Source organism: Diabrotica virgifera, chromosome 7 (genome assembly GCF_917563875.1).
Source record: "Diabrotica virgifera virgifera chromosome 7, PGI_DIABVI_V3a".
In the NCBI taxonomy this organism is placed as follows: Eukaryota; Metazoa; Arthropoda; class Insecta; order Coleoptera; family Chrysomelidae; genus Diabrotica; species Diabrotica virgifera.
Window position 1 is genome coordinate 39,547,626 of NC_065449.1, and position 144,179 is coordinate 39,691,804.

The 144,179-nt window shown below is 32.8% G+C and overlaps 5 protein-coding genes and 2 non-coding genes across 7 annotated transcripts in view; 2 read left to right on the plus strand and 5 right to left on the minus strand.

Annotated features, from left to right (window-relative positions):
* Nucleotides 1-3,338: 3,338 nt before the first annotated feature.
* LOC114329308 (DNA replication factor Cdt1) lies at nucleotides 3,339-27,933 on the minus strand. Its single transcript, XM_028278352.2, has 4 exons — nucleotides 27,144-27,933; nucleotides 9,795-10,173; nucleotides 6,395-6,839; nucleotides 3,339-3,827 (listed from the first exon to the last, which is right to left on the minus strand). Exons 1-4 carry the CDS (start codon nucleotides 27,812-27,814, stop codon nucleotides 3,436-3,438), a joined length of 1,887 nt encoding a protein of 628 aa, XP_028134153.2. The 5' UTR covers nucleotides 27,815-27,933; the 3' UTR covers nucleotides 3,339-3,435.
* A 4,520-nt stretch (nucleotides 27,934-32,453) lies between these two features.
* On the plus strand, nucleotides 32,454-68,790 carry LOC114329310 (transmembrane protein 170A). Its single transcript, XM_028278354.2, has 3 exons — nucleotides 32,454-32,596; nucleotides 53,147-53,365; nucleotides 58,657-68,790. Exons 2-3 carry the CDS (start codon nucleotides 53,231-53,233, stop codon nucleotides 58,900-58,902), a joined length of 381 nt encoding a protein of 126 aa, XP_028134155.1. The 5' UTR covers nucleotides 32,454-32,596; nucleotides 53,147-53,230; the 3' UTR covers nucleotides 58,903-68,790.
* Nucleotides 68,791-89,349: 20,559 nt separating this feature from the next.
* Nucleotides 89,350-89,421, minus strand: Trnae-uuc (transfer RNA glutamic acid (anticodon UUC)). The gene has a single exon. It is a non-coding gene; the product is annotated as a tRNA-Glu (tRNA).
* Nucleotides 89,422-89,694: 273 nt separating this feature from the next.
* On the minus strand, nucleotides 89,695-89,768 carry Trnai-aau (transfer RNA isoleucine (anticodon AAU)). The gene has a single exon. It is a non-coding gene; the product is annotated as a tRNA-Ile (tRNA).
* Nucleotides 89,769-99,454: 9,686 nt separating this feature from the next.
* On the minus strand, nucleotides 99,455-99,770 carry LOC126888098 (60S ribosomal protein L5-like). The gene has a single exon (XM_050656120.1). The coding sequence runs from the start codon at nucleotides 99,662-99,664 to the stop codon at nucleotides 99,470-99,472; it is 195 nt and encodes a 64-aa protein (XP_050512077.1). The 5' UTR covers nucleotides 99,665-99,770; the 3' UTR covers nucleotides 99,455-99,469.
* A 20,848-nt stretch (nucleotides 99,771-120,618) lies between these two features.
* Nucleotides 120,619-133,671, minus strand: LOC114329306 (SRSF protein kinase 1). The gene is made up of 3 exons (XM_028278349.2): nucleotides 132,489-133,671; nucleotides 125,464-125,753; nucleotides 120,619-121,238 (listed from the first exon to the last, which is right to left on the minus strand). The coding sequence occupies exons 1-3, from the start codon at nucleotides 133,475-133,477 to the stop codon at nucleotides 120,847-120,849; spliced, it is 1,671 nt and encodes a 556-aa protein (XP_028134150.1). The 5' UTR covers nucleotides 133,478-133,671; the 3' UTR covers nucleotides 120,619-120,846.
* A 594-nt stretch (nucleotides 133,672-134,265) lies between these two features.
* Nucleotides 134,266-144,179, plus strand: part of LOC114329307 (craniofacial development protein 1) — a 22,530-nt gene continuing 12,616 nt past the window's right edge. Inside the window, exon 1 of the mRNA XM_028278351.2 lies at nucleotides 134,266-134,704. Coding sequence (XP_028134152.1) covers nucleotides 134,518-134,704 — 187 coding nt within the window. The 5' untranslated portion in view covers nucleotides 134,266-134,517. The remainder of the gene's footprint in view (nucleotides 134,705-144,179) is intronic.

Genomic DNA, 144,179 nt, shown 5'->3' on the forward strand with positions numbered 1-144,179 from the left:
CCCTGTCGTTCTTTTCCAGCAATCCTTCTTAAGATCTTCATTTCGTTGGTCTCCAGATGTCTTCGTGTTTTGCTTGTATCTGGTCTTGTTTCGGCCGTGTAAGACATAACTGGCCTAATAACTAACTTATATATTCGGGCCTTTGTTTCCAATCTTAGGTGTTTGTTTTTCCAAATTGTGCCGTTTAGGCATCCGGCCGTTCTACTGGCTTTAATTATTTGGTCTTTTACCTCTTCTTCGATATTGTTGTCGCTATTCCAATTTGTTCCCGCTATTATTTTTATGTTATCTACCCATCTCATCAGTGGTCTTCCTCTTGGTCGTCTACATTCGTAAGGTCTCCAGAAAAATCAGAATAGGGCCTTGCAATCTTAGAAATCTGAGAGGTATGAGTATGGTGTTCATAGATGCGCTTAAAAGAGGGAGAGTATGTTTGAGTCAAGAGACGAGGAAAAAGGATAAAGGGCGAAAGAACTAGAAGAAGGATACAAGTTGTGATATGTAGGATTATATGTAACACTAGGGAGTTGGTATAATTGCCGATAGAGAAATGAATGAAATCAGAATAAAGTTGTAAGAACGAGTAATAGAATAATGTCAGTGAAATTTGTACTTAACAAAGAACTATTGAATGTGGTGTATGTGTATGCTACTCAAATCGGTCTGGGTAAGAATGAAAGAAAAGCTTTCTATTATCAACAGTAGGAGATATACATAGAGATATTCCATTGGAGGAGTCCTAATAGGAAGTGATTTTAATACACGTATGGGTCAATCCAATAGGAAGAAATAAAAAGAGGACAAGCATTTGGAACTAGAAAGAATGCTAATATCCTGGTATTTGATATAAAATACCTCTTGGTCGTCATCAAATAAAGTCTACCTTAAGGAACCAAATTCACACAATAATGATATGTACGGTACATTTTGTATTAAAGATCTCAAACTCTTTTATTTTCAAAACTGATGTGTAAATTAACATGGTGTTAAAGTTTTTTCTTCTTTAGGTGCTGTGTCCGCGTTCAGACGTTGGCTGTCATATGTTTATAATTTCCTGAAACAATTCTTCTACTGTAGAACCACACCATTGTCTAACATTATGCAGTCAAGAAAGTTTCCTTCCACCAATCCATCTCTTTCCCTTCACTTTTCCTTGTATTATAAGGCGAAGTAGATGGTATTTGGGTCCTCTAATTATATGGCCGATGTATTCTGTTTTTCTCCTTTTTGATGTTTATGAGCTACCTTCAGAATTCATCATTTTCAGGATCTGTCGATAGTACCACATTTCGAATGCTTCTAATTTGTTAAGAATTGTGGTTTTATTGTCCATGTCTCACAACCATCTAACAGGAAAGACCACACATAACAGATCAGGACTTTCTTGTGAATATGCATTCACAGGTTTCTGTTACATAAAACTAATTTGCAGGTCATAAAAGCCTTATGTGATGTTTCCATCGTGGTTCCCTAACAACACAAAACATTCCAGGAATGTACTATCAAAGTTCTATTAATGTTTGAATGTCCTGGACATTCAAGGAACATTCGGTGAACATCTGAATAAATTATTGGTGGAATGTTACCACAAGACATTCTATGAACATACTACCAATGTCCTATATTTTAAGAGAGGCCATTTACTATTCAATTTGCGTTCATTTTTAAATTTGCCGCGCGTGTATCTATGTATTAGGCAATCCAAACCACGTGACTTCTGGTTGGCATTGGCATACAAAAAGTTACAGAGGTTATGTTTGTAAATTTGTAATATCTATTTTTCATTGTTTATCGTCGTATTTTGGATTCATTTGGATTTCGTTTGCTGTATTTTGTGAACTTTATAAACTTTACCACAATGCAAAGTGATTATTTAAGGAAATTATTATTGGAAGCTCCAGATGTTGGAGAAAGGTAGGGGAAACAATTTTTATTTACTGTTCATTTTTCCCTGATATTTATCAATATTGATAAATTTTGCAAGCAATAACATTATTTCTTTTATTGTTTTAGATACTTATTGAAGCTGAAAATAATTGGGGATTTAGATCCCTATATAATTCAGTCAGAATTGGATTTTACAGTAAAGTACATTCCACAAATTACTATATATACTGCTATTATAGATATTTATACATATCTAGTGGAGTCTCACAGTTACTACTCTAAGCAGCAGATGAAAGCATACAAAAGCCTTCAGGCACATAAATATTTTACAGCTGGATTTGTTTTTAAAGTTGGAGTAAATTTGGAAGTCACGAGCAACAACTTCATAAGTACCTACAAGAATATTGAGGAAATCCAGCTCCTCGATACTACTGGGCAAACTAGAAGATTGAAGAGGACAAAGCCTTTTGAACTAGTTTGAGTGATAGGTGATAGTGAAAAGCAGAGCATAGCGCTTGTGTGCCTGTGTAGGTTAGAATAGTGCACGATCTTGTTAGATTAGATAAGAGACGCTATGGGGTAAGCTCTTCATTTTAAGGAACAGTAGTAATTTAGGTTAAATTAAAATTGCTCATTGGTCAGTTATGACCAGATTGTAATTGTAATGTACAATTCAATACAATGAATCATCATCGTAGTGATGATTATGGAAAAAAATATATGACAAGATTTTGTGTAATAAAAATGTTTATATTTATCAAAGATGTATTATTTGGTATGGCCACATATACTTCTGGTATATCGTTAGTGATGTGACAATACCTCCTATCTGCTTTTCATGAATTTTGTAGGAGACGAAAAACCATTTTTAGGGTCATCTCCTATTTTCACAACATGTCAAAAAATATCATATGAAAATAGGAGGTGACTGTAAAAAAAGTTTTTAGTCTCTCTTACAAAACTCATCAAAAAACAAATCGGAGGTATTGTCACATCAGTGACTATATCCTGGGAATGTATAAAAAATATACTGTGAATGACCAAAGAACATTAGTAGACATTCATGGAATGTTCCAACAAGACATTCAAGGAATGTTTAAAATGCGGACAGAGGTCTTTCCTGGGACATTTAGGGGACATTCTTGTGCTTTTGAGGACATTCCAGGAATGTTTTCAATGTCCTGTGTGTACATTCTAGGAACATACATGGAATGTTTGGTGTTATTAGGGTTACTATCTCATCATCAGAGTCACAATTTACATTCGACTAGCTGCCAAGGTGTTTAAAATTGTTTACACTTAAGAGAAAGCAGACCTTGATCTATATTAATCTTTCCAACTGCCATCCACTTTGTCTTTAAAATGTTAATTTTAAGGACAAGCTTGTAAGTATCAATAAATAGGAAGTGTGCCAAAATACATATACTTTAAATTAAAAATGCAATTCAATATAATTTGTACGGTTTTACTTAATCCTAATGTATAGATAGTTAAATAATAAACTAAAGTATCAGTCAAAACTGCAAAGAAATATTGTAATATAAAATGTTAAAGTTCACTTTTTTGTTTAACTAAACCCTCCAGCTTATGAATTATCAAACTTAAATCATCACTTTTGGCTATCTTCACATACACGCAATTCCTTACAACATGGAAGACCAACCACGTGGGAAATTCTTTTGAAAGAATCCTTAAGTGTTCTTCCATTTCTAGTTTGGTTAAATGTGATCTGTAACAATTTCCTAACTTATCGATGAGGATGTCTAGTTGTAGTACGTTCTTCTTTTCAGATACAAATACATTTCTTGTTAAACGTGCCAGTTCGGGGAGTCTCGAGTAAACCTTAAGTTCTTTTTCTTTATCTTCTGATCGCGTCATTGACAGTAAGGCTTTGGCAGCTTGCTTTTGCCTTACTTTTTCCAGCAGGGCTTTTGGTATTCCTAAAAATTCAAATATTATCATTAAATATTAGTCATACAGTCAATATAGATAGGATAGAACTCTGCCACGAGTGTGTACTGTCTCTTTTTTAAAGAAATTAGACGCAATTCAGTAATAGAACAGCATCCATGCAATTGGGACCGTTATAGGCATTGGTTTCTTTAGTGTATAATATCTGTCGCAGGCTCAGACACCATTTAAAAGAAAATGGGATAGTTCTAATAAAACTTCCACAGAAAATATAACAAACACTTCACAATGTGTGATCTACACCGACTACCTGAAGAAGGGCAAAATGATCATAAGAATATAAGGATCTATGCCGAATTGCAGAAAACACGGTTCCATTTGACGGAGAAAAAGTACTCTTCCTCCATGACAATGAACTGACTCACACTACTGCTGTGTGTTTGATTGAATTGTGCTACGAACGAACCATCCACTTATTTTCCAGATTTGGCTCCGGGTAACTTATTTTTGTTTCCAAACTTAAAAAGTCAATCTGGCTAGTGTTGCCAGGTCGTTTTTAATCAGTACATAAGCAAAAACAAATCGGGATTTAGGGTTGTAGATCGAGACAAATAAACAACAATAGCTCAGTAAATGACCGTTTTGAAGTGTAATTTTCAGAGTTAACTCCTAATTGCATGAAAATCTGGTTTTAGGTTCTACTTACTGTCTACTTCAAAGTTGAACTTGCTTTTACTTGGGGGGTGACAGTTACAGTTACCCCTTCTCGGGGGTAAAAAACGCGTTTAAAGTAACTCCCAAAATGGATCAACTGACTAACTCTAAAAAACTTTTGTTCTATATAATTTTTAAATCAAGTCAATACTGTTTGAGTAATTTTACCGAAAAAAATATTCTTAGCAAAAATGTCCCTTTTAAAAAAGCAAAAAAAATGTATGTTCAGAAAGTCTATAAAACCAGTAAAAGCAAAGTTGTAGCTCATCAAAAATACGTTCTTATTCGCCAAATTCCAAATCGAATTTTTTAACTTGAAACAACCAAAAAATTAAGCAATATTCGAGCAAAACCTATTAAAATTTTTTAAAGTGTTTAAAAAAATCATTAATTTTGTTTTATATAAAAGTCTCTAGCATTAAAACTAAGCGAGTTACGCTCAAAATAAAGTTGGCCCATTTTTTTGGTAAAAAAAAATCGTGAAAATCCCCCCCTATTTAGCACTGTAAATAAAATTAATCGATGCCGCTTTACCATTTACTTTATATGTGTATCGTTTATACGACCTGTAAGGTTTACCGGTAGGGAGTGCTTAGTTTTGAAAAAAATTCATTTTATAGTAAAAAAAATTCCTAAAATATTGGAAAATGCCCTTTTTTCAAAATAACTTAAAAAGTATTAGGGATACTAAAAATCTCAAGGAGTAAAAAGTAGGTAGGTTTTGCTTTTATAAATATGATAGATTCATTTTGTTTTTCTGTAAGACAAAAATTGGTTAAAATATGGTTGTTCATATTTTGCACATACTCGTGATTAGTGACTGGTTCAGGCCCTTTCAATCATGTAAAAAATACATAAGTAAAGTAAATTGTTTGTAAAGCGGTAACAATTAATTTCATTTGGGCTTCTAAGTGGGGGGAGATTTTCACGATTTTTTTACCAAAAAAAAAGGAGTCAACTTGATTTTGAGCATAACTCGCTTAGTTTTGATGCTAGAATCTTTTTTAGAATATAAAAATAAAGCTTTATTAGTTCTAAAAAAGTTTTAATTGGTTTTTCCCGAAAAGTGCTTAATTCCTTGGTTATTTCACGTTGAAATATTTGATTTGGAATTTGACGAATAAGAACCTATTTTTCATGAGCTACAACTTTGCTTTTGCTGGGTCTATAGACTTTACGAGCTCACAATTTTTTTCATTTTTTTATATTATGCTACATTTTTGCTAAGAATATTTTTTTTGATCAAATTCTTACTTTTTGAGTTATTTGTGAAAATCGCCAGAAAACGTGATTTTTTTGTCGAAAAATAAACATTTTCAATCGTAAATAACTCGAAAAGTATTAACTAAGTTAAAATTCTATACTTAGAACTAAAATTGCTTAGAATTAGTAAATTTATCCATCTCCGGACTTATTTTAAACGCGCGGTTTTTCACCCCCAACTATGGGTGACTGTCACCCCACGAGTAAAAGCAACCAACGGCACAAGCCGTCCAAATTTTCATGCAATTCGGAGTTGATCCTGAAAATTACACGGTATCGCCGTATTTCCTGTTCATTTACTGGACTACAAGTGTTTCTATAATCCTACATAATAATAATAATAATCAGATGGAATTACAAAAAAGAAATTATTAATGACAAATGAAATTAATAATGAAATTATTTTTCAGATAGGTTAAAAAGGTTAGAGCACCGCTCCAAATAAATGGCTACTTTCTGATCCAGGTGAAGATTGAACATGGGAACACTTACAAGAATTGAAACTGATACATAATAATGAAAGCTGACAAGGTCGAGATCTCCACAGTGGCATATAGTGTTAAGTACCACTATCACAATTATCAATGAAATCAACCTTTTAAATTTTAACTGATATTACCTTTTAAAACTGATGAAGGTGGGCCTTCTTCTTTTTGTGGTACATTAGTACTTGTTTCTGCATCTTTCATTTCCTTTAAACGTTGAAGAGCTTGATCCATTCTCGAATTGCAGTTTAACATCTGTCTGGCCTTTTCCAGAACATCTTTTGCTGTCGTAAATGCTTCCTCCATGGGTGGTTTTGGTATCTCGCTACACTCTATATCAGGTACTCTTTCGATATCAAATTCGGGATGCCATCTGGTGATTCTGTCTTTGTTTATAGACATAGGAGGTATTAATGACTGTAAGAATTCTTGATGATAGTGTTTAACTTTGGTGAGAAGGATATTGAACAACTTGCGTCTTCTTTCTAAAAGGATTTCAGACGTCATGTGGTCATGGTCTCCAATATTTGGTGTTACCACGAATTCCCACTGTTCAGTTTTCATTCCGGTACCAAATAGCTAAAAAAAAATACGAAAATCTTGAATATTACTGCCAAACCTCATATTCTTTCTAATGAAACATATTAAACACTAAATTTTACTGTCCTTTTCGTCACTTTGTGCTTTAGATGAAGAAATTTCAGCAAAATAAAAATTTTTACTAAACTTACGTGCATTGAAATCCGCCCACTTAAAAATTTGGTCATTTTTGACGTCTCGTATTTCCTAAAGCTGTTGGCCGATTTAAGTGATCTTTTTAATATGTTATAGCCTGATTCTTTAACAATACCGCTGTAATAATATTGTTGCTAAACAGGTACATTTTCATTGTATACCGGGTGTACAAATCAAACTGTTTTTTTCTCAAAGTTCGCATCACCCTGTGGAATATTCCAGCATTTATAAAATACTGAAATTAAAACCCAACTATAGCCTCAGGTTTTCTTAACATTCTGTTTGTTGATTCATTCGTTTATGTTGGATAATAAAAAAGTTAGATACTTTAACAACTAGACATGTTCTTCATCAATACACAGTGTTTCTAAATAAGTGCGACAAACTTTAAGGGGTAATTCTGGATGAAAAAATAATGGCAGTTTGCTTGATAAACGTATGTTTGCAAATGTTTCGTTTCCGAGATGCGGGATGTTGCATTTTTTCTTGCCAACTGACGATTTATTTATTGTTTTAAAACCGGTTGAGATATGCAAATGAAATTTGGTGGGTTTGGTAAGAATTTTATATTCACCATTGGCGTGCATACGGGTCATATTACCCGATCATATTACCCGTATGCACGCTAATGGTGAATATAAAATTCTTAATTTTATGTAAATAATCCGCAATAACTATCTGTTAAAACCTACCAAATTTCATTTGCATATCTCAACTGGTTTTAGAGCAATAAACAAATTGTCAGTTTGTAAGAAAAAATTAAACATCCCTTATCTCGGAAACGAAACATTTGCGGACATACGTTTATAAAGCAAACTATCATTATTTTTCCATGCAGAATTACCCCTTAATGTTTGTCGCACTTGTGTACTTTGTAACTAGTTGTTAAAGTACCTAACTTTTTTATTATCCAACATAAACGAATGAATCAAAAAACAGAATGTTAAGAAAACCTGAGGCTATAGTTGGGTTTTAATTTCAGTATTTTATAAATGCTAGAATATTCCACAGAGTGATGCGAACTTTGAGAAAAAAAACACAGTTTGATTGGTACACCCGGTATACAATGAAAATTTACCTGTTTAGCAACAATATTATACAGCGGTATTGTTAAATAATCAGGCTCTAACATATTAAAAAAATCACTTAAATCGGCCAACAGGTTTAGGAAATACGAGACATCAAAAATGACCAAATTTGTAAGTGGGCGGATTTCTATGCACGTAAGTTTATTTTCAGAATGGCAGTTGAAAGGCAAATATATTGTTCTTTATAAACAGACAGTTAAAGAGCAAAACGTAAACTCGTGCATTATAATCCAAGAAAAAACTTTCTTTAATATCAATAACTGTCTAAGACAGGGAGTCGCGCTAGTGTGCCTTCTCTTTAATATTGTCAGGCATATAAATATTAGCCATATATGTGAGTCACATGATGCCTTCACCAATATGCGGACGGCGTGCATGTAAGTATGCCATTGATTATACACATTTTTAATGTTCTTTTATCTGTTCAGAGTATAAGTCTTATCAGACATCCGCATGCAATGTGTATAGATATACTAGTTCTTGTATTTGGTGAAGACATGGATATAGTAAGCAGAAATATGAGGCATAGTGAAGTGTTTTAAAAACTTAACGAACGCGGTAATTGGACTAGGACTTGAAAAACAAAGAAAAAAGCATGTTGGCTGCTAAAAACCCTCAAAACCGAGAGTCCAAATTAATAACCATACCTTTGAGCAAGTCAAGCAATTCATATATCTTGGATCACTAATAAATACAACACACACGGAAAGCAACAAAGTAAAAAGATGAATAGCAATAGCAAACATAATTATCTATTGTATAGAAAAACATCTGACAAATAAAAACATAAACAGTGAAGTAAAGCTTAACATGTAGCAATCTCTGTGGCTGCTCTCACCAAAAGCAACCAGCGACTGCAACTTAACCGCAACACGACTCGACGCTAATGTTTAAATACATGTGTTTCAGCTAATAGAAGGCAACGCAACTGCAACTCAATCAGTTGCTCATAGGTTGCTGGAAGTGCTGCTTGCAACCATTGGCACATTGCAGTCACCAGTTGCCCTCTAGAGTTGCCAAGAATAGCTTAATCATCGCGGACGAGACAGCAAGAACTTTGAATTTTGTGGTTCTCATTGAGCACAAGAGACTTCAAAAGAGTTGATTTCAGTAACTACACAACAGCAACTCAAGTTGCGGTCTCATTGTAATTGCGTTGTGGTCACTCGTTGCTTTTGGTGAGGACACAGCCCTACAAGACTTTAATAAGACCAGTTTTGATATATGGGTTGACTTTAAATGGACTTTATCCCAAAATGACACTAGGCTTCTTGGTACCTTTGAGAGAAAAATACTTTGAAAGCTTTTTGGAGCCTTCAATGAAAATGTATGGTGTCAAATATATATCTTTGAATTATACCAGTGATACATAGATCCAAATATTGTGAAATTTATTAAGGTACAGACTAAAATGGGCTGGATATATTGCTAGGATGCCATATAATGAGTACACGAAGATACCAAGATGACGGAAGTAGAGGACAGCCATGTAGAAGATGAAGACAAATTAATGAGGTGGAAGAAGACCTTCAGATTCTAAGGATCAGAAGATGGAGGGAAGTTGCTAGGCATGACGATACAGTTAGAGTATTTGTTAGTTTGAAGAGTATTAGTTAAAGACTATGTATTGAAAACATATTGTTTTCATAACAATTTATATTTGTTGTTAGTAAAACTTTATAATAATTGATTATAGTAAAGCATAGGTTACCTTTAACTTTTCCTGGGTAAATCGAAAAGCGTCAGGATAGATCTGTTTAATTTGAGCTAAATGCTTCTCCAATAAATTCCTCTTCAACATTTCTTCAACTGCAGGTTTCAATTTTCTAAAAGTAATAGTCTCTTTTCTATTAAACATAATCTGACAGACAACATCTACAGACCGGAACATCTCAGCTAAATATCTGTATTTGTAAGGCAATTTAAGTGCTGGTTTAGATGTATCTTCTAAGACCTGCCTGGCGGCGCTATCCACTGCTATAGGTACAGCATTCTTTGTAGGACTCAGAAGATTGAATAAGTTACGACGGGCACCCAAATCTTTTTTAGGGCTTAAGTATTGTTTTTCTGGAGAAAATACCTTCTGTGGACTGAAAAGTAATAACAAATTTATTAAATTAAAAAAAAACATGGTATATCCAAGCAATAAGATGCTGAAAGTTGTTTTTTGAATGAATAAAAAGTTCTTTGGGTTTGTTAGTTTCTAAATTAAAATACATACACAACTGACTGAGATTAATGAAAAAACCCTTATATGTATACAGTGCGTCCATAAAGTAACGCATAAATTCATTATTCCGTAAACCGGCGATATTAAGAAAAAATCCCGAAACCGGTCGATTTTTATTTTTAAATTCCGATTTTTTGGCATATATATCAGACTAGTGACGTCATCCATCTGGGCATGTTGACGTAATCGATGATTTTTTTAAATGAGAATAGGGGTCATGTGATAGCTCATTTGAAAGGGTATTCAATTCTCTATTCACTAATTTAAACATTAACATCTTTATTTATACAAGGTGCTCAAAAAAACATTTTTTTCATTAAAATAATTGAGACAAAAAGAAGAATGTATGTAATTTATTTCATTCAAAATACGTTTTACTGTTGTCAGAAAACAGGAAAAAAATGTTTATTTGACAAATAAATATTGTTTTTCGCTTAAATTTAGAAAACAACTAAAGAATTTTCTCATGGGCCAGGCATTTTACAGCAGTAATGAATTTTTAAATTTTAACTTTAATGTTTGGAACTGGGTTGTGAATTGTTGAATTGTACTTTGTTTATTCTTAGGAACCCAGAAAGTGTCTGTCTTAATTGATGTGTGTATTATTTCATATTATGCCTTGTGTTTTTATACTTGTATTTTTTATCTTGTGTTTTTATATTTGTATTTTATATCTGTGAACCAAAGTTGTATACTATTTTTCGACGTATGTAAGTACTTTTGTATATTGACATGAATAAATGACTTGACTTGACTTGACTTGAAATTCAATGTTAAAGCTGCCACCCACCTGTCTCTTGGCAGTTTGAACATTTCGTTTAAACGAAAATCAATGTTTATTTGTCAAATAAAAATTTTTTCTTTTTACTGACAGTAGTAAAATGCATTTTGATTTAAAATAAATTACATATATTCTTCTTTTTGTCTCACTTATTTTAATTAAAAAAATGTTTTTTGAACACCCTGTATAAATAATTATGTTAATGTTTATATTATTGGATAGAGAATTAAATACCCTTTCAAATGAGCTATTAGGTTTGTTCGTAGTACGATCCAATCGATCAGCAACCGTTGCCAACCATCAGACGCATGCGCAGTGAACAGTTAGCGTTGCGCAGTTAACAGTTAGCGTTCGTAGACTACGAACGCGCATGCGTCTGATGGTTGGCAACGGTTGCTGATCGTTCTACGAACACACCTATTACATGACCCCTGTTTCTATTTAAAAAAAATCATCGATTACGTCATCACGCCCAGATGGATGACGTCACGAGGATGACATATATGCCAAAAAATCGTAATTTAAAAATAAAAATCGACCTGTTTCGGGATTTTTCCTTAAAGTCGCCGGTTTACGAAATAACGAATTTATGCGTTACTTTATGGACGCACTGTATAGTTAAAAAGGAAACAGGTAACTAAATCAATTTGGGTATATTGAAAAAATGTAATAACTTCTAGCGAAGATAACATAAACCAAGAAAATAAGCAAGCTTGGTTGAAAGAAATAAACATTTTAGGCAAGGAAAGAAAATAATTCATAATAAATCTTTTTGAGCTTAAAATAAATGTGTATCTACTTCTTGCGTGTAAATTATTATTCTTAGCAGTCATAATTGGTAGCCTTTAGGTATTTGTCTAATGGGTGATTCCATTTCAAATCACTCAATTTTGAATCAAAAAAACTTTTGGATCTCTTATTTGTCTGAAAATTGGTATATAGCATCTGCGGGATGTAGAAATAAAACATTTAAGGTCGAATTGTCTTTTTCTTCTTCTTCTTCTCTTTTTTCTCAAAATGTTATTTTAAGCGATTTTACAGTGATTTGGTATTTATTTAAATCAATTTACATTTTCTACCGTAAAGTACCAATGGAAAACATAATATTCTAGCAGAAGGGACTCAAAAATGTCATTATATGGCATTATAACAAGTTATTTTGATTCAAAACAAGTTTTTGATCAAATTTTATAGTGTAGAAAACGTTAAAATACCGTTTTTTACATTTTCCTCCATTCCCAAAATACAACATAATCGATTTGGCTGAAAATTTGCCCACTGATATCCAAAACATAGGACTTTAAGTGGATAGAAGGATTTGAATTATATAACAATACTAAAAAAATCCACAAGGAAAGAAAAGTTTTCCTGTAGTTGGCTGTATACCATCAATCACAAAAATTGGAATAAATCCTTTGTAAAAGGTATAAAATTTATTAAAATCCCTAAAGGGCTACATCAGAACAAAACGTTTTCGATTTTATTACAAAATCATCATCAGTGTAAGACAGTCTGGATGCTAGCTGAGCCACCAAAGAAATATAGGGGTAATAACCCTTCAAATATAAAGTATGCTTTACAGATGCATATTTACTTAAAATGCCTTGTGATGGGCAAAGGCAACAGGAATAATGCCCTAAGGTAAGGTATTTAAATTCCCAACATGTGGGATGCAAAAAAATTGAGTTTACATTTCGATGACTTTATGGCAACTGAAGGGTTGCAACATATGAATGTTTATATTTGAAGGGTTATTACCCCTATATTTCTTTGGTGGCTCAGCTAGCATCCAGACTGTCTTACACTGATGATGATTTTGTAATAAAATCGAAAACGTTTTGTTCTGATGTAGCCCTTTAGGGATTTTAATAAATTTTATACCTTTTACAAAGGATTTATTCCAATTTTTTAATACTAAAAAAGTTTATGCAATATCATAGTCAAAAATATAGGTGTCTACTGCATGTACAATTAACTCAGAAAATATCGACCTCACAACAAAAATTGTTAAAAAGAAATTGTAATAATTGTAAAAACGATTCATTTGGAACAATTTCAGTTCCTACTATTTTTGTCGAAAAGTTAAAAATGGCGGAGATATTGAGCAAAAACGGTTCTCCTTTAAAATCAAGATGGCGGCTAACGTAACGGAGGAATTCATTCGTGATTTTAAATTTAGGCTACTATTGACCCCCTAAAGATGAGAAAATTAAAATTTTGGGCAGCTCGGCATGCAAGGTCAAATGCTATCCCGACTGGACTAATATACTTTTTGAGTCTGATATTATTGCATGTAACTTTTTTTGTATTGTAATATAATTCAAATCCTTCTAACCACTTAAAGTCCTATGTTTTGGCTATCTGTGGGCAAATTTTCAGCCAAATCGATTATGATGTATTTTGGGAATGGAGGAAAATGTAATAACGTAAAATGTATTTTAACGTTTTCTACACTATAAAATTTGATCAAAAACTTGTTTTGAATCAAAATAACTTGTTATAATGCCATATAATGACATTTTTGAGTCCCTTCTATTAAAATATTATGTTTTCCATTGATACTTTACGATAGAAAATGCAAATTTATTTAAATAAACATCAAATCACTGTAAAATCGCATAAAATAACATTTTGAGAAAAAAATAATAAGACTTTTTGACCTTAAATATCTTATTTTCAACTCCCGCAGAAGCTATACACCAAGTTTCAGAAAAATCGGAGATCCAAAAGTTTTTGCCTCAGTGATTTGACATGGAATGTACCCTATATCTTAGGAAATGTACAATACCAACATATCAACAATAACAAGTTTTGTTTCTATAATATTTATTTATGCAGGTGACTAATATAAGTTGGATATTATTACATTTACAAAAGAAAATAGTTTAGTTGATTCAGCAATATATTAACATAAGTAGAGCAAGGTCATTATGTAGGTAAATAGTAGTTTCAAAGTATTTGTTATGAAAACAGACACAAACAATATTCTCACTGTGTATAAAGATCAAATTATTGGGATTTTATAAGAGTACTCTAAGGATTTTGGAAATTTATAATAGCAGAATGGAATGTCTAGAAAGCAGTTGATCATTATGAATTACTTGAATTTGAAACTCTAAAAACAAGCTGAATTTTGCTGAAAATGTAAATTTCGAGACTCCAAAAAAATGCAAAATGTTTGCCACTCCCACTCCCAGAATTCTCATTAAAACCCCTCTTAGGGGGAACATTGAATAACCAGAAATCTATATGCTGTAGAAAAAATGTTTCAAACAAGAAATGTAGCTGAGATAATTTAGAACAAAAATGTTGATTAGAGCACTTTTTGGGTAGAACTAACAGTTATCTCAGAAATAACATTTGAAGCAAAGCAGTGATTTTGAATGTAAGTTACAAGTATGAAATCAATTTTAATAAAATTTGTATCAACAAAAATATCTTTTGGTACAGATATCAGAGTGTCCTATCAGCAAAAACCAAAATGAATTTTTGGATGAAAAAATGAATAAAAAATGTGAAAAAGTTGAATTATGCAGGTCTGTCTGTTTCAGGGACGTTGTAAATACAACTCCTCTGTCATTATACCAGATAGAGGATACAAAGGATGGTATTGAAGGTAAGAAATTTGTCCTCAGACTTCCAGTTTTAGAGTTGCAGCCGGAAGTTCTGTTTTAAAGTAACTGAAATAATACAAGCGATACATTATTCGGAGCGCCTTAGCAAGACGAGAACAAATATACTTCCAGTTTCATGTCTCTCCATCCCTCCGTTCATCCACGAATATAACTCCTCCACCATTAGCCCAGATAAAATGACAAATGAGGTGGAGAATGGAATCTTATAACCCAAGTATGGCATTAAAGGTGAGACATTTGACCTCAGACTGCTGTTTTAGAGTTGCAATTGGAAGTACTCTTTTAAAGATGCTGAAATAATTCAAGCAATATATTACTTGACACGCCTTAGCAGGAGAAGAATAAATATATACTTCCAGTTTTTATATCAATTTAGGTTAAAATGTGTAATCAGAAGTGTCACATCATACAGTCCCAGAAACAGTATATGGGATACATCAATCATCGTGTATTGAAAAGTTGAGCTCAAATATTAGTTCTAATTTTGATATCATTTCTGGTTAAAAAGATGACTAGAAGTTTGGCAAAAGGACTGAAAATTAGTGAAATTGTATATCAATTGACGCAAAGTTCACCAAGAGTTCAAATATCAAAGTTAGTAAATAAAATTTACATGTGATTGGTGCTTACGTATGTTAAATAAACATAAGCGTGTTAAATTCAATGCAAAAGCAGATGTAGCATTGATGTCAGAAACAAAAAATTTCAGATCAAGACTTATCAATGACAATAACAATAAACACAATGACAATGTACCTACTTTTACATCTACACTGCCCTACTAACTACTAAGTGAAAATGGGGTATCTACGACACTTTTTTCGAAAAATGAGATACACCTGAGATATACATATTATAATTAAATACACCTTATACACGCCCTACAACTCGTCGGCTTAGGGACACAAAATTGTATCTCAGAAATGACTACTTTTCAGCAGAGCTTATTTAAGGTTTTTAAAAAAGTGATTTGCATTTTGTAATGATCTGTAGTTTATTCTCAAATTTTTTGTTCTGAATTATTAATCTTAGAAATGTTTACTTTAAGGTAATACAATCATACCCAACAATGGATAAATTGTGTTCTCAAAATAACAACATTTAGATAAAAAGTGGTGGAGATACATTTTTGTGTCCCTAAATGAAATGTCTATTATTATAGAGACTTACTGTTGGGATCAGTAATTTATTTGTAATTCTTTTTTGCTATAGTATAATAATCTAATTTTACAACTGAGGGTGACCCAATTTTCTAATAATAATAAAAGTAATAATCATAATTAAGACCATGCAGAAAGCTGTACTACTCGCAACGGCCAGATGTGTACGAAAATTTTTGGGAGATACACCTGCACACCAAGTCACCTAGGGCTCGATAACACGGAAAGAGTCCCACCAAAGCTCAATCCTTTTGATACCGTAGGTATCTGGGATGAGTCAATTTTCCCCTTAGAGCAGGGGTGGGCAAATACTTTTAAGCGCGGGCCAAAATGAAATTTTCAAAATGTCTCCCGGGCCGGAGACCTATACCATACCCAGTATGTACGCTGCGCACACGCTAATGTTTTTGGTGGATGTTTTTCTCTGCCCAAGAAATTTTTTGACAACAATACTCTAAGTATCATTTTAAAGAATTTGGACAAAGACATTTGACTGTTAATAATAGATATTACTAATAATAAATTATCATAGTTGGGTTTGGGTGTACATGCGAACCATTTGTTCCCAATAAAATTACGAATGTTTTAATGTGGTCCATTGTATTAAGCCATAACAAGGATCCAGATAAAAAATGAAATTCAGAAATTCAAGAGCAGCCTTTATGAAGATAAGAAAATTTCTGAGTAACCAAAGATTCAATCTGCAAATCTGATATCGCATAGTAAAACGTTATGTCAAGTCAACCATCATCGACGAAATTCAAAGGAGACAACTGATCTGGTATGGTCATGTAGAAAGAATGGACGACGACAGGCTACCAAAACAAATTTTAAAATTTACGCCAAGGGAAAGAAGAGAGGAGGGCCGAAACAATCCTAGCTCTGTGGAATTCAGAAGGTAATGTCAAAAAGGAACCTTCACCTTGGCGAACGTAATGACGGACGAAAGAAGCTGGAAACTGGGAACCGGAATATCGGAAGGCAGAGAACCCTATAAAAAACCGGGATAATAATAAAAATGGTATATCCACTCTATTCTCGTCTATTGGATTGTTAATGATGATTTAATGAGAAAGCTGGAAGCTTTTGAGATGTGACTTTTTGAAGAATTTTGAAAATACCATGGACCGATCATAATATGAACGAAATGGTGAGAAATCATTAAAAGGAGAAAGACAGCAAGGAGAAAGGGCACACACTTAGAAATGATAAGTACGTTGTTGTAAGTTGTTGCAGCAGCTGATTATGAAGGGTAAAATCGAAGGAAAAGGGTCCTGGTAGACGACAAATACCCTAGCCGAAAAATATTCGCGCCTGGACCGGGTTAAACACAGATGCTTTTGAAAAGCAGAAGATAGAGATTCATTTCATTGAACACTACGAACACTAATACTATTGATTTCAACAAAATCGCATAAAAAAGATGAAGAACGTAGGCGCAAAAATTCGGACCAATGCTTTTTAAATGCACTCCTTTTTTTCGAGTCCTGAGAAAACTAAGAAATATTTTTGAAAAATTTAAACGCAGAATGAAAGATTACATTATTACCGAAGGCCAAAAATCCCTTAGAATAAACAGTTTCTTTTAAATGAGATATTTGAGATTAAAAGAACACATTAAATTAAAGAAAGAACACTAAAGAAAGAACATTAAAGAACACATAAAGAACACAGCAAATGTTAAAGGAAAAAATAAAAGCTCATAAAATTTATAAAACCTTAAAGACTCCTGAAAGCTATGCTGATTTTTGTCATCTGAGAACAAATTGTAAAAATCTATCTAAATGCTGTTATGACAATTACATACGTTTCACCGAATTTTCTATACAAAATAACGCAAGGCATTTTTGGAAATTTGTAGGTAGCAAGCGTGAAAACAATTGTATACCTGACTCAATGACCCTGAATGACTCTGTAGCTTCATGTGGCAATGATATTGCCAACTTATTTGCAGATCACTTTTCATCAGTTTATAGTGATATTACTTTAAATTGCAATGTTGACCATATTCAGTCTCAACTCAATATCTCATCATATCGTATCCAGATTTCCAAAATTTACGAAAAGCTTTCATCATTAAGTGTCAACAAGGGTCCTGGGCCTGATGGTATACCACCTAATTTTCTTAAGGAATTCAGTTTTGTACTATCGCGACCTTTGTTTCATATATTTAATAAATCTTTGGATGTAGGTCAGTTTCCAGACTTTTGGAAACTTTCTTATGTCACACCAATATATAAATCTGGTAATAAATCTAATATTAGTAATTACCGCCCTATATCTATTCTTAGTGTTATACCAAAGGTGTTTGAGAGTATTATAACTGATTTCCTCACCTTCGATAGCTCCGGGATCCTAAACTCTCAGCAATTTGGTTTTACTACAGGTAAGTCTGCTGAACTGAGTTTGTTGACCTATGTTGATTTTCTGTCTGAAGCCTTGGAGGAGGGACTTCAAGTTGATTCAATTTATACTGACTTTTCCAAGGCCTTTGACAGAGTAAATCATGAACTCCTGATTCAAAAGCTTAGCTCCTATGGCATAAGTGGCCCTTTGTTGCAGTGGTTACAGAGTTATTTAACCGAAAGATTTCAACAAGTTCGAGTAAACCACTTTTACTCACAAACCTTTCCAGTTAAGTCAGGTGTACCACAGGGGTCCCATTTGGGTCCATTACTCTTTAATATATTTATTAATGATATTACCAACTGTTTTCACGATTGTAACGCCTTGCTATTTGCTGATGACTTGAAGTGCTTTAAAGTTATAAAAAATCATTATGATGCTGCCATATTGCAATCAGAACTGAATAACCTCTCTGCATGGTGTTCACTTAACGGTATGAACCTTAATTCAATCAAATGTCATGTAATTAACTTTAACCGTACTCACCACCCAATATTATCAAACTATTACATTGATGGCCAATTGCTCAACACTGTTAATAGAATCAAGGACTTGGGGATTACACTGGAAAACTCTCTTTGTTTCAATACTCACATCATCAATGTCATTCAAACATCTATGAAAATGCTGGGTTTTGTAAAAAGAACAACTCGTGATTTTACAAACATATCCAGTATTAGAGTTCTTTACTTCTCTTTGGTCAGGTCTCACCTTGAGTATTGTTCTTCAGTGTGGTCCCCACACTACTTGGTCTACATTAGGAAACTTGAACAAGTCCAAAATAGTTTCTTCCGTTACATTGCTTTTAAGCTTCATACCTATCAAGATTACGCTGTATGGCAGCATCAACTGCAGGTCCCTTCTCTTGCAAGCAGGAGAAAACAAAGGGACCTTTTGCTATTATTCAAGATCTTAAATGGTATATGCAGTTGTTCTCAACTACTTAATAAGATCGCACTGTTTGTACCACCTCGCACCACTAGACAAGTGCGAACATTTTATGTACCATTCCACAGGTTTAATTATTCACTTTTTTCATTCGTACCCAGAGTCTTGAATTTAGCAAACTCCCTTTGCAATTTACAACTGTTCGACAACTCCATCAGTCGTTTTAAAAGAAATTTAGATGGGATCAATATTTGAGTGAAGCGTCTGTAATTTGTTAACTTGGTTTTGTAATTTGTTAACTTGGTTTTATGATATTATTTCATAGTACATATTTACTTCTAATATTATATTTATATTTCTGTATGTCTGTTTTTTATATTATATTATGTTATTGTTTTTTTTCTGTACACTATGTATTTTTGTAGAATTGGGCTTGCCCGTAAAATAAAATAAATAGAAATAGATTAAATTTTCTCTTTTTTTTTCACTCCTGTGACTTATTAAAATATAGAAGTTTTCAGGGACTTTCGGCCCTCGACAATAATGTAATATTTCATTCAGGCAGCGTTTTCTCAGGATTCGAAAAAAATGAATGCATATAAAAAGCATTGCGCCAATGCTCTTAAAAAAATTGCTTGCGGGATTTCCCAACGGGCCAGATAAAGCAAGCAAAAGGGCCGGATCCGGCCCGCGGGCCGACTTTTGCCCACCCCTGCCTTAGAGGGAGTGTGAGCCGTATGGCTAAATCTGGATCATAATTAATTTTATATAACTTTATTCAAAATCACAAAATAAAAGTAATCGACTTTAGATATTGATAGAACCGATAAACAGTTTTTTATTTATTTTTTTAAATAAACATCAACTTTGAAAACATTTTCAAACATTAATTTTAATTGTGTCAATCACTTTGCACACCTGATTGATTGTGATACGCTCTGCTGAAGAGTAGTCATTTCTGAGATACAATTTTGTGTCCCTAAGCTGATGAAATTATTAACTTATTCACTTTTTTACGCCTTCACAGTTGTAACAGAGCTGGAAATGCAACAGACCATGCTGCCAAATATACGAAATAAATTATTAAATCCATTGTTGCTACCTGCAACCACCATTCAGTGCAATAAAATTTATGCCACAAAAATGTAACTCAATATCATCTGTCAAAACATAGTATCACAGAAATGTAAGACCACTTACATTTCTGTGACACTCAAAGATTGCTAAGAAATGTAGTTACGAAAACTCCTTACTGGGGTTTAAGGTGTTCGGAGAAATACAATTTTGTGTCACTCAAAAGAACTCAATAAGGTAAGTTCAATGATGTAGATATCTCAAAATGAAAAAAAATGTAGTTACTATTTGTGTCCCTAAGCCGACGAACTACAACCACGTAGAAACTGTGGAGCTGCATAGGCGTAACCAGAGGGTGGTTTTGGGGGTTATAACCCCCCTTTTGGATGTACTTTGAGCTCTATACGCTTAACAATGATATTATTCCATACCCCACAGACATAGGCGCCCATACACACGGGCAGGGGGGGGGGCCGTGGCCCCCCCTAGCTTTTCGGGAAAGAACAAAAATTAAATTTATATTACATAAACGTATTTTTGTCAAAAAATTATTGGATAATTTTGAGAGATAAATTGGAAACAACATATTTATTAATAAAAAAATTCACATATTGGGTAATTAATAGTTTAACAGAAAATATGTGTGTCTGTGACAGCGGTCTAATATGGCATGTGCATAATACACATTTCGCACAGTCACATTATGCTATTAACGAAAACATTGAAAGAAAGTAGAAACATGGGAACAGAATAGAATAGAATAGAATACTTTATTGGTATAGCTTTACAGCTGCCATCATAAAGATGGATATACACGTCAGATATACAACACAATATAGTCACAGACACATAATCAAATACCTATACATACACTTAAATTTTAGATTTAACATAATGTACATTGATAAATATGAAAATTATTAATATTAGACAGAACTCATAACAGCAATCTAGTTGCTAAGTATTCTTCTACACTGTAGAATGCATGTTTACATAGTATACTTTTCACAACTCTTTTGAATTTCACCGGATGCAAAGATCTAACTTCATTTGGAAGATGATTATATAGCCTGACCCCCACATAATCTGTGGACTTCTCAAATTTGGATAGTTTGTGACCAACAGTAACAAACTGATTGGCATTCCTAGTTGAGTATGCATGTAAATCAGAATTTCTCTTGAATGAATGTAAATTATGCTTAATATACAATATGGATTTCAAGACATATATGGAAGGCAACGGTAAGATATTGTTATTAATGAAAACTTGCTTACAAGTATGCCCAAAAGGAATATTGAAGATAAGTCTAATAATTCTCTTCTGTTTAATAAACACTGTGTCTGATTTTGTGGAATTACCCCATAACGTAACATTATAAGTAAGGTGACAATAAACCAAAGAATAATATACATTAATGAGAGTTTTAATACTGAGTGTTCTCTTCAACTGTACTAAAGCATAGAATGAACAATTTAGTTTCTTATTAACATATTCAACGTGAACATCCCAACTCATAAACTGGTCCAAGAATACACCTAAAAATTTTATGTTTGGAATATTTACAATTTCAGGAATAGACACAACTGGCATATTTCGTTTGCATCTAAAATGTATATACGATGTTTTATCAATATTCAGTTGTAGCAAGTTTTGTGTACACCATGTTTGGAATAATCTGATAACCCTTGACACTCTATTTTGAAGCTCTACGTATGTATGTGCTGATACAATCACAGATGAGTCATCTGCGTACATTACAATGTGGTCATGAGTAATATGATCGGGTAGGTCATTGACAAAAATAAGAAATAGCAGTGGTCCCAACACAGATCCCTGCGGCACTCCTACATCTACACTGAAGATGTCTGACCTTTCCTTGTTTAATTCAACATAGAATTTCCTCTCCAGAAGATATGAGTTCAATAAATTTAACATGTTACCTCTTATTCCGTGGACATACAATTTGTTAAGGACAAATTCAAATTTAAGACTGTCGAATGCTCTGGAAAGATCAAAGAAGATACCCACTACAAGAAGACCATCATCAAGATGCCTATAGACAGATTCCATAAATACTTCAGTAGCCCCCTCTGTTGATCTTCCGGATCGAAAGCCATGCTGTTCTGAACACAGTGCATTATTTTTGTCCAAAAACTGTATGATCCTAGTGTAGTAAGCTCGTTCAAAAATTTTTGAAATTACATTTAACAAAGAAATAGGTCTATAATTATCAATACAAGTGTGATCGGATTTTTTATATACTGGAACAATTTTACTTAATTTTAGGTTTTCAGGAAATTCACCTGTGTTGTATACTAGGTTAATTAAATATGCCAGCGGTTCTGATATAACATCCTTGATGTGTTTGATCATTCTTGTGTTTAATTCATCATTTCCAAAAGAATGTTTATTTTTAAGACCACAAATAATATCAAGAACTTCATCAGATGTTACTGGAAAATAAACAAAACTGTCTATAGTCCACCTATGTGATAAAGTACAGTTTTGAGGGTTATTGTCAAGCCTATTTTTTAGTGCATTATTTCTGTCATTGAAATGGCATGCAAAATATTGAGCTAAATTTTTATCATCTGATATTAGTTTGTCTTCAATTTTGAGTTTAATTTTATTAGTACTTTGCTTTCTCCCTATAGTTTTATTTACTATACTCCACATAGTTTTTTGTTTATTATTACTACTTACAATTTGAAGATAATTGAATTCCCTTTTCTTTTCAGCAATAAGATTATTGTATTCCTTCTTGGTAGCTTTATACTCATTCCAGATGTTACTATTATTAGAGTTTTTAGCTTCATTAAATAGGTTTTTTAATTGTTTACTCCTAGCATATATGTCATGATCAACCCAACCTTTACTTTTATGCACGTCCTTACCTATTTTACTTTTAAGGGGACAGTTTGAAGTAATAGCAAAGTTTAAAGTATCCATAAATTCGATAAAAGCGTTATTAATATTACTTTCATTGTATACCTCGCAAAAACCAATCCTCATTAAGTCTTGTTTTAGGATGTCTAAATTATTATCATTTAAACACCTAAAACACTGCTGTTTTATATTAGATTCCATCCTATCCTGATTACGACCTACAACAATGTCAAAAATAATGGCAAGATGGTCACCCATATTGGGTTGATTGACTTGACAAGTATGATTCATAGTGATATTATTAGTAGCAATGTAGTCAATTTTTGTTTTTGTTACTTTATTGTTATTCATGAAAATACGTGTTGGTATATTTGGGATATTAAGAGACAAACCAAACGATTGAAAAAGATCATCTAATCGAAGTTTTTCATTGCTCTGAATTAAGTAGTTGATATTAAAGTCTCCACAGAGATAAATTTTATCAACACGGTTGTGAAAATGACCTAAAATATTAAAACAATTATTTATAAAAGAATCTAGATTGCTGTTAGGCGTTCTGTACACATTAATGACTAGAAATTTACAGTTACTGATTAAAATAGTCACAGCACAACATTCAAAGCTTTCTTCCTCAGAGAATTTACGGCAATCAACGACTGAGACTGCATACTTGTCTGTCCCAGATTTAGATAAAATAAGAGTTCCACCATGTATTTTATTTTTTCTAGTAAAATGGGTTACTAAAGTGTACCCTGGGATATAAATAAGATTAATATTATCCTCATTACACCAGTGCTCCTGAATACATAGAATGTCAGGTTTTTCAGCATTAGAAAAAAGCTCAAGATTTAAAAGTTTGTTTGTTAAACATTGTACATTAACCGAGATTAACTTCAATTTAAAGTCATTTACTATACGTGAAATAGTTGTATTGCTTGAGGACCCACCTAATGCGACAGCGTCCTCCTCATCTTGAAAAACGAGACTAATGCTCCGCTGGGCCAGATTTCTCGCTTCCATGCATTCTTAATTAAGTCTCGTCTAATGGTCACTTTCATGGATGCATATATGTCAGGTTTTTTGGACTGATGGATTTCGCATTTTACGCCATCTAAATGATTTTCCAGGAACTTTTCTAATTGCTCCGGTTTTGTGTCAGGCTTATAACATAATATATACTGTAATCGACACCCGAAATTACATATTAAATGAATCATTTTATAATACTGCAAAGAAAATCATATCAGCAAGAAATCCGATCTCTGACCGATAATCACTAATGAGCCATTTGTCTTTGAGAACTGGCACTATAAAGATAAAGTGTAAAATCTGTGAAGTGATTATATTTGTTTTCTATATTAAGTTTTGTGTACACCGAATAGAACCATCGCCATAAGCAGAAATAAATTCATATTGAAAAATAATTTTTAAAATTTGGACGGCGTTATGCATAACTCGACCAAGCGCCATTTCTTTAATATGGAGATAACAGCGGATTCTGGTGACACATAGCTAAAACTATCTTGGAAAAAATCCCTGTTATTGTCACGTTAACGGTTACTAAGAAAAACAAAATTAAACCAAGCGACATTAATCAACTTACCATTAAGCGGCCATTAAGCAACCAAGAAACGAAAAACTTTGAAGCCGTTTATCTCAAAACTATGTTTTGGCGCTTGGTCGAGTTATGCATAACGCCGTCCATTTATTGAACATACAGTAGAACGTCAATAATCCGGATTAGTTGGGACCGGACCCCATCCGGATTATCAAATTATCCGGAATATCGAAATTACCTAAAAAAAGCCAGTATACACATTAAAGTACAACAAACGTTTTAAAATTGTATGTTTTCTCTTGTACAGTAAAGTGTCTAAAAATAGAGGTGAAATTAATCAAAACATTTTTTTTATGTTTAAACACTGTATTGTAATTAATTTATAATAGCAGCATGTGTACAGTAAAAAACATCAGACATTATTTGGGCTTTTAAAAAATGTGTAAAATATTTTTGAACTGCGGTAGAGGTTCGTTTTTCGCACCTAAGTTCTTAATTTATTTTAAAGGAATCAGATATTTTTGCTAGATACAAATCCGGATTATTGACGGTCCGGATTTTTGACGTCCGGATTATCGACATTCTACTGTAGTCAAATTTTAGTTTGCAAAAGTATTTTTTTAGTAAGTAGATTATTTTTAAAGTGTACATTATGATGAATAGAACAATTTTATTTAACTGAAAAACAGGTGATCTTTCATGACGAATGAGTGTTATATACAGGGTGTCCCAAAAGTAGCGTAACAGTCGAATAATTCGTGAAATGAACATCGGATCAAAAAACTAAAAAATATGTGTTAAATATTTCTCAAAAATCTATGCGATGACACTAAACAAGTCCACCACTTCAACCCCTGCGTGTGGAGCGGTTGGTAACTTTAAAATCTTAAATGGAACCCCTAATTTTTGTTGCAGATTTGGATTTTTCTTGTAAAAATAAGCAAATTTTATTTGAGTCATTTTGCGAATTGTGGATACATTGCGCTATAATCGGAAAAAAAAACGATATATCGTGATACCATAGCAAAATTATAGAAACGGTCCGATATCTCGAGAAATATACTTCCAAATGAAAAACTAAAAAACATGTGTTTAATATTTTTCAAAAATCTATAGAATGACACCGAACAGGATTTTTCATTCCACACTCTGGAGGTGAGGTGAGAGTTAACTTTAAAATCTTAAATAGGAACCTCGTTTTTCATTGCAGATTGAGTTTCCTCCTAAAAAAATAAGTAACATTTATTCGAAACTATTTTTAGAATTTTTGACGGATGACGCTATAATAAGAAAATGCGATTTATTTGCGCCATCTATCAACGATTCTAAAAATGTTTGGAATATATGTGACTTATTTTTCATAAGGATTCTAAATCTGCAAAAATAAAGGGGCTCCTTTTTAAGACTTTAAAGTAAAAACTTGGTTCGACACATACTCATGGTTAGTCTACTCGCCAACATTGAAGGCAGGGCTTTGCAAGCATTGTATTCTTTTCAAACGGGTTTTAAAGAGAGGCGCAACTTTTGTGGTACCCATGATATTTCCATTTAAAAACTTGGTCTAGTATTTAAATGTATGAATAATTTCTCATAACAGGGTTCAAACTAGGTTTTTTAGGTGGTTTAAACTACAGTAAACTCCCTCTATAACGAGAACTGAAATGGTGGACAAATTATCTCGTTATAAGCGGATCTCGTTATATCAAACAACAATAATATTGAAATGTTTTGATGCCTCTTACGTAGTTTATTAGGTATCGATTGTCAATCTGAACAGTGAACAATGAGACTTCGCAGTCATAAATTGTAAATTTCCTATAATATTCAATATAGGTCGATAAACAGGCAGAAGTTTATTACAGGTGGCCCGAGTTTATTACAGCACTGGCCTCGATAATAAGACAGATGTTGGGCATTTCTATGTACAGGCAGTTGGGGCATTTATTTATTTATGACCATTACAACGCTAAAAACAGGTAAAGACACGTATTCTTCGATTTCAATTTTCCTCGTAACCAAATATGCCTCGTTATAGAGCGTTATAGTTTAATATGAATTTTATGGGACAACTAATGTACCTCGTTATAAGCGAAACCTCGTTATAGAGAGAGTCTACTGTATAATATATTGTCATCCAAAATATACAAAATATAATGTCCAACATCTTCACGTTTGGCCCCCCTAAAAATTTTTATATGGGCGCCCTTGCCCACAGAGACCTTCAAGTAGATGTAACCCCCCCTTAGGATCATCCTGGTTACACCTCTGTGGAGCTGTACCTATGAAATAGATAGAATCTTTCAACCCATTGATATCTCATTATCGTATAAATGAATAAAAATTAAATAGCTTCGTAACTCAAAACAATATAAATTACAGGTACCCCCTCTTCGCTTAGGAGGCAGTACAGAACTGCTATAATAAATTATATGTAAACTTACCTAGTGTGAATCTCTAGCTCAATTGTCTTAAAGCTTTTCAATTTAGGTGACTCTGGAATAGAATCAGTCTTCTTCTCGATTTCTTTTAACTTAGCTGCATTATCCTGGAATCTGCTTATAGATGCTTTTAAATCTGCTAAGCGAGCGCTCCGTGTCATTTTTCGTTTAATTTCCTTGAGGGATGGCCCCTCGGGTTTCTCCTTAACTTTATCCAGGGCATTTGTAGTTTTTGTAGGAGTGGATGGGGGTGTTCTATGTACAACATCTTGTTGGATGTGAAGCTCTGTTAATTTAATTTCAGTTTTTTTAATCGACTCAGTTTTCATACTATTTATTAAAGTCTGTATATCCTGACTATTAGATTTGGTTTTTATAGTTTTATTTCTTGTAGCAAAAAGTTTTTTATGTGGCCTTGGTTGAACAATTCCATTGCTGGCAATTTTGTTTAATATCAAACCTTTTTCTTTTTCTTGAAGTTCCACTGATTTTGTACTTTTTGAGACATCTTTTACATCACAATCTGCACTAATTTTATCCTCAGAATAAGATACAACGTCACACCCAGACTCATTCTCCAACACCAACACTTTTTTTGTACGATTTATCTTGATATCTTCCACTGCTGTTCGCTTTCTTGCGTTAAAGAAACATGCAATTGAAGGCTGAGCCATGTTATTATAACAAACGTGTTTAAAATATTAAATATAAATAATATACAATAAATTCAATAAATTTAAAGGTCCAGGACAAACATAAACAACCTTACAAAATGACGGTTGAAGATTCGATTTCCCTCCAGATTTTACTTCTTGAAATCCACGGAAGGTAGCGCAACGTGTCATAATAGAGGTCAGCAATACTAATGACGTATAACGATACTTTAGAATCTGTGATTTTGTAACGAATCTTATTTATTTATAACGGTTCATTGTAATCAATTCCCAATTCCAAAAATAGGTAAAAAATATAATTAATTCATCCTCATAAAAATTGAAATGTTACAAAAGTTACAAAAAAAGGACTGATAGGGTTAACATATGTAGAATTCTCTTAAATTGTGTGCAAAATGTTCTGTGGTAAAACAAACAAGACTTTTACTTGTGGCGGATCTAGAGAGGGGCGATGGGGGCGATCCCGCCCTCTCAAACCAAGTGATTTAATTTTTTTTAAATTATATATAAAGATTATAAAAATAATCATTTATTTTAATAGAAATTTGACCAATCGGCCACCCCCCTAAAAAATGCTGGATAGGCCACTGAATTAGTTAAAAGCAATTATTAAACTCTCCTTCTTCCTCTGCTTTTCCGTTTCAGGATTTTTTGTGTGAGAGTGGGAATCTTCTAAAGACCGTACCAGGTGAATCGTACCTGGGCGTGTGCTGGATTCAAAGTAAACAGAGAATGGAGTACATACATCCGAACGCAGTTCCCCCTCCGGGGTCTTGCCACCGGATGCATCCGTGTTACACAACTAAAACTAAAACCACTCTCGGCTTATATGCGCGTGGGACGTCTTTCCAGACCGTTCTCTCTCGCGCGCGTCCCTTTCTCTACTCTTTTCTTTTTCTATCTGTTTCTTATGTTTACCCTCGTTATCTCACTATTTGTATAATCTCTTTTCTTATGATTTTTGTCACAGCCTCTAGCACTTCTTTAAACTCCCTTTCCCTCCTTATGTCACTATGGTCGCAATAAAATTGTGTGCTCCTAAGATGCCTACTTTTGCATACTTTTGATGCCTAAGATGCCTACTTTTGCTCCGCTCTTTCGTCATTAAACTTTCTGCATTCGAGCACCCATGTTCTGCTGTGTCGCTTACTCCAAAATCCACACAACCACCAACTACCATCTATTGCATTGCTTATATCCGCTCAAGGTATGCTCTAATCTAAATGATCCGTGTCCCGTAAGGAATTATGTGAAGAGTTTATACTTTTTTTTTGCACTTCACCCACTCCTCCGCACGACAGGGATCAGAGTCAGAGTCCTTGTCCATGCAGCCCTCTGCTCGCTTTCCCACTCTTCCTGGCAATTTGTGCTGGTTTCTCTTCTTTCTCCTTTTACCTTTTCAGGGGTTGCTGTTCTGTCCCCTGCCACACAGTCTTTCTATATTCTCCTCAGCTTTCCCTACCTCTCCTTTCATTAACTTCTAACAGCTCTAACCTTCGACTCACATATAGTTTTCATTCCTTACATTCTCTGTCAGTACATCCATCATCATCATCATTCTCTTTGCCTTATCCCTATGCGGGGTCGGCTTCCCTAATTGCATTTCTCCATACAATTCTATCTTGGGTCATATCAATATTAATCCCCTTTACCAACATGTCCTACCTAATCGTCTCCCCCCACGTCTTCTTTGGTCTTCCTCTCCTACTCCTTCCAGGAATCTGCACTTCAGCAATTTTTCGTATTGGGTGATTAGCGTCTCGACGTTGAACATGACCAAACCATCTCAACCTATGCTCTCTCATTTTGGCATCAATTGGTGCCACATCTATAGACTTCCCCTAATATACTCATTTTTAATTTTATCCTTTTTTGTCACTCAACATACATTCGCTATTCCTCTTTCTTTTTCACTGCCCAACATTCAGTTCCGTACATCATAGCCGGTCTTATGGCTGTTTTATAGAATTTTCCCTTCAACTTCATTGGAATTTTCCTGTCACACAGCCCTAATTCTACTGCAAGCATCTCCATCTATTTCTCCATTACTCTGTAATACCGATCCCAGGTACTTAAAACTATTGCTTTTTACAATCAGTTCACCATCCAAAGATACCATTTTATTTGTAGTAACTCCATCTTTAAATGAGCATTGCAAATACTCTGTCTTTGTCCTATTAACGCCCGGTTTCATAATCAGTTAAAGTGGACTTTAAGTTTTAAGTTGGTACCCTTGTCAATGCAATTCATATGGGTAAATGTCAACGTTAAAGTGAACTTTAGTTAATGTTCACTTTAAGTTGATTATGAAACCGGGCGTTAGTTTTAAACCTTTTTCCTCCAGGGCTTGTCTCCACTGTTCCAGTTTTTGTTCTAAGTCTCTTTCACTATTTCCTACCAACACGACATCATCAGCATACATTATAAGCACCATGGAATGTTACCCTGTAGTTTCGCTGTTATCTGATCCAAAACTATAATGAGAATAAATACGGACTAAGCACCGAGCCTTGGTGCAATCCTACTTTCACATGAAATTTGTCGGTCTCTCCCACACCTGTTCTAACACTAGTCGTTACTCCCTCATACATATCCCTCACAATCTTTACATATTCACCAGGGACTCCTTTCTTATTGAGTGCCCACCACAGAATCTCTCGAGGAAATCTATCATATGCTTTCTCAAGATCAATGAATACCATATGAGCGTTTGTTTCTTTACTCCTGTATTTTTCCATCAACTGCCTTATAATGAAAATTGCATCTGTTGTTGATCTGCCCTGCATAAAGCCAAATTGATTCTCAGATATTTCGGTCTCTTCACGTATCCGTCTATCAATTACTCTTTCCCATATTTTCATGGTGTGGCTAAGCAGTTTTATAGCCCTGTAGTTTGTACATTGTTGTATATCTCCCTCGTTTTTGTAGACAGGTACTAGTATACTGCTTCTCCATTCGTCTGGCATTTGTCCAACTACCATAATTCTATTAAATAAACCTGCTAGCCACCTTCTTCCTGTCTCTCCCAATGCTCTCCATACTTCCCCAGGAATATCATCTCGTCCTACCGCTTTTCTTTTCTTTATTTTTTGAAGCGCTTGAGCCTTGAGCTACTTTCTCGTTTGTTATTTTGGTGACCATTGCTGCTACTGTCTCCGTTGACTCTATAGGCTGTCTGTCAAATTCTTCATTTAATAAGCTGTCAAAGTACTTTCTCCATCTCTTTTTGACATCCTTTTCGTGAACTAGTATTTTATTATTTTCATCTCGGATACATCTAATCTGATTAAAATCTTTTGCTTTCTTTGCTCTCTCTTTGGCTATTTTATATATCTTCGTTTCGCCTTCCCTGGTATCAAGTTGATCGTATAGGTTTGAATACGCTTCTGCTTTGGCTTTTGCTACTGCTACTTTCGCTTCCTTTTTCGTCACCATATAGTTTTGAAGATCTGTGTCGAATCTGGTTACTTGCCACTTTTTATATAATTTTAAAAAAAAGTACATCCAGTACAGTCAATACATCCATAACAAGATTAAATAGGTAGGGACTCATTGAAGAGCCTTTATGCAAATCAACCGCCACTGGAAAACTTTCGGTCAATCCGACACAATAAGTTCTTCCTTTGGTGCACGCTCCCTCATAAATATCCTTCACGAGCCTTAGGTACTTCTAAGAAACCCATTTCTCTCTCATACATAGCTCTTATCTAGGAACTGTGTCGTACGCCTTATAAAGATCTATAAATACCCAATGTAGTGCTCTTTCCTGACATAAACCCAAACTGTTCTTCTCCTCTCGATGTCACTCTCCTTAACCTTCGCCAAATTTTCATTGTGTGGGACATTAACTTTATCCCTCTATAGTTCTCGCTGTCCTGAATACCCCCTTTATCTTATATAATGATACTATCACACACTCTCTCTCTCTCTCTCTCTCTCTCTCTCTCTCTCCATGCATTGGACATCCTTTCTTCCTCATAATTATATCCTATATCATTTGCCACAAAATGTTAACTCCTTCCTCTCCTAGAACTTTCCAAATCTCCACAGAAATATTCCATCAGGTGCTACTACCTTACCATTCTTCATCCTATTTAACGCCTCGTTAACCTCGCTTTCGCTTATTTCATTCTCATTTGGGATCCCGCATGCTCTGTCTCTTCTCTGGTTTTCTTCGTTCTAAAAAGCAATTATTAAAGTACAGTCGTCATCAAAATATTTCAGCAAACCTTAATCTTAAGCTTATTACAAAGTCATTTGTGTTTGAATGGTGCGGTTAAGTTTCCGGTACAGGTAGGAAGTAATCTCTTCTTAATCTATTGTACTTTTATTTATTATACCTGTTATTCAGTCCGTTTACCTCTCGAAATTTAACGAGACTACTCAAATACAAATGACTTTGTAATAGGATTAGATATTGTTGGTTTTCTCAAATATTTTTTGGAAAGTACTCTTACATCATTCCAAAATAGATAGAATACCGAATTGTTGCTTTTTTATTCCAGATTTTTTGAAATTGAAAGTGTGTACCATATCTTTTATAAATGCCTAAAAGATAAAATTCCAAGAAGCATGAAATTTGACAATTAAAAATCGATGTTTAGTTGGCATTCTTGACTCCCAGCTGTCAATTATTTGTCGTGTTCGTAAATGTCAGTGAAAAATTTTGATGGAGTGTGTTTATTTTTATTTTGAATAATTAGAATATATTTTTTAAATAAAAATGTTTAATTAAGAAAAGCCAACATGTAATGAATATTTATGACGTAACATTTTGAACGGGTATGTATTGCTATATAATTATAATACTTTTTTATACAAATAAGTGATCTTTAATCCCTGAGATAATTTCTGGATTTTAAACGTTTTATAAAGATCGATTGTTATTTATGCACATTTTGAAATTATATTCGATAATTGAAATGTGTTTACAAATGAAACTTCCGGAAATTTGGTCATTATAAAATAATATCCCAATTTAATAAGTCTTTAAAATGTATTTACTTTTTCCAAACTAGTACAGAGAATAATGAAATGTTTAATTGCTTATTGTTTTGATTTATTTATCCTGTGTAAATACAAGGATCATAAACTTCAGGTAATGGTCTGTGGTAATTAGGTCCTAACGTTGTTTTTATTACTTTTTTTACTTAGTCCTAAGCCTTTCTACCTTTAGGTGTAAGGCTGGTGGAGTTGAGTTTGGCATTGTAGTCTCCATGCTTTCCGATCTTGCGCTAGGTTTCTTGCACTTTCCAATGTCAATCCCTTCTTCTCGACTTCTTTCCTGATTTCATCTACCCACATAACTCTTGGTCTCCCTCTTTTGTTTTTCCCCTGCACTCTCGTTTCGAACACTCGTTTTGTTAGCCTCTCGTTCGACATTCTACACACGTGCCCGAACCATCTAAGTTGTCCTTCTACTATTTTTTCATTGATTGGTTCTAGTTTTAGGTTTTGTCTAATTGTTTCGTTTCGTATTTTGTCTGTCCTTTTTCTGTTTGCTATTTTCCTCAGGAACCTCATTTCCATAGCATTGACTCTGGATTTTTGTCTCCCCGTCAATGTCCATGTCTCGCTGCTATACATGATTGTTGGTCTAACTACTGATTTAACGACTGCCGTTTTTACTTTTTCCGGTATCCCTTTTTTCCCAAAAAATGTTGTTTTCATAGTGTTAAATAAGCTTCCTGTTCGTCCCATTCTCTCGTTTATTTCCATGTCTTGTTTACCATTTGATTCGATTATTACTCCTAGGTATTTAAAATATTCCACTTGCTCTAGTTGTTTCCCGTCTAATTCTATTGCGTGTGTCTTCCTCGTATTTGAAATTATCATTGTTTTTGTTTTCTCTGTATTAATTTTCATATTTATGTTTGATAGTTCTTCTTCTAGGATTTCAAGATTGTTCTGTAAGTCTTCTCTGTTTTCTGCTATCAATACCATGTCGTCTGCAAATAGTAGCTCCGATAGTTGAGTCTGTTTCATTTGCCAGTATCCTAATGTTAGTTTTCTCATTCTTCTCTTGGCTTTCTTTATCGCTTCATCCAGTACCACTGAGAATACCAGTGGACTCAGCACGCATCCCTGTTTGACGCCTTGACTTGTAGAAAATTCTCTGGATTCCTCGTTATTGGTTCTTACTGTATTTGTATTATTTTTGTACATATCCTTTATTACTTCTATTATGTGTCTGTCGACTCCCCTTTCTGTTAGTGTCTTCCAAACGTCCTTTCTTCGGATTCTGTCAAACGCCTTTTCCAGGTCAATGAAGCACATATGTATCTCTCTATTTTTCTTGATTACCTTCTCACTTACTTGTCTTAATGTGAATATTAGGTCTTGCGTGCTTCTGTCCTTCCTGAATCCACACTGTGTGTCTTCCATAGTTGTTTCTATTTGTGTTTTTATTCTTGTCTCTAGTATTCTTGCTAATACCTTCCCAGGGATACTTGATATGGTGATACCTCGGTAATTATTACAGTTTCTCTTGTCTCCCTTTTTGTGTATTGGTAATATAATGTCTTTCTTCCAGTCCTTTGGTAATTCTGCTCTATTTATGATATCATTCATTAGTTCTTTCATGCTATCCATTCCCTCTGTCCCCATGAATTTTATCATTTCCGGGGTGATATGATCCTTGCCTGGTGCTTTGCCCAGTTTTACTCTTTCTATTGCTTTCTCTAATTCCTCTCTTGTTATGGATTCCACTTGTTGTTCTTCATTCCTTTCTTGTATCTCCCCTATGTTGTCCTTGTCTACATGAGTTAGCTCTTTGAAATGTTCTCTCCATCTTTCCATTATTTGTTTTTCTTCTGTTAGTACGTTTCCATTCTTGTCTTTTATATTCGGCATCGTGTGCTCTTTCTTTTGTCTGAGTTGTTTTAATGCGCCGTAGAAGAGTTTTTGGTTTTCCCTATAATTTTTTGTCATTTTTTGTCCAAATATCTCCCATGACCTTTCCTTTCCTGCTTTCACCGCTATTTTAACCTCTTTCCTTTTTTCTTTATATGCTTCGTAATCTTCCGGGTGTTTTGTGCTTAGGTATCTTTTCCATTTGTCTTTTTTGTTCTTTATTTTCTCTCGTATTTCTTCCGTCCACCATTCTGTTCTCCTCATGTTAGTGTTTGCTATTTTTGCTTTCCCGCAAGTTTCCTCAGCTGCTTTGATTATGCTGGTTTTTAGATATTCCCATTTTTTTTCTATATTTGTATTTTTTGCCCTACCTTTCAAAGTATTATCTAAGTTTTCTTGGAATTTCTTCTTATATATTTCCTCTTTTAATTTGTAACTTTTTATTTTTTCATTTACTACCTTTCTTCTCTTTTCTTCTTTTTCCTCTGTTGTTCTCATTCTCATTATTACTAGATGGTGGTCACTGCCAATCTCCGAGCCTCTTTTCACTTTCGTATCCTGTACTCTTTTCCATTTGTTGCTGCTTACCAAAAAGTAATCTATGATTGATTTTTCGTTTCTGCTGTCTTGTACTCTCGTGTATTTGTGTACTTCTTTATGTTTAAATTTTGTATTTGTTATAACTAGTTTATTCTCCATACATATTTCTATTATTCTTTCACCATTTCTGTTTAGCATTTCTTCTCCTTCTTTTCCCATGCACTCCTCTATTCCGCTGTTGTTGTTTCCGACTCTACCGTTTAGATCTCCCATTACAATTATGTTTTCTTCCCCATTATCAATTTGCATTTGGAGCTCCTCGAAAAATTTATCTTTCTCTTCCTTTCTTGCATCTTCATTTACTCCGTAGGCTGTTATTATTGTCCATATTTCTTCGTCCATCAGTTTAATTTTCACCGATAATATTCTCTGGTTAACATATGTTTCTTCTATAACGTGTTGTAGTCTATTCGGTGCAATTATTATCCCGACTCCTTCTTTTGCTCTCTCTTTTGTATCCGCTCCTACCCAAAGTAACCAATATCCTTTGTGTATTTTCTTAAGACCTTTTCCTTTCATCTTCGTTTCTGTTATTCCTAGTATTTCTATTTTTTGTCTTATCATATCTTCTACCAGTTCTTCCTCTTTTCCATTGATGCTTCTCACATTCCATGTTCCCATTTTTATCTCTCCTTTTTTCTGCAATCTAGCTTTCCCCTTTTTCCTATTTTCATCCTTGTTTACCTTTGCATCATCTTTTTCCCTATCGCTTTTCCCATTCATTGCCTTGGTTGTCATTGTTGTGGGTCCGGTCTCATTATTTTCTTTTAGTTTTTTGAAGTCCCTTCCCCGATATTTCTGTGAGTTAGTATAAGTTTCTCTTTATTATGGTCCCATTTCCACTCCTTTCCATTAATCTCCAGTTTCATATATCCTATCTTCGTAGTATTACCTTTGTCTTTTTCTTCTTTTGCCATTTTCCTAATTTTTGCTTGTATTTCCCTTTCCTTTCTTGTTAAATCTGATTCTATATACACCTTTTGTCCCTGTAGATTTTTCAGTTTTCCTTTGTTTTTTAGTACACTCATCTTATCCGTTAGGTTTTCCATTTCTGCTACAAAGATTTGGTCGCCGATCTTCACCGCTCCTCTCAGTCTGACCTCTAATTTCAGATTTCTTCCTATGAAGTGTTCTACTGACTCCTTTACAGGCTTTCCGTCGGTAGCATCTAGTGTTAGGCCTTTTAATACTATATTATTTCTCCGTCTATCTTTTTCCGTTGTTTTTATATGTTTAAATAAACACAGGGATCCAATATACTTTTGCTTAACAAGACAGTATGAAAACATCAATGGTTAGATAACAAAATTAACTGATAATAAATAATATTTGTTATCTATAAAATCATCATATTTTCTGGGAATTAATACTTATTGACAATATAAAGTATTTCATGAAGATACAGTACAATTCTCACTATGATCCAGTTGGAATCGAATACTAGAAATAACATTTTCTACAAAATCAAATATGTTAAATCTTATACTCAGTAGAGCTTGAATTGAATTATCATTAGTTTAATAACAGTTGAGGATAAAAAAAATTGTTTAATTTAAAGAAATATTGAGAGATTTTTTGAATGAATGACATCATTGTATTAGTAAATGTACCACAGATGTATGTAGGGTCAATCGGGGCTAATGTGAAACACACAAAACATTGGGGCTAATCTGAAACATGTAAATAACTTCAAAGTTTTAGTAGATGAAGATGTGGAGTATATGTCATTTTGTAGCTAGTACATTAATTAATTAAACCCCATATCAAACATAGTCAAAATCCACCTAACTGTGTATAGAAAAATATAAAAATCATAGACTTGCAATTTTGAGGAAAAAAACTTTTAATCGGAATGCCAAAACTTTTTCTCAGGCATTAAAAAATACATTTAAAAACACAATCATTTAATTACAATGCATTATATTAGAGTGAATGAGCATTTTTAGCTATAAATGTTTGTCCTAACTCTGACCAAACCTAAAATATTATCCACCAAAGTCGAGGGGCTAATATGAAACCGTGTTTGGGGCTAATGTGAAACACTCTCCAGTATTATTTCAAAGCACACTCTAAGCAAAAATATTCTACATTATAAAATTTGTATCCGCCTACCACATTTAAAAACAAAATAGTTATGTCTTTTTGTGTTTCTTTTTGTTTTATTCATGCAGCTTCTTCCTCTTTTACTCTGTGTCAAAGGTAGGCATATTTTCAGCTGGAAGTTTTCAGTCAGCTGTATGACGGAATTTGTATATAAGGAAGGTGACATCTTCAATATAGATTTCATGGAAATAGTTGCGGTTCTACCTTATCCAGTAACCACTTTTAAGTCCAGAAAAATTACATATGTATTCCCTGGAAGTGTCAATGTGTATGAACAATGACTGAAGTTAGCAAAGGCTTAGGCCTATACACAAATTTGTTCATATTTCAGCTATTCATTTTTCCAATTCTGTATTGTAGCTAATGTTGCTTATTTTGAATTATAAAAACCTTCCAAATGTAAACTGTTATTGTTATTACTAATTTCCATGGAGATTAATCCTACCTAAATCCATATTTAACTATCTTATTGTTGTTGTTTTAATGTATCAGTTAATTGGCCAATATACACACACCGGCAAAATTAGCTGAACACGTTAAAAATGGGACATGTTTGATGTCTCGTATTTCATAAACCAGTGCTCCGATTTGAGTGATTCTTTTAGTATGTTATAGCCTTATTATTTAAGAATATCGTTGTAATAATATTGTTGCTAGACAGGTAAATACCATTTTATACCGGGTGTACCAATCATACTGTGTTTTTTTCTTAAAGTTTGGAACACCCTGTGGAATATTCTAGCATATGTAAAATATTAGAATTAATACTCGATTGTAGACTTAGTGTAATGTATTGGCCATGTAATTATAAACCCCACTTGCGATGCTCATGTATTGCTAATTATCGCATTATATTTTAGTCAGTTACAGGTAAAAGAATTAACCAGTTGTATTTGATATGTAGTAAAATAAAGATTTGTTTTGGGTTCATCCAAGTGTTTTTGTGCCGAACATTTCATGGCGACGAGGATAAAAACGTTTTTAAAGTGTGTATAAGTGAATACAAAATGTCGAAAAACGGAAAATTAGATTTATCGTTAAATTTGGAATTTAATCCCAGAATTTGTGAATGGAATGTGTTTATAAAAAGACTAGAACAATATTTCATCGCTAGAGAAATTACAGATGTTAATATTAAAAGAGCTATTTTGTTATATAGCCTTTCAGAAGAGGCTTATATCTTGTTATCCGACTTGTCCGTGCCTAAAAAACCTGAAGAATGTGAATTTAATGTCATTGTAAAAAGCCTAGATAGCTACTATAACAAAACTTGTTTAGTGTGGGTAGAAAGGGCAAAGTTTTATGGTGCTTCGAAAACAAAAAGTGAAAGTGTACGTTTAAAAAAACTAGCCGGTACTTGTGAATTTGGAAATAATTTGGAAACGAAATTAACAGATATGTTTATTTCAAAATATAATGATGGAAAAGTAAAGAATACGCTATTTGCACTGAAGTCAGATATCACATTTAATAAAGCTATGGAAACAGCACAAATTGAAGAATCAGCAATAACTGGCATTAACGAAGTAGATAGCAGAAGTGTGGTGAAAGTGGAACCAGTAGAAGAAAGAGAGGTGTGTCAAATAACGAGTGGAAGTTGCAGTAAGGAAATATTGCAAGTATCACATGGCAGAGCACATCAACAAGAACGGCGATTTAAGGAGACTAGACCTTCAACTTCAGGGATGCAGAGACATAGTTCGGATTTGAATCGTGATGAGTTCAGTGGTAGTGTTCAAAAGTGTTTCAGGTGTGCTAAAAGACATCCGCCTTCAGTATGTCCCTATAAGGATTATATCTGCAATTTATGTAACGTTCGAGGACACTTAAAACGGGTACGTAGAAATAGATTTTTAAATTTATTGGAAGAAGGAACTGAATCATCTGTATTATGTATATCAGCAAATAATGATCCGCCAATTTATATTGATATCAGTATTAGAGGTAAAATGTTTAAATTTGAATTAGATTCGGGCGCCGCAGTCTCTGTCCTACCTTCTAGTATATATAACAAATATTTTAATACACAACCGTTATCTCAAGTTAATGTATCGTTAGTTAATTTTTCGGGAGACAAGGTTCATCCTAAGGGCAAAATTAACTTACCAGTAACTTTTTCAAAACAAACAAATAATTTGGATTTTTATGTTATGCATCGAGAAACTCCAGCCTTGCTAGGTAGAAATTTTATTAGGTGTTATAATATGGGTTTCAGGGAACTAAATTTTATTGAAGCAGATAAACATAATGAAATAATGGGGTGGTTAATGAAAGATTTTCCCACTGTAGTTTCTGACAAATTGGGCACATTTAATAAATTTCAGTTAAAATTTAATATTAAACCAGATGCCAGACCTAAATTTTTTAAACCCAGAGTGGTTCCTTTTTCTTTAAGAAACAAGGTAGAGATGGAATTAGATAAAATGGTCCAGGAGGGCATTATATCTCCAGTTGAATTTTCGGAATGGGGAACACCCATAGTACCGATTTTAAAAAATGATGGAGGTGTTAGAATTTGTGGTGATTTCAAAATAATTATCAATCCTTTTATCAAAGCGGATAAATATCCGTTACCACGGATCAATGATTTATTTGCTAATTTACAGGGTGGTCAAGAGTTTTCTAAAATTGACCTGAGTCAAGCTTATCAGCAAGTTGTGATTCATCCAGATTTTCGGAAATATACGGTTATTAGTACTCATAAGGGATTATTTGCATTTAATCGTCTACCGTACGGAGTTGTATCAGGTCCATCCCAGTTCCAACGTATTATGGAACAAATATTTCTCAATATGCCAAGTATATCTATTTTTTAGATGATATTCTAATTACAGGAAGGAATAGGGAAGAACACACTAAGAATTTGTGTAAAGTTTTAGCGATTTTACAAGAATGTGGTCTTACAGTAAAAAAAGAAAAATGTACGTTTTTCGCGGAATCAGTATCTTATCTTGGATTTATAATTGATAAAAGGGGCTTGCATAAAAGTCAAGATAAAATTCGGGCTATTGAGGATATCCCAGAACCTACGAATGTGACACAACTAAAATCGTTTTTGGGAAGTATAAATTATTATAATCGATTCATTCCAAATCTCCCAAACATTGTTCATTGTTTATATAAGCTTCTAAAACAAAAGGTAGTTTGGCACTGGGATGAAGAATGTTAATTAGCTTTTGACACTATTAAACAAATGTTAGCTTCAGATCTAGTATTAGTTCATTACGACCCAACCTTAGAATTAAATTTAACGGTTGATAGTTCAGATTATGGGATCGGAGCTGTTCTCTCGCATAGTTTGAAAGATGGTAGCGAGAAACCAATCTATTTTGCTAGTAGAACGCTCAGCGATACCGAAAAGGCTTATTCGACTCTAGATAAAGAAGCAACTGCTATAGTGTGGGGAATCAAACGTTTCTACCAATTTTTATATGGGAGGGAGTTCAATTTAATCACAGATAACAAGGCGTTAGTATCCATTTTTGGCCCTAAAAATGGGATACCGGTTACAGCGGCAAATAGATTGCAGCGATATGCAGTATTTTTAAGTGGTTTCAATTTTAATATAAAGCATGTATCGACACAAAAAAATGTAGCAGACTTTTTAAGTAGATTGCCTTCAAATAAGTCGATAAGGCTAGATTCTTCTAAGTTTAATATAGAGGAAACTGTTAATTTAAATTATTTAGCAGAAAGCGAAGAAATTCCTATTAATGTGAGTGATATAAGGAAAGAAACAAAATTAGATCCGATTTTGTCTCGTGTAACTGAATATGTTATGGCCAAATGGCCCACAAATGTTGAATTAGAGATTAAACCCTATTTCCTTAAACGAAATGAAATATCTATTGAAGATGGCGTCTTATTGTGGGGACAAAGAGTAATTGTTCCTAGTAAACTACGAAATAAATTACTGAATGAATTGCATTCAGCTCACTTTGGTATAGTTAAGATGAAATTATTAGCTAGGTCTTATATTTGGTGGCCATCATTAAATACAGAAATTGAAGTTCTCAGCAAGAACTGCATTCCATGTCAGCACATGCAGGCAGATCCTCCTAAGGTTCTCTTACAAGGCTGGAGCATTCCTCAAAATGTTTGGTCACGCGTGCATATAGATTTTGCCGAAACACGAAAAACTCATTTTCTTATCATTTTGGATGCTTTTTCTAAATGGGTAGAAGTTTGTCCAATGTCTTCAGTCACCTCAATGGCTACGATTGCTAAACTTAGGGAGTGTTTTGCTCGTTATGGTTTACCGGAAGTACTTGTCAGCGATAACGGCCCGCAGCTAACATCGCAAGAATTTAAACATTTTACTTTAATTAATGGTATTAAACATATAACAATACCTCCTTTTTCAGCACATTGCAACGGTGCTGCTGAAAATAGCGTTAAAACAGTCAAGCATTTTTTGTTAAAAGATATTGATCAAAGGAATATTAATTTATCATTGTCTAAATTTTTATTGACATATAGGAACACAGTGCACCTGTCGACAGGTACTTCTCCCGCTAAGATATTTTTTGGAAGGGCTTTGCGAACGCGTCTAGATTTAATTAAACCTGATGATTTACAAAACCAACAATCAAACCCAGTTGATTTAACACAAATTAGATGTAACTTGATGCAAGCGCAAGAAAATAATAAGAAATATTATAGGGGGAGGAGACAGGTAGAGTTTGTAGTGGGCGATATCGTTTTGGTTAAAGATTATAGAAACACCAAGGTGTCGTGGTGCAAAGCAAAGATTTTACGAATTTTAGGTTGAAGAGCATATTTGGTAAATCCGTTAGGGAGTAAACTTACGTGGAAAAGACATTGTAATCAAATTAAAATAGTTTTTAATAGTAATTTAGAAGGTATTACCTTTGCGAAGACGATGCACGATAGTTCAGAGGAAAATAATATTTAAAATAACGAGGAAAATGTTATCCAAGCCGCTACAAACTCAACAGGAAATCTAGGTGGGGAGCCTCAGCTAGACTCTCAAAATGATAGTGATGTTATCCAAGAGTCAGGCATCCCACATAGACGTCCAATAAGATCTAGAAAAGAACCAAAACGTTTTGGATTCGAAATATAGTATTTAGGAGTTTAGTTTTGTTGTGTTTCTAAATTTAGTTATAAGTAGGATTTTAGGGTGGGGTGATGTAATGTATTGGCCATGTAATTATAAACCCCACTCGCGACGCTCATGTATTGCTAATTATCGCATTATATTTTAGTCAGTTACAGGTAAAAGAATTAACCAGTTGTATTTGATATGTAGTAAAATAAAGATTTGTTTTGGGTTCATCCAAGTGTTTTTGTGCCGAACATTTCACTTAGACTTGCTTAACATTTTCCTTTTCGATTCATTTACTTATGTGAGATAATAAAAAAGTTATGTGCGTTAACAACTATCCATGTTTTCATCAATAAATCCTCATAGTAAGGGAGGAAAGTATACTAAATTTGCAGTTAGTCGAGCGTTATGGGAACCTATTGGATTGTGAAGAGTATGTGCTAAAATCAGAAAAAGGTTAAGTTAAGTTTTCCATAAAGTGGGGGACTTTTCAGTTTTTAATTTAATTTTCCATTTGAAACAATCATTTTTCTCCGATTATAGCGCTATCTATCCATAATTCGAAAAAATATGTCGAATAAAAGTTGCTTATTTTTACGTAAAGAATCCAAATCGGCAATAAAAATTGGGGGCTCCTATTTAAGATTTTAAATTAAATCCCCCACCCCACCTCCGTGGTGACTCGTGACACCCCACGGAGAGGGGTGGGGGGGGTAAATTAAAAATTATAAATACGAACCCTGGGATATTTTGCGAAATAAACATCAGATCGTAAAACTGCAAAGTACACCTATTCAATATTTTTCAAAAATCTACCGAATGGCACCAAACACGACCCCCCACGGAGGTGGGGTGGGGGTTACATTAAAATATTAAATAGGAGCCCCCAATTTTTATTGCAGATTTGGATCCTTGACGTAAAATTAAGCAACTTTTATTCGCAACATTTTTTCCTATTATGGATAAATAGCGCTATAATCGGAAAAAACGATTGGTGGAAATGGAAAATTAAATTGAAAAAGGAGAGTCCCACACTTTATGGAAAACTTCACTTAACTTTTTTTGGTTGTAGCACCCACTCTTCACAATCCACTCCAGGTCACAAGAACGCTCGAGTAATTGCAAATTTACCATACTTTTCTCCCCTACTATGAGGATGTATTGATAAAAAACATGGCTAGTTGTTAAAGCACATACCTTTTTTATTTTCCAACATAAGCAAATGAATCAAAAAAGAAAATGTTAAGAAAGCATAATTCTACAATCGAGTTTTAATTTTAATATTTTATATATGCTGGAATATTCCACAGGGTGTTCCGAACTTTAAGAAAAAAAAAACACAGTATGCTTGTTACACCCGGTATAAAATGACATTTAACTGTCTAGCAACAATATTATTACACCGACATTCTTAAATAATAAGGCTATAACATACTAAAAGAATCACTTAAATCGGACCACTGGTTTATGAAATACGAGACATCAAACATGTCCCATTTTTAACGTGTTCGGCTAATTTTGCCGGTGTGTGTAGTTGCAAAGTGATAAAATGCAAAAAAATGTAGGTATAAAAATTAAGTTATAAGGTAGTAGGTTAGTAGGTACTGAAAGTTTACATACACAGCTAAATGCTGATATGTTTTTTGATTAATTTAATGGTTGTAATAAGGCAATTAAGTATATGTTTCACAATAGCCCCATTGCTGTTTCATAATAGCCCCTTTTCACGGGGCTAAAGTGAAACGCAGTTTTATTTTTTTTGTGCTTTTATTTTATGACAAAAAACATTTTTGAAACCACCAACTTGTAAAGGACACAAAGATACATACTAATGAATTTTTGTTTGTGTCTTGGGGCAAATAGATCATAAGTTATATTGCAAAGTTTACATTTTTGTTTCATATTAGCCCCGATTGACCCTATTCTTTGATGTCAACACTACACTACAGAGTATATTTTGTTCTGTTCAGTAGTATCTTTGTCAGTAATTTATTTATATATTTAGGTTCAAAGTAATGAATGAAATAATTCATCAGTTAGTATTGATTTTTCTTTTAAATATATTTCAAGTAGTGAATTTTATTAGTTTATAAGAAGTATAATAAGTTTTTGTTGATTTTTGAATAAAAATGGCTATTTTTTTAATATGTAACTGTTCTATTAAGTTAGTAATGTGATAATCTTTGATGGTATAAATAGTTTGCAGAGTAGGTATTCACATGGCCCAGATGGTATTCCCTCTGTGCTGCTGAAGAAATGTGTTTGTACGTTGAGCCAACCCTTGCTGCATGTGTTTAACTTGTCCTTTTCCACTGGTATTTTTCCCGACTTTTGGAAAGTCAGCTTTCTTACACCTATCCATAAAAGTGGCAATAAGAGTGACGTTCGTAACTATCGAGGGATTAGCATACTATCAGCTATTCCTAAGCTTTTTGATAAATTATTTTCCACCCATCTATCCTGGCACTGTCGCAAAATATTAAATGACGAGCAGCATGGATTTTCTCAAGGTAGATCCACCGTGACCAACCTTTTAACGTATCAGTTTGACCTGTTGAATGCCTTTGAGAGCTCCAAACAGGTAGACAGTGTTTACACGGACTTCTCAAGGGCATTCGATAGAGTTAGTCATAAACATGTTGTTGCCAAACTAAGTGCAATGGGTTTGGGTGAGAGCCTTGTAAGATTTTCTTATAGTTTGTTAACTGGGTGTACTCAGTTCGTTCGGATTAACAATTACTTATCTAGCGAGATTCAGGTGCTTTCAGGTGTTCCACAGGGGTCTCACTCAGGCCCTGTCTTGTTTAACTTGTTTATTAGAGACCTGAGTACTATAATATTACATTCTGCACTTCTGGCCTTTGCGGACGATTTCAAATTTTATAAGGTTATTGAGTCCGAACTAGACACTGTACTGCTACAAAAGGATCTAAATAACTTTGTGTATGGTGTACTGATAATGGTCTAGAATTAAATGTTAAAAAATGCTTTAGTATTACCTTCAGTCGCTCTAACAATACCATTGTAAAAACGTATATATTGAACAATACTGTTATTGAATCTGTGGACTGTATTAAAGACTTAGGTGTTTTGTTTGACAGAAAATTAACTTTTATACCACATATTACAGACATGATTAATAGGAGTATGCGAAATCTTGGATTTATAATACGTAATAGTTCTCAACTGTCACCGAATTGTTTTTTAAGGTTATATGTTTCTTTTGTGCGCTCATTGCTGGAGTATGCCTCAATTATATGGTCACCTTACTATGATTGTCACATTAGAAATATTGAGTCCGTCCAGAAAACATTTCTTCGTTCTTTGGCATTTCGAGCTCATATCAATATTTGTCAGGGTTTTAACATTAATTATGATCTCGTTAATCAAACATTTAAATTGGATAGCTTGGAAGTAAGAAGGGCTAAATCAGATTTAACAATCATTTATAAAATATTAAATGGTCTATATCATTGCCCAACTATCTTACAAGCTATAAGCCTCAATACTGTCCAAAGACGGGTTTCCCCAATTTTTCGCATACCTTATCATAATACGAACTATTGCTTTTACTCCCCATTGTCACGCACCTTGCGTCTAATTAATCATAATCAAAACAGTCTTGATCCATTTGTGGACAGTCTTCGTGTATTTAAAAGAAGCATACATAATTCAGTAACTGAAGTAAAGTACTAAGTTCCTATAATTTATTAATTATTTATTATTGTTACTAATTTAATTTTGTTGGTTTTTATTGTTGTCATTGTTGTCATTTTTATTATCTTTTGTTATTTGTTATTTTAGGTTAAAATTGGTTATCTTTACTGTTTACCATATTTCATTTTTTTTATACATTTTTTGTAAATTGGCTCTGCCGTTTATTGAATTGAATAAAATTAAAATTAAATTAAATTAATTATGCCCTTGGGTAGTTTTTGCATTCTCATCATTATTAGATTTCATTTTTTATACATATATTTGATTCGTTAACTATACATAATGAACATACAGTGATGAGCGCACTAATAACCAGCAAAATAACGCAAAAGATGGAAAACATAATACATTGTGAAACAAAAAAAGAGATGAAACTAGTGGAGATGGAAATTATCGTTATAAACGTATAAAGTTAACATTACATTACATAGGTTCCCACCTTTAGACATCTGTGATAGGAGTATTTTATAAAATTCTACTGTCACTATTGTGGGAAACTATGTAATGTAATGTTAATTTATATGTTTATAACGATAATTTCTACCTCACTAGTTTCATCTCTTTTTGTTTCCCTGGTTATTTTGCCAGTTATTAGGGCGCTCATCACTGTATAATAGAAATAAAAATTTGGTTTTAAAAACTATAAAAAATCTGGAAAGAAGGAAATAAATAAATGGAATAACATAATATGGAGTGTTTAATGTAATGGAAAAGAGAGCTGAATCTGAAATAAGCTAAGCTGAAATAATATCAAAATAGAAGATAATGGTTATCTTGCATAATTTGTCTGTCATGAGAATTAGCAGCAGATAAGTACTGGATGAAATAAGATGCACTTGGGAGACATAGCTCAGTAGCTATAGTATGGCTTATCGAACAGGTGGCCTGAGTTCAGTCCTGTGCACAGATATAGGAAATGTTGCAATTAATAATTTAACTGCACCACCACCATGCTTAGAATCACATGGAGCTGTTGGTCCTGGCTACTTAAGCAGTTGCTAACACTAAAATCTTAGCCAGAACGTTATACAAATAGAAGATGTACCTACATTAATCCTATTGGCTGCAGTATAATCAGATATAACAACTGCGTCCTCAGTGCAAAACTGTTGTAAGTCAAAAATTTTATGAAAATGAAGTAATCATAGCATTCGCTTGTAAACATGCATATCTATCCCTTGTGAAACTTTAGTAACTTTCAAATGCTCACCTGGCCAAATATCACAACTATCACACCAATATTAGCACACTGATAATAGCATGATATAAACAAAATCACTGTTATCTCGAAACTTACTTATTTTGACTAACTACAACTACAACTAACTTACAACAGTTTTGCACTGAGGATGCGATATATGTATTCTAAAAAAAAGTTGCACAAAAAACATTATCAGCATGTATAAAAATGCAGTACACTTTGTTATTATTGTATTATTTAAAACATTCAAATATTTTTTTTGTTGGCTCCACATAATTTTGAAAATTAAGTAATATCTTTTTCAAAAATTTAGATTGATTATTTCATTCATAGGAGATTCTGACCAATAGAAAGCTACAAAAATCTGAATTAAATCGATAATTTTTGATAATCTCCCGTCGTTACGTATATTACGTCAGATGCCCTTCGTTGCTACGAAAAAATACATTCAGTGACATTAATGACAATTAATGTTTTAAAAATTATAAAAGTGATGACTTTCAATCGTCAAATATTTATAAAAACTGTGTATTTAATGGTACTTACATAAATAAATTACAATAAAATTTTGGTTTTGAACAGTTTTATTCATGAAATAATCGCAACAAATTGCACTCGACCTCTGAAATTAAGAAATTAATATAGAATTTTTGCTCTCGTGACACTTTGACATAATTTCACTCGCCTTCGGCTCGTGAAATTAAAACTGTCAAAGTGTCACTCGGGAAAAATTCAATAATTTCAGAGCTCTTGTGCAATTACTACTGATAATTTGCGAAAACTACTTGACTCATTGTACTGAAATCTTGTGTAAGTGTTTTTATATATTAAAATTATTTTCTGGGTAAATTTTGAAGGTTCTAAACTTACGTGCATAGAAATCGGCCCACTTAAAAATTTGGTCATTTTTGATGTCTCATCTTTCCTAAACCTGTTAGCTGATTTAAGTGATTTTTTGAACCTGTTATAGCCTGATTCTTTAACAATACCACTGTAATAATTTTGTTGCTAAACAGTTAAATTTTCATTGTATACCGGGTGTACCAATCAAACTGTGTTTTTTTCTCAAATTTTGAATCACCCTGTGGAATATTCTAGCATTTATAAAATACTGAAACTAGAACTCAACTATAGCGTCAGGTTTTCTTAACATTTAGGCTATTGATTATATTCAAAATAAGATAGCTAAAAGGAACTACAACGTTAACGGGGTTTTATTATTTGATATGGTCAATGGACATCTATATACGAAAAAACCGCGGAGTGCTACCATTTAAAGGGGTGCGTTTTTGAGAAACGGGTGAATTAGTCCCTGGGCACAGGTTACATTAGGGTGAGTTGTATGCACTTTTGGTACAAATACGTCTACATAAAAATTGTTCCTGGTTAAATTTCCTATCTAAATATAACTTTTTAAAGTCAAAGATACTTTTTTTTACAAAAATATATTCAAAAGAAAAAGCACAAAGAAACCCAAAAGAAAGAAATTTTGTTTTTTGTCCCATAACTTTTGTCCACGGGGATATAGGTATAGACATTGCTTCACAGAAAAAGAACTTGCATATTTTGTCTTTAAAATTATGTTTGGTAGAGGTCATTAGGATTTACAGTTTTCGAAATATGATTTTTTAAAGTTCGCCACTCACAGCAATTTTGGGCAATTTTCCTTGTTATTTCGCAAATATTGTTCTGTAACTTTTTTCTACGTAACTATAGGTATATGCAATGGTACACGTAATAGGAATAGAAATCAATTAACTTTAAAATGGTTTACTGTATAACGTTGTACGACTTTTTTTAAAGAGATTATGGTTTTTCAAGATTTTATACTTTTAACGATTTTTTTATATTATAACATAAAAATAAAATAAAATTATTATATAATATATTATATTATTATATAATACCTAATATAAAAGTTATATTATTTTTTACATTTTTTTACGATTATTTTTGAAATTTCTCATTATAACTTTTTTTTTCTTGTACATGAATATACTATCTATATATTGCGCAACAAAGAGGGCTTACTTTCTGTTCTTTAAAATGGTGTATCATCTATATTTAAATCCATAATGGAAACCGAGTGATTCTTTAATAGTTTTTTACCTGTATTATTTAAAATTATTTCTTTTCCAAAAATTTCATAAACATTAGTCTTAAAAAACATCACTTTAGTTAAAATTATTTAAACGTTGACATTTAAAAAATTTTCAAAATCAAAGTCCATCTCTTCGTCAGCATTAGCTTCAATATCTTCCTCTGACACCTCAGTTATCTTAGAGTTCCCACAATTAGTACCCATGCACATGCACCCTTTGAAGAATATTGAACAACTTATTCCTATCTTCCTATAACCGCAGTTTTTTGTACATCCTTTGGTACATTTACATGCTATTTTTTCAAGCAAAGCTTGTCAGTGGTGCAGGAGCTTTGACAGTAAATATTGGAATTAATCCATATTTTGAAGTTTGCCCCGCCGAGTCAAGTGAATTCAAAGTATTACCTATAAAATATAAGATTCAATCATAACACACAATCACATAAAAAAGTTATAATGAGGAATTTAAAAAATAATCCTAAAATCAAAAATCGTTGCAAGTACTTATTACAATTTGAAAAAGCATATCTTATTCAAAAATAACCCTAGAATTTTTTATAATACACCATTTTAAAGTAAACAGAATAAGCTTTCTTTTTTATTATATAATATATATTATAGTGAAAAAAAGTTATAATGGGAAATTTAAAAAATAATCATAAAAAATATAAAAACTCGTTAAAAGTATAAAGTCTTGAAAAAGATAACCTCTTTAAAAGAAGTCGTACAACATTATACAGTAGACCATTTTAAATGTAATTGATTTCTATTCCTCCTACCTGTACCATTGCATATACCTAAAGTTACGTAGAAAAAAGTTACAGAACAATATTTGCGAAATAACAAGGAAAATTGCCCAAAATTGCTGTGAGTGGCGAACTTTGAAAAATCATATTTCAAAAACTGTAAATCCTAATGACCTCTACCGAACATCATTTTAAAGAGAAAATATGTAAGTTTTTTTTCTGTGAAGCAATGTCTATACCTATATCTCCTTGGACAAAAGTTATGGGACAAAAAACAAAATTTCTTTCTTTTAGGTTTCTTTGTGCTTTTTCTTTTGAATATATTTTTGTAAAAAAAAGTATCTTTGACTTTAAAAAGTTATAATTAGATAGGAAATTTAACCAGGAACAATTTTTATGTAGACGTATTTGTAGCAAAAGTGCATAGAACTCACCCTAATGTAACCTGTGCCCAGGGACTAATTCACCCGTTTCTCAAAAACGCACCCCTTTAAATGGTAGCACTCCGCGGTTTTTTCATATATAGAGATTCATTGACCATATGAAATAATAAAACCCCGTTAACGTTGTAGTTCCTTTCTATAGTACATAATCAATAGCCTAATTCTGTTTTTTGAACCATCCGTTTATGTTGGATAATAAAAAAGTTAGGTACTTTAACAACTAGACATGTTCTTCATCAATACACAGTGTTTCTAAATAAGTGCGACAAACTCTAAGGGATAATTTTACATGAAACAATAATGACAGTTGGCTTTATAAACGTATGTCCGCAAATGTTTCGTTTCCGAGATACGGGTTGTTGAATTTTTTCTTACAAACTGACGATTTATTTATTGCTTTAAAACCAGTTGAGGTATGCAAATGAAATTTGCTAAGTTTTAAGAGCTAGTTATTGCGGATTTTTTGACATAAAATTAAGAATTTTATATTCACCATTAGCGTGCATACGGGTAATATTATGATCGATCATATTACATGTATGAGCGCTAATGGTGAATATTAAATTCTTAATTGTATGTCAAAAAATGTGCAATAACTACGTCTTAAAACGCACCAAATTTCATTGGCATATCTCAACCGGTTTTAAAGCAATAAAATAAATCGTCAGTTTGTAAGAAAAAATTCAACATCCCGTATCTCGGAAACGAAACATTTGCGGACATACGTTTATAAAGCCAACTGTCATTATTTTTTCATGCAGAATTATCCCTTAGAGTTTGTCGCACTTATTTAGAAACACCGTGTATTGATAGACACATGTCTAGTTGTTAAAGTACCTAACGTTTTTATTATCCAACATACACGAATGATTCAATAAACAGAATGTTGAGAAACCTTACGCTATAGTTGAGTTCTAGTTTCAGTATTTTATAAATGCTAGAATATTCCACAGGGTGATGCGAACTTTGAGAAAAAACACAGTTTGATTGGTACGCCCGGTATGCAATGAAAATTTAACTGTTTAGCCACAATATTATTACAGTAGTATTGTTAAAGAATCAGGCTATAACCTGTTCAAAAAATCACTTAAATCGGCCAACAGGTTTGGGAAATATTATGAGACGTCAAAAATGACCAAATTTTTAAGTGGGCCGATTTCTATGCACGTAAGTTTATGTGGCTTTTAAACACTGAAATTTATTGAAAAAATATTGATTTTTGACCCTTTTTAATGTTTTTGCCAATTTTGCAATAATAATAATTATTCTTTCGTGTTCAATCAATTCTATCTTGTAGGAAATTTAATTGCAGAACTTTTTCGTCTTCACAAATTTTTTCTAAAATGCGTAGCAGCCTAGATAGGTATAGCAACGAAAAAGAGAAAAAAGTTGAATTTTTCCAATTTTTTTCACAAATTTTTTAATAAATAATTTAAGCAAAAAATATTTACTTCATCTTTACATTGTTTTAAGATTGGTGTATAGCCAACTATAGGGTTTTCCCTTTAAAAATATTAAATAAATGTATACAATCAGTTTTCAGTACAAACTTTAAAATTACTTTAGTTTATGTAATACCTACTTTAGTTTAGTTTGATCAGTTTTGGAGTATGGTTCTCTCATTTGGTCTGCTTCATATAATAGTGACATCCACAGTATCGAGGGAGTTCAAAATAAATTCTTAAGGGTATATGCTTACAAAATTGGTTTTATTAGACAGCAATACACATAATATGATGATATACGTTCAATACTTAATATCTTATCACTACATCATAGAAGGTTTGAAGCAGATTTATGTTTTCTTTTCAAGAGTATAAATGAATATGTTCAAGATCCAGAGTTGCCAAGTTTAATAAGTTTTAATGTTGATGCTAGAAGAACTCGTAACACTGAGATTTTCAACATTCCATTTTATACTTCAAATTAGGATCAAAATAAACCCATTACAAGAATTTTACGAACTGCTAATGAGCACAGCAATAGCTTAGCGTTATTTGGAATATCTACAACATTTAAGAAATCAGTTGGGATTTTGAGCATTACTTAATAACTTAAGCTACTAAATTAATAAATTTTGTTTAATTTTAATTTTGGTTTGTTTTTATAAAATAAATAAATAAATAAATAAATTAGCACAAATTAATTGTTTAATAAAAATGTTAGTTCTTGAACAGATACAGCTTGAACTATAAGTCAATAAGCATGACTTTAATGTGGATCTTAAGATTTTCGTATGGATGCAAATTATTTCTATTTGTTAATTTTTACTGCCTTAAAGAGCTGTCTCAGGTTATTAGCCCTAGGCTCAATCCCTTATATGTTGGGATAGGTACTTTTTCTATTAGAGTTATCATACCTTAGCCAAGAGGGTCTAGCTAGAGTCTAGATGATAGGGTCTAGAAAATTTGATAGGGTCATACTTGTTATTTCCTCCAAGCTGTTTTTCACTGTAACATGTAAATACTAACTGATTCATTAATGTATTAATTTATTTTCAGAAAATTTAAATTATCTAAAATGGAAGATCCCGATTATAAATTAGAAAGTGTAACATAAAAGAAAATGAAACAGTATCAGTGAAAATGGCCAAAAGTTCTGAATTAGATTCGGTGAGCACAGTGCTTTGGCTACAACAGGCTGATGCACTCAACACGTTCACCAAAATGTGGTACCATGTCTTCCTATGGGCCTTTTTTTCATCTTTATTTGTCCATACTGTAAGTATTTTCTAATTGGTTAATAATATATATTATATATTTAAAAATTATATTAGAAGAATTATGTATGGAATAAATACTTTCGATTTTATGTAGTCAGGAACATCTTAAAAAGATAAAACAAAAGCTTAGAAACGCCTAATCGTCTCAATCATTTTTTTTTATTCAAACTATGTACTGGGTGTCCCAATAAGAATGGCTCTCGGCCATATTTCAGGAACCGTTAAAAGTAAGTACAGCTTTGAGAAAAAATATTTATAACAAAAGTTGCCTCGAGAAAAGCCTGGAAATTATTTTCATAATTGCAGGTCCACCTCTAGAGGGCGTAATTGAATATCAAAAATTAAAAAATCAAAATTTTACAAAATTTACCTAATGAAATGGCACTGGAAATCCAATCATCGTATTCTTCATAAAATTCTGCGCATATTTGATTTCACAAGTTTAAGTCTACCTTTGCAAATAAGAGGTGGGGGGAGTGGGAACCTTCTTATGAAAAAATGGCTGTAAGTCCGGTTCTGCTAAATCGAATTTTGCATACTTGGTCTTGTTGAAAACAGCTCTTTTTCGTCAATGTAAGAGTCTTATTTTCGAAAAAGCCTAATAAGTAATATGCCAGCTAGTAGGCGTTATTTAATTATTTTCGGAAATCTAGTTTTCTTTGGAGAATATTAAACACAAGTATAAATTTTAATTCTGTATTACAAAATTAGACCAAATTAGCAACATCATACCGAAAACCGCATGTCGATACCTTTTTTCTATCTCGAGATATCTTAAGAAATTTGTAAATTTTAAACAACTGTTAATGTCGCCGGTAAACGAAGTTAAGGAAAAGTAGTGTGCTATGGAAAAAACAAAGAAACATTTTCCAGATGTAAACCTACCTGTATAATTAATTAAAACAACAATAAGACAAACAACACTATAAATATAACAAAGAAATAAAAGCAACTACTTAATGACGACCTAAATGTTCAAATTGTTGCCCATCATTTTCGATGCAAACATTTACTCTTTCAAGAGTAGATTGAACAGCAGTCTCAATTTCTGCTTTCGCAATGCTTTGAATGGCGTTTCGTATTCTGTATATTCTAGATCATATTTTCTCGAGTAGTGGGCCTAGCGGCAAAAACAAGGCCTTTAATCCGTCCCCATAAATAAAAGTCTAAGGGCCGGTTTCACCAACAACAAATAAATCAATGAATAGTTATTCGTCGAATAAAATTTATTAGACGTTTATATTTTTATTGTGTTTCAATAAAATGTTGATAATTTAAAGTTAAATTGACGAATTTTCATTGTTATAGATATTTAAAGCGAGATTAGTTTGCCAATTTATTCGAAGAGTAAATAGTTATTTGATAAATAATTAAACTTAGTGAAACGTAGATATGTCAGTTTATTGGTAGAATAACTTTATTCATAGAATAAAATACAATTCGACGTTGGTGAAACCGGCCATAAAACAGTTAAATCTGTTGCTCTTGAAAGAGTAAATTAATGCTTGCATCGAAAATGATGGGCAACAATTTGAACATTTAGGCAGTCACTAAGACTAAGTAAGTAGTTGCTTTTATTTCTTTGTTATATTTTATAGTGTTGTTTGTCTTATTGTTGTTTTAATTAATTATATACGTTTACATCTGGAAAATGTTTATTTGTTTTTTCCATAGTACACTACTTTTCCTTAACCTCGTTTACCGGTGACAGTAACAGGTATGTTTAAAATTTACACATTTCTTAAGATATTTCGAGATAGAAAAAAGGTATCGACATGCGATTTTCGGTATTATGTTGCTAATTTGGTCCAATTATGTAATACAAGATTAAAAATGCATACTTGTATTTAATATTTTCCAAAGAAAACTAGATTTCAGAAAATAATTAAATAATGTCTCCAAGCTTGCATATTACTTATTAGGCTATTTCGAAAATAAGACACTTAAATTGACGAAAAAGAACTGTTTTCAACAAGATCAAGTATGCAAAATTCGATTTAGCAGAACCGGACTTACAGCCATTTTTTTACAAGAAGGTTCCCACTCATCCCCACCTCTTATTTGCAAAGGTTGACTTAAACTTGTGAAATCAAATATGCGCAGAATTTTATGAAGAATATGTACGATGATTGGATTTCCAGTGCGCTTTCATTAGGTAAATTTTGTAAAATTTTGCTTTTTTAATCTTTTATATTCAATTACGCCCTCTAGCGGTGGACCTACAATTATGAAAATAATCTCCAGGCTTTTCCCGAAGCAACTTTTGTTATAAATATTTCTTTCTCAAAGCTGTACTATAAACAGTTCCTGAGATATGGCCGAGAGCCATTCTTATTGGGACACCCGGTACAAATAAATTTGAAAATCATTATTAAAATATTGAATGGGTTGCATATGTGAGTCCATATTAAATGTAGTAATGAAACAAAGACTTACTCACAATCATTTAATTATACTTTGACGACCGGTTTCGATCTCTACATTATTCAGATCATCTTCATGTCGGCGTTACAAGTAGTTAAATGCTACAATTAAAGAAAACCAGAGTTAGAACATTGTCTGGTTGCACAAATGTTAATAGAAAACTAACTTCGAAAACATTTTTTGAAATAGAGGTTTGCAACTGTTGACATTTCAGAAAAGCGATACATACAAATGTACACTTATGAGCAACAGATACTCACAAGCATGCATAAGTAAATGGATGCATGCAGTTTATGAATATTTGTTGAAAAAGTTAAAAAATAATAGTAAAAAATAAAAAAAAATTTAAATTTTTTTTAAAAATTGAATAACTAATTAAAACATTAATCAAATAAATATGCTTCCAAAATTCAAAAAAATGTAATAATAGATAGTAATATTGCTCTGATCTACTTACATGCCGTTACAAGGGATGCGCTGCCACTTAGTTGTTAACATGTTAATACGTCCAACTTATGCTAATAGGTTAGCTGGGAGAGGTATAGGGCAAACAGACATGTTACGTAGGTCAAAACACAGTAAATTTTTTTGAAATTTGAATGGATCCTGAAGGAAGCTGCGTGCTGTGAAACAAAGGATGTTGTGTTAGACAGGAGAAAGGCAATGCTCGAGTGGATGTGTTTTAAATGTAGCTAAGTTTGAAAAGTTTGAAATCTTTGAAATCACTTTATTGTAGAAATCACTTTATTGTAGAATCTTGTACTAATGTGATGGTTCTCAATAAAGTGATTTCAAACTTAGCTACATTTAAAACACATCCACTCGAGCATTGCCTTTCTCCTGTCTAACACAACATCCTTTGTTTCACAGCACGCATCTTCCTTCAGGATCCATTCAAATTTCAAAAAAATTTACTGTGTTTTGACCTACGTAACATGTCTGTTTGCCCTATGCCTCTCCCAGCTAACCTATTAGCATAAGTTGGACGTATTAACATGTTAACAACTAAGTGGCAGCGCATCCCTTGTAACGGCATGTAAGTAGATTAGAGCAATATTACTATCTATTATTATATTTTTTTGAATTTTGGAAGCATATTTATTTGATTAATGTTTTAATTAGTTATTCAATTTTTAAAAAAATTTTTGGAAAATTTTTAAAAATTTTTTTATTTTTTATTATTATTTTTTAACTTTTTCAACAAATATTCATAAACTGCATGCATCCATTTACTTATGCATGCTTGTGAGTATCTGTTGCTCATAAGTGTGCATTTGTATGTATCGCTTTTCTGAAATGTCAACAGTTGCAAACCTCTATTTCAAAAAATGTTTTCGAAGTTAGTTTTCTATTAACATTTGTGCAACCAGACAATGTTCTAACTCTGGTTTTCTTTAATTGTAGCATTTAACTACTTGTAACGCCGACCTGAAGATGATCTGAATAATGTAGAGATCGAAACCGGTCGTCAAAGTATAATTAAATGATTGTGAGTAAGTCTTTGTTTCATTACTACATTTCATTATTAAAAGTTTACTACGTTGTTAAATTAATATCTACGTAATGAAGTGTTCAAAATGTCCTTCATTGTTAATTTTATAGTATTCTAAAGGTTGGTAGAACATGTCTATTACATTTCTTAGCTCTGCAACACTTGCTGGTTCAGTTTTATAAATTCTACTTTTCAAGTATCCCTGATAAAAATAATTTTAGGCTTTAAATCGGTTGAATGAGGAGACCATTCAATACTTACTTACTTTCTGTGTTCGGAACACCAACAACTTTAAATTTTGTACTTCCAATGGCGGGCCACCTAGATGACCCTGCCATTCGCTAAAATTAAGTCTTCTTCTGTGCAGGTCTCTCTCATCTCTATGCATGATAGTAGATGGTGATTATTCTAAAGCACACCACAGTCGCAGGTATCATCCTCCTGGTATCCCCATTTCAGGTTACTATTGTTTGAAAAGAGCCTCATTCGAAAAGAGTTTCCTTTTTCGTAGTCTTCATATTTATCTATGTACTTTTTCAAATATATTTCGATAATACACAGTGCAAAATTACTTGGAATTCCACATAATAGACGGTACATATTCACTTAATATAAAATTGGAACATGGAAGTCTAAGGGAGTCGTCGTCTTTGACCCCAAATTCATAAAAAAAATTTTATTCGTGAAATATAGGGAATTTTTTTATTACGAAATATGAGGATATCTAGAATGATATTAAAGTCGGTTAAAAAAATACTGAGTTAAAAATTGAAAATATTTCTCAATTTATTGAAGAAAAACATACATTGGGGTCAAAATTGATCACCCTTGGTCATCCGTAGACAAAATATCAAGTGAGGAATCCAATAATAATACAATATAGAGAGTGTTGTATTTAAAAAACCAAAGGGACTAATGATATCAGAAAAATGATAAATCTGACAACATTGTAAGCATCAAACTTGAAATTTACAAATTGCAGAATAGGTGTATCTCGGTTTTTGCACAAGTCGGCCCATCCATTGAAGAGATAATTAGGTGTTTTCAGACTTTTGGTTCACTCTGTATAATGTCAGTGTCAGATACCTCTAATAATGCATTGTATAATGTTGATATATTCTTTTCCGGGCTTATATGTACTGGTCTGGAATTATTTCTTCTTGGTATTAACTCTTAACGTTGCATTAACTCTAACGTTAAAGCCAGGAAATCGCTAACTCAGTTAGATATCATTCTGGCCATTAACACATTGCTGTTGATACTGCCTACCACATCCACAGATGAAACTGCGAGAAAATATAATTCCAGATCACGTCTTATATGCCCCGAAGACAATTCGTATTTACAAAACTAACGTTTGTTCTTTTGTATAGATTGCTGGACTCATAGCATTCCTAACGCTTAGGAAACACAAATTCGGCAAGTTTTTTCCAATAGCTATACTAGTCATGGGCGTGGTCACCCCAGCCGTGACAGGTGTAGTGAGTAGTGCTGCGGTAGCGTTCGTATACAGAGCATCGAGTTTACCAATGAATCCGCTTTATGCTCTATTCTGGGGTTGTGGTCAGACTATAGTAGCTGGGTGTGTGGGTTTCACGAGGATCTTGGCGACGTTGTAATTAATAGGTTAACTAAATGCAAGTCCACACAGTGAGGTGGTCAAAATCTTTGAAGCATTGTGCACTTCTTCTAGGATGAAACTATATTATTTATTTTATACTGCGGGGATATGTGTATTTTATAAGATTTAATCTGTTAGTTTTATACATTTGTATCGTTTGGAAATTGTTATTTCGGATAAGTCATGATTTACCTAAGAATATATCTTATCTCTTTAGCATCAACAGTCGTATTAATGAAGCAACAATATACAAGCTAAAAGTTTTACGAGCCGTCGCCGTGCTTCGGAGGGCACGCAAAGCCGTCAGTCACGACTGTCGTAATATAATTTATTCGGAAGGTCACATGAACTTTACTTTTTTTTCTTATTTCATATAGTTTTATCCTTTTTTACCATAAGGTATTGTGTAAAATGGTATTAAATGAGGCTACTAGAGGTTTACGACCAAAGTTGTACTTGGATAATTTACGAAATACTACAAAGAGATAAAGGGACTTAATAATAACTAAAAATTTCAAACATCGAAAGAAACTTTTTTTAATGTTACATTAGAATACTGTTTTCTTTTAAAATAACGTTAATTTATATATCTTTTAATAATATTTGTGAAACCTACTTAGTTTCCTTCTCTGATCACTTCTTTGAATTTGATACTGCCAATGTTTCATCACTTGCATTGTCCTACCAATAGGCCAAGGGTCAATCCGTGCAATTCAATAGATTTTCGAGATTATGCCCTTACCACAGTCGCACTTGTCATCTTCTTCTTCTTAGATTGCCACTTGTCATCTTCTTAGTCGCACTTGTCATTTTCTTCCAGTCCTATCCATTGACAACCGTTGCCAGTTTGCTGCGCCTATTTTTCTCCCATCATCATCTACACCATCCTTCCATCTGAGTTTTGGCCTGCCCCTATTTCTACTTCGCACAGGTTGTGACATAAGGATTCTTCTAGGAGGGTTGTTCTGCTGTGCCCATCTTAATTTTCCTATTGTTATAAGAGATACTACGTCTTTACCACCAAATATATGTTTATATCTGTGGTATACCTCGTAGTTGTACCTCCTCCTCAATACACCATTTTCACAGATGCCACCGAATATTCCTGTCAGCATCCATCGTTCAAATATAAGCAGGAGGTTTTCATCTGCCTGGGAGATAGTCCATGTCTCCGATCCATATGTTAACCATAATGTATATGGTTATTTTTGTTTTTTTGCTTAAGTTTCTGCTTATCATATGTCTACTCAGCCCAAAATAGCATTTGTTTGCTAGGATTATTCTTCGCTTGATTTCTTCTGTCATGACGTTCTCCTTGGTGATCAGGGAGCCTAAGTATGTGAATTTGTCCACCACTTCTAAGATAGAGTCATGAACCATGAATTGGTGACCGATGTTTCTGGCTCTATTATTGGGTGTTGATGCCATCATCCTAGTTTTCTCCTCGTTTACTTGCAGGCCCATGTTTTTGAGGCATTTGAGAAGGTGGTATACATTTCTTCTAGCTTGCGTGTTGTGCCTGTCAACCAGGTCCACATAATCTGCATATGCCAAAATTTGGGATGATTTATTAAAAATATTTCCTCTGTTGTCTATTCGGGCATCTCTGACGGCCTTTTGCAGAGCTACGTTGAAAAGGAGACACGCCAGCGCATCTCTCTGTCGGAGCCCAACATGCGATTCAAACGCCTGTGATTGTTCGCCCTGTATTTCGACTTTGCAAACAACTTTACGCATTGTAACCTTAACCAATCTTATCAGTTTATCAGGGATGTGGAATTCATCCATGGCTTCATACAATTTATTTCTTAGGACACTAGCATAGGCCGATCTAAAATCTACGAAAAGATGGTATGTGTCGATATTGAATTCATTGGTTTTTTCCAGTATTTGCCTTAGCGCAAAGATCTGGTCTGTTGTTGATCGACCAGGCCTAAAACCACTTTGATATTCGCCTGACTTCTATTTACAAATTTAAAAATCCTGTTTATATTGCAAGTCAAGATGTAGTAGGTTTATATATGACTTTGACTTTTAAACCTTTTTACACCTAATCATCTCCTACAACCACCTAAACCTACTACAACCATCTCATCTTCTTAGAAACCTTGCGACAAAACCGTAAAACCATTATATCTCGACTTGCACTATGCCACTCAAAACTAGGCATCTCTGACTTATCCGAAACATTTCGTACCTAAAGAAGAAGAAATAGGACTACAATACATTGTTCATATCTAGACGCTATCGTTTAGAAGCTAGGGATGCTACCCGACTGATCTTAAATTAATTCAAGCATCTTAATTAGTGACAGTGTACTACATATTCATAGGTCCGTTTTCTACTTCTTTAGGTATCTCAAACGACCTTAGGTTGGTAGTTTTGTTCATTCTTGTCATTTTGATATTATGGAAACTGAGTTTCATGTATTGTAGCTTTGGTATTAAGGTTTTTTAAGAGAAAATCATGAATTAAAGGTTAGAATGTATTGATTGACAGTATACAGTAAGCGCCACGCTAGTAGACACACGGATTCCTATGTTATTGCTAGGGTTATGGGTTAATCCGGCCCTTTCTCACATGTGACTTTCATGTCGGTTATGTCATGTATTTTAGACTTTTACAACTTTAACACATGACAACAGTAACAATGACAACTATAAACTTCAAATACACCTGTTCTACAAACTTAACAATAGTCGGTTCGCTAAACTCAGACAACTGGCTAGTGATTTTAGTAAGTAATTTTGCCAATTTGGTAAAATTGGCAAAAATTAATTACTAAATAGTTAATAATTACTAAATAGTTAGTAATTTTGACAATTTTGGCAAAATTGGCCAAAAACAAAAAATTACCTACTAAAATCAGTAGCCAGTTGTGTCTGAGTTTAGCGAACAGACTATATCTATGTTTATACAGTGAACTCTCCCTTGAACGGACAGTAGTCGTTCCGCATAAAGTGTCCGTTTAAAGGAGGTGTCCGTTGAAGAGAAAAAAATATGTTAACTTAAAATTTTTAAAATTAAGTGCATGTACATATTGTAACAACACGAGCGTTCAGGTATTTATTTACGACTTTATTATTTATTTATACAAGTTTACTTTACAAACTTTAGCTTAAGACTAAACTCTATTTACAAATATGCCCGTATTTATACCCAGTTGTTATTCTGGAACAATCGACGCCCATCTCTAGCTATCAGCTTGTTCCGCCTACGGGACGTACGTTCGAGAAGTCTCTCCTCCTCTCCGCCGAGGCCTAGATCATTCGATTACGTCATTCTCGAGGTGTTTACTGTTATACGGCGGTCGGCCAAGATTTCTCTTTCGTTACAATATGTATGTATTACTTATATGCACATACAAATAGAAATACTAGTTTAACATTACATAGCACAAGTTGTGGATGAGACGCAGCATTGTCTCTAGGAACAAAAGAACTTTTCGATTTTCTCTCTGCATTTTTCTATTAAATGTATTTAGCCAGCCTGTCATGATTTCCGTTGTCATTTGTTATGCACGACTTCTTGTTGATGTACCATTCGATAGGTAATTGTTCTGCGTGCGAAACCTTGAACCAACGTGGACTTTTACTGTTTCTCGTTACCAGTGTCCTTTCTTTGTCCCCCATCATATTGGTGCAAAATATAATTGTGATTCTATCTTTAGAAGCCTTACCTCCAGTGCACCTTTCTCCTTTCAGGGTATAAGTTTTCTTGGGTAATGCTGTTAACTCTAAAAAAATAATCGCCTCTCATCTGCGTTAAAAATGTCTCGCGGAGAGTATACTTTCTCATTAAAGTGAGCAGTTTTTCCTTCCAGTTAGAAACCACTAATAAATCTACAGGAGCTGTTTCGTCACACACAGATTTGAAGCAAATATATGGCGTCGCTTACAAAATTTTTCGAGCCATCCACCAGAAGCTTGTACATTAACGCTTAGTTGCCCTGCAACTTCTAATGCATTGTATTGAATAATTTTACCAGAAACAGGAATATTTTTAGACCGCACTTTACAAAATCAATCGAAAACAATTACCTATTTCTAGGTCTAATGCAGCACCCCAATCGACTTTTTCTTTCATCAAACTTAAAACTTCCTTTTGGTAGTTTTGGCGGACTCCATATTATTCACGTTGCAAAAACACTCATAAAAATAATTGAATAATCTTAATCAGACATTTCGGTTAAAATTCTTAAATCCTTGTTCCAGTCAAAACAATAATTTATTCCTGGTGTCGCATTTCTTTCATCGACGGACACACACATTAAATTTTTATTACGTGAACAGTATCAAATATCACGTTGTAGACATCTTTGTTGATTTTAAAATGTATTATACGCATTTATATTGCAAAATATTTGAAAAAAAATGTTAATTTTCTTCATTTACTGTCCGTTCTTACCCTCATTTACTGTCCGCGTGCGTTCTTGAGAGTGTCCGTCTAACGGAGTTAGAGGGTACAGGTTCATATATCGCCGAATGATTTTTGTTTTAAAAAACATCCGTATAGAGGAGGTGTCCGGCGAAGAGAAGTGTCCGTTAAGAGAGAGTTTACTGTATACATTTTCTGGCGTTCTAGACGTCACTAGACATTTCTAGGTTATTCAATGACATCTCGAATATTCTCCAACTGAATACTTCTTCTTTTACGCCAAGGAACTTTTTCTATGTAGGATCAATATGTTTACTTCGGTATAAAAGTAAACAGTGCAACAAGTGAAGGGTCCAGGACTGTATTAGACTAATGTGCCGTGTGTCTACTAGCGTAAAGGTTACTGTATAAGCAAACAATTTAATGCATTTAAGGCAACTCAACAATTTCTTCTTTTACAATGGCGTTGCTTCATTCTTCTTTGTAATCTATTTAAGATTTAAAATTTTTGTGGAATATATTGGAAAAAGGAGAATAAAAAATATTTATCATAACTAATTGACATATTATGAGATCAATATACTATAATTGTTTAGGAAATCGTTGTTAAATTTGAAAGCTTGTGAAATCGGAAAAAAATATATTATGGTTTCACTCTTAATAAAAAACCTTTTGATCAAACCGATATTATAGTTTTAAAAGGTCATATTTGATATGTCACTATTATTGTCATTTAGACATTAACAGAAAAATATTTTTGACAATCTACGGACAACTTTCCTGTAGCAGGTATACGTTTCAGGCATTTTTTCGACGAACTTCTAAAGGTAGCAAAAATGATAAATGTTCGGATAAAAATACATAGTCTTAGTTTACATAATTTAACAGTTTTGAGTTTGAGTAGATTGTTTAAAATTTAGTCGAAATTTCGCAGCACTGCAACTTTCTTCGTTTACACTAATATTTAAGGTGTAAACTACATATATTTTAAATAAGCTATGACGTCACGTTGTAATTTAAAAACAGTAAAATCGCCTGTAAACAATTACGTCATTGCATGTTTATAATAAATGAGTTATACAACACTTCTGTTAAAGGCTTTAACTGGGATTCGTCGAAACCAGAGCAATAATACAATTAATTATAGAACAGCTAAAGCCTATTTGTAAAAAGATATTGTTCTACGCTAAGCTATTGTGATTATTCAAAATTTTATATTATATTGGATATAACATACTACTAATTTCACGAATGTGAACATTTCTGAAAGGTACATACCATCAATCGATTGTCTTTCCATGATGTTTCCAGTTATTCACTGAAATCTGCTATTTTCTATCTTATTCTTTAAGTGACATCTCCGCGACGGTGGTCGGCAATCATCATAGCTATTGGGACTAGAGACGGCTGCTCTGAACAGTTCATTTGATGTACATCCGTACCATTCTCTCAGGTTACGCAGACACGATATTCTGCGTCTCCCTATGCTTCTTTTTCCTTGAATCTTTCCCTGCATAATCAATTGGAGCAAGTTGTATCTCTCTCCACGTGTAATATGTCCGAGGTATTTTAATTTTCTTGTTTTGATTGTATTCAAGATTTCCATTTCTTTATTAATATTTCTCAGAACTTCTTTGTTTGTGACTTGTTCTGTCCACAACATTTTCAGAATTCTTCTGTACACTCACAGCTCGAATGATTCTAGTTTTTTCATTGATGTCACATTGAAGGTCCAAGCTTTCAGTCCATAAAACAAAGTCGAGAAAACGTAGCACCTAGCCAACCTAACTCTTATCTCCAACTTTAAATATCTTGTGCAGAGCACTTTTCTCATTTTGTTAAAATTTGCTTTAGCCTTTTCTATTCTGATTTTGATTTCCTGGAAGTAATCATCTGTGGAGTTGATCATTGTTCCCAGATATGCATATTGGTCGACTCGTTTTACATATTGGATCAGTTTAGGAAGAGATTCTCGTTATGTTTTTGAGTTTTCGATATTCTCATAAATTTTGTCTTCTTTTCTATCTAAAACTCCACAAACATTTAGTATTTACTAAAGGCAGATGTTTCAGCGTCAACTCTACAGTGAAGTATTTCAACATATGAACAACTATTTATGTGTGGATGGTGATTATGGTGAACACATTTAAGAGGGGAGAATGGTTTGCCTATACTTAATTATTAATAGCTGTCTCATTTGCTTGTTCAAATAATCGTGTGTGCTTATGTCTTTTTAAAAGTTCTGTCTGTTTGTCCTATGTAAACTTTTAAAGAAGTTAATTTATGAACACTGTCTCATATTCCATAATTACCCCATTCTGCACTTGAGGAGCCAGACGTTTAGCCATAGACATGGTCGCAAGATTATAGTCGCTACTATGTTCGTTCAATAAGTCCTTGGCATCTCCAATAGGTGGAGTGTGTAGTATAGAAAATACTTTAACCCCTTCGTGCCAGACCGTCATTCGGCAAGTCGGCTCCTATATACGGATTCGAGCGCTTACCGAGTCGGTTAAAATACACACTACAACTAATTAAAGTTAATCTATTAATAAAACTAATTTTAGAAATAAAACTATTTTTATTAAATTTATTATTCTACATAGTATGTGAGTTAAATTAATTTTTATCCATAAAATACCATTTTAAACAAAAATTATTAAAAAGTATAAACAAGATAATTCGGATGGAATTCCCCAGATTATTTTGTGCTTGATATCGTCCCAGTCTCCTAATCTGGGAAATTCCATCCGAATGATCTTGCAAGGGATAGTAAGGTAAGTTGTAAACAGCGGCACAGTAACTTCACCTCCCACACAATCCCATCAGTCAAACATCCAAACAACCTTATCACCAATCAAATTAACTAAATCTAATCTCCTCCTGGACATCACCCAATTTTAGGCGTGGCCACTTTTAGATTTGAATAAGGTAATTCTGACGGAACAAAAATACCTGAAATATGATGCAGATGGTGGCACCGCCGTATGAGCGAAAACTCATGATGCACCCGTGTGCATCACCGTACTGAGCGGACAGTCAAGCATGATGCACACGGGTGCATCACCGTACCGAAGGGGTTAAGCATCATTTTTCAACTAGCGGTACGAAAATGGTAATCTGCGCAGGTTTTTCTTAGAATGCGTGTATTGTATGTATTATATCATTCACTGAGGTAATTTTTCTTTATGTACCTACACTGTTTTATATCAAATATAATATAATTATATTTTCATTTGGAAAATTGAACAAAATAATTTAGGAAAGTGACAAGATATTAGGTTATATTGCTGCGAAATTAAAAAAGTTACCTAAAATATTTGATGCTAAAGTGTCATAACTTTGTACTGTGATATCCTTTTATTTATACATCGTAATTAACAAAAAGTTTCATAATTAAAAAACTACGTGTAAAGATATATTCAAATGCATAAAACTGTTGAGTTCCTTCCTTCTAGATCGATCAACTTAATACCCTATTAATTCCTCCCCTTAATCCCTTAATTTCCTATTACCAGAACAATTCAGTAGTTCACATTGAACCAGATTCTTAAGTTTTGAAGCTGCCAGATTGTTCGCCTCATTCTCTCATATAATTTTCTTTGTAGAGTAAGTTGAAGCAGCCTAATTTTGTATATAATCCTATATTAATGATTCGATGGATTCAGAAAAGTCTCAAACACGCTTGCATTACCAAATTTCTAAAGCATTCTTGTTTTATTGGCCACAATTGCCTTTTTGCATTTCACGGTGATGTGTACTCACCCCAGAGAGATTTAAACAATATAAATGGGTTTTGGAACTAAAACCCAACTTTAAATAGATCAAAAGGTGCAGAAAAACATTGTCCTTCTATTCTGAAGCGAAATTTGACACGATAGATCGGAATTGCCAACATACAAATAAACATTGTATCGACTTGGAGTAAGTCATAGACATTTTATATATGTCTGGAATTAATTACGGGAAATATCTTCTTCTTCTTTTACCGGTTGGTGATTTATCTCTTGTTATTTTGACCACACGTGTCTCCCCCATTCTGGTTATGTGTTTATTCCATTCTTTTTTTTTTATATTGTGTGTCCCTTCGTTTATACACTCTATGTTACATTGTCTTCTAATGTCTTCACTCCTTTTTCAATCTCTCAACGTATTACCTGTAATTCTTCTCAGTGTTCTCATCTCTGCCGTTTCCAATTTCCAATAGTCTTTGTGTTGTGGCTGTATCGGGTCTTGTTTCTGCTTATGTCATTATTGGTCTTAACACTGACTTTATAAATTCTTGACTTCATCTCAGTGTTAATATGTTGGTTTAGCCATATAGTCTTATTGAGACATCCTGCCAATGTATTTGATTTTTTGTACTTGATTTCTCACTTCTTTGTCCAGGTCTCGGTAGCTTGACAATGTAATTCCAGGGCATTTTATTTCCATTACTTATTCAATACTGATACCATCAATTTCTATTTTACATCTGATTGGTTCTTTACTGATTAGTATTGTTTTAGTTTTCTGAGATGAAATTGTCATATTGAATTTGCTTTCATGTTAAACCTGTGGACTAATCTATGCAGATTATCTTCATCTTGGGCTATCAATATTGCGTCGTCTGCGTAACAGAGTATTTTTACCCCTTTGTTTCCCATTCTGAATTATCTTCCTTTGTTGACGTTTTTGATGATTTCATCCATGATTAAATTAATGAGCATAGGACTCAATGAGTCTCCCTGCCTTATTCCACTGCCTATGTCTAGAGCTTCTGTAAGTTGTCCATATATTCTGACTTCCATTTTGTTGTTTTGGTACTTGCTTTCAATAGTTTTTATGATATCTAGGGGGAATTCTCTATTATACAGAAGATGGATTACATCTTTGAGTCCTACTCTGTCAAATGCTTTCTTGAAGTCAATCAGATATAGAAATGCTGGTCTATTATACTCTAGTGATTTCTCTTTCTTGAGGAGAAACAGATAGAGTAACAACCAAAAAAACAAAGAAAGAAAAGTATACTATGATGTAGTTGTTTGTCGAAAAGATCTTTGTTTGTGATGTTGAATTATTTGAATTTATTTTTATTGTCAAATCGTCATTGAAACGCTCAATCTTCACTGTAAATTATTGTTATACAGTTAAATCAAAACAGATCTCAGTGATTTTGTTATTTATTTTCCGTTATAGATTTTTAAAGAATCTGTAGCATTTAAATTGTCAGAAGTGTGTGTATTTAAAGTCTTGGTTTTGTTGATAAATCAAATAGAATTTCTTGATTATGAAACTCTTTGTTGCAAATATATTTTTTGTAGAGTTGTTGGCTTTAGTAAGTTATTTATAAACACGAAAAAAGTTTTGTACAAATTTTAGAAATGTATTACTTTGTTCAAACAAACATAAATACTATTTAGTAATCATCGGATATGTAGTAAATCTCTGGTAATAGCAAAACTGGACCAGGAAGATTCTTCACGTATTAAAACATATACTTATATAATAAAACTTTAAAAAGGGTAAACCCTGTAGTTGGCTATATACCTTCGATAAAACAACGTATAATGAAGTAAACATTTCTGTTATTGTATAAAGGTATATGAATTTATTAAAAATTCCTTAAAATTTATCCACAAGGTAGTGGAAAATTACAATGCACAAAACGTTTTCGGTCAAAACTGACCATCAGCAGTGTTAACGTCGAGTATACAAGTATTTGAAACTAGCCACTTAAATAGGTGTAAAAATAAAAGACTAAGTTTTCAATCTAATAGCACATAAAACAACATCAAAAAATGTTACTCTACATTCTACCAGATTGAAAACAATGGGAACCTTCTCTGGTTACACTTCCAAGGCTTCTACAATTTGCAAGTCATACGGATGCTGAGACTACAGAAGATGAGGGAATCTTACAATTTATAATTCACGTCCTATCTGCTCAGCGCGGTAAAGTTCCAACGAGGATGGTTCCCTTCGTACTCCAATCGGAGTAAACATGTAAATAAAAAATGAATAACCATTTTCAATTTCGTCGCAACACGAAACTACAGCCGCATCATTATTCTATTTCAATCAGAGAGTGCAGCAAGCACCAATACCGGTTTCGAAACTTATTAGTCTCTCATCAGGAGGCACATACGCTGCTCTCTCTGACCCAACTAGGACAAACCCCTGCGTGCAGTCACGGATTGCAACGAACGAAATGGCTGGGATGCCCTAGCGGCAACTGCTAGCAAAAGACTAAGTTTTCAATCTAATAGCACATAAAACAACATCAAAAAATGTTACTCTACATCCTACCAGATTGAAAACAAGGTGTAAAAACCTCTAAACTACATTATTGCTACATTTAACATTGAAAAGTAGTCGACATTAAGTCGATGTATTAAGATTTATGGAATACCATGTGGATGCACTTCATCCTTGCTCGAAATTGCACATAGTGCTCTAGTGATAGGTTAAGGACCAACTACTTGGTCCTTAAGCTAACTTTTCAATGTTAAATGTAGCAATAATGTAATTTAGAGGTTTTTACACCTATTGGAGTGGCTAGTTTCAAATACTTGTACACTGATGATTGACTTGACGTTCACACTGATGATGGTCAGGTTTGACCGAAAACGTTTTGTGCATTGTAATTTTCCACTACCTTGTGAATAAATTTTAAGGATTTTTCATAATAAATTCATATACCTACATACAACAAAAGTGTTTACTTCATTCTACGTTGTATTATACTATAAAAAATTAATTTATATCAACTAATATGTCATAAAATATAATCAGAATATGCATTACCAAATACTCATAATTAATCACTTTAGCAATAAGAACTTTTTAAAAATATTCACAGTATCAAGTATCAATTTGATCTAAATGACGTACATTCACTGAATTTTTCTCAGAAGTCAATTGTGTCTACGGTTAGAAGTAGGTCTCCATATTTTCCAATTTTCCCGATTATTTACTGGTTTTAAATAGTTCCCTGTTTTTATTTATAGTTTTCAGCCAATCTGGATCTTCTCAACTAATATATATATATATATATATATATATATATATATATATATATATATATATATATATATATATATATCAAATAGATGAAATAGAGAATGTGGAAAAATCCCCTTACGAACAATTCACACATCCACCATTTCGGGCTGGGAAAAATTTTTCGAATAGAATCAAAGATCCAAACACCAGTTCTTAGAAATGTGTTTCGCCCTCTTCATATATATATATATATATATATATATATATATATATATATATATATATATATATATATATAAAGTAGTTTGGTATTATTGACTGACAATATGTAGATACAAGTTTTTATTGAGGTTGCAGTCAGTGTAAGGGGCAGGATGAGAGAAACTCTTTGTTACAATCGAGCTTTCGCAAAATTTATTTGCTTCGTCAAGATTAGAACGTGAGGTTAGTTCATTAATTTAACATTTCCATAAAACATAATTATATAAAAATATCCTTATTTTAATCGTTTCCAAATTTCAATGTTTTAATTTTTACAATTTCTAATGAAAAATTTTGATTTATTAATTTAGTTCTAAATTTGATTAATGCCAGCTAATTAACTAATTAATTAATAATTAACTGGCATTAATCAAATTTAGAACTAAATTAATAAATCAAAATTTTTCATTAGAAATTGTAAAAATTAAAACATTGAAATTTGGAAACGATTAAAATAAGGATATTTTTATATAATTATGTTTTATGGAAATGTTAAATTAATGAACTAACCTCACGTTCTAATCTTGACGAAGCAAATAAATTTTGCGAAAGCTCGATTGTAACAAAGAGTTTCTCTCATCCTGCCCCTTACACTGACTGCAACCTCAATAAAAACTTGTATCTATATATATATATATATATATATATATATATATATATATATATATATATATATATATATATATATATATATAGATATATATATATAATATAATATATATCGGTCAAAATCCAGATATCATGAATTCCGCCATGGTCACCGTAGCAAACCAAGTTTTGAAACCAGAAAAAGACCCAATAAAGAAAAAGGATTGGATGACCGATAAAATACTAGACCTGATTCAACAAAGAAGAAATTGGAAAAACAAAGACGAAATTCGGTATAGAGAGATATATCGACAAATAAGATACGAGGTTAAGCGAGCAAAAGAGGACTGGATGGAACAAAGATGTCGTGAAATGGAAGAACTACAAAGAAAACATGACGAGTTTAATATACATAAAAAGCTTAAAGAAATTACCTACACTCAGAGAAAAAGAACTCCTCACTTTATGAGAAACTCCAAAGGTAAAATAATTCTCGACTTGGATGAAAAAATGGAAGAATGGACTAACTATATAAAAGAGCTCTTCCTGGATACGAGGCCACCACTTAACACCACAAAGTATACGAATACTGGTCCTAGTATTTTAAAAGCGGAAGTAGAGAAAGCCATCAAACAGAGCAAAAATGGGAAATCTCCAGGCCCTGACCAAATACCATCAGACTGGCTCAAACTTCTGGATGACGACAATGTCTCACAACTAACAAACATTTATAACCATATATACGAGACTGAAATGATGCCACAGATATGGTTAGAGTCTACATTTATTCCACTCCCAAAAAAACCTAATACATCATCGTGTAAAGACTTTAGACTAATTAGTCTCATGAGCCACCCTCTCAAGCTACTTCTTAAGATAATTCTTAATAGAATCAAGCAGAAATGTGAAGAGACAATGGGAAACAAACAATTCGGTTTCAGAGGAGGATTGGGAACAAGGGAAGCTTTGTTCTCAATGTTAACATTACTTCAACGATCATGGGAAGTACAGAAACCAATTTACGTCTGCTTTATAGATTTTGAGAACGCGTTTGATAGAGTTCAACATGATAGGTTGTTTGAATATGTAGAAATGATTGGAATAGATGATAAAGATCTGAGACTTTTACAACATCTATATTGGAATCAAGCAGCTTCTATTCTGGTAGACGGCAAAGAAGCGGACAAAATTTGCATTCAAAGAAGTGTCAGACAGGGTTGTGTGTTATCCCCAACTTTGTTTAATGTATACTCAGAAATAATTTTTAATGAAGCCTTGGAAGGACAATGTGGAGTTCGAATCGGGGGAGAAACTCTTAACAACATCAGATATGCAGACGACACCGCGATCATGGCTGAAAATATCGAAGATCTTCAACTCCTTATAGACCGAGTTACTAGAGAATGCTCCAATAACGGACTTAACATAAATGCAACAAAGACAAAGTTACTTGTGGTTAGTAAACAAGACGTCGGCCCTATGCAACTAATTGCCAGTGATGAATCAATAACAAAAGTTAACCATTTTAAATACCTAGGATGTTGGATAAACGAGACACTAAATCCGGATGAAGAAATTAAAACTCGTATAGAAATTGCAAGAGGGGCCTTTATGAAACTTAGATCTATTCTGAGCAACTCTCAGCTGAACTTACAACTAAGAATCAAGTTCCTAAAGTGTTATGTGTATCCTGTATTACTATATGGATGTGAAACCTGGATCATGAAGGTTAACATGATGAACAAGTTAGAAGCCTTTGAGATGTGGTCGTATCGTAGAATGCTCAGAATATCTTGGGTTCAACGCATTTCAAACAGAGAAGTCTTAAACAGAGTTGGCCAAGGCGAAGGTGACTTAATGAAGATGATAAAAAAGAGAAAACTTGAATATCTGGGGCATATAATGAGAGGTAGGAGATACAGTATGCTGCAGTTAATACTCAATGGGAAGATCGACGGAAAAAGAGGAATTGGTCGAAAGAAATATTCATGGCTCCGAAACCTTCGTCAATGGACTGGCTTATCAGCAGATCAATTGTTACATGCCGCACAAGATCGAGAACGATATCGGCAAATTGTTATGGAAGCTACCCACGCCTAAATTTGGGCACGGTACTTAAAGAAGAAGAAGGATCTTCTCCTTATACTTTGGGCGGTTGTCTGTACTCTTCAAACCATCTATAGAGAGCCGTTTTCAGCTCTGCGACATACGTTGGCTACGTCTTTGATGTTAATTAGCCAGGAATGATGTTTTCTTCCCCGATATCGGTGCTCTTGTAATTTTCCTTGCAAAATTATGTTGTATTGGCTTCTCCTGAGGATATGACCATGGTAGGAAATTTTTCTTTCCTTAAAGGTAGGTTGAGTAGTTCTCTTCACGGTCTGCAGTTCTTAAAATTTTTTTATTCATGGCATCTGCGGCCACATTTCAAAGGTTCAATGGGATTCAGTATCATAACCTTAATTATCTGTCTCCATAGAGTAAAACGGGTCATATGTAGCACGTCATAACGCCTAGTTCAAGTGCAAATCGGAAACTGCAAGCTAATAATTTTTAAATTTGACAAATATTGTTCTTGCATAATTGATTCTTTGATTTGATGACAAAGTTTAATTTCTTTGTCGCAGTCATATTTTTCGTTGATTCCTGATATGTATAAAAAACAGTTGTTTTTAGAACTCTGCTGAACTCTTTTAATACCTAGCGACGTATTAGTATAATAAAGTATTTATGGATTACCGTCGAAGGCCGATATGATCAACCAAAAACGAAGATGTATTTGGTGATTTTTCTAGTGACTTTCTTGGCTGTGAATCTGTCTTTTTAGTTTACTCCTCCTGATTTAAAAACAAAACATAATCTGATAATTTTTTTTGTATACTCAATTGTTCCATTGCTCGTTACATTTTAGCCCTATCGACTTTATCATATGCTTGTCTAAAATCCACAAACAAAATATGCAGAGAGTCTATACCTTCGTAACAAGGTGTGTATATCTCGTTTAAGGAGAAGATTTGGTCTATAGTAGATCTTATCTTTCTAAAGGTAGCCTGGTACTCTTGTAGGATTCTTTCCGTATAGCAATTTTTTAATGGATATTTGGTTGAAATGGGCATAAATTCCGTGAATGTACATTAATGCCTGGTTGCATCAACAGATCTTAAGCTTAAGACGTGCTTTAAGCTCAGCTTACGAAACAATGAGCATTGAGCTCAGCATAAGACTCGAAAATTATGGTGCAACGTAAGTGAGACTCAAAACGGCCCTATCTAAAAGCTGAGCTGGGCTAAGCTGGACCTTAAGATTTGTTGGTGCAACCAGGCATAACTGTCTCATTTTTTTTTTATAAGATTTGTTTGAAGTATTGCTATTATATAGATAGTTAAAGTACCTGCCAGAGGAGTGTTCATATTTATAAAAAGATACGGAAGCTATTGCTTGACAGACATTTGACTATTTAGTGTCTTCAACCAGATAACATTTCCAATCTGTAAAATAGAAGATTTCCTGGTTCTGTAGTGCTTACCGTCTATAGCAACGACCAAAAATTGCGAATACGCAATTACTAGGTATCCAAAAGTGAAAAACGGTTGACTATTTGATTTTTATTAAAATAATTAACGCTTGTCAGAATCTATTCATTTCTGATTTGTTTAAATATGTTTGAGAAGTAAAGTATGAAACATTTGAGTATATGTTGCTTAGGGCTTTGTTTTTATACAGGGTGTCCAGAAACTCTACCGACAAACGAAGACAGTAGATTCTTCAGATAATTTTAAGACAATTTAGCTCAATTTACCTAGTCCGAAAATGCTTCCTAAGGGAGTTAGAGCTCTTTGAAGATGGCGCCTTGTAAATAGTTTTTCTTAAATAGCTCCAGAACGCTTCAATTTAGAAAAACGAATATCGGTACGTATATTTATCTTCCTGAGATAAATCGATTCCATCCATTGCCAATTTCTAATACCTATCATAGGCGTCCGTTTTGGGTAGGGCAAAGGGTATTTTATCACATAACTTTTTTTTGTGTTTAAATTTTAAGCATTTTTGATACTGGATTATTAAATTGTGAGGTATTCTAGTATTAAAAGGTACTCTTGTTTTAAGTCGGTAGGACACACGGTTTTCTAGAAAAATCGATTTGAAAATTTTTCGTTTATTGAATTTAAATAAAAATTAAAAAAAAATTAAAAAAAAAACGGTGTACTTTACCGACTTAAATCAGGAGTAACTTTTAGTACTAGAATACCTCATAACTTAATAATCTCGAGTCAAGAATGCTTAAAAATTAAAGATAAAATGTGCGACAAAATAACCGTTGACCTACCCAAAACGGACGTATATGACCCGTACTAGAAATTCGCAATGAATGGAGTCGATTTATCTTTAGAAGATAAATATATCTACCAATTTTCGTTTTTTCTATAGAAGCGTTCTGGAGTTATTTAAGAAAAGCTAATTCCAAGACGCCATCTTCAAAGAGCTCTAGCTCCCTTAGGAAGCATTTTCGGACTATGTGAATTTGGTTAAATTGTCTTAAAATTGTCTGAGGAATCTCCTGTCTGCGTTTGTCGGTAGAGTTTCTGGACACCCTGTATAATAATTGGTAAATTGTTTGATGCTGATACTTTTTCGTCATAATTTTAATTTAGTGATAAATATGTAACTCCACTTTTGACAAAATTTGCTAACGTGGCAAAACACATAAATATGTAAATGACAACAGTGTAGTTTTTCGTGTGCATAAAAGACATGTAGTTTTCAAAAATGACTCATCAAACACCAGGCACCAGCCTACAGGTCAACAAATGAAGTCGAGAACGGACCAACATCTCTGTTGGCATTTGCTCAGCTCAGAAATCCGTCAAGGATTTACCCTACACACATTTACAAAGTGCTCTCCAATATGTCAAAGATTGTCTCGTTTTTGTATAAGAGCAATTATTTATAAATTTTTTAGTGCCTTTTTGTGTAAGTCAGGAAGCGGTGGAAGTTTTCATCGTTTCATGATATTTTTCATCGTTTCATGAGTTTCAACATCTCTACAGTCAGGATGTACGTGATAATGCCTTGGATAGACACTTATGTGGATAAAATGAATATCTACACAATAGAACAAACATGAAGAATGTCCTAAGTGTGAGAGAGTGTATAACATAGGATGCTGGATACAAATATAAGAACCCTTAACTGTCATTTAGGAATATAATATTCAACACTAACGGTTCAAAGGCTATCCAAAGGTACTAAGAATTTATTATGAGAGAAATACAAATGAAACCAAACAAAACTAGAACATAAATAGAAACAAAATAAACAAACAAAATCCTAGAGCTACAATATTACTTTTAATACAGGTCATACAATGTTACTAGTTAATACAGGTCATTTGAATGTCTGTGTACACTATTGACCATCAAAGTCACTATTACATAGATCCTAACTATAGAGGTGTGGGGATGTGACAACCCTGGGATCTGGGCTACCAAAAAACGATGAAAACTTCTAACACTTACTGGTTTACACAAAAAGGCTCTACCAAGAATAACTAATCGTTCTTATTCAAAAGCGGGACATTTTTTGACAGACTGGAGAACACTTTATAAATGTGTGTAGGATAAATCCTTTACGGATTTCTGAGAAAGCAAACAGATATGTTGCTCCCTCCTCGACTTAATTTGCTCTGATCTGTAGGCGGGTGCCTGGGGAGTCTTTTGAAAACTACATAATATGCTTTTTATGCAGACGGAACACTACACTGTTGTCATTTACATATTCATGTGTTTTGCCACGTTGGCAAATTTTGTCAAACGTGGATATATGTTATATATTTATTACTAAATTTAAAATATTTTTAAATAGTTTAATATGTTCGAATGGATTCGAGCAATAATCTTTAGCTGGATAATGTGTTCTTCTTTGTATGCCATGCTAAAAAAATATTCATTTTTTTTTTCAAGTAATGGCTATCGTTAACAGTAATGTCTAAGTAATGGTTTCAAGTAATGTTAACAATCTGGTGGAATGCTTCTCGGTCGATAGCTACATGAACCAATTCCTCTATAGTTCGACCTATATATTGTCTAATGTTACGTAGCCAGAACAGTTGTTTAGTTCCGACTGTTTCCTGAAATGACCCCAGCTTCCACGTCCTTTTCTTAGCTACTATGTTCTCTCTCGGGTATGCTTCAATTCTGTAACGACTTTTAAGTTGTATTGAGTTATGGTTAAATTTTATCCATCTCGTGGTCTTGCCGATGTAACAAATCAGGATCACTTTTCCTGTTAATACGTTTTTATGTATGTTAAACGAATTGTGTTGGGCTTCTTGATTTGTGTTCCTTAAAAGTCTCCTTTGTTTTGTAAATTAAAAAATTTCGTCTACCATTTCGCCAACATTTTTTTTAAAATGTGTTTCAGCTGAACTAGTTTACGGCTGGGAATTTTTTTTAATTCATTATGAGAATGATAAGATTTATTTAACTATGAATTATACAATTTAGTATTTGAATGAATAGATTTTAGATGAATATAGAGATTAGAAGTGATTTCATATTTTGTGTTGATGATTGGAAGTTTTTATTTTTTGATAAAGCAATAAACACTTTATAAACCGTTTTTCAAACATGTATCCAAAGTTATCATTTCTTTTAAAGTTGCACAAAGTTTCACCTCACCAACCACAGCACTATTAAGAAACTAGACATTTTACCTACCGTAAATGTGATGGTGCTAAACGCAAATGTATAGGTATTAGTTCTAAAAGCAGTTGTAGAATTACATAGAGACTTCTTAAAATATAATGAAAAAGAATATACGTTTTGAATGAATGCCTTTTATCTATTACGATTTTTGCCTACAAGGGTGTACCGAAAAAAAAAACAAATTTTAAAAATGTCTATCTTTCCGGCTGTTTTTTGGTGATGGGTAACCTATAAACGCTCAATTTCAAATTTTAGCCCAAAATGTTAAACCCTATCCCTGGTCCCAAGCCACACAAATTTTTTTTTCGGTTTTTTCAAAAATGTTTAATTATTTTTAATCTATAACACTTTGTAAGTAAACAAACAAGTAAACTCAGTGTCAACTTTTATTTTACATATGGATAAGTTCAGAAAAAAATCGTAGATCATGATAACAACTTTAATATGGGAATTAAAATATAAATATTACTCATTTTTTCACGTTTATTGGTCTTTCTCAAGACATCTTGAAAAAACTATGAAATTTATTCTCGTTAAAATATACATTTTTCTAACTAATTAAACATTTGAATATAAAGGAAAGCACAAAGCTGTTACAAACTGATTTCAATGGAAAATAGTAACTACATCATTAAAAATTTGTTTAAAGATTAATCAAAGTTGCATTTCTGAAATCGATAAAACACTTTCTGTGGCTTTCAACTACTTGTAACACACTTTACTTGCTTTTTTCATCTTTTGTGAAAAACAATGAAATGTGTTTCATCAATTGTATACCTCGCATCACTAACAACTCTAATGTTTTCTAAAAAGTTCATTGCCATAAGATAGTCTTCTTTCTCCTCCTATGTTTGCACTGGAGTTTTCAGCCATTCATTGTTCACACCAAGATCCACACAGATTGTTAAGAGATTTCATGGGCTATAATGGAGAAACTACTGTGAAGCTAAGAGATACATGTCTTTTTAATGCTCCATGGATATGTCAAGCACGGGTTATCGTGCCCCATTGGAGTTGACGCTCCTTTCAATGACTTAAAACTTTTCAATGAGTTTCAGGATTTCCAAGTCATCAACAAGGAAATATCAGAAAGGCCTTAAGAATATTTAAAAATCATTTTTGGTATTTAACAGAGGAGATTGCAGTTTTTTCGTTGTTTTCAAAAAAGTTGAGTACAGGAAACTCCAGTGCAAACATGAGTGAAGAACGAAGACTATATTAAAACAATATATTTAAAAAAAAACATTAAAGTTGCTAATGAGTTGGGACATTTTACACCTCCTATTGCTAAGGAAGATGTAAAATTGATGGGATTGGGATTTCATTGTCCCTCAAAACGGTGAAAAGAGCAAGCAGAGTGTGTTACAAGTAGTTGAAAACCACAGAAAGTGTTTTACCGATTTTAAAAAGGCAAATTTGATAAATATTTAAACAAACTTTTACTAATGTATACTACAATCACAATAAAGATACACTAGAAATAAACAAACCAAGACACGTTTATGATTTACAAATGTTATACCAGGGGCGGCTCATGATAGTAGAAGGTGGTGAGGCACACTACACCTGGGGAATTTTATTATGATGGTTAGCTTCTCTTTAATGGCCGGAAGGTCGATTTTGTGACGTCATAACGCTAGGACTAAGCTAGGACAAATAATCCCGGACAAAAATCCCCACAAATTATCCCTGGACAAAAAATCCCCAGACAAATAATCCCCGGACAAATAATCTCCGGACAAAAAATCCCGGGCAAATAATCTCCACAAATAATTTGGACAAAATATCCCCACAAAAAATTCCGGACAGAAAATCCTTAAGAAATATTTGCTGCCGATTAGTTCTCTAAAAGTTTTCCCGTGAATGCGATCGACTCGAATGCTTTCAGCCTCAGTGTATAGAGTTATTTTGAATTCCAATTCCATATCGAAAACTTCAAATTTTACGTAACAAAAGAGTGTGAGTTTTTCAAAAATCGTGGAAGATATGGGGAATGAGCTAAGGCTGTGAGAATCATGTTCCAATATTATTTGCTTAAAACTTTTGCTCACTCTGATTTGAATAACTATGTTCAAAACATTGCCACTGTCCAAAAAAATTTGTGGGGATTTTTTGTCCGGGGATTATTTGCCGAACCCTCGCTAGGGCGTCTACAGAACGGCGCCGTATTTATTTTAATGCTTGCAAACGATATTAAAATATTAAATAACAATTTTATTCGCAAAATAATAGCAACGAAAGCTCTAAGCCTCCAACAGGTTCACACTCATAGGAGCTGTTTTTTAGCTAAAAATAATTACTATAATACCACATATCAAACCAATATGAATCAGATGTTTCGTCCTTCCTTGGTCGCATCATCGTTGTACAGCCATATTAAGCAAACTTTATATTACATACCTACTACATGACAACGGACAACTGATTCTGTTAATATTAACTTCATTTTAGAACCAATCTTATATTGTAAATGTATTAATACAATGTATATCAATTGAATATAGGGAAATACAAACAAGCAAGTAAGCATATTACTGTTATATTATAAGATTGATTTTTTATGTTAAGTAAACTAACTAAGGGTTAAACTTCGTTTTTTTGGTATTTTATTGTATGTTTTTTTTTATAAAAAGCGTGCTTATAAGAAAATAAATCATTATAAAAGAAAGCCTGATTTCTAAATTTTTTATTTATTTATTTAATTGGCATTGATAAATGCCACACAGCCAGCATGACATTGATAAAATCTTCTAAACATAATCTAAACTAATATAAAACTACTTTACAAAACTACAATACAAGCGTCCATAGCAAATAAGGGAAGCAAGGTCAAGTACTTAACTTCATAACAAAAAAAAACACATGTTGAGGCGTGCCTCAAGGATTAATGAATTTCGTTCCCACAATTGGTGGCACATTTTTCAAATTTTGCCGCTTTTACTGTCCCATTTTAAGAAATGGTAGTATGCTAGACAAGGAGGTTTGAAGCAAGCCTCATCTGTAATGATTTGAGAAAGTTGGAATGAGATGCATGATGCATATAATACTGGCACGTGGAAGACGGATACAAAGATAAAGAGTCAGGGCCGTACCGATTTTAATTTTTTTCATAAAAATAAAGTTATTTAGGAAATTTCAAAAAACTAAATAATTATATTTTAAAAACTGATTATGAAATAACGTAAATTAGTCGATTGATATACTGGTGAGACACTGCCTCATAGAACAAGCCGTCACTGTGTTATACATTGTAAATCATGATTCGGGAGTGCTCCTCGTAACATTCAACGTGTCTTGGTTTTGTTTCATTTCTAGTGCATCTTTATTGTGAGTTTAGTATAGTTACTATTTTCCATTTAAATCAATTTATAACAGCTTTGTGTATTCCTTTATATTCAAATGTGTAATTAGTTAAAAAAATGTGTTGTTTTTTTAACGAGAATCATTTTCATAGGTACTCGAGATATCTTGAGAAGGACCAATAAACGTGAAAAATGAGTAATATTTATGATATTTTAATTTCCATATTAAACTTGTCATGGTCTATGATTTTTTCTGAACATATGTAAAATAAAAGTTAAAACTGAGGTTACTTGTTTGTTTACTTACAAAAAATTATAGATTAAAAATAATTAAAAATCTATTAAAAAACCAAAAAAAAATTTGGGAGGCTTGGGACAAGAATTAAGGTCGCGTCATATTATAATGCACGTCGCGTTTTATTTTGAATATATAAGACACGTAACGTAGCGTATAAGACACGTTACGTTTGCGTTCGGTTCATTCGAAAACAATATTTTTCGTATGTTGACAGCTACGGGTCGTTTTCCCCTCGTTGTTTATTTAGGTACTTCTTTGAATTTGATACAGAGTATTTAGACCGGTCAGTATCGTCACCCGCGCTAGCGAAATTATTCCGATTCGATTTTTTGCACAAATTTACTCAAAGAGAGGTTCTTATAACACATCCACAGGGTGCCAGGCGGTGCCGTGGTCGAAAAATTGTTTAAACAATCTTTTTTAAACAAATTCACAAAAATATTTTTTCATTCGAGCAATATTTTTTTAGATAATTTGGGTAATTCTGAGCAAAAAAGGTTTCTTGTCATTTTTCTCTAAAATTGCGAAAATGTCTATTTTCAAGGCTTAATAACTCGATTAAAAATTATTATTATGAATTTCAATAAGTGACCAAATCAAGTTTCAAACAACTTCTTCAAGGTCCTGAAGAGTTTTTTGTCATTATTTTATTACAAAGCTGTTATTTTTATTTATTAACAATTACCGCTATAGTCCAACTGTATCGTCGCCCCCGTTAGCGAAACTATTTCGATTAGATTTTTTTGCACAAACTTACTCAAAAAGAGATCAACAGGGTTCCGGGCGGTGCCGTGGTCTAAAAATTGTTTAAACAATTTTTGTTAAACAAATTCACAAAAATAATTTTTTATTAATAATTTAATTAAACCCAAATTAATAATAATTTGAGTTATTCTGGGCAAAAAAGGTCTCTTGTGATTTTTCTCTAAAATTGATTGTTGTCGAGTTATATGGCCATTTCCGTACTTTTCAAATTTTAAATCGCGTATAACTCGACAACAATCAATTTTAGAGAAAAATCACAAGATATCTTTTTTGCTAAGAATAACCCAAATTATTTAATAAAAATCGTTCGTAATGAAAAAATTATTTTTGTGAATTTCTTTAACAAAAATTGTTAAAACAATTTTTTGACAACGGCACCGCCCGGCACCCTGTGGATGTGTTATAAGGACCTCTTTTTGAGTAAGTTTGTGCAAAAAAATCTAATCGAAATAATTTCGCTAACGGGGGCGACGATACTGCCCGGTCTAATTTAAAAAATAGTTTTCGAGGCAATTTTGTCATGTATGCATGTGTTTTCATCGCTTTGTGACAATAAACACATCTGCACCGCACCAAACTGAAACCAACGGAAACGTTCTATGTATGAAAATGTGAACGGGCAGTCCGATTGCCGGTCCGCAAACGCTACGTGCCGAAAACGCGACGTGCATTATAATATGACGCGACCTTTAGGGTTAATATGTTGGGCTGAAATTTAAAATTGATCGTTAATAGGCTACCTATCACCAGAAAGCCGCCGGGAAGAAAGATATTTTTAAACTTTGGTTGTTTCAGAACACCCTGCCTACAGCTGTATGGAATTCTACATTTGCAATTGTACTAAATGAAATAAATAATGTAGATACCTATAGATTTTTTTATTGTTAATATGTAAAAGTGATCAAAGAATATGTAAGTATGCAGGTAGTTAGAAATCTTATTTTGTATATATTGTGCACTGTACATAAAACCAATGTTTAGAATAAGGAGAAAAGTAATGCCTAAGTCAATATTGTATTTTTACTTTAAAATCCAAAAATAAACGAATAAAAAACGGTTGATATTACTTAGTTTCCTTTTGTGTCTTATTTCTGTAATCTCTTGCAAAATTTTGGTGGCCTAAAGCTTCATGAAAATGCACAAGAACGAATATCGTTAAAAATGATAAAGGTGATATTATGACTGATGTGGAGGATAGATTGTGTCATTTGACCAATTACATCCAACAACTGTTTAATGATGAAAAGGAGGAACTGTCATTAGAAACCACAGAGGATACCGAACCACCAATATTACGAGAAGAAGTCATCTACCTATGTCGTCAAAAGCACAAAAGAGGGAAAAGCTGTTGCAGCAGATGATGTGCCCATCGAATTACTAAAACTGTTTGTTAGAGGTGTTATTGACGTAATGGTTGAACTCTTTAATTTAATATATCAGACCCCCACAATCCACAGACAATAGCTGCAATCGACCTTTGTAGCAATTCCCAAAAAGTCAAGTGCAGCAACCTGCTCAGATCACAGAACAATAGCTTTAATGAGTCACACAGTTAAAATATTTTTGAAAATAATACACAGCACCACAGCAGAATTGTTAAAACTCTTGATTATAAAATTAGTGAAACACAATTTGGCTTTAGAAATCGTATGGGTACAAGAAATGCTTTTTTCGGCTTGAATGTGCTGGTCTAGAGACGTATGGACATGAGTCAGGACATGTAGTTATGTTTTGCAGACTTGAAAAGGCATTTGGTAAGGTTCAACATAAAAAGCTTGTAGATTTATTAAATAGCAAAAGTATTGACAGTCGTGATATGAAAATTATAATATCCAATCTATATTGAAATCAAACTGGTAAGGTAAGAGTTGACAACCAAAACACCCGAGATCAAAATACAGAGAGTAGTCCGCTAGGGTTGCGTGCTGTTCCCACTAATCTTCAATGTTTACAGTGAAACGAAATGTAAAGAAGCACGCTCAGATTCAATAGAATACAATGTAGAAGTTTTGAATATCTTACGTTTTGCAGACGATACAGTAATAATAGGTCTGGATCCCGCGTACCAAAAAAAAGTTGATCAATAGCAAGCTGAAAATTTGTTAATAGCTTAACGGTGTCTAGTCGGACAAACTTTGATGTACGGGAACGCTGGAACAGGGGAAGTTTTAATTGTGGAACAGCTTAAAAATTTGGAACGTCAGATTACGAAAACGTCTCATGTATTTTGTTGGACAGAACATCCAATTGATTTGTTACCCTTTCATTAAACTCTCATGCAAAAATCAGACTGCTCTTACTAACCAATACGATTCCTGTCATTTGACATGTTCTTCGTGTTCCACTCACTAAAATGCCCAGTTTGCCCGACAGACAAAAGTTCTGTCCGACAAAATACATGGAACGTTTTCGTAGTCTGACGTTCCATAAATGACGTCTGACCTGTTCCACAATTAAAACTTCCCCTGTTCCAGTGTTCCCATACATCAAAACTTGTCCGACTAGACACCGTTAAGCTATTAACAAATTCTCAGCTTGCTATTAACCAACTTTTTTTTGGTCGCGGGATCCAAGTCTATTGTCGAATAACAATTAAATGCATGATCATGACCAAAGAATACTCCATCATCCAACGGTTGGATGGAGTATTCTTTGTCATGACTAAGTCAGTAGGTGCAAAATTTCAATGGATTATTGAAGACACTGTAAGTGAGAGTGTGGGATACCTGATCTGCAAATACTTATAGGCAGGGCCCCCTCAACCATATGTGCAAAGTGTGCAATGCACACGGGCGCCATCCTTTAGGGGCGCCAAAACCCAGGGTCAAAAATTGATAAATAATTTGCAAAAAAAAATAAAAATTAATTTTAAAACAAAAGTTGAGAAATTAAATAGGATTAGGTATAAATACACACGAAACATATTTAAATTAAGTGACAGCGATCTTTTAAAACGTTGTTTTAATAAGAATAGGTATAGACTCCAATGATTTGTTTAATGAAATAAAAAAGTCATTTTCATTACCTGATGATACTGACCCCTTATAGTCCTGTCGCCAGGGGGGGTACAACGGCCTCGTTAATTCAGATGGACTTACCCAAGTTTTTTTTATGTATTTTGACCCGTAGAACACGAATTTTTTGGGTAACAGTTGATCCGGATGTCGATAAGATTGTTATAGACCAAGAACTTGAGGAATCAAATAACAGCGATTTTTGGCAAAACAAAACAATATTTTGTATTTTTTGGGTCATTTTAAGCAAAAAATATTTCTACAAGTTTTTTAGTAGGATGCACAGTTTTCGAGATAAACGCGGTTGAACTTTCAAAAAATCGAAAAACTGCAATTTTTAAACCCGAATAACTTTTGATTAAAAAATAAAATAGCAATTCTGCTTAGCGCCTTTGAAAGTTCAAGTCAAATTATGTCGGTTTTGATTATTTGCATTGCTAAAAATTTATTGTGTTATTGTTAAACAAAGCTACAAACAACTAGTGCGTGAGTGATGTTTCTATGATTTCTCATTTAAAATCGAACGAGTAGGTAGAATAGGTACTAGTGCAATCAAGACTATTTCTACGTTACATGCGTTAAAACACATGTAAAAGCACGGGAAACCCTACGTGTTTATAGCTTTGTTAAACAATAAAAAAATAAATTTTTACCAATGGAAATAATCAAAACCGATATAATTTGACTTAAACTTTTAAATGCGGTAAGCAGACTTGCTATTTTATTTTTTAATCAAAAGTTATTCGGGTTCAAAAATTGCAATTTTTCGATTTTTTTAAAGTTCAACCGCGTTTATCTCGAAAACTGTGCATCCTACGAAAAAACTTGTAGAAATATTTTTTACTTAAAATGGCCCAAAAAATACAAAATAGTGTTTTGTTTTGCCAAAAATCGCTGTTGTTTGATTCCTCAAGTTCTTGGTCTATAACAATCTTATCGACATCCGGATCAACTGTTACCCAAAAAATTCGTGTTCTACGGGTCAAAATACATAAAAAAAACTTGAGTAAGTCCATCTGAATTAACGAGGCCGTTGTACCCCCCCTGGCGACAGGACTATTAAGTATTTTACAATATAATATATTTGAAAACAATTTAATCTTCAACCTTCCAAACGTAAGCATTTCGCTAAGAATTCTTTTGACATTACCTGTATCTTTAGCTGCTAACGAGCGATCTTTTTCAAAGTTAAAAATCACGTGTATAAAAGTATAAATGTTAGAGCTGTAATTGATAAATTTACAACAGCAAAGTCTCAGAAAATATCGCTACTACAATAGCTATTTTTTATTTGTCTATTGTACCTATAGCCCAGTATATAATGGACGTGAAATACGGCGATACCGTGTAATTTTCAGGGTGGCCAACGAATTGCACGAAAATTTCGATGTAGGTTCTACCCTTACACTCTTTACTTCAAATTTGGACTTGTGTCGTTGGTTGCTTTTGCTCGGGGAGTGAATATTCTCGATGGTGAAAAAATATAGGTTTAAAATAAGTCCAGAAATGGACTAATTCTAAGCAACTTTTGTTCTATAGAGTTTTGTAACTGAATCAATACTTTTTGAGTTATTTGCGAGTGAAATTGTTTATTTTTCAACAAAAAAATCACGTTTTAGACGGTTTTTCGAAAATAACTCAAAACCTAAGTATTTTATCGAAAAATATTGTTATCAAAAATGTAGCTTATAAAAAAAAACGAAAAAAATGGTGTATTCATGAAGTCTATAGACCCAGTAAAAGCAAAATTGGAGCTTATGAGAAAAACGTTGTTCGTCAAATTCCAAATCGAATATTTCAACGTGAAGTAATCAAAAAAATTAAGCACTTTTCGGGGAAAACTTATTATGACTTCTAAACTTCAGTTTTCTGCTTTATTTCAAGCACCTACCTATCTACCTACCTTCTAAAAAATAAATAAATAAACATGAACCAAAATGCCTAAGGGGCGCCAAAATCCTTTTTTGCACACAGGCGCCAGCAGCCCTTACGGGGGCCCTGCTTATAGGAACATGGATAACACATAACACCAAATGTAAAGCAAACAAAAAAAAATAAGACACGTATTGAAATAGCACGTGCATCATTCATTAATTTTAAGAAGTCTCTTTGTAGTCGGGAGAAAAAGTTAGAACTAAACCTAAGGATATGCTTCGGTTCTTCGGTATTATATATGTGTTCTCTACTTTTCTTTATGGATTTTAAGCGTGGAGACTAAAACAAAACAAGTGAATAAGTTTACTGCCTTTGAATTTTGGTGTTACAGAAGAATCCTACGAATATCATGGATTCAAAGTATGTCAAAGTAGACAAGACGAAAACGGCGAGTTCGTTGGGAAAAATATTCCCATGAGATTTTTTTTGCATAATCACATTCGTGAGACATCCCAGAATAAGATTCAAGAAGTCGCCCACGTGAAAAGTGGGCCAAATTTTTTTTAACAATTTTTTTAATCAAATTGCAAAAATCAATATTTTTGGCCCGGACAATTTTTTTGTAGGTTTTTGGACCATTCTGGATAAAAAAAGGTCTTATAATTTTTCTATAAAGTTGATCGTTTTCGAGTTATAAGCAATTTAAAATTGAAAAAAACGAAAAATGGCGATTTTCAAGGTTTAATAACTCGGTTAAAAGTTATTATTATGAAAGTCAGAAAGTGACTAAATCAGAGTTTAATGCCCCCCCTACAAAATCCTGAAGAAATTTCTGTCATTATTTTATTACTAAGCTGTTGTTTTTAAGTACCTAATAATAATAAGCGCCATGCACGTGTTAGGCGGCCGTAAATGCTGAGTGCGAGAGAGATGCCATTCCGTCAGTCCAATTATGCATCTTACTTGCACTCACATTTACAGCCGCGTCAATATGATCTAACCGCCCATTGTTATTAATTAAAAATAACAGCTTAGTAATAAATTTATAACACAGATTTCTTCAGGATCATGTAGCGGAGGCTTTAAATTTTGATTTAGTCACTTTCTAACTTTCATAATAATAATTTTTAACCGAGTTATTAAGTCTTAAAAAGGGTCATTTTCGCGTTTTTCAAATTTTAAATTGCTTATAACTCGAAAAAGATCAACTTTAGAGAAAAATTATAGGAGGCCCTTTTTGTCCATAATTGTCCAAAAAACCTAAAAAAATTTGTCAGAACCAAAAATATTGATTTTTGCAATTTGATTAAAAAAAATTGAACCACTTTTCACGTGGGCGACTGCTTGAACCTTATTCTGGGATGTTTCACAAATGTGATAATGCAAAAAAATCTCATGGGAATATTTTTCCCAACGGACCCGCCGTTTTCGCCTTGTCTAAAGAAAAAGTAAGTGAACTTATATGATATAACTTATTTTTATGTAGTTTGGGTTTATATTTTTTATGCCTTTTGGTTGGTGTTTCATTGGAAGTCCCCCCCCTCCCCAAGCAAATGTCTAGATCCACCACTGGAGTAGGTAAGGCATATTACTTCCTATTAAACATCTTTGAAAATTGCTTCTGTAGTGATCGTTTCTATCTTCGTGTCACAATACTGACACCCAATAAGTCAAAAATACATAATATCTCCGGTATCTTCCCATCTATTATACCTTTGCACCTATATTATTTGGTTTCACAATGAAAAAATCTGAAACAGAAATAAACCAGGCACAGTTTTTTGCCATTTTGCTGCCAAACGGAACATTTTGGCATAAGAGAAAAGAATTAAATCACACAGCTATATCCAACAAACATCAAACAAAATCATCTAAAAGACATATTTTTGAGGCCTGAGATTCAGGTCCATGAAGCATCCTACACGAATCTGTTTTCTGAACGAACCAATATAGTAATAGAAAAATTCTGAGGATATTAAAAGAATCAGTGCAAACTTCCTCAAATTGGTAAATAAAGAGGGAATTATCGATTTTCGAAAAAAAAAATCAGTTTCTTTTGACAACATAAATAAAATGATATCAGAAAAAAATCTGAGGACATGAAAAGAATCAGCGGCACCTGTCGGAAAAGATTAGCGCTTATTTATAAACTTCAAACTGGTAATTGGAGATGCAAGTATGTACATAATATCAAAGAGTACAATAATTATTATATTTCTACAATGCTACAACAATTATTATATTTTCCATATATTACCAAAAAAAAATAAAAAAGTTTTCCGATACCGGGAATCGAACCCGAGCCTCCTGGGTGAAAGCCAGGTATCCTAGCCACTAGACCATATCGGATTGTTACTTTTAGACCCGATTTATCAAATATTTTAAGATGAATACAAAATGTTAAAAAAGGTGTTAGATTTTATTTTAAATAATGTAATAATTTTAAATATAATTAAATGAAGAAAAAATTAATGTTTTCAAATAAAATGGTGAACAAAGATGAAAAATTGAAATGAATAGAAAATGTAAAAAAAAAATAAGAATTAGATTTTATTTTAAATGTAATAATTTTAATTAAAAAATAAAGAATGTGTCGAAATTAATTTTTTCAAGAAAAAAGCTTGGCCCATGGGGGGATCGAACCCACGACCTTCGCGTTATTAGCACGACGCTCTAACCAACTGAGCTAATGGGCCATTGCGTCTGGAGATGAAAACTGTGGTTTACAAAATATTTACTGCAAATCTTACATAAGTATCATAAAATTAATATTATTTTATTTATTTTTTAATATGTATTTTGGAACAGTACAATTCAGAAAAATATTTTGCATATTCCAAAATATAGTGCCTATATGCCTGTGTTTATGCTAAGTGTATTTAACCCGTGTTGAGCTGGCCCCCCCCCACTTGCAAAAATTAAAAAACAAATAGCCCTGATTTATGAGCTATTTATGAGCTCTCATATTCCGCAAACTAAAAATTTTGAGCTCGTTCCACTGAGCAGGAATTTAATACCCTTGTGGGGGGGGGGGGCTGAGTCAGCCCCCCCCCACTACTTAAAAATAGGAATATTGAATCGGTTTTTGCGGCAGAATTACGAGCTATTTATGAGCTCTTGAAATTATATAGTTTCGATTTTTGAGCTCATCCCCTTCACCCCCAAACATCCCTTTAATTGATTTAACTTAAGAGAAAGATGCTGAGAAAACTTAAAATATATCGTATTGCGAATATAATTCCTATAGCTTATATACTCTAAGAATAAACTATTAAATCAATAGCATTTCGATTATTGAGCTACAACCCCTTCGCCAGAAAACCACCCTATCTTCCCGGCTTAAGAGAAAGTTGTATTTAAAATGCGTTAAACTAATTATTTGGCGACTACATATCATTTAATAATTTATAAGCTTCCAAATTACGCGCATTTAGATCAGTAAATTGCAATTTATTGTGTATAGTGCAGTCACTGAAGGTAAAAATCAACGATTACCTTCAATTTCGGTGAACCTTCATCGATTTTCACGAAAATTGGTCAGTAGTTAGAGGATACGTCAAGAAACAAAGGTGACATGGTACCACCTTGCGCCTTTACCCTGAGGGTGGATACCGCCCCTTCTCGGGGGTGAAAATTATTTTATAAAAAATAAATGCACAAATCAATAAAAGAACAAATTAAAAGCAAAATTTATTATATAAAGTTAATAAAATAAGTCAATACTTTTTAAGTTATTAAAGATCAAAGATTTTAATTATTTGTGAAAAAAATGCATGTTTTGAAAAGGTTTTTTGTAAATCACTGAAAAACTTTAAGTTTTTACAAAAAAGTTACTAGTAGTTTAATTCGTATAGCTTATATTCTAAGAATAAACTCTTAAATCACGCGTCTTTCGATTATAGAGCTACAACCCCTTCGCAAGAAAACGACCCCATATTCCCGGCTTAAGAGAGAGTTGTTCTTAAAATAATTTAAATTAATTATTTGGCGACAACATATCGTTTAATAATTTATGAGCTTGCAAAATATACGCATCTCAATTATTGAATTGCCATTTTCTTTCTATAGTGCAGTCACTGAAGGTAAAAATCAACTAGTACCTTCGATTTCGGTAAATCTCCATTCATTTTCACGAAAATTGGTGAGCGGATTTTGATACTATCAACTTTTTCTGCATCTTATTTTTCATAGGTATTTCTAAGTACTTTGACAAGTATTTAGTACCTAAGTGTTATAAAATGCATCTCTTTCCCGTTATTTAAGCTTGAACCCTTAGATTTTAACAGTCGCGGAAAAAAATATACATTTAATTACCAATAACTTACTTTAAATTAACATTAAAGGGTTTTTCAAGTAAGCAATTTATTATATTTTTTATTAGCTTCAATTTTAGTGATGAAAACTTTTTTGTAAAAACTTACAGTTTTTGAGTCATTTATGAAAAATCGCTCTAAAGCATGCATTTTCTTTACAAAAATTAAAATATTTGATCTTTAATAACTCACACATTATATAACAAATTTTGCTTACAATTTGTCCCTCTCTCGATTTGTGGGGTTATTTTTAATAAAGTAATTTTCACTCCCGAGAAGGGGTGACATATACCCCAGGCTAAAACCCCAAGTTGTTATTGTCAATTCGTGAAAATAAATGAAGATTTACCGAAATCGATGGTACTAGTTGATTTTTACCTTCAGTGACTGCACTATAGAAAGAAAATGGCAATTCAATAATTGAGATGCGTATATTTTGCAAGCTCATAAATTATTAAACGATATGTAGTCGCCAAATAATTAATTTAAATTATTTTAAGAACAACTCTCTCTTAAGCCGGGAATATGGGGTCGTTTTCTTGCGAAGGGGTTGTAGCTCTATAATCGAAAGACGCGTGATTTAAGAGTTTATTCTTTGAATATAAGCTATACGAATTAAACTACTATTAACTTTTTTGTAAAAACTTAAAGTTTTTCAGTGATTTACAAAAAACATTTTCAAAACATGCATTTTTTTCACAAATAATTAAAATCTTTGATCTTTAATAACTTAAAAAGTATTGACTTATTTTATTAACTTCATATAATAAATTTTGCTTTTATGTAATTTGTTCTTTTATTGATTTGTGCATTTATTTTTTATAAAATAATTTTCACCCCCGAGAAGGGGCGGTATCCACCCTCAGGGTAAAGGCGCAAGGTGGTACCATGTCACCTTTGTTTCTTGACGTATCCTCTAACTACTGACCAATTTTCGTGAAAATCGATGAAGGTTCACCGAAATTGAAGGTAATCGTTGATTTTTACCTTCAGTGACTGCACTATACAAAATAAATTGCAATTTACTGATCTAAATGCGCGTAATTTGGAAGCTTATAAATTATTAAATGATATGTAGTCGCCAAATAATTAGTTTAATGCATTTTAAGTACAACTTTCTCTTAAGCCGGGAAGATAGGGTGGTTTTCTTGCGAAGGGGTTGTAGCTCAATAATCGAAATGCTCTTGATTTAATAGTTTATTCTTAGAGTATATAAGCTATATGAATTATATCCGCAATACGATATATTTTAAGTTTTCTCAGCATCTTTCTCTTAAGTTAAATCAATTAAAGGGTTGTTTGGGGGTGAAGGGGATGAGCTCAAAAATCGAAACTATATAATTTCAAGAGCTCATAAATAGCTCGTAATTCTGCCGCAAAAACCGATTCAATATTCCTATTTTTAAGTAGTGGGGGGGGCTGACTCAGCCCCCCCCCACTAGGGTATTAAATTCCTGCTCAGTGGAACGAGCTCAAAATTTTTAGTTTGCGGAATATGAGAGCTCATAAATAGCTCATAAATCAGGGCTATTTGTTTTTTAATTTTTGCAAGTGGGGGGGGGCCAGCTCAACACGGGTGTGTATTTATTAGTTTTACAGAGTTCCGAGTTCTTTACCATAAAATACCTAGTTCTTTTATTTATATTTATAGTAAATATTTGTGATGCATTGTTTTCTAGTTACCTTATCTAACCCACCTCTTATTTTGATCTTGTTCATGTTTTAAACTTATTCGTAGTTATTGTATAAATGGTTGCCAGATTGTCAGGCGTTATTTGCCGACAAGAGGTTTGCTTAATTTTCAACGAAAACTTTTCGTTTATAAATTTGCAAAAGTCTGTGTGTTATTGCGTCGCCGCTCCTGCAATACTTAGAGCAGATGTATCGATGGATTCTTATGTAGTTTTGTCTTCTGAATCCAAATCTGAAAACGGCATTTCGATATCTCAAACCGTCTTCGAGATAATTGACCTCAAAATCTAAAATGTGACGTCACAATCCGGTTATCTCCTATCAGGCACTAAACGTCAAATGAAATATTTGATTAGGAAGTAGGCTACTTTTTTTAATCTGTGAGGGCCGGTTGTTCGAACGCTAATCAACAATGATCACTATCAAATATTTAATTACTGTCACCAAAACTGTCAATGTCAACTTTTATTGGGTTGCTGAAAACATAATTGAGTAAAATTATGAGGTTAGTTAATCAATTAACATAACAATTATTAACATAATTGATTAAGTAATTTCATATTATGTTTTTATCAACCCAAACAAAGTTGACATTGACAGTTGGTGACAGTAATTAAATATTTGATAATGATCATCGTTGATTAGCTTTCGAACAACCGCACGGTTCTTAGACATTACTACGGTGGCCTAAATCGACTAACCAATGAACATTAAGGGTGAGATTACGTCACGAGAGTTTACTGTCATTTGAATCGTAATATGATTTTTTTCGAATCCTGAAAAACCAAGTATTTTAGAAAAATTTAAACGCAGGATGCAAGATTACATTATTACCGAGGGCGGAAAGCCCCTTAGAATAAACAAGCAGATGCTATTGAATGAAATATTTGAAATTAAATATCACACTTCTCTTTTATTTTCAGCCCTGTAACTTATTAAAATAAACATTATAGAAGTTTTCAGGGACTTTCAGCCCTCGGTAGTAATGTAGTCTTTCATTCTGAGTTTAAATTTTTCAAAAATATTTATTAGTTTTCTCAGGATTCGAAAAAAATGAACACAATTAAAACACATTGAGAATTTTGACATGCGTCAAAGTTTTGCATTAACTCAATGTAAAATTCTGAACTGTTGAATTCCAGCTTCCCTAATAATTATTTTACATCAAAAGACATTAGAAACTATTTGAAGAGGATTGAAATCTGTATTGGAAATAACTGTTAAAATTGGTCTAAATACGTAATTAAACATATTCCAAAATTTTGTAAAAATGTAATACATTTTAGTTTTCAGCCCAAACTTAGGCCACACACAATGCAATAATGTTCACATTTTTGAACTGTCAATATTTTTATTTTATCATCTACTGTTTAAAAACAATACAGTTGATAAGATACCCTCAGTTGCGGAGAAAGGATTAATAATAAAGATTTTTTTATTCAGTCAATGGTGTGAGCACTGTCAGTTAAATAGTAACGTGTGGCCTTACTTTTACACGCATACCTATTGTGGCAAATGTATCATATTTTTCAAAATTTTGGAATGCATTTAAATCGTAGAAAAATTTTAACTTTTGATTTTAATACAGATTTTAATTCTCTACAAATATTCTCTCATGATTTTTGATGTAGAATAATTAGGGAAGCAGGAATTCAACAATTTAGAACTTTACATTGAGTTTCCTATGGCCCTTTTTAAGATTCGCCACCCGGTATAAGATAAAATGTGTACTATTTTTCTTATTATTTCATAATAACACAAATAATACACATATATACACAATAACACACATTCAATGATCGAAAATAATTTAAAAATATGGGAATGTAAACTCTTGTGACGTAAAGTCAAAAATATAAGTCTCCCCACCACCGTCGGACAAGACAACCGGTGGAACAACCGGCCCTGAATTTGTTAAGCAATTAGACAAGGCGAAAACGGCGGGTTCGAAGGGAAAGATATTCCCATGAGATTTTTTTGCATAATCACATTCGTGAGATATCCCAGAATAAGGTTCAAGGAGTCGCCCACGTGAAAAGTGGGCCAATTTTTTTTTTAATCAAATTGCAAGAATCAATATTTTTGACTCGAACAATTTTTTCTTTAATTTTTTGGACCATTCTGGACAAAAAAGGTCTCTTATATTTTTTCTCTAAAGTTGATCGTTTTCGACTTATAAGCAATTTAAAATTGAAAAAAACGAAAAATGGCGATTTTCAAGGCTTAATAACTCGCTTAAAGGTTATTATTATGAAAGTCAATATATGATTAAATCAAAGTTTAAAGCCCCCCCTACAAGATCCTGAAGAAATTTTTGTCATTATTTTATTACTAAGCTGTAATTTTTAAGTAATAGTAATAAGCGCCATGCACGTGTGCGGCCGCTGTAAATTCTGAGTGCGAGAGAGAAGCCATTCCAGCAGTTCAATTGTGCATCTTACTCGCACTCACATTTACAGCGGAGTCAATACGATCTAACCGCTCAATGTTATTAATTAAAAATAACAGCTTAGTAGTGAATTAATGACACAGATTTCTTCAGGATCATGTAGCGGCGACTTTAAACTTTGTGTTGTTCTGAAGCTATTTTCTTGTGGCATTTTTACAATTTTAACTATTTAGAATGGGAAATAAGCCACAATATTATTAAAAAATGATTTTTATTAACGTTTCGACGCCCAAATCGGGTGCCGTTGTCAAAATACAAAATACTATTCGTCGAAACGTTAATAAAAATCATTTTTTAATAATATTGTGGCTTATTTCCCATTCTAAATAGTTAAAATTTAAACTTTGATTTAGTCACTTTCTGACTTTCATAGTAATAATTTTTAACTGAGTTATTAAGTCTTAAAAATGGCCATTTTCGCGTTTTTCAAATTTTAAATTGCTTATAACTCGAAAAAGATCAACTTTAGAGAAAAATTATTAGAGACCTTTTTTGTCCAGAATGGTCCAAAAAACCTAAAAAAAATTAGTGCGGACCAAAAATATTGATTTTTGCAATTTGATTAAAAAAAAATTGTTAAAAAAAAATTGGCCCACTTTTCATGTGGGCGACTTCTTGAACCTTATTCTGGCATGTCTCACGAATGTGATTATGCAAAAATATCTCATGGGAATATTTTTCCCAACCAACCCGCCGTTTCCGCCTTGTCTAAATGCAAATGTTATTATTTATATTTGAGTTTGACACTTTGTTAATGTCAAACTAAATTTAGCTATTAATAAAATATAAATGACATTTTATAGTGAATTTAATTATTATTATAATAATATGTGTAATAAATGTATAAAAATACAATTTGAGTATATTTTGAAAGCAATAATACATATTATACTATATTAATAATGAATCAGTACAAACGATTATATTTAAATTTGGTAAATTCTCCACTCGACCAGCGACCAGCGCACACAACTCAAAACACAAGTACGCAAATACGGTTGCGTGAAGCGTGGCGCAAAGCCCTGGAATTTACGAGACTCACTAGGTCTGTAGATCCAAGTAAAGTTCATCAGTAAAAAGTATCTTTATCATTATGTATTATTTATTTTACAATATTGGAAAATTGTTCTGATATATGAAATTACATCCTTCTAATAAAAAAAAATATTTGACGAATTTTCTCAAATTATGGATACCAACATCATTTTCATTTATAACTCTTGTATTTTTAATTTGATGAAGAAAAGTTATTCTTCATAAAAATTTCTTCTTGGTCTAAGATTTATGATGCAACCATCATGAATCAAATTTTATTAATTTTATACGAGGTATGTAAAAAATATGAATTTCGAGTAAAGTATCTTTATAGTTCACAACATTTAAATTAGAATGATGTACTTGCACATTAAAACATAATTTTTAATTCTAAACAGTTTTTCGTAATAGCAATTTTCTATATTATGAATTTAAATAGGTATATAAACAAAGTTTTCGTTATGAAAATGCTCGCAATTTCAGCTTGTTTTTTATAAATTTAATATTTCATTCGATTACAGATCAAACTAAAGCAATTAATGTTTAAAAGAAATATGAATATCGTACATTGAGCTTATTCAACTGGTCAACATTGCAAAAACGTATTTTAAACACTTCTTACATTACTAAACTTTTCCAATTTAGATCCAGTTCCATGACTTACAAACTCAGGCAAAAATCTCTCATTTTTGTAGTAAGCATATTTTATAAAGGTTTACCCCCTCGTTTAGATGTACTTTTATAAAATTATTCATATCTCCCTGCATTTTCTTCTCTTCATTTGAGTCAATATTTAATGCAGCTATTACATTATTTCTTTTTAATTCTCTTTCAGTCTCATTTAAATTTTGTTTTATTTGTCTAAATTGTTTTATTCTTTATATTACCTATTTTCTTTTATTTCTCTAAGTTATGTTTTATTTTTCTCAACATTAGGCTTTCACCTACTTTAAAAGTCACTTCTAATACGAGAATGTTTATTGTAATACTTAGTAAGAAGTACAGCGATAAGCGATACGCAACCTTTTTTTTCCCTGCTGGGGCTCTGGGCCACATAGCAGCTATTGCCACAGCTTGCGGGCCGCAATCTATGTGAAGTAATAATATACAGTACCAGTACCTATGGTGCAAATGAAAGGAATAAATTCGTTATTTCGTAAGTCTGCGACTTTAAGGAAAAATTCTGAAACATCGATTTTTAGTTTTAAATTACGATTTTTTGGTATCATACTAGTGACGTCATATCCATCTGGGTGTGATGATGTAATCGATGATTTTTTTTTAAATTAGAATAGGGGTCGTGTGCTAGCTCATTTGAAAGGTTATTCACGGGATGCCCAAAAAAATTTTGTTTTGGATTAAATTAATTGACACAAAAAGAAGAATGTATGTCATTTGTTTAATTCAAAATATAGCTTATTGTTGTCAGAAAACAGAAAAAAATGTTTATTTCACAAATAAACATTACTTTTAGCTTAAGTTTATTGTTCAAGCTTCCACCCGCCTGCCTCTTGGCAGTTTGAACATTGGATTTAAGGGAAAAGTAGTGTTTATTTGTCAAATAAACATTTTCTTCTGTTTTCTGACAGCAGCAAAATGTATTTTAAATTAAATAAATTACATACATTTTTCTTTTTTTTGTCAATTAATTTAATTCAAAACAAACATTTTTTGGGCATACTGTACCTATACTTAATTATGTCAATGTTTATATTATATTACTATATAGAGAATTTCAAATGAGCTAGCACACGACCCCTATTCTTATTCAAAAAAGATCGATTACGTCATCACGCCCAGATGGATGACGATAATATGATATAATATATGTAAAAAAATCATAATTTAAAAATAAAAATCGACCGGATTCAGGATTTAAAGCCGTCCGCTTACGAAATAACAACGTCGTCCAGGTGCGAATCAGTGTCAGGATAGGTATTTACACATATTTTTTGCATATTTCATTTCTGAATATGAGGATTCGCACAGGTTTGATGAAGCGAACAACGTGAGGAACAAGTAAGCGTAAATTTTGAGAGTTTTATAGTTATCCGGTACTAATTTCCAGAATTCTTCATATTGATTTGCGTCTCTTTTTTCTTTAAAAATTGCCTCCAGATTTGTATCATTTTTAAAATTAATTAGTTCATGTAACAACTTTGCGCTATTAAATCCCAACGGCCGCAAGTTGTATAGTAGCGGCTACTTCTAAGTGCCAGGGATTTTCCATTAATAGAAGACATTTCCTAATGTTTCACAAATCATTAAATCTTTCCTGAAACTCATTGCTCAAGAAAACTAGAAATAAGTAGCATAGTTTTTTGGAAATACATCAATTCCATCTTGTTGAGCTTTCACCAATGTCGGAAAAGTTATGCAGATTTTTTTATATTAATTTCCTCGATGTACATTTTTAGCTTGTCCACGAAAGCAAATACTTTATTTGTCAACTAAAAAAATAATTTTATGTTTACCTTTTAATGTGTAAATGACGATTAAGTTCGCCAAGGTTTTCTGTTGTGTCGCAAATAAATGCTAAAAGCCACCACCAACTATCTTACTTGAGTTCAAAACAATTTTATCATTTACAGGGCCTTTTAGTTAGCCCTCGGGCCGCATAAAAAATGTAAGAGAGCCGCATGTTGAGAATCGCTGACTTAGTAGATACATACTTCTACTCCTCCGTTCCCTTAATCTATTTAAATCAATTATGGGTTTTTTAGATAAAACTTTTTGAGATACTGAAATAGTCGTCCTAAGAACCCTGTTGTTGAGAAGCTCAGACGGGTATAAAAATTAATTCCTGTTAAAGGGGTGGTTCTGTATTCCATTAATGCATTGTGTATATCCTCACCAGAGTGATTACATTTTCTAAGCATGTTTTTACAAATTCCCACTGCTCTCTTTGCTAGTCCGTTAGACTATGGGTATCTTGATCTTGAAGTTTGGCCAAATAGGACTTATTTTTCTGTGCAACACGGTCCTTGAGATCAGCCAAAGTAAGCTTCCTACGGTTCCATCTCTTTGCAGGTGCTGGAGCCTTTTCAGCCTTCTTCTCCAACTCTGGATTTGCACGAATGGCAGCATGGGCATTCTTGTACATATTTTCAATCTGGTCAGCATTAATTCCCAGCTTAATGTATTGACTGAACTGCCTTTTGAATACTTCTGGATCTTCCTCCTCCAGTTATTTCATATAAATCACAACATATTAAACATTTATATTGATTTTTTTCTTTCTCAATGTCCATGTTTCACTTCCGTATGTCACTGCTGGTCGTATTATAGTTTTGTAGAGAGAAGCCGTCTAGAAGAGAAGCCTTGGCCTCATCACATGTTGAACGACAAAGAAAGATTTATTCCCCGCCAGTATTCGTATTTCAACATCCCGTTCTCATGTGTTGTCACTGGTAATTGTTGTTCCTAGGTATTTGAATCCTTTGACCACCTCAAAATTATGATGGTACTGTTTTGTCTCATTCGCTATCATTCCTTTCTTGACACGACCATGTATTTAGTTTTTCTGCGTTTATTTTCAGGCCGACGTCGCGACGTTTAGTGTTGCTTCTTCAAAGTTCGAAACTATACTTCATCCCAAACCCTTCTTTCAGTGCGTCGACGATAAAATGTCGAAATATACTAACCTAGAATTACAATTGTAATTTTACCCCTTGACATTGTGAAAGTAGGCAACTATCCGTCCACGAATACATAATTTTCTGAGTTCTAGGTATGTTAATCACGATAGAGAAAATTCGACAAACTATGATGCACTGAAAGAAGGGTTTGGGATGGACTGTATATCCTTAACTTCCAGTGTTGTCTGTGCTACTGCATCTACGTCATCTGCAAATGTCAGAACAATCTTTGCTCCTCTGGCAGTTATGCCTGGTGATAGGGGGGTGCGTCTAGTATTTTTGTTTGGTCCAACCATAATATTGATTGAGAGTATCTAGGAATATTTCTTATATACTGTTTTTATTTTTGCGGTGTTGTGACGTTTTACAGTAGGACCTACTTTCTATTTCTAACATCCGTGGGAAACATTTGCTAGTTCTTCGGATTTTCATATCCTTCAACTATTCACATAGAAAATAAAAACAATATTGTAAGAATTTACTTATAATTATTCAGAGATTCAATGTACATTGTATATTGTATATAATTCCAATAGGTTTTTTCATATAAATATTGGTGCTTCTATTATGGAATTTCATGACACTGGTCACTGCATCTAACGTTTCTATAACTAAATCCAATAGTTCAAGCGACAAATACACAATTCTTCACGTCATCAAATAAAAGAAGAATGTGTTTGCAGTACAATTATAAAAAAAAAACGGAAAAATATCTATCCATTAATGCATTACATTTTTAAACAAAATTATACAGTTAACCCTTTTCCTTCAATCGATCCATAGTGGATTTTGATAAGAACCATCCTTAAAACGGAACGTGGCATAGCGCGCTTTACCCCTCAGAATGTTGTGCTTACGATCCTTGGACAAAGAGCAAACCCCTTTTTATGGCTAGTTGCATCAGAAGTTGAAACAAGACCTTTCCAATTCGGCAACGGGGGTACGTTGTAATTTTTATCAATGTGTGAATTAACCAACCTACTAATATTTCTAACGCCAGCACTGGTGATGTATCTTGATACTGTTGGGGACGTGATGGTCCTACCGATTTTATCACAAAATAAATATTTATTAATTTTTCAGTAACGTGGGGTGTCAAATGTGCTCTCTTTTCTTTTCATTATTATATATTTGCTATTTCTCTTTGCTGACGTTTGAATTGGTAACTGGTGAAGCGCGCCTCACCGCGTGTGAGATTTAGGTGTGGAAATATGTATGGACAGATTTTCGTTATTTAAGTTTTGCCAACTCTATAACTGTATCATGGTTTGATAATAAATTATTTCGCTAACTTGGAAGAAAACCGTCATATCTCAAAAAAGTAAAAAATGAACTAAACTTACGTGCATAGAAATCGGCCCACTTAAAAATTTGGTCATTTTTGATATCTCATATTTCCTAAACCTGTCGACCGATTTAAGTGATTTTTTGAACATGTTATAGCCAGATTCTTTAAAAATACCACTGTATACCGGGTGTACCAATCAAACTGTGTTTTTTTCTCAAAGTTCGCATCACCCTGTGCAATATTCTAGCATTTATAAAATACTGAAATTAAAACCCAACTATAGCCTCAGGTTTTCTTAACATTATGTTTTTTGATTCATTCGTTTATGTTGGGTAATAAAAAAGTTAGGTATACTTTAACAACTAGACATGTTCTTCATCAATACACGGTGTTTTTAAATAAGTGCGACAAACTTTAAGGGGTAATTTTACATGAAACAATAATGACAGTTGGCTTTATAAACGTATGTCCGCAAATGTTTCGTTTCCGAGATACGGGATGGTGAATTTTTTCTTACAAACTGACGATTTATTTATTGCTTTAAAACCAGTTGAGATATGCAAATGAAATTTGGTAGGTTTTAAGAGATAGTTATTGCGGATTTTTTGATATAAAATTAAGAATTTTATATTCACCATTAGCGTGCATACGGGTAATATGATCGGTCATATTACACGTATGCGCGCTAATAGTGACTATTAATGACATATCTCAACCGGTTTTAAAGCAATAAAATAAATCGTCCGTTTGTAAGAAAAAATTCAACATCCCGTATCTCGGAAACGAAACATTTGCGGAGATACGTTTATTAAGCCAACTGTCATTATTTTTTCATGCAGAATTATCCCTTAAAGTTTGTCGCACTTATTTAGAAACACCGTGTATTAATGAAGAACATGTGTAGTTGTTAAAGTACCTAACTTTTTTATTATCCAACATAAACGAATGAATCAAAAAACAGAATGTTAAGAAAACCTGAGGCTATAGTTGGGTTTTAATTTCAGTATTTTATAAATGCTAGAATATTCCACAGGGCGATGCGAACTTTGAGAAAAAAACACAGTTTGATTGGTACACCCGGTATACAATGAAAATTTACCTGTTTAGCAAGAATATTATTACAGTAGTATTGTTAAAGAATCAGGCTATAACATGTTCAAAAAATCACTTAAATCGGCCAACAGGTTTAGGAAATATGAGACATCAAAAATGACCAAATTTTTAAGTGGACCGATTTCTATGCAAGTAAGTTTATATTAGTATTATGTTAGTGAACAGATCTCAAATACTCTATATTTTTTTGGATGATAACGTCATAAAGTTAATTTATACCTATGGCTGTCAGATGGCAGAAGTGTTATTGTTATTCAAAACGTTGGCTCGGCATTTGGCATAGTATTATCTTATTTAAAAACACAATACTTTCTGTGAAGAATAATAGGTACATTATTTTGAGTTGTGTCAGTCTTGTAAAGAAGTTGAGGTTATGTTTAAAGTGAGTTACAATGCTCTTTTAAGTTATGTCAGTATTTTAAAAAATTATTAGAACTTTTTGAATTATTTCGAATTAAGACGTTCTTAAAAAAATAAATCCAGTTGGAATTGTTTCAGATTATAAAAATGTCTTAAATATTTAGGGGTAGATTCATGCTAAAGTTGACTTCTGCCAAAAACAATGATGAGGGAGTATCATGGAAAATTGAATAACAGTATTTTTAGTTTTTACACTATAACGTCTTTGTTCTTACACATTGTCACAAATATACATTTGTTAAAAAACAAGTAAAACAATTTTAACAAATAAGTGAATTAGTTCTAAACATCTAAGAACTTATAAGAATTATAATATATATATTATTATTATATAGAATTATTAATACAGAACACATTTTTTTAAGAAGAACGTCATACTCAAAAATGTTATTGCCTAAAATAGGATTAAGCAAATAAGGGATTGACTATAGCCTTTTAAAAGCTTACACATCAATGCCAAAATATTAGCCTGTTTGAAATTGAATAGTTTATTTCAGAAAGGGGTCAAGTGACAAATCTTGACAAAATGAGTTCAAAAAATTAATTTTTTTTTCTTAAACAAATTAACAAGATACATGTTTAAAAAATACAACACTTTTTGACAAATACTCCAGGTTGTTAGGTAGAATTTTTATTTTATACAGGGTGTTAGTAAATAAGTATGAAAACTTTTAAGAGCTAATTCTACATGAAAAATTAATGCCAGTTTGCTCTATAAACATATGTCCGCAAATGCTTAGTTTCGGAGATACGGGGTGTTGAAATTTTTATTTCAAACTGCCAATTTATTTATTGCTCTAAGACCAGTTCAGCTATGAAAATGAAATTTGGTGAGTTTTAGGAGGTAGTTATTACGAATTTTATGACATACAATTAAGAATTTTGTATTCATCATTGGCGCGCCTACCGGCAATGGTCTGAATTATTTTAAAGAAAAAAATAGTACGCCACTGAGATATTTTGAAGTATAAATTATTTTTAAATTCCACGTCTAATTTATGATAAAAAACCTTTCTTGCCTTTTTTTCATATTATGCACCGTTTTTATGCAGAAAAATAATACATCTTTTCCATTTTTCATTTTCATCTTTTTCATTTCTTAATACATCATCAAGAACTATCCAATATAATAATACTAAACTAGAACAATAACAGAAAATATTACTAATACCATTTCAACTAGGTGCAAAGCTGCAAGAAATGATCTCCTTTACAGGTAACAGAAGAATTTTATATTCATCATTGGCGCGCGTACGGGTAATGGTCTGAATTTTTTGAAGAAAAAAATAGTACGCCACTGAGATATGTCAAACTAAAAATCATTTTTTAATTCCTCGTTCAATTGACGACAAAAAATCTTTCTTACAGTTTTTTCATATGCGGCGCCGTTTTTATGCAAAAAAATTAAACATCTTAACGTTTACAAAGTATTTGAACTAAGTTTCTATGAATATGGAAACTACCTCAAATACTTGGTAAGCGTTAAGATGTTTTATTTTTTTGTATAAAAACGGCGCCTCGTATGAAAAAAAGGAAAGAAAGATTTTTTGTCGTAAATTGAACGAGGAACTCAAAAATGATTTTTAGTTTGACATATCTCAGTGGCGTACTATTTTTTTTTTCAAAAAATTCAGACCATTACCCGTACGCGCGCCAATGATGAATATAAAATTCTTCTGTTATCTGTAAAGGAGATCATTTTAAACATTTCTTGCAGCTTTGCACCTAGTTTAAATCTTATTAGTAATATTTTCTGTTATTGTTCTAGTTTAGTATTATTATATTGGATAGTTCTTGATGATGTATTAAGAAATGAAAAATACGCGCCAAGATGTTTTATTTTTCTGCATAAAAACGGTGCATCATATGAAAAAAAGGGAGGAAAGGTTATTTATCATAAATTAGACGTGGAATTTAAAAATAATTTTTAATTCGAAATATCTCAGTGGCGTACTATTTTTTTCTTTAAAAAAATTCAGACCATTGCCCGTAGGCGCGCCAATGATGAATACAAAATTCTAAATTGTATGTCAAAAAATTCATAATAACTACCTCCTAAAACTCACCAAATTTCATTTTCATAGCTCAACTGGTCTTATAGCAATAAATAAATTGGCAGTTTGAAATAAAAATTTCAACACCCCGTATCTCCGAAACTAAGCATTTGCGGACATGTTTATAGAGCAAACTGGCATTAATTTTTCATGTAGAATTACCCTTAAAATGTTTCATACTTTTTTACTAACACCCTGTATAAAGTGATTGTTTGTTGAATGTAAACAGTGTGTAAACTTGATTTTCTCAAAAGTAGATACTTGTGACTTGACCCCTTTCTGAAATAAACGATTCAGTTATGGTTAGTCTTATGACATTTTTCAAATTTATCGATTTTTTTAATTGCCATTTCTGAAAATTGTCAAATTTTGATATATGACGGTAGTGATTACCTTCTTCCAAAAACATATTAAGTGGATAGTCTAACAAGAGAACTAATGCCTGGTTGCATCGACAGATCTTAAGCTTAAGACATACTTTAAACTCAGCTTACGAAACATACACGTTGCACCATTAAGTCTTAGATTAATTTTCAGCTTGCCACAATGGATTGTCACGTGTATTGCATCAACTTTGTCTCAGTTAAAACATGCTTGATAAGAATTGAAAAATATGGTGCAACGTAAGTGAGACTTAAAGCGGTCCTATCTATAGATAAGCTGAGCTGGAGCTTAAGATTTGTTGGTGCAACCAAGCATAAGAGACTCAATATTCAGTTTAGCGGGATGTTACTGTTCAGGGTGTGAAATTCCATAAACAAGGGCTCTACCTGTTTTATGAAATGATACTTTTATGTATATAATTTCACACCTCGATCAATAGCATCAAGCTGAACTGAATATTGAGTCTCTTATGCTGGGGCCACAGTAACGTCTAATGCCGTTAATTAACGCATTATTTGACTAACGCGTTAGGTGTAGCCACGGCTTAGCGCGCTAATTTGTGTAATGCCATTATTAATGCCGTTAAACGTTAGGCGATAGATCGGGTGTCGGTTTCTTTCGACACTACCGTAACTTATAAGTTCGGAGTGGCTACACTTGCACTGTTTCAACAAGTTCTAGCTTGCAGCGCAGCAGACTAATTTGTTTTGTGAAATAGGTTACATAGAAACTATTCTACGAAAATGGAGTGGAGAAATACTTGAATTTTTAACAGTGTTTGAAACAGAAACTTGCTTATGGGATCCCCGACAGAAAACACATAAAAATCGTGGTGTTCATGGTGACGCTTGGCGTCGAATTGTGCAATCATTATCTTTTCCAGCGACGGTAGAAGATTTGAAAAAGAAAAGAGACACACTTATGGGATACTATACGACCCATTTAAATAAATATAAAAAATCGTTAAAATCTGGCATGGGAACGAATGAGGTATATAAAACAAGCTGGTTTGCATTTGATGTCATTACCGTGTTCGTTTTCTGTGCATTTTTATCATCCACCATCTTCTTTTGAGTCTTGGTTTTTGCTTGATCCGTTTATAAAATAATAAATTCATAAAATAATAATTAGTACTCATAAAATACAACAGCGTAGCAACTTCGACTTCAATCTTGAAATTATTGGATTAAAAAACGCGTTTTCTCCTGACTACGCGCTAAAATCAGGGTGGCCAGTCACTTTAACGTGCAGTTTATTCCATCATTTTTGGTGTGTTAATTAATACGATAATGGACGTTAGACGTTACTGTGGCCCCAGCATTATGCCTGGTTACACAAACACATCTTAAGCTCCAGTTTAGCCAAGCTCAGCGTATAGACAGGGCCGTTTTAAGTCTCACTTACGTTGCATCATAATTTTCGATTCGTATATATGCGATCCATTATGGCAAGCTGAAAATTGATCTAAAACTCAATGGTACAACGCGTATGTTTCGTAAGCTGAGCTTAAGGCACGTCTTAGCTTAAGATGTGTTGGTGCCACCAGGCATTAATTCTCTTGTTAGACTTTTTGAGTCCGAAAACTACCGAAGAATTGTTTTGATTGGCTGGGAATTGTTTTGCTTACTAACTGAGGGAATTTCTCCGTGATTCTGCAATCACCAACACCATTTAGTGATGACGGTGTTACGATGTTTAGTGCTACGGTGACGCGCGATGAACATATCACGCAATTTTTGTCTTTTGCCTTGCGGAAGTCATAATTTCCCCGATTTTACAAAATAGCATGTCTAGTAAAACACCTATAATAAAATGTTTATTGTAGGTTTGTTCCAACACAACGAAAAACCACGTAACCCCGGTTTCACACACTAAGAATTTGAACGTGCGAGAGTTAGAACGCACGATGAAATTCCAATGGTGGCCCAAACAATCACATGGTAACTTTCACATTACACCGAATGTTCCAACTGCCGTGTAATGAGAAAGGTCCCTAACAACACAAAACATTCCAGGAATGTACTATCAAAGTTCTATTAATGTTTGAATGTCCTGGTATTCAAGGAACGTTCGGTGAACATCTGATTAAATTATTGGTGGAATGTTATCACAAAACATTCTATGAACATACTACCAATGTCCTATATTTTAAGAGAGGCCATTTACTATTCAATTTGCGTTCATTTTCAAATTTGCCTCGCGTGTATCTATGTAGGGTGTAGTGGCGTGGCGTGGTCATCACATTTCATGATAATAACCTAAAAATTTAGAAAATGTAAATTATTGGCTTTTTTTGCTGTTCTCTGTTAGTTTTGCTATGGCTGGAACTCTTTTGTTTAAACAATTATGTAAGTATTATAAAATCCGTTTTCAATTTTCTTTATTCTTTATGAAACGAATTATTTATGCACATTATAAAATTGTAAAGAATAGAAAAATTACCATTCATTTTAATTTTTAGAATCAGCTGAAAGTGGTCTACAAAAAAACCAGGAAGGAAACGTATAGCTTTGTGGCTATGAAAAGCAAAAGAAAGATATAAAAAGTGTATTGGCTAGTTGGAAGAAACTCCACATTGTCAATGCATAATAAGTTATTACTTTATAAACAAATATGGAATGGAACCTGGACCTGGATATAATCATCAAGAATATGACAGGAAGTCACGAGCAACAACTTCATAAGTACAAGAATATTGAGGAAATCCAGCTCCTCGATACTACTGGGCAAACTAGAAGATTGAAGAGGATAAAGCCTTTCGAACTAGTTTGAGTGATAGGTGATAGTGAAAAGCAGATCATAGTGCTTGTGTGCCTGTGTATGTTAGAATAGTGCAGGATCTTGTTAGATTAGATAAGAGACGCTATGGGGTAAGCTCTTCATTTTAAAGAACAGTAGTAATTTAGGTTAAATTAAAATTGCTCATTGGTCAGTTATGGCCAGATTGTAATTGTAATGTACAATTCAATACAATGAATCATCATCGTAGTGATGATTATGGAAAAAATATATGACAAGATTTTGTGCAATAAAAATGTTTACATTTATCAAGGATGTATTATTTGGTATGGCCACATATACTTCTGGTATATCGTCGGTGATGTGAGAATACCTCCTATCTGCTTTTTCATGAATTTTGTAGGAGACGAAAAACCATTTTTAGGGTCATCTCCTGTTTTCACATGTAAATTTTGACATGTTTTGTAGTAAATAGATAGTTGAATTTACTACAAAACATGTCAAATAATATATATGAAAACAGGAGGTGACTGTAAAAAAGTTTTTAGTCTCTCTTACAAAACTCATGAAAAAACAAATCGGCGTATTATGTCACATCAGCAACTATATCCAGGGAATGTCTGAAAAATATACTGTGAATGTCCAAAGAACATTCTTAGACATTCATGGAATGTTCCAATAAGACATCCAGGGAATGTTTAAAATGCTGTCAGAGGACTTTCCTGGGACATTCAGGGGACTTTCTTGTGCTTTTGAGGACATTCCAGGAATGTTTTCAATGTCCTGTGTGTACATTCTAGCAACATACATGGAATGTTTGGTGTTATTAGGGGTTCAAAATGCCGCGCAGTAAACAAAATATGTTCCAACAGTTGATCGTTCATCGTATCGTCTTTTTGGGAGTTCCAACAACAATTGCGATCGTCCAGTGACCGTTTAGTGACGATTGTTTCAGTTTTCAGGCAAATGCAAGTACCCGTTGGGCTGACCTGCGCACTAGGATTTTATTTTCTAGGATTTCGCATGCTCATAAAAAACCGTAAAAACAGTTTAGTGGCGATTTCTGGGTCATACAAAAATTGCGTTAAAACAAATCTTATATGTTTATGAATTTTTCAGTGAGAAGATAGCAAATCGTTGGTGGCAGCTTGGATTAATAAATTTACAGAATGTATTAACCTAACCTGTCACGAACTCAGCCTGTCAAGTTGGAGGAAATGGGTTAAACTCCTATAAAGAACCTGGCGCATTTTTTACTTTTATAGAAACAACATTTACTCCAAATAAAAATTCAAATGAATACGATACTCTAGCGGCGTTGGGGAGGTATATACATCAAACTAAACAAATTTACATTATTTCTATTATTATATTTTTACTACAAACATATTTTTACCTTCTATGACAAAGTCTATGTGCACATCGCGGTAGGCACACCAACCATCTAAGAGCCTCAAGTTGTGCTCACTACGGAGAGCAATGGATTGTATCCTCGCTCCGACCCTTGCTCCCTGGTATTTATATTCGTGAATTCTCGCATTTAAAATAATGTATTTATTTTACATAGCTTTCGATAATATAGTTTCGATCGCTATGTAAAATAAATACATTATTTTAAATGCGAGAATTCACGAATATAAATACCAGGGAGCAAGGGTCGGAGCGAGGATACAATCCATTGCTCTCCGTAGTGAGCAAACCGTCACTAATATTCAGCTCAGCGGGTTGCTATTGTTGGAGGTGTAGAATTCCATAAACAAGGGACCTACTTGTTTCATGAAATGATCCCTTGTTTATATATTTTCACCCCTCTAACAATAACACAACCATAGCTGAATACTAATGAGTCTCTTAGATACCTGGTACGGGTATACAACAGACTGATCTATAAATTGTTCCTCCTCTAAACGTCTTCACAGATAATTATCTATTAACAGGGTCTTAACAAGCTGTAACATTTAAGGAAGAATATAAATATTGATCTATCTAAAATATGTTATGTACTGATAGTCTTTTTTAGGAACATTATGATTCAGTTAAATTTTTCTGTCTGGTAAAGCTCTATCAATTTAAAAAATACATTTTGGCAATTTTAAGAACTCTTGATAGTCCATTCTTTCACGGTTTTTGCTCTAAATTTTAAAGAACCGCTTGGATTGACATGAAATTTGGCATCTTCATAGCTTTCATGTCAAAGAAAAAAGTGATATTGTGCCGATGTGTGCTTTTGCCCTGGGGGTGAAAAAAATATAAGTCTAAAATAAGTCCGGAAATGGATAAACTGACTAATTTTAAGTAACTTTTGTTCTATAGAGCTTTTTCGCCAAGTCAACACTTTTCGAGTTATTTGCGAGTGAATATGTTCATTTTTCAACAAAATAACTACATTTTTAGACGGTTTTTGGCAAATAACTCAAAAAGTAAGTATTTTGTCGAAAAAAACGTTCTTAGCAAAAATATAGCCTGTAAAAAAGTAAAAAAACGGTGTACGCGTTAGGTCTCTGGACCTATGAAAAATAGATTATCCAAAAAATTAAGCACTTTTTGGGGAAAACCTATTACATATAACTTTTTTAAAGTGTTTAAAAAAATCTTTATTTCTGTTTTTATAACAAGTTTCTAACATTAAATTTAAGTAAGTTACGCTCAAAATAAAGTTGGTCGCTTTTGTTTTGGCAAAAAAAATCAGGAAGACCAGCCCCTAATTAGCAACTTAAATGAAATTAATCGTTACCGTTCCACAAATTATTTTACTTATGTTGTGTTTATATGATCTGTAAGTTTCATCGATTTAAAGTGCTTATTTTGGAAAAAAATTGGTTTTAAAGTAAAATCTTTAAAAATTTTAATTTTGAAAAATGTTTTTTCAAAATAACTTAAAAATTGTTAGAGATACCAAAAATCTCGTAAAACAAAAAAAGTCAGCATTGCTTTTTTGAATATTATGTATTTTTTTGTTTTTCTGTTAGACAAAAATTGATTGAGATTTGGTGTTTCTAAATTTGCATACATTCGTGATGAGTTCAACCCCTTTTCACTAGAGCCCTTTCAAAAATAAGAACTTTGAACCGATGAAACTTACAGATCATATAAACAATACATACACGGGTCAAGAAACTTGTGAAGTCGTAACGATTAAGTTCATTTGAGATACTAATTAGGGGGTGATTTTCCCGATTTTTTTACCAAAAAAAAAAGGGGGACTAACTTTATTTTGAGCGGAACTTGTTTACTTTTGATGCTAGAATTTTTTTTATAAAACAAAATGAAGCTTTTTTTAAACACTTTAAATAAGTTGTAATGAGTTTTCCCCGAAATGTGCTTCATTTTTTGTTATTTCACGTTAAAGTATTCCATTTGGAATTTGATGAATATGAACCTATTTTTAATTAGCTATAACTCTGCTTCTACTAGGTATAGAAACGTGATATATACAATACACCATTTTTTTAAATTTTTTACAGGCTGTATTTTTGCTAAAAATGTTTTTTCGACAAAATACGTACTATTTGAGTTATTTGCAAAAAACCGTCTAAAAGTGTGGTTATTTTGTTGAAAAAATGAACATATTCACTGGCAAATAACTCGAAAAGTATTGACTTAGTTAAAAAACTCTATAGAACAAAAGTTACTTAAAATTAGTCAGTTTATCAATTTCCGGACTTACTTTGGAAGAATACTTTTTCACACACAAGAGGGGGTGAAAAGCACCCCCGGGGCAAAAGCACCTATCGGCACAGTATCACTTTTTTTCTTTGACTTGTTAGCTATGTGTATGCCAAATTTCATGTCAATCCAAGCGGTTCTTTAAAATTTAGAGGTTTTGCAATATTTTACCGTTAAAGAACGGACTATGATGGAAGATCATTAAGGATTAGAACCACTGAAGCTTTGATTTGTTGTCAACTCAGTTTGGTTGCTGCTTGAATTGTAACGAAAAGCTAAAATTTGACCATTATGATGTCTGCAAAATGGGGAGGCGGCCCATTATGAGCATAAGCCAGACAGAAAAAAAATAATGCAAAAGTACTACTACAAAAATTTTTGTGAGTGACCCCTAAACACTATTCCCATCCAACCAATGGATATCGGGAAATAAGGGAACGCCAATATCAATCATACATAAGACCGCTTTACAGATTGCTAGAAAACTTGCTGGATTTTCCTGCATGACTAACTTTCATGCAAGTCTATTTCATGGTCTATATGTGCGATTTTACAGCTTGCAACCCGGCTTGCATGCAATTAATGTTGAAAGTTTTACCCTTAACCTAACTTATAAACTTTTGTTTTTTTTTAAATTACTTTATTGCTGTTTATTTAACTTAAGTAAATTTCGAAATGTCAAGACTATCAAAAATAGCCAAATATAAAAGAAAAAAGGCGGTAGCAGCAACCATAAGTATTATTATTGCTGCAGCCAGCCTTTTAGATACTAATTTAGAACGCCGAGATCCGAGATGGTGGATAAGACCATGGTTGAACAAGAAGAGGGGTATATATCTCTAACAGAAGAATTTATCCAAGTACGAATACAAAAAAAGTCCCCTAGACTTGCATGAAAACTTGCAGAGAAAATGGCACCAAACCGATTATCGCGCAATTGCAAGAAGTTGCAGGCAATAATCAACTGACGACATACTGCGCATGCCTCTAGGCAACTTTTTTGCGTCTTGCAGGTATAATTGCAAGCTGTAAAGCGGTCTATATTAAAATTAAGATCTGCCACATACCGCGGTCTGTGCATTCCAGGTACAGATAGGGAAATGAGGTAATTTTTGATGATACATGTCAAATGGATCAGTTTAGAATCCCGGGTCTCAGGTCTGTTGGAACTACCGTCTTAAAGATACAGATTTAATTGTATTGTTTTGTAAAATTGATATTGGAGGATTACTATTTGGATATTGATATTCATCCAATATCAATATTGATATTGGATCCTTACTATTTCTATGGGATACTTAATTAGGTAAAAAGGGTAATGAAACGTAATAAATAATAAAAGGGTAATACAAGTAAAAAGATAATAAAAAATAAATTCATTAAACTCTTTGATTAACATAAACTAAAAAGTTGTACCTTGTAAATGATGCTTTAAGGATATCAAACAAAGGGCCTAGCCGAGTAAGATGATGAAAAATGCCCCCAACTCGACTCGAATTCTATATAGATCACCGTTTAGCACATACAGAAAAACTCACTTTCTCAAATTTTTAGCCCCCTAGGTGGTGACGTGACCCACCTAGAGCCTAATTAGGCTGTTTATGTTTTTATTTTTTATCTCAGCAGCATCGAGAGCTAGCGAAAAACTTTAAATAAAAAAGTTGTAAGTTTTAAAAAGTTCTGTCCGAAAAAACATTTTATTTTTAATGTTTGGCGGGAAATTTAAATTTTAGGAAGATTTTAAAATTATAAATGAGTATAAAAAAATAACTAAGACATTCGTTTTCACGAAAAAAATTTATAAAGTGTATTATTGCATAACGTATCACCCAGATTTTTTCAGATTTTTAAAATTGGTGAAACGTACTTTTAAAAATAAAAAAAAACGAATTTTTTTGTTTTTATTTTCGCTTTTTGATACAATTTTATACATGGTGTTCAAGAAAAGGTAACACCGTTACTAGAATAGATAAAAAACTGAAAAATAATTGGTGTTTGTTTAATAAAAATTTTTGTAATGCCATCCATTTTCAAGATACAGAGCGTTAAAGAAAACAAAATTTTACACATTTTTTACGATTTTGCCGAAACTACCGGCAACATTGTAATACAATTTGGCAGATTTTAAGATGTAGTTACTGTGCATTTTTTGACATATAATTAAAATTTTATATTCATCATTAGCGCGCATACGAGTAATGGTTTGAATTTTTAAAGAAAAAAAGATAGTACGCCGCTGACATATTTCAATTATTTTTGAATTCTTCGTTGCATTTGTGACAAAAAAATATATCTTTTCTTTTTTTCATACGACGCGCTGTTTTCATGCAAAAAAATAAAATATCTTATTACTTCTAAAGTATGTATTGGAATTAAGTTTTTATATGGATGTACGAGATACGAGTATAATGTAGATGAATAGAAACTTAACATAGTAGGTAGTTCGACTACTATGTACTTTGTAAGGGTTAAGATGTTTTATTTCTTGCATAAAAATGGCGCGTCGTCGTATGAAAAAATGGGAAGATAGATTTTTTGTCACAAATGCAACGAGGAATTCAAATATGATTGTTAATTTGAAATATGTCAGTGGCGTACTATCTTTTTTTTTTCTTTAAAAATTCAGACCATTACCCGTATGCGCGCCAATGATGAATATAAAATTCTTAATTGTATGTCAAAAATTGCACAATAACTACCTCTTAAAACCTGCCAAATTTTATTACAGTGTTGTCAGTAGTTTCGGCAAAATCGTAAAAAATGTGTAAAATTTTGTTTTCTTCAACACCCTGTATCTTGAAAATGGATGGCGTTACAAAATTTTTTTATTAAACAAACCCCAATCGTTTTTCAGTTTTTTATCTATCCTAGTGACGGTGTTACCTTTTTTTAAACACCATGTATGAAATTGTATCAAAAAGCGAAAAACAAAAAACAAAAAAATGCGATTTTTTATTTTTAAAAGTACGTTTCACCAATTTTAAAAATCTGAAAAAATTCAGGGTGAAACCTTATACAAAAATACACGTTATAAATTTTTTTCGTGAAAACGAATGTCTTATTTATTTTTTTATACTCATTTAAAATTTTAAAATCGTCCTAAAATTTAAATTTCCCGCCAAAAATTAAAAAAAAATCGGAGAGAATTTTTTGAAACTTACTTTTTTATTTAAAGTTTTTTCAATAGCTCTCGATGCGGCCGAGATAAAAATAAAAACATAAAAAGCCTAATTAGGCTCTAAGTGGGTCACGTGACCACCTAGGGGGCTAAACATTTCAGAAAGTGAGTTTCTCTATATGTGCTAAACGGTGACCTATATGGAATTCGAATCGAGTTGGGGGCATTTTTCATCATCTTACCCGGCTAGGCCCTTTATTAGTCACATCTTGCATTATTGACTAAACAGCGAAAATATTTGCGCCGCGTGTGCTCAATGTTGTTTACAAACGCATTCACAAAATTAAAAAAAAAAGTGGTTGGCGTGTTTTAAGAAAACGGCTGACTTTTTGCTTTTAAAACCATAACGAGAGTATTACACTTAAATTATATGATTGATATCTCAACACTGAATCGGAAGCATTCGTCAAAAAAGACCCGGCCTAAACAAGTAAAAATGCTTTTCGATCGGGACAATACCCCTGCTAAAAGTGTTTTACAGTGGGGCAATTGAGGAATCTCTACTAAAAGGTGCTGGAACATCCACTCTATTTCCCAGATTTGGCCCCCTCAGATTTTAGTCTATTCTAGAAACTGAATACCTTTCATTCTGATCAGTGCTTTTGATCCAATCAAGAAGCTATTGAGGTTGTTGATAAGTACTTTCAGCAGCTGAGATACAGCAATTTCGGACACATACTACAGAGGAAAGTATCGGCATTAAAATATTGCTGAATTAAGGTACTAGTACACTTTAGAAGACTAAATATAATAATTTTTTTCAAGAATTTTTGTCTCAGAACCTTTCTCAAAAATAAACATAAAACTTTTTACATATTAATATCTAGCTCTTAGAGAGTACAAAAAATATATCATTTTTCATTTATGCACTTACATTAATATTGTAGGGGGCGCAAAAGTCAAGGCCTCGAAAAATGATGGCGGACAGTTAATCTCAGGATTGGGATATCTGAAACAAAAGAATCGTACTGCATTTGAAAAAGGAAGGTTTCTTACGTGACAATTTACCACAATATGACCAAAAAATAAAAAATAAATATTTTTTAACCGTGAAAAACTGAAGAAAAACAGACGATTTTTTCACAAAATTTTTTCAAATTTCCGTAAAATCTTTTTTTGCGGAATTTTTTACTAACGGTGGTAAATTGTCATGTAAGAAACCTTCCTTTTTCAAATGCCGTACGATTTTTTTGTTTCAGAGATCCCAATCATGAGATTAACTGTCCGCCATCGGAACTACTTTTTTTCGAGGCCTCGAGTTTGGCGCCCTGTACAATATTAGTGTACGTGTATAAATGAAAAAAGATATATTTTTTGTATTCTCTAATAGTTAGATATTAATATGTAAAAAGTTTTATGTTCATTTTTAATAAAGGTTCTGAGAAAAAAAATTTTGAAAAAATGCCAATTTTTGGTCTTCTAAAGTGTACTAATACCTTAAGTGTATTGATACTTATAAGAGAAAATGTTGGGAAATAAAAGCAAATGTATTATATGTTTTACAATGGGGCAATTGAGGAATCTGTACTAAAAGGTGCTGGAACATCCACTCTATTTCCCAGATTTGGCCCCATCAGATTTTCGTCTATTCTAGAAACTGAATACCTTTCAGTCTGATCAGAGCTTTTGATCCAATCAAGAAGCTATTGAGGATGTTGATAAGTACTTTCAGCAGCTGAGATACAGCACTTTTGGACACATACTACAGAGGGAAGTATCGGCATTAAAATATTGCTGAATTAAGTGTATTGATACTTATAAGAGAAAATGTTGGGAAATAAAAGCATATGTATTAGAAAGCGAAAATTGTCGTTTTCACTATCAAGCCAAGCACTTTTCAACATATTCTGTTATAAATGATACTGCCTAATAAAATTTTTGTAGTAGTTCGCAGTAATAATTATTGATATAAATGCTAAACTTAAAATCTGACGAAAAACTTTCATAGCAGAATTAAGAAATTAAACAAATATACTGCATATCACACTTGATCAAATTTGACCAACCCAAATACATTAATACTGAGAATAAAGTTAATTTACAATGACCCCAAAAAAGCAGTAAACATCTACTAGTTACATATTTCACAATCTATAAGGCACTAAGAAATTAGAAGACATATAATATGACATCTAAATCAAGAAGAATGTCAGGGATTACACAAACTTTACGGATGCTACATCAGGAACCCTATACGAATGGTACAAACATTTATGCTAAGATATACATAAAGTGTTCATTTAGGAAACTAATATCATTAATTATTTACTTTTGTCGAACCCAGTATTAGCAATATAATGTGATGTACTGGGTGCAACAAAACTCATTTACAACAATAACTAATTTGTGTGTATCTTCTAAAATACCCTGTACATTTTAAGAATTTACTTATAGAACTGTTTGTAGGTGATCTTTTATTTAAATTAAATTTCTTAAAGAAATTTAATTTAAAAAATTTGATGAGCTATATATGAGCCCTATCAATTATGTTCTAACAAGCAGTTATTTTGCGAGTAAAATACGAATTTACCGAAATTTTTAAATTTAAATTAATTTTTAAATAATTAATATATTAATAATAATTCAATTTTAAATTTTTAAATATAAAATTAATAAATATGAAATTAACAACATTTTTTATGTGTGGAATTATTTCTACGGTTTAATTATTATTTTGTTGATTCCCATTTAATTAATTGCTTGATAATCGAAAACTGTTGACAACTAAATATTTGAACGTTTTTTGCTTTTCCTCACGTTTCTCAAGTTTTATCAGCCTGATGCAAAGAAAACTTTGAAATCAAACATACGAGTAGGTAGTGCCTTGTCAACAATAATTGCCATGCGTCATTTGAGTATGAATTACGAGTAAAATACAATAATGGTATGTGGAAAACCTACTCATCCAAAAGTGAGAGATATTATTATTCATCAGTACCATAAAGGGAAAACAATGTGTGAAATGTCCAGTGAATGGACTGTAGCAACAACTATGTACTGTAACGGCAAAAGCTCAGGCCGTCCAAAAGCTGTTTTTCAAAGGAGTGTAAGTCATTTAATTAGAATATGTAAGTTGGGAAGAAGAAATACACTACGAGAGGTAACTGCTAGGTGGAATAGAGAAACTGGAATGAATGTTTCAAGAGAATGCTGTCGCAAATATATGCACAAAAGCGGTCTTAGTTTTTATGGTATGTTTGATAGGTTCTTCTTTGCGATAAAAATTTTCTCTTTTTGAAGTTACTACTTCTTTAGGCGCGATTGGGAGTTAATTATTATTCTGCGCGCATGCGCACAGACAGTATGTAGTTCGTTGCTAAATCCAAAGAATATATTATACTCTCTCTTAACGTCTATATTATTTGCTAAATCTTTTAAGTTAGGTATGTACCAGTCCAAAAAAGGTGTGGAAAGAATATATTAGTGTTTTTAGTAAATATATTCATTATAATTTTTGTGTCTTTGGATTTGTCTTCCTCGGGAATAAGATAATACGTATTTAAAACATTTTTATAATTTTATACTTCACTTCTTCTATTTTTTTGTTACCGTGATTTGTCATAATGTCCGAGAAACCGTATAAACAGTGAGGTCGTGGGTCATTGATTCGACTACAGATCGAGAGGTCCCGGGTTCAAATGCGGACAATTGCTGTCTTTTTTTTTAATTTTTGGATTATTTGGAAAGGGGTAAGTATTAAAATTAGTTTAATATTTAAATAAAATAAAAATAAACTGTTTAAAGTATTTTATTTCGTTGAAATCATATAATAGAAGTATAACTTCTTACGTGCATACAAAGTTAACACACATTCTTTTTTTTTATTTATTCGAGTAGGCCAAAGAAAAACCATTGTTGATGGAAATTCAAAAAGAAATCGTTACATATGGTCTAAATCAAAACTTTGGTAGACCAAACATACCTGGGACAGTTATCTATAGCGGCGAAAGCAAATTTGATGTCTGTGGGAGATTACCGAAAGCGCGTGATTCAGGAAAAAACATAAGCATTCCATAAGGATTGTCTCAAAAGGACTGTAAAGTTACCACATGGCACCATGGTGTGGGGGTGTATGTCGGCCAAAGGGTTGGGAACTTAAGTGGGGCAAAGTTATGTTCCTCCCGAGATTTTATCTTTCAACAGGACAGAGCTTCATGCCATAACGGTTAAATCCACAAAATAATGGATTAGAGAACATGACATTAAAGTTTTATCTCATCTTTTTGCAGCCCGGATCATAATCTCCAATAGAGACACTTACAACACGAAACAACGCATAAGAAATAACCCCCAGCATACTTTGCCACAACTATGTGCTCAATTGCAAGAAATATGGGATAGTTTCACCCCTGAATTCAGTGAAGGCCTAGATGATTAAATTCTTAATAGAGTTGTCTGTTATTCAAGCTAAGGGCGACGTTACGCCTTATTAGTTTCTATTTTAATTTGTTAAAAATCTCTTGTTGCAATATTTAATTGTCAGTATTTTTCGATCATCAAGCTATTAATTAAATAGTAATTAACATAACATAAATAATTAAACCGTAAAAATAATTCCATTAATCACAGAAAATGTTACACAATTAAAAAAAAATTAAACAAAAGAATTTCGATAAATTGGCATTTTATTCACAAAATATCTGTTTGTTCTAACATATACGTTAGGGCTCATATTTGTCATATTCAACTATTTTCAATGGGAAATAAGCCACAATTTTACCAAAAAAATGATTTTATTAACGTTTCGACGCCCAAGTCGGGTGTCGTTGTCAAAATACAAAATAATACTAAATTAAACAAAAATGTTGTTGCTTAGTAAAAAATTCTTCTAATAATTTATTTAATCTGACTCATTTATATCGGCAATTCAGACATATGACTTTAAAATGATATTGCCAATATTGATGAGTTGCGTTCCTGGGACGACTTTACTAAAAGATAGTTCATTTGATTACATGAAATCAACCCAACTCAAGAATATCCGCCACGAAAAATCATAGCATGTGACATGTGATCTGTCTTTAAAAAGACAACCAAATGCAACGGTGGCAGTAAAATTCTCGCGCTAGAGACTCCATAGTAATTTCATGTAATCAAATGAACTATCTTTTAGTAAAGTCGTCCCAGGAACGCAACTCATCAATATTGGCAATATCATTTTAAAGTCATATGTCTGAATTGCCGATATAAATGAGTCAGATTAAATAAATTATTAGAAGAATTTTTTACTAAGCAACAACATTTTTGTTTAATTTAGTATTATTTTGTATTTTGACAACGACACCCGACTTGGGCGTCGAAACGTTAATAAAATCATTTTTTTGGTAAAATTGTGGCTTATTTCCTATTGAAAATAGTTGATTATAAAAATGCCACAAGGAAATAGCTTCAGAACAATATTTTGTCATATTCAGATAATACGCAAAAGTAAAACATTTTCGCCAGTTTATATAAAAAAAATTGTAGCAAAAACCTAGAATTAAACAAAAAGGTTGTATATAATTTGAATACAATTAAAAATTAGATAGATCGATATTTATAGACAGCCCAACAAGATTTAGGAATAAAACAGAAACCTAAGGAGGACATTTATATTGTCTATAAAACACATACATCACAATTTTTCTATTACAAATGCTATGTACATCAAATGAAGGCCCTGTCGAACCAATCAATAAATTAAAAAGATTTTGGACATATTTGCATTAAATAAGAAACCAAATTTTTCGAAACGGTACTAAAAATGCACTATACGTCAAAAATAAGCAGAAATTAATCGAATCAGTCACCTAGAGAGCAAACGGCTCACTGTTGTGTTAACCATGGGTGCTTCAAGCATTCTGCGGCAGTCGCGCGTTTATCGGGTTCGAAATCGAGCATGGGCTTCAGGAAAGCAGCGAAATCTTCGGCGTCTTGCCGGCCCCAATCGTATTTCTCCATTAAGACGTCTTCTAGACCCCAAGGTTTCAAGTTGGTTATGTGACGAAGTTCGTTCTTTTTGTTGAAAAATTGTTTCGAATTCTTTCCGCCCTGGGCGATTTTCCTGGGTATGTTTCCTAATAATTCTATTATATGAGCTAGATGATCTTCGTCCCTGCAAAAATCTTCTCCGGAGTGGGGCTCAAATAGATAATCGCCTGTAGCGAGTTCGAATGCCATACAAGCAGTACTCCAAATATCAGCCGAGGTGTTGTATCCTGCAATTTGATATTGAATTTGTATATTTATTACTATTAAGGTACTAGTTAGTACATTTCAAAATTTAGTGAAATTAAAAAAAATCAAAAATTCTTTTTTGCCTTTTTCAATTCTTTATTGCTTCAAAAATCAGTTCATAAAATATTTTGATAAAATTCGAAATTTAAAATTGTCTAGGTATATCGGTCTTAACTCTTTCAGGACGGTTGACTAATATATCTGACAGAAAGAAAATTGCCACACAAATGACTGACCGATATACTGATTGAGAAATTTCTCATGGTTGGTATGCGCCTTTAACGAGAGCGACAAAGAGGCATGTATTTATTATACATTTAAAACGGGCTATATACGCCGGCAAAGCGAGGTAGCGAGAACAACCCACTTCATGTCGTAGGTAGGGCTATCTCAGCACAGCGTTGCCAAAGTAGATTTAAAAAAGAAAATAACAAAGTAGAAAAAATTATAATATTTATTTAACTTATTGTAAACGAATATAATAAACAAATTATTTAAAAGAAAAAACTTAAGTAAAAAAATATTGTTTTCACCCATTTTAAAAAAAGTGGATGAAAAAGGTTGAATTATATTTCAACGTTTTCACATTTTTTTAAAATGGATGAAAACAATATTTTTTACTAAGTTTTTTTCTTTTAAATAATTTGTTTATTATATTCGTTTACAATAAGTTAAATAAATATTATAATTTTTTCTACTTTATTTTCTTTTTTAAATCTTCTTTGGCAACGCTGTGCTGAGAAAGCCCTACCTACGACATGAAGTGGGTTGTTCGCGCAACCTCGCTTTGCCGGCGTATATCTTCTAGCCCGTTTTAAATGTATAATTAGTGTGACCAACTAGCCCGAAAAATCCGGGACATGGCCCGAATTACGAAGTCGTGTCCCGGCGTCCCGGACAAGGCTTCCGGACCATCCGAAATTTCAAAGTTTTGCTAAAATTATATTTTGAAATTTTGAATACGTTATCCACATCAGATTGAATTCGTGGGACGAAAAAAAAGTCGATAATTTCTAGAGTGTAATACTAACACCACGTCCAAAACCCATGCATTTTATATCGTGGTATTATAGATTATAGTTCTACGGACTATAGGATATCCTATGGAACTCCTATAGTTCTATAGGACTGATCGGGTCACAAATGAGGAGGTCCTTAGAAGAATGGGGAAGAACCGAGAAGTACTAACCACCATCAGATCTCGAAAGTTGGAATACTTTGGACTCATTATGCGAAATGAATCTAGATATGCCCTCCTACAAGCCATTCTGCAAGGAAAAATATTTGGAAAGCGAGATCCATGAAGAAGAAGAACATCCTGGTTAAAGAACCTCAGAACCTGGTTCAACACAACATCTGTGCAGCTTATTCGCGTTGCTGCAGATAAAGTGAAGATTGCCATGATGATCGTCACCATTCGTCACGGATAGGCACGTGAAGAAGAAGAAGATAGTTCTATAAATACTAAAATGGTGGATTTTTTTCGTTTCTGTATTTTAATTATCGTTTTCTTAAAAAATGGCCCGATTTTTATTGAAAAGTCCCGGATTTCAGGTATTTTTTTCAGCCTTGTCCCGGATTCGAGTGACTTGGAGTTGGTCACACTATGTATAATAAATACATGTCTCTTTGTCGCTCTCATTTAAGGCGCATACCAACCATGACAAATTTCTCAATCGGTATGTGCCACCATGATTACCCGTCTCCACAGACCAGTGTATGATAATCCAGATAACCAGCGTATGATAATATAATCAACCAAGATTTTACAATGAAATTTGCAGGCAGACGACTGGCGGATATATCGTGAGTTGCTAATTTGCCACACAGACGATTGTCCTTTATATAGGTCACTGACAGATATATTGCGACACTCAACTAGGGAGAAAGATGCGCGCGCAGCATACAAATTACTTGAGATTTCCAGTCGCCACGTGTTTCAGTAGCAATTAAAATGTCATGCAAAGAGAATGCCGGGCCTTCGCACAAAAAATTAAAGCAGACACAGCTGAGTTTTCTGATAGTGAAGAGGAGCCATTTTCAGACAGTGGGGGTGAATTTTTTCCAACTGCAGAAAGTGATCAGGGAAGCACTGCTGAAGAAGAAATTGTTGAAGATGTAAGCCTAGAGAATCCTGACAACTTAGATGCAAACGATCAAAATAATATTGAGAAAAATTATAGTGACATACAAATCTAGTGGGAAAAAAATCAATTCGTCCCCAAGTTACCCATAAATTTGATGATAGAGTACAGGACATGATGAACTTAACGGAAGAACCAAAGGCAATAGATTACTTTTTGAAAAGCCAAAAATCTTGTTAAGTGCTGCAATAGGGATCATATTATATAAACTACGTCGTTGAGAAGAGGGAGGGGGGGGGGCTTGCTTATTACGACGGGATACGACAAGGGGGAGGGAGTACGAGTGCCTATTCGACGTCGTTTAATATATTGGTATGTATATTTAAATTTGTCGCTATTGTGTCTATAAAAATAATTTTTTACTAGCTTCTACCAGCATTAAAGTATCAGATATTCATATAAAAACGTATAGTTTTTGATATGAAATTGAAAATAAAACAAAACGTTTACGAATAAATATACATTTGTTAAAATTAAAAAGAATAATTCTATTACATATAGATACTTTTATCGCATACTTTCCATTTCGTTTTTATCAGTCACAGCGTTAAAATAATATTGGGTAGCACTTTTGTACAGGACAACAAAGAATAAGACATTGTTCTTTGGGTTTAAACAATCGGTTCTATATACAGAGAAACGTCTGGAAGCAAAAAAATATTAAATTGTTAGTTCATTTATGTGCTGCATACTGTGTGTGAAACAACAGTTCTGAAAGAATAAATAGAAATAAAATATTGTTTTCTATTTAGTTAGTAAGTCGTATTTATTTAAGTTACAGGGGTGAAAAAAAAAAAGAAAATTTAGTCTGACTTTTCATTTCAAATATTTCATTCAAAAGAAACCTTTTGTTTATTCTAAGGGACTTTCAGCCCAGGGTAATAATGTAATATTTTATTCTACGTTCCAATTTTTCACATATATTTATTAGTTTTCTCAGGATTCGAAAATATTAATGCATTTAAATAGCATTGAAATTTAAATCAATGAAAGGGGGGTCGTGAGTTGCAATGACGACGTCGACATGGGGGGGGGCTCTTCTCTAAATGACGGAGGGGGAGGGTATTAAAAAGTCCAAATTTTTTTACGACATAGTTTATGGATGCTCCCATAGATGGTAAAAAGAGAAAAGGAAAGCCTAGGACCAAACGGAGTCATGAAGTTAATGACGACCTGAGGTATCTCAATGTAGCAATTGGAAAGTAAAAGCGAAAAACAAACAGGAATGGTGGAAGATGGTAAATTATCCCATAAGCTTGGTTCGTTGTGCTAATATATTATTATTATTGTCCTTAAAAAAACATGTGACTTAGTAGGGTAAAAATTTGTTAAAGATTTTTTAAGTGTTAGCAATTAACGCTTAAAAATCTTCATTTTGTTGCAAAGACCGCACGTTTTTGTTTAATAATTCCGATCCTATGTGTCATAAGTATACACATATTTGTAAATATGGCTTACATTCATCTGTGAAAAAATATATATGGCTATATCAATACAATTTGATTAGCCGAAAAAACCGATTTTCCGAACACCCCTGTCCCCAATTAGTTCGGATAATCGACGCTCTACTGTACTTGAAATGCCTTATTCTTCAGATTTATTAAGCATAAGCCACAGAGGTTTACATACAGAGAATGCACAATTCCTTAAAAGCAAGGTAGGACTTGCTAATTCCTCATGTTAAGTCCTACATTTAATGACGTAACTGCAGTCAGAGTTTGTTTATTGCATTATATCTCTGACTGTGCCATAAGCAAACCATGTGTGCCATAAGCAACCATGATCAAATTCCATCAAGAGCGGAGATAAGACTCTCCACGGTGGATGAAAAAGATTATTGGAAAACCTGTACCCTATATCAGAATTGTAATAATGGAATATGTATACCAAAATAATGGAAAATTTCACAACTTATTAAACTATATAAAGAAGACAAGGTAAATGAAAGGCAAATAATTGGTAATAGTTAAACAAGAGCCTAAGTAAAAAATCTACCAACAGAATTGAATAAAGTCATATTATATTGTTTTGTTTACGTATTTTAGTAAAATAGTATACATACCTGATCCTAATAATACCTCAAGAGATCTGTACTGCCTAGTTTGAATATCTTCTGTAAAGTGTTTATCAACCCAACAGGCATTGCCAAGATCAGCAATTTTCACATCAAATTCACATTCCACAAATGCTGGATCAATTGCATCAACTTTATCCATATTGGAATTTAGTTGATTCGAGTCATCCTCTGACATGTGTTCCATTACAGAATCCATATTTGGAGCCTCACCACCTCCAAGATCCTCAATACAGCCATTCTCTAGTTTAACTTCAGTTTCTGGTGTTGTCTCAGGACTGAAAAAGAACATATTATCATAAATAAAAGTTGCACTGAGATGGTTTTTGTTGCAATGTATTATTATTAATATATTTCTTTATTCATAATACACAGTGTGCATCTATGTATATCATAGATTTTGCAATATATTTATTTTTAAATGTATCTTTACCACAAAAAAAGGTTTGAGAGTTCTTTATGTATATTATAAATCTTTCTAATTGTTTTCAATCTGCACCTGCAGACCAGATTCTTTATTTACCCAATATCAGAAGTGGTAACCTGATATGGCAACTGCATAATATACAATGATGAGTGCACTAATAACTGGCAAATACCAGAAAAGACGGAAAATATAATATGTTGTGAAATAAAAAAAGCTGAAACTAGAAGAGGTGGGAAATGATCAATAGAAACCTATAAATTTACATTATATTGATAGTTTCCCATGTTTAGATGTATCAGAGTCAAACTGTCACATGAGAGTTTTATAAAGGAGAATTTTATAAAATTCTCCTGTCACAGTGGCAGTTGCCAAACTCCTCTGATACGTCTAAAGGCGAGAAACTATTATAGGTTTCTATTGATTAATTTCCTACTTCTACTAGTTTCATGTCTTATTTCACAACATACTATGTTTTCTGTCTTTTGCATTATTTTGCCGGTTCTTCACTGCATTCGAATTAAAAGGTTTTAATAGCCGGTTGTTAAATATCTTTATTTCTTTTGAATAATGTAACTGTAAGCAATAAATAAAACACCTGTACTTTTTCACCATTTTTTTTTTCTAAAAATTTGATTATAAAAAATGTTTTATTGTTTGAATTTTTACTAAACTGGTGGTTTTTTGGGACGAGAAATCTAAATTCGCCACCAAAAATTATGTATTACCCAGAGGGCGCCACATACGTCTTTTATCGCTCATTTAATATGTTCAATTTTTTTTAACCCGCACTCTACATACTTTTTGAATCAAAACTTCTATTCTCTTAATATTTTTACTTAAAAAAGGTTATACTACATTCATCTCGCTAAACTCAACTGTTTTCGAGATAAACTAATTTCAATTCTGCGGTGCAACATAATTTTTTGCATATCATTGTAGTTACACCCGAAAAATAAACTTAAAACCATAATAATTGTGGAATTACTCATATTTATGTCGCAAATCCTTTATATGCAAATATTTGCATCGCAAATCCCATTTAAAGAAATTTGCGATACCTTTTTGGAAATTATTATGGTTTTAAGTTTATTTTTTGGGTGTAACTACAATGATATGATGCAAAAAATTATGTTGCATCGCAGTTCAAACTGCGTTTACCTCGAAAACAGTTTTAGCGAGATGAATGTAGTATTTTTTGTACCTTTTTTAAGTAAAAATATTAAGAGAATAAAAGTTTTGATTCAAAAAGTATGTAGAGTGGGGGATAAAAAAAATTGAACGTATTAAATGAGCGCTGAAAGACATAAACCCCTGCTTACCAAATTTCGTGTTGTTATCCCATGCCTGTCAGAAAATATTCAAGAATAAATAAAATAAAAGTTTTTGACACCCTGTATTTCAGTTATTATCAACTTTCGTACAAAGGTAAGTTAGCTTAAATCAACCTATTTTAAGCGACTCTCGAGGTTAAGCTATGGCCCATTCTTTACCAAACACCCTGTATAAAGTTATATTGTGCTAAAGTGCTATTGAATAAACTTAAAAACAACCTGCTAGTTTTCACAATCATAAACTTGTCAGGATGATTCGTTCAACATTTGTCTGATTGTCGGGAAGACTTGACTTCTTTGACTTGACAATTGGTCTCTTTCGAATTGTCTCCAGTTAAATAAAGATAAGTGTTTTGTTATATCCTTTAGCAAATCTAAAAATAATGTTGCGTTTGACTATCACATTAATACAAGCGTTCTATCAAGAGTGACTGAAATAAAAGATTTGGGGGTGTTACTTGACAGTTCCTTGTCATTTATCCCACACATTAACAATTTGTCAAATAAAGCATACCGTAATCTAGGTTTTATCACAAGAAACTTCCGAGATCTTTCCGTACCCACATATAGAATTTTATATCTTACTTTCGTCCATAGCATCCTGTCTTATTCTTCCATAGTATGGTCACCATACTATTTTAACCATATTTACACCCTTGAAAAAATTCAAAATAAGTTTCTCCGGATTTGTGCTTATAGATTAAACTTAAAGAACATGTCTTCAGTGGAATTAAGGTCAAGGCTAAATATCAGTTCCTTAGAAGACTACAGAACTAAATGTGATTTAATTTTTCTCTATAAACTACTTGACCATACCACCGACTGTTCTGATTTATTAAGTCTTATCAACTTTAGATATAGCACTAGAATTCTTAGAGACATGCCCGTATTTTATATAAAACACTATCACACCAACTATGGCAAATTCTCTCCAATTAGCAGGATTCAGACACTGGGAAATGACTTTGGTCAATCTTATGATCTGATGGATACAAGATCTGTAAGATTTAAGCACTGCATGACTGAGTATGTAAGGAAAAGATGAGTGACCTTTACCTTGGAGTCTTCATTTCATTTGATTTTAATTGTCAGAGTTTCATTTTAATATTTTCAGGAAATTTAATTTGCTTAAATTATAATCATTTGTTTAATAATATTTATTAATTATTTAATACTTAGTTTAGTATTTGTGTTATGGTTAGGATACTTTATTTTTGTTATTTGTAAAAATGGGGACATCCCGTAATAAATAAATAAATAAATAAACAATTAAAATCACGTTCCACAATTAAAACTTTCCCTGTTCCAGTGTTCCCATACATCAAAGTTTGTCTGACTAGACACCATTAAGCTATTAACAAATTTTCAGCTTGCTATTAATCAACTTTTTTTTGGTACACAGGATCCAGGCCTACTAAATATTTCAGAATAATACAAAAGTTCAAATTATAAAAACTGTACCCCAATTTAGTATTTTCTTACACTTTTTAAAAGAAAATATGAAATTTTTCATTACATATTATATGCCTGTATGATGCCATGTTCCTTGATAAACCAATGACCATGAACTTGATTGATGGTGTAATACATTTGTATAAATTAACTTTGGTATATTTTACAATTTACTCTTCAACAGAATAAAAGATAAAAATAGTCCATTCAAGGCAAACCCTTTTATGGTAAAGCAACAACTACTTATTGGTGTCAATGTTGGAATTTATATACTACAATGATTGCCAGATGGTTTAAAGATGGAACTATTGATTTAGAAATGAAAAATTATTTTTTTTGGAAAATAGTTAGAATTATATAAACTTTCGGATTTCCTGTTTATGTGTGAAATATAGAGACCTGATTTTTTAAAGTTTTATGTGTGAAGTATATATTTAATACATATTTATATCAATGTAGTACCACATAGGCAAATATAAGTTTTATTATTTTTTGAAAATGCCTGAAGCCTTCTGCTGTTTTTAACCTTTTTAGCAAATTTATGAATGCAATATTCTTCCATTTTCTCATCACGACCATGTCTAATGTTGCTGCTCAATGTATTTTATTGCAATTTCCATTGCATTTTGGCTATTTTTCCTTGTCACTGTTATTACTTTCCTTCACTACACTAAGTACTTTTGGAACAAACTATACATTAAAACACTATTGCAAAGTGTAAATCCACAATGGTTTTCTGAACAAACAGCCACTGTAATACATGCATTGTTCTTTTTAAAGACTCAGGCATACTGTTGATGATTGAGATGTCCAGAAATTAGGTGATTGCCTAGAAAAGTTTTTCTGGTAACCTTTTAAAGTTTAGTCCCATCTTGTCTATAATAGGTTTGTTCTAGCATCAGTTTCAAACGGTTTAAAACCATCAGAGAATAGTTGACCAGCGCGAGTAGAGGGGATAGCACTGGTGACTGTATTATGTTCTCTCACTGACCAAGTGTTTGCTGACGGTTTCTGACTAGTTTGACTGTTTGCTAGAACAAACCTATTATAAACTTCTTCAGAAAATAATTCCTGTTTGAACAATTTCCCCAAACTTGAGTTCTATTGCAGAAGTATCAGCAGACATTTTTTCTCCACTTGCATGTGCAAAATGAATTATGTCACTTCTTCCACTGATTAAGCTAACCATCACTTGCCATAAATTCACTGTCATTTGTATCTTTTGGTGGATACCCAAAGTTTTTTGATGGTGGAAAGAATGTGTAATCGAACATTAGAGAGATTAAATTAAAATTGTTTTAGAAAGGCAATCTACAACTTTAGGATTCATATGCGTTTAAGTTTATTTGATATACCTACTATAGGACTCAAAATTGAGTGTTATACACTTAAACACTCAATCAATTGGCACCAGTATCAATGTATTAAATAGCATCTCAAAAGAATATGAAGATTGCCTTGCTCTTTGTCTTACGGAGCATTGGAAAACTGAAAACCAGCTTCAAAATTACAATATCAAAATTTTTAAACTTGTATCTTTATTCTGTAGAGGTACCAATGAACATGGTGGAGCAGCTGTATATGTTCGAGATAAATATGCCAGTACAGCCAGGGAGGACATTATTAGTTTGTCTGAAAAATCAGTATTTGAATGTGCCTGATCTTCTGTGGCTCTAAGGCAAAAGCAGAGACATTCCCGGCCTCTTAGGACTGAATGGACTCATGGAAGCTGTCACAAGAGACATAACATACCTATAAACTAACATTTATTATTTGTACAGAAAACTAGGAGTAATTTATCAAATGACAGCATTCTAATAAAAAATAAAGTTTTGGAATGTAAAAAGTGGGTTTTGCTGAGACCGTTAAAAATTGGCAATTTTCAATTTGTACTTTAGACCAAACAGTTCGTCTGAAAAAAAAAAGTAAATAGTGATATTTGTAGATAATTTTAAGTACTTTAATTTCTGTTAACAGACCATTTACTAAAAGTTAATAGTTTTTGAGGTTTGAGCAAAAAAAGCGGAAAAAAGCTGAAATTTTTCACTTTTTTCAAGATTTTTTCAATGTTCCGGCAAGAAATTTTGTCTGTAAACCTCATATTCGGATTCAGCAGCCCAAAATCCATATATAATGAAAGAAATCAGAACTACCCCAAAACTTTCCTAGTCAAAACACAATTTTATTGAATCATATACTGTAAAGTCAAGGTGGGACAGACTATAGCAAAGTTAGGAGCACTTATGGAGATTTTTTAATATCATTTAATCAAAAAACAAGTACCTAGGTACTTATTATATCAACAAATATAAAAAGTTGTTTTGAAGGTTTTGCACCAGCTCTCATTTTGTTTTATTATTAATTGACACCAAAAGTAATCTGGTCAATATGAAATATGTCTGAAGAGTTTAAAAGAAAATACTATGGTTATTGGATTGAATAGGTTTAGAGTCAATGAAAACAGCAATAAAACTGTAAACTGAAAGTAACATTTTGACACAAATTAACTTCACTATTTCAACAGAAACATATACCCAGAGTCTACCAAGTCCAGTGTTTTTTTAATACCTTAAAAACATCTACCCTTGAATTACAGTGTAACCTCGATTATCCGTCTCTCCATTAACTGTCACCTCTGTTAACCGTCAGGGTCCGTAGATAAGTTGTATTGACTACATAGGTAAAAAATGTCATAAATCCACTTTGTTTGAGCATTGCTTTGTTTGATCCGATAAGCCAAACGAAATTCCCTAAAATGTACAGTTATGCTATCACCACCATATTTTTAAGGCTGAATTAACTGTTTTGTTTTCGTGGTCTAAAGATGACATATTGGTTATGTCATATTAAATGGTTAATTTGTGGTGAGGACGCAAACAGCTATCCATTGTTGCCAGATGATGAAATCGTTGAAATGGCAACAGAGGTGGAGGAAGCAGATTCAGAAGCTGACACAGACTTCAAATTTGATGGTGGCGATACTATTGCAACTGACAAAAATCTGTGTGAAGAACCTAGAGAAGCTGCATCGCACATGCAAAATTCATTGAGTTGTATCCTTGACAAGAAGAAGCCAATAAAGTAGATAACATGATGTTATGCCGATTAGAAATTCAGGCATTGCAAAATGTTAAGCAATACAAACAAACAAAGATTTCAGAATATTTTAAACCAAATTGATTCGATGGTACGAACACAAATCTCTCTTATATTGTCGAACAAAACATATGAATAGAGAGCTGTATTATGAATTTTTATTTTTTTTTAATGTTCTGTTAGGGACACATTTAGGTTCTTTGAACCACATACATATTTATGGTGAAATTGTTAAGCCAATTTTTACTTAAACTACATGTAAAAACTAAGATATTATTATTGGGATTTGGTAATTATAACCCTGTAAAACTGGCGATCATTTTTAAGGGATAAAAAAAAGATTAGGATTTTAAATACAGTAAAACCTCAGTAACCAAATCCTTTTTAACCGAAACATCATTTAACCGAAATAACTGACAGTTTCAATAATTTGGTCAACAAAAAGTATATTTAAAAAAAGCAATAAAATTAAGGAAAATGAAAATGTTTAGAGTGTTTTTCTAAAGAAATATTCTATTTTCTTTTGTGTTTTCCTTTGACAAGGATGTTTTGCAGCTATATCTCTCCAATACTATGTAATTTGATAAAAGAAGAATACAAAAAATAATGTTATTTTTAACCGAAATTCTTGTTATCCGAAACGGCCTCCCCCAATTATTTCGGTTAACGGAGGTTTAACTGTACTACTATTAAAAATAAACATTTACCTGTGACTTGGTGAAGTTTCATGAAAATCAGTATCACCATTCACACTAACATCACCATTTTCTTTAACTTTTTTCAATTCCTCAATTTCAAATATTTGCTCCATCTGTTTTTTCAATAGCTCGGTTTGTCTTTTAGCTTTTTTCTTCAGTTTCTTCTTTTTATTTTTACTCATTTTTGTCTCTATGACTGGAGCTGTACTGATTAAGGAAGTTGGTAATTTTATGCCTAGCTGGGAGAGTTCGGCTGCTTTACAAGCCAATGTTCTAATCGCATCCTCCGATATACAGAGTAGTACATTTTCAGGTTTAATATCCGTGTGGATGATTCTGCATTTGCTGTGGAGGTAATCCAGACCTTCTAAAACTTGTTTCATTATAGTGCGCACATTTGCTAATGGAATTCCTCTATAATTGGATTTTATAATTAATTTTAATAAATGATGACCTAGCACTTCAAAGACCATACAAACGTGTACCCCATTGATCCCGCTGATCTTAAAATCATTTAAAAGTTGAACAGTTTTATTACGTTTTGGATCTGTTGGATCAGACTCTCTAACTGATTTCAAAATTTTTATTTCATCAAGAGCAGTTTCTGTGAAGTGATCTGCTGACTTGACAATCTTTAGGGCAACAAATCTCTTCTCCTCGAGATCCCAACACAACCACACAGTCGAGAAATGACCCCAACCTAATTTTCTAGTTACATGATACCTGGAAAGAAAGAGGTCGCCAATTCTGACAGGATGGTAACCTCCTTTGCGGTAATCAGAGCTGTCTTCTTGCTCTTCCTCTTCACTAGTGTAAGGATCCTCATCACCGATGGTTTCATTACTCGAGCTATGAGAAGGTTCAGTTTTAGAATTATGCCGATTTTCTCCACCATGTCCGTTCATATCGTTTTTACCTTTCTTTTTGGCAGGCTTGTGTCTTTTCTTTTTAGCTTGAATAGCTAAGACACGTCGATTTACGTCCAATTTAGCGCTCATCTGTATACCTTTTTATAACAATCGCCACTAAAATTACTTAAAAACGTTATTAAGGCGTCAAATGTCCTTCATTTTAATAAAAACACTTTTGTTTGATTATGGCCGCCTCACCACTATTCCCTAGTACGAAAAAGACAAACAACCATAGAGTTAAATATTAGCATAGAGAGAGTGTCATTCAGAGCGAAGTGACGACACCATCTTTTTTATTTGGATTAGTGCTGTTTCACTCTTACGCATAGTAAAGCTGCTATAGTTGTCCTCCTCTTCCGTGCCTATATTCACACTGAATGTCATTATAGATTCTCGATGCAATGTGTTAGAAGGAGATGCAGCAAACCAGTCCCCTGAGATCTTGTCGTCAGGAAGCGCGGAAGGTAGGCTCCCTCTATGTTAATATATACCTCTATGCAAACAACACTTTGCTCCATCAATACTACCAACTACACTCATATGTCAGAATTATCTTCCTAGGCACGTTTTTGCGATTTCGTAAAAATTGTTTCAAAAAAATTAGATTTCAACAACGCCTAAATACCAAAAAAGTTTATTTTGCATTTGTTTAAGCGTTGGATAATTTATGTCGCTGGATTCAGTTGGTTATTTAGCACGTAAAAGTTGCATATTCAGTGAAAAATAGAGCTTCAAATTTTTTAATTTAACCACGAAACACATATAAGCTCTGTCAGTTTCAGTTGACATCAGATTATGTCATTTTAAACTTGGTCTGTGGATAAGCATGCACATGCTTGATCTCTTTTTCCGGTTGTCAATAATTAAATTATATGTCAAAAGTTTGTGTATATGTGTATATGTGGGGGCTGGGGGTGTGCTGTGTTTGTGTATGTCTGTCTCTCTGTGTTAAAAAAAGCCATATTCAAATACCAAACCAATCCAGTAATTTTAATTTTATGGAAGCAAAGCGACCAATGTTTACTGAACTTATTACGTACTTAATTAATTATTGATAAAGTATAATAACGTAATTAATTGTTGATAAAGTTCAAATTAGAGATAGGTATTAACCTAAAACAAGAGATATGAATAATGATGATTTACCAGATGATAGCGATTCTAGCGATGAAGACTATGTACCCAATGAAAAGGTAGAGGACTTACCATCAGAAATTGACGAGGATGATTCGATATCCGAATCAGAAGAAACTAGCGGAAAATCTTCTAGAAAGAAAAAGAAAAGCCGCAAGAAAATTGTAAAGGATAAAGTCGGTATGTAGCATTTTTGTTATTTACACTGTAAAAAATGGTTATGTATCTATACAGTACCTGGCCAAATTATTAGGCCAAGCAAGGAAAAATTTTCTAATGTATGAAGTTATTTCTCTCATGATTATGAATATATTTGAAAAAATATTATTTTGTTCCTTTTTTGTGAATATTAATTCTTAAGGTGCGTATCCATTAGGTTCGCTGCTCCGCGCTCGCTGCAACTGTTCCAATCGATATGACATGCGCTCCTTTACATATAAAGGTGTGTATCCATGAGGTTCGCCGCTCCGCGCTCCTGCAACTGCTCCACATAGTGGATACGTTGGCGCTCCTGGACCATGCAACAGTGCGCGCTCCGCCTCAGCGCTCCAATCGGTGGCGGTTTATATGTAGAGGAGCGCATGCTGTATCGATTAGAGCAGTTGCGGGGAGCGTGGAGCAGCAAACCTAATGGATACACACCTTAAAGTTAATATTTATTCACAAAAAAGTAACAAAACAGTATTTTTTCAAATATTCATAATCATGAGAGAAATAACTTCATATTATAGTAAATTTTTCTTTGCTTGGCCTAATAATTTGGCCAGGTACTGTACTCATGGACAAAAATGTTTGTCTCTCAGCTCTTTGTCTATTCCTTCACTCCAACTTTTTCACAGTCTACCTTATTTTCTCTTTCTTTTTGGTTGCCATTCTAGCAATTCCGTTGGCATTCGTTATTCGTCCATTCTTTGTATATGTCCGAACCAGATAAGTTGTTTTGTTGAAAAGTCATATGAGATTGTTCGTTTGATTCCCATTATTCCTCTAATGTTCATTAGTAATCTTTTCTCTTCTATAAGTTCCTGCTGCTCTTCTCCAAAAACCCATTTCCATTGCTCTTAGTGTTGCCAGTATTTGTTCTTTCAGTGGCCATACGTTGCAGCTGTATACAGTGATACTTTTCACTATAGTCTCTATATCGACAGTTGAAAGGTAAAAGGTTGTCACCAATGAACTGTCAATACTGATGGACTGAGAATGAGAGCTGGGAGCACTTTTATAAAAATTATAATATGTTCACAAAAATAGTTAAAATTAAAAAAAATTGATGACTAATGTATTTTATGAAAAAAAGAATGTGTGTGTACTTTGTACGCATGTAAGAAGTTATACTTCTATTATATGATTTCAACAAAATTAATATACTTTAAACAGTTTGTTTTAATTTTTTTTTAAACACCAAACTAATTTTGTGCTTACCGCTTTCAAAAAAATAAAATAAAGTATAGGATTGCTCCGGATTCGAACTCAAGACCTCTCGATCTCTAGCCGAATGCTATACCAAATACGCTACGAGGACTGTGTATGTATCAGTTCGGCCGTACCTAATGACAATTCACGGTAACAAACAGACAAGGTGAAGTAAATATATAATAAAATGTTTTAATAATACTCATCTTACTCCTAAGGAAGACAAATCCAAAGACACAAAAATTATAATAAATATATTTACTAAAAACACTAATATATTCTTTTCACACCTTTTCTTGCACTGATATATTTATACATAACTTGAAAGATTTAGCAACTAAACGCCATACTGTCTGTGTGTGCATGCGTGCAGTATTATCAAATTTTACTCTCAATCGCGCCTAAAGAAGTATAACTTCAAAAATCATAATTATATTTTGTTTATTAGAATTCTTATTACTTGTTCATTAGGATTGTTTATTGGAATTGTTTATAATTTGTTGTTTTTCATAATTAGTTTTGTAGATTAGGGCTGTTGTTAATTAGTCAAATAGAAAATTGTTAAAGTAAAAATTATGTACAGGTAAAATACTGTAGTCCCATCAGGAAACGACCTGGATTAGTCAAAAGAGGCCAGGTCATTTGTATAGTACTATAAATAAGTAAAAAAAAAGAATGTGTGTGTACTTTGTACGCACGTAAGAAGTTATACTTCTATTATATGATTTCAACAAAATAAATATACTTTAAACAATTTATTTTAATTTTATTTAAATACTAAACTAATTTTAATGCTTACCACTTTCCAAAAATAAAAAAAAGAATAGGAATGGTCCGGGATTTGAACTCATGACCTCTCGATCTGTAGCCGAATGCTATACCAATCATGCTATGAGGTCTGTGTTTGTATCGTCTCGGACATAATGACAATTCACGGTAACAAACAGACGAAGTGAAGTATAATCAGTGGCGGCTCGTGATTTTTACAATAGGGGAGGCTATACCTAACTGTAAAATATCTAGACAAATTTGCACTAGCAAAAAAATGCGCCAAAAAATGTAATTTAAGGCCCCATCTTTTGACCATTTTTTATTTACATTTCATAATATCATCCTAATTCATAATTTCATGATATCATCATTTTAAAAATAGTTAGTCTAATAGTAAAAGTTTAATACCAAAGTTTGTGTCGTTTATTTGTTAACAATTCCATCTATTTGTAAATAGATACCTATGCATATCAAAATAAATACAGATTTGAAGTTTTGCAGTCCATACATAATGAAGCTTCAATTTTTTTAAGATACTCAACTGAATTTTTTTAATTCTAAACGCGGCCTACTGCGAATTCAAAAACACGATAAATTACCGATATTTTGCTTTGAGTTAGAGATATCGGAAAAAGTTATTTGAGCAAGTTGTTCCAAATATTATTATAACCCCACATACCAAATTTCATAACAAAATTCGCACTTTTAGAATTTTCATTATTTTTAGTCAGGACCCTAAAATTCGTTGTCCCGAGACGCACCCAACCACCCAACGGAGCTGAGAAGCTATTCTGCCTCCCTTGGTATATCTCCGGGCAGCGTGTGATGGCGCCGTAGATGCCACTGTTAGGAGACCGGGTCTCCGTAAACGCCTGCTGCGCTGCACGGAGCATTAGCAACGGAGAATGCTGGGCTTCTCGGCTCCGTTCGTGCATCTCGGGATAACCCAGGGTCCTGCCTACAATAATATGTAATAAAACTGAGACGCGATCATGCGTTCTAATGCTAATGCTCCGTACATATGGATCATTAGTGATAATATTGTTTATTTATTTATTGACGGGATTACCCCATTAAAAGTTATACAATTAACAATAATAAGTTTACGAGCTAAATATGTACTAATAATACTTTAACATTATAATTAGATTAACATTTAATAATTATAATTAGATAACAAATATTAGAATAAGAATAGGTAGGTACTTGTAACCTTAGAACTAACAAAAAAAAAATTAAATAAATACTCTATTTAAATTATTTTTAAACATATTCAGAGATATATCAAAAATTTCAATGTGTTTGTCATTTATAAGTTTACAGTAACGATCTATAGGTGAATTTTGGCCATAACTTGTGCGATGGAAAGGAATATAAAATGTTATAAAATCACCTCTTCGATTTCTAGTTTGTATATCAACATTAATACACTGTAATAGATCACAGCAATCTAAATTTCCATTTATTAAATTATACAAAAATACTAATCCTACTTGATTACGTCTATTTTCCAGTGTATTAAGTTTTAAACTGTTTTCTATTAATGCATAATCGTGATCTACAATAGTTTGACCTAATTTAAATGCACAGAACCTCAAAAATTTGTGTTGAATTTTTTCAACAGTCATATTATGAACTGCATGGTATGGAGACCATACTATAGAGCCATATTCAAGTTTAGATCGCACCAAAGAACAATAAACTCCTCTTACAGTGTCAACTGAAAAATTACTACAGTGTCTCAAAATAAATCCTAACATTTTTGAAGACTGAACTGTTATGTAATTAATGTGTTCAACAAAACTCAAACTCTCGTCAAGAATCACTCCTAAATCTTTAACTTTTGAAACATATTTCAGATCTTCATTATTTATTTTATATGAAGTATTGATCTTCCTATTACCTTTGAAAAAACTAATGTAACAGCATTTTGAGACATGTAGGTTGAGTTTGTTTACTGTACACCAATGTGTTAATCTATCCAGGTCTTCCTGCAGAAGGTGTTGGTCCAAAGGACTAGAAATTATCTTTGATATTTTAAAATCGTCAGCAAAAGCTAAAGCATCACTGTTTTCAAAGCAGTCGAAAATAGAATTCACAAACAGATCAAAGAAAATCGGTGAGCAGTGCCCACCCTGAGGAACGCCCGATGTAACTGCAATAGAGTTTGACAGAAAGGATCCAACCTTAACCTTCTGCTGGTGGCCAGACAGAAAACTCTTGACCCAGGTGACTGTGATTATGCCAAAACCAATATTGATGAGCCTCTTAAGGAAAATGCTATGGTCAACTCGATCAAAAGCTTTAGAAAAGTCTGTATACACTGTATCAATTTGTTTAAAGTCTTCCATAGCATTTATTAATCTATTCTGATATAAAACTAAATTGGTAATAGTAGATCGACCCGAAAAAAACCCATGCTGATTCTTATTTATTAAATTTCGACACAACCAACTTAACTGACCACAAACCAAGCTGTCAAAAAGTTTGGGAATAGATGACTGTATGCAAACACTTCTATAGTTCTTAACATTGCTTTTATCTCCGTTCTTGTAAATAGGCATAATATAACTATTTTTCCAGTAATCAGGAAAAACAGATGTTGTTAGGCACAAATTATATAAAACATGCAATGGTTTTGTAAGAGTACAGATACACCTTTTAAGTAGAATATTGGGTATTCCATCAGGACCTAATGTGGTTTTACTAGGTAAACGCAAAATTTTATTATAAATTTCTTGTATAGAAATGTCTGCAAAGTCGATATTTTGTGAACAATTTACAGGTAAAACTAAACTATCCACAGAACTATTTTGGTCTCCAGGAGTGTAGACTGTCTGAAAGTATTCCTTAAAAAGGTTCACAATGTCTTGGCCATTTTCTGCCAACTCTTCATTATACTGCATTGAGTGAGGTAGTGAGTGATTAGACTTTAGGTCGCGCACATACTTCCAAAAGTACCTAGGATTAGTTTTGAACTCATTATTTACATGAGATATATACTGAGACCAACATACTTCTCTGACTCGTTTGCATTCTGTACGTAGTTGACAAAATCTTAGGTAATCTGAATGTAATTGTGATTTACTGTAAGTTTTATGCATTTTTCTCTTTTGAGATGTTATGTATCGCAATTCTGGTGAAAACCATTTAGGAAAACTGCTAGATATATATTTTTTCAAAGGTACAAAAAGAGCAATTCCCATACCCAAGATTTCATAAAAATTGTTAACTGAATCATTAATATTATTTGAGAAACATTGTTCCCACCGTACACTTGCTAAAAAATTATTAAGACCAAAATAGTTTGCATTCTTAAAATCATAGTAAAAATCATGTAGATATAAGGTACTAGAGTCTTGATTGTTAGAAAATAGGTTTAAAGTACATTCGTAACTAAAATGGTGCAAACTATCAGCAAAAATAAAATCCTTAGATTTACTAAGTTGTACATTTTTGTCATTTGTAAACAACAGATCCAAATATATATTCCTACTATTGGGTATTTCATTTAATTGATACAGTTGCAAAAAACCAAATTGTTGAGCAAGTCCTACTGCATTCGATGTACCAGGACACTCTACTCGAACTCCATAATCGTCATTAAACCACCTAGCATCTGGTAAGTTATAGTCACCAAATAAATATATTTTATTCAATGGAAACCTTTGCAAAATATTTTCAACTGCTTCACAATGTTTATTGTAATATATTTCAGGCATCTTAGGTGGAATATACAGACCTCCAATTATGAATTTTATACTTTTAAAATTACAAGAAATAAATAATTGCTCCACAGTTACCTGTTCTATATGGATTCTAGCAGAAGATATAGTTTTACGTACATAAACAAGAATGCCACCACCTCGTGATTTTTGACTAGTTAAACTTGATCTATCATTACGGTATATATTGTAATTTTGACATTCCAATTCACTATCCAAATAGTCACAGCACAGGTTGCTCTCAACTAATACTAAAATATCATAGGAGGAACTATTCACAGCCATTTTTAGAGCATCTAACTTAGTACGAAGTCCTCCCACATTTTGGTAGTAAGCTATCAATGGGGTATTGATTAGTTTTCCTGATTTCTATGATTAATTCTTTTAGCTATAACCTTTGGTATCCCGTTTATATATTTAATCTGAAGATCAGGTTCACCATTGCTTATTCTGCGTTGCAATTCCTCCTTAGCTGACTTAAAAGCATTTTGTTGTAGCTTTGTTGAGTCATATGATATTTTAAATGATTCTAGACGTCTTTTGGAACGAAAAATGTGCTTGACAGTTTCAGAATTATTGCAAATTATCTTGATTGGTCTAGGTTTGTTGTTTCTTCCTTTCTGACCTACTCTGAGTACCTTAACAATATCTGGTACCTTGGTTTGATGCCCTACTTTCTCAAAAATCTGATGCACAATCTGAGTATCATGTCTAATCTTATCCTGAAAATCAATAGCAGAAGACTCGGGAACATCATATACCATAAGGTTGTTTGCCCTAATGGAGCGTTCATGGGCTTCACTTAAAATCAACTCGATGTTCGATGATACTGGAGAAGATTTGAGTTCCTGCAGTTCCCTTTTAAGACTGTTAACTTCATCTTGTAACTCACTCATTTTTCTTACTACCATTGGAGCCGATTTGAAGGCATCTCGGCACTCCAAGCATAGAAACATTAAAGTTCTTTTTTGAAGCACTACAGCCCTCATTTCAGATGCTGACATTCCAGAACATTCCTCTGTCAGATGAAAAGTCGTCCTACAGCAATCACAATATATATGCTTGTCTTGGGATGTTATCTCCAAGTTGCATTGTTTACAATCTGCAGGCATGGTTAACCTCACTTTTCTGCTTTATGATTTTTTCCACTTAAACTGCTTAAAAACTAAGAATCCAATGTAACAACAACAAAATTTATCGCTGATCAACTACTAGACATCAACTCAGGTATTTAAAAACCTCTAATTTAATGTTTTTTTGAAAAACTGTTCAAGAAAAAATAAACAAAACAACTCGCAAACATAACCTTCAAGGTTTTTTTTTAATAATATGGAATTTACACGTTGTATAATAGTGAGAGTAATTGTTGTTTTCGCGATTCATGATAAACAAAACAGTATAGAGTGTGTAAAAAATTTATGGGGAGGCTGAGCCTCCCTTGCCTCCTCTGACGAGCCGCCACTGAGTATAATACATAAATATAAATGTTTTAATAATACTTATCTTACTCCTGAGGAAACACTAATACGTATATTCTTTTCACACCTTTTTTTGCACTGATATATTTATACATAACTTGAAAGATTTAGCAACTAAACGCCATACTGTCTGTGTGCGCATGCGCGCATAATAATGAAAATTCACTCCCAATTGCGCCTAAAGAAGTATAACTTCAAAAATGTCAATACTGATGGAATGGCCCCGTCCCATTCAAACAGTGAATAGAGATTGCAGCCAACATTCAAGAGATGTCCTAGAGAGAGACAAAAAAGAGCCAGGGAAAATTTGGGTTGTGTAATTTGAGTTGCCTATATAAACTTTAATCAGGGAAATGGACCTCATATTTTTAACTTGGTATCAGGGCTGATGGGCAAAATTTAAATACTTTTTTGTATTTAAATATGTCAGAACTCTCTTCTTCATTAAAAGAAGTACTGATTTTAGTCTTTCTTTTTGGCATATTCTATTTTGTAGCTTTTAGAACTGCGCCATGATACATTTCAGGGTTGTTTTGTTTTAAACATTTTGTTTTAATCAACTGTTTTAAACATGTTTAAAACACTTAAATTAAACAAGCGTTTTTTTTTCATTTTCTTTGTGAATATGAATATAGGCCTCTGAAGTTATAGGAACAGTGAGGATGTTTGAGTTGGAATAAATTCATTTTCTCGAGAATGAGCGACCGACTCTGGAGATAAATTACGAATCACGTCGATTTTCATTTTTAAATTAAAATTTTTTAGCATATATATCATACTAGTGACGTCATCCATCTGGGCGTGATCACGTAATCGATGATTTTTTTAAATAAAAATAGGGGTCATGTGACAGCTCATTTGAAAGGTTATTCAATTCTGTATTCACTGATATAAATATTAACATAATTATTTATACAGGGTGCCCAAAAATTTTTTGAATAAAATTAGTTGAGCCAAAAAGAAGAATCTATATAATTTATTTAATTCGAAATACATTTTACTGCTGTCAGAAAACGGAAAAAAAATGTTAATTTGAAAAATAAACATTGCTTTTCGCTTAAATTAAATGCTCAAACTGCTAAGAGGCAGGTGGGTGGCAGCTTTAATATTGAATTTAAGCGAAAAACAATATTTAATTAAATAAACATTTTTTCCTGTTTGCGGACAACAGTAAAATGTATTTCGAGTTAAATAAATTACATATGTACATTCTTCTTTTTGACTCAATTAATTTAATTTAAACTAAATTTTTGGGCACCCTGTATAAATAATTTTGTAACAGTTTATATTAATGGATAGAGAGTTGAATAACCTTTCAAATGAGCTATCACACGAGCCCTATTCTTATTTAAAAAAATCATCGATTGCGTCATCACGCCCAGATGGATGACGTCACTAGTATGATATATATGCCAAAAATTGTAATTTAAAAGTAAAAATCGATCTGATTCGTAATTTATCTCCAGAGTCACCCGTTCTCGAGAAAATGAATTTATTCCAATTTACATGTCCTTACTGTACCTATAACTTCAGAGGCTAGTATTTTGAAACCATGATTTTTTGGAGCTACGCACCCATTGAGACTTTTATTCTACACATCAAGGACTACCAGAACCCAAAGTTTCAGAGCATTTGACAGAGAGCCATTTCCCATAAGGTTTCTGCGGGGTCCTTTGTCAAAAAATGAACCGGGATTAATGCCATTTCCATAAGCTCCTTCACTTTATTCGTAACATTTACCAAAAATTCGCCATTTGCATGTTCAGGCTGAAATGCTTCCAGAAGTTCTAGTCATATAGAGGCTACAGATTCTGTAGCCTCTCCTTTAGTGCAAGTATTTGGACTTTGTCCCTGCAATATACTTTATTTTTATAAATACCTAGTCTTAGGCATTTGTCTTTAAATTTGTATCATTTACAAGCTTTATTACATCTTTATCAATACTGTTTCAGCAAACGTGAAATAATATTGGCCAGTTTTCCAACTAACTTTCTAAGCATTCCGATAAAGTATTCCAATGAACATCCTGGTGCAATACAAGAGCAGCATCACCAGCTTCTCGGCATTTTGTGCTAGCAAAATGTATTTTTCATGTACATTTCTGAAATATTTGCAATTTTTTTACTACTCTTTATTCCTGGCACTTCTATATCATGGACAAGTAAGTTCAATATATGGGCCTTAAGTTATTATATGTATCTGTGCTACCTAATTCCTCAAAAAGATCCTTCTCATTTTAAGAAAATATGATTTAAACAATGTTTTTTC

What these genes read in the sequence shown, in the direction of transcription:
- LOC114329308 (XM_028278352.2), bottom strand. Translation starts at nt 27,814, where the DNA reads ATGGCTCAGCCTTCAATTGCATGTTTCTTTAACGCAAGAAAGCGAACA. An exon ending in GAGCTAGAGATTCACACTAG is followed by an intron (nt 10,174 to 27,143) that starts GTAAGTTTACAT and finishes ATTACTTTTCAG; the next exon opens with TCCACAGAAGGTATTTTCTC. An exon ending in ACCTTCATCAGTTTTAAAAG is followed by an intron (nt 3,828 to 6,394) that starts GTAATATCAGTT and finishes TTGAATTTTTAG; the next exon opens with GAATACCAAAAGCCCTGCTG.
- LOC126888098 (XM_050656120.1), bottom strand. Translation starts at nt 99,664, where the DNA reads ATGTACAAGAATGCCCATGCTGCCATTCGTGCAAATCCAGAGTTGGAG.
- LOC114329306 (XM_028278349.2), bottom strand. Translation starts at nt 133,477, where the DNA reads ATGAGCGCTAAATTGGACGTAAATCGACGTGTCTTAGCTATTCAAGCT. An exon ending in GAAACTTCACCAAGTCACAG is followed by an intron (nt 125,754 to 132,488) that starts GTAAATGTTTAT and finishes GTTCTTTTTCAG; the next exon opens with TCCTGAGACAACACCAGAAA. An exon ending in TGAGGTATTATTAGGATCAG is followed by an intron (nt 121,239 to 125,463) that starts GTATGTATACTA and finishes ATCAAATTGCAG; the next exon opens with GATACAACACCTCGGCTGAT.
- LOC114329310 (XM_028278354.2), top strand. Translation starts at nt 53,231, where the DNA reads ATGGCCAAAAGTTCTGAATTAGATTCGGTGAGCACAGTGCTTTGGCTA. An exon ending in CATCTTTATTTGTCCATACT is followed by an intron (nt 53,366 to 58,656) that starts GTAAGTATTTTC and finishes TCTTTTGTATAG; the next exon opens with ATTGCTGGACTCATAGCATT.